We start from the raw sequence: 142,500 nt of genomic DNA on the forward strand, positions 1-142,500 counted from the left end.
CCTGAAAATGAGAAAATGTGGAGATAAGTATAAAAGCGGCGGAAGAGAGGGCCGTGCATCGACAGGAATGGTGACGTTTGAGGGGGAGGAGGATGAGGATGGGGAGCAGAGTTGGTGAGGTTCCAAAAAAAACCGTAGAAGACAAAAAAAGATAGTGCATACCAAAAAATAGCTAGTATTTATGTGCAGAGAAATGAAAGGTCTTTCTCTAAAATAATCCATTTCAGAATATAGGAATGGGAAAATGGTAGGAAGAAAGTAGGAATAAGGTCAACACTGCTGATCTACATGCAATTTTATTCAGGAATATGGATATGATGTTTGTGGGTAGTGTTTGTATCTCTGGAGAACCAGAGGAGCCCAAAGTTCAGACCCACCATTAAAGCATGTGTGAAGGCAGCAGCAGTCAGCTGAGGCTCTCCCAGGAGAACACAACTCACTGCTTGGATGAATGAGTCCAGTCTATGAATGTGTATGTGGACGAATGCTGGGTGGATGGGAGTCAGGGGGACTGACAGGTGTGAGCACAGAGATGCACCAGCATGCGGATGGAAACAGTCAGGCTCTTTTATATCTTTTAGCTTATAAACACACACTGCGTTAAGTTCTAAAAGAGTGCTTCAATAGATGTAATGAATACTTTCTCTTGTCACTTGTTTTTGTTTATTAGGAGTTATTTTCAAAACGTGTCGTGTGACATAATCAAAGAACAGAGGACCCAAACACACAGCTCAGAAGAGGTCGAAATATAATCACACAGTTTAATCAAAGTCAGGGAAAAGCAGCTTTCTTTACTCTGTGAAACAGTCCATCAGTGCAAAAGTACAGACAGATAATCCAGGCCATGGTCAACAGGAGAGGGTCAGAACAAGATCTTCACTAACTAAAAATCAAACGGCGCTAGGAAACAGAACTACCTATTACAGATGAACTGGCATTGAATAAGACTGAGAATATAATGTATGTTACACAGTGGAGTGACTGTAGGTACAACAAATACCACTCAGAGTACAGAGGAGGACACGAGGGCAAAGTCTGAGACGCACCTGAAAACACAGCAGAGTTACTGAGGAGCACAGCCAGAAACAACGTGAAAGCATAAACGTGTCATGATCAAGAACAAAGATATTAAAGCCCAAACCCAAGACACAAAATGCACCTGGAAATCAATGATTCCTGACTATATTTTCCTTTTATCAGTTGCTGTGGAACCCTGAAGCTCCCTGCCAACATCCAGGGAATTCCAACTCCACAATATGAAAACCAATGATCTAATGATCTCTTCATACATTTTCAATACTGCTTAAATGCTATCCAACATTCACAACTCGGGGTAATTTAGGGTCACCACTTAACCTCAGATGCATGTTTTTAACCACAATATTTACAGTGTCAATTTGTGCAGCAGGACAGCAACCAAGATGCGTAAGGAGAGAAGTATGTTGAAAAAAAAAGAAGTAGTGAAAACCCAGAAATTCCCAATTGGACAGCATCTCACATTAAAATGAAAAATCCATTTGTTTCTTATCTGCTTTATTGAGGTCAGGGTCACGAGGAACAACAGCCGGTCCGTGCTGACAATGACTAAATGGAGCGTACGCTGTGGACAGATTGCTTGTCGAAACGACGACTGATGTTTGTGATCCCGTTGTAATCTGGGTGGAGATAATTGTTATGTTGTAATTATAATTGTATGTGTGTTAATATGCTCTTGCTGTACTACTTCCACACCAGAGGTTTCGCTGTGCGGAGGAGTTAAGAGGATGAGGAAGCGTGAAGCGTTCAAGGACAAGTACTATTAATTAAATTGCGAAAAGAAACGGCTCTTCCTTGACTGAAATAAAGCACAACAGTGGTGGAAGAGCTGTAAGTAGCTGTGTCAGGGCCACAGCGTCTATAATTCAGAGGTCTCCTTATGAAGCCATAGCCTGGACTATCAATGACATGCTTCCACATGTCAACAAGGGCAATTTGAGTGACTGACTTACCTCAAATGCCTGTTAGGACACTGGGGTACTGACAGAATACCATTACACACACAGGGAGAACCTGCAAACTTCACAAAGGAAGAGCAACCGCAGCCTGGACTGAGAGGTAATACACACATTACATTTAATAGTGCAAGTGTCTGAATGAAAATGGAGTGTAATGTGAGGGGCACTGTACTGAAAGTTTTTGTACCATATGTGTGCGTAATTTAAAAATGTGGCCCTATAAAGAGTGTATTCTCCTGCCGCTGCGTGAAAAGATTTGATGGGATATAAAGCAAACGATTCAATTTCATTTTATTCATCTAATCCTGCACCTCATCTATATCCTGGGATAATATTCCGATGAAATGCTTCGTAGCTTCCTCAATCTAAGTTGACTGATTGGTATGATATGTAAACGATAAAACTAAAATGGACATTTATTGTGGTGATAAATCCTGGAAATGAGTTTCATTCTTTCTTGGAATGAAGCTTAAACTATCCCTTATAACCCAGGAATTTTACATTACTTACATTAATACAGCATGTCTGTTCGTTCCTAGAGCTGAACCACATGAATATAAAGGACATTTGTCGACCTGTTCAATCCATTACTCACACTCTCCCACACACAACACATCACTCTTCTTCAACTGTTCTAATAAATATGCTGTTTGTAATGACATATTGATGGCTACTCACCCTGCCACATCTTATTGTCAGATATATTTTCAGACATACTTTGGCAGTGTGCCTCAGATGAGGAACTGAAACTCTTGACGTGACCATTTCAAACCTGTCAGACAGACGAACAAAACATGACATGCTTCGCTTTAACAAAAGAAGTTGTACTCTGTGTAGAAAAAAAAGTATCATGAATGTTTTATTCTGTATTTCTATTTGTTATATGATGGTGATTTTGTTTTTGCATGTTTCTTCTAGTTCATGATGTAACGTGAGGAGTGACTTGGTTTCACAGCATCTTCAGGATGTCTACAGTCATCTCTCAGTGCACCTTGAAGCACCACCATGACAGAAAAGCTGCACATGCACATTTATTTTTCCAGCACTCGTGTTTTACAGTGACACACTTTCCGCTGACTACGAACAAAAACCAAAAAACCAAAAACAAACCAGGACTTGACCCACTTCTTTGCATGTAAGTGTAAAAATCTCCACCAATCCAAGAGTCACTCCAGTCGAGAGAGTGACAGTACTCCACGTGGATCCGCTCTCTACATCGGGTCACCCAGAGGGCATCCACATGCAGGGCTTATAGAAACCCCCCCACCCTCCGGCACAAATGTAAGAGTGAATCATTTTAATTAAATGAACATCAGCAGAAGGACAATTTGCATTCATTCCTCCCACCCCTGTGGTTTTTATGAATGGCATGCATATCTGTAATATTGCCCATTATAGCACCTTGTTTGATCTGAATTATTGTACACTTGAAAGAGCAAAAAAAGAGAAAAATGTCACTATCAGTCCATCGTTCTCTCTCAGAGGTGATTTAAGGAAACAAGCAGCACTTAGAATCCATGAGCTCTGGAGTCAGACGTCTGGACATATCCGCTCAACCATGCATACATGCGTGTGTGTGTGTGTGTGTGTGTGTGTGTGTGTGTGTGTGTGTGTGTGTGTGTGTGTGTGTGTGTGTGTGTGTGTGTGTGTGTGTGTGTGTGTGTGTGTGTGTGTGTGTGTGTGTGTGTGTCTGTGTGTCTGTGCATGCATAAGACTGAATGTGTAATTCTGTGTGATGTACTGTAGCCGGCACCTGCTGGTACACTTTTATGGGATTGACCTCACAGACACACTCTCACTGTGCTTCAGACGCAGGTTTTAATGCGCTCAGTTTGCCGGCGGTAGTGAGATGGAAAAATATATCCACACAGCCCCAAGCTGAGTAGTGTGTTTTATTTGCCACCGTTATGCAAACAGGTTCCTCCATTCACTTTTATAGACACCAGGTTGTTCCAGTTGAGTGATTTTTGAAATCAGCGAGCTGCTTAGAAGATTGTTTAAACTGTATTGTTGTGAGGCTGCACCGTGCTTTGCAACATTTTCAGATTCGCTGTGTGCCGTAAAAGAAAAAGGCATCAAATGAATGCAGCGGGTTGAGAGACATTTTTTATTTAGTGCATTTGTCTTTCACGATGGGCTCTGATGTCTTGAGTAAAACAAAGTCTTTGTAGTATTCTTCTTCTTTTGCTGTTGCTTCATGTGATGTGACTGCACCAGATAAACCATAGTTATGATACCAAATTTATGATTTGCTGTCAACCTTCTTCCCCACATGTAATTATGAAAGAGAAACCATCATAGCAAGGTAATAATTGGATTTAAAAAAAAAAAAGCACAAGCTTTTTCTTAGACTGAAACTCAAACGTCAAAATACATTTCAAAACCATAAGTATAACAATCAAAGTGCCTATAGCTTGAGCGTTAACAGGCTCTATTAGGAAGCCTGACATTCGGCTAACGATTTCTTGTCAGGAAGAGCAGAACGTCCTCTTCTCCCTCTTGATTTCTTTGTTCATTTCCCCCTCCCCTTTGTTCCTGTGTGTGTATTTTAGTAGTAGATCTCAGCGTGGCTTCAACTCAGGAGACTGGAAAGCAATCAGTCCACACACCTGAGGCTGCTCCTTCATTAACTCCAGCAGTGTATTCAAAGCCCAGTCCTTCTCTCACATGTTGTCATGATCTAGGATTCTGCTCTTCAGGCTCCTCCAGACACGAGTAGCTTCTGGATTGACTTTCTATTTATCAGCTCTTCTCTTGTGCTCAGGTTTTGTTCTCCCTTTGAAACTCTCGACAGCTTAGAATTCTTGACACTCAGCCTCCAGTGAGACCTCCACTGCACGCCCTTACCAATATTTTCAATGTTCAATCAATTCTGCTGGAAGCTTTTGGGTCCATTATATGTCCATTATAACACCATTTTAACATTACTACTTGAAACGAATCCAGGTGTGGCAATTATCTGCATACTCACGATCTCAAATGGATGTGTGGCCGCTCCACTTTACTGTTTGCTGACCACACCAACAAATGAGAAGATAATCCAAATGTCCATACCTAATGTTTCACTAACTTACATATTGTTATAATTATGTTATTGTGAGCAAAATCTGTTTTTGCTCGGTACATTTTCTTTTCACACGTCATGTCCAGGGGGCCTGTTTTTACATTTATAATGTAACTATATAGTTACATCAAGTCACCCTTAAATTTTGCTAAAGCTACCTGGTTAAGATAAACAAAGGATCGTGCCTTGATAAAGCCACAGACTATAGAATAGAATAGAATAGAATAGAATAGAATAGAATAGAATAGAATAGAATAGAATAGAAATACTTTATTTATCCCAGAGGGAAATTCCTGTAGTGTAGCTTCTCGCAGAAAAGAACACAGAATAAAAAGCATAGAAGCAACAATATCTTGAAAATACTACAGATGACACACAGTGACTGGGATAAGCATAGAAATTGTTTTGTTATAGTGTCACTATGAGGAGGCTGACCAGGTCTTTCATTAAGTCTTAACTTTAAAGGGTCATGGCTGAGATAACTGAGATAACTCCCAGACATGACAGAGATAAATTAATCATAACTCGATGAGTCAGTGGTGTTATTTAAGCAAAACTGACAAAGTATGTGGTCAAAAACGATACTGCAGAAGGCTTAAAGGACAGCCGATACTTTGGACCACCCCCACCCCTAAAATTTAGAGCGGATGCATAGCAGTGATGGATGGATGTATGGGTGAATGGATGTATGGATGTATGGATGTATGGATGTATGGATGTATGGATGTATGGATGTATGGATGTATGGATGTATGGATGTATGGACGTATGGATGGATGGATGTATGGATGAATGGATGTATGGATGTATGGATGGATGGATGTATGGATGTATGGATGTATGGATGTATGGACGTATGGATGGATGGATGTATGGATGAATGGAGTGCTCCTCACTGAAGCTATTACAGTATTTTTGGTGTCCTTCACAAAATGATGCTCGGGTATAGCAGATGTGATTTGGGACCTCCAGTGTAGCTGAAGTCGTTACACTTCAGTGCACCGTCCTTCAAAGAAAAGAAAAGAAGAGGGGGAAAAAAAAACCCTCCTACAAGTCATTTTCAAACTTGTAGTCATCAGATTCGGTTAAGTCTGCTGTGGGTGATATCACTTCAGGCAGCCGTCTGATTTCATGAAACTTGCTCAGAAGCTACAAAAGCTTTGAAAAATCTTTTTCAGATCGGCAGTAAGATCTGCAAACAGCCTCCACAGAGTGACATCAAACACCAAGATCATGTCCAATAAAAATAACTCAACAACACTGTTTGGAGTTTGTCAGTGTTTGACAGTGTTTGCGCATTTGATGGCGTTCACCATTTAACATGAACGTTTCCCTGCAGCGTACACTGGGAACAATCAGTGCAATTAAAATGTCCATTATGGGAGAGGAAAACTTAGTTGCTGGAATGTAATGGGAATTTAATTAATTGCCCTTTTTTTTTTTATGCAGCAACTCAATGAAGATAAACTTTAAAATAAGCGCCATTAAAAAAAACTGGCATCCTTCCTAAATGTTTCAGGGAAACAGACAGAGTGCGAGTATTTTCTCATTAATGCACAAGTGCCCAAGAGCAATAAAACTGATGTCTGGCTCGACCTGCTCTTGTTCACACATATTTTTCAAACATTATTATTTGTACAACATAATTGTCAGCTTATCCTCTTCTTCTTCATTTGTCGCTCTTTCCAGCAGGAAGGCAAACAGAGCCAAGCTGTTGTCAGTTGTTTTGAAATGTCACAGAGACTGAGAAACAAATGAAGCATCTTTCATCCTGTTACCCGGAGATAAGACACATCGAAAAATTACAGTGTCCTTATTTATTGCCGAGGCCTCCAAATGTCGTCTCCTCGCTGGGAATTTACCTCCACTTCCTTTCCTTTTCTTCTTTGCCCCTTTTACAATTCCCTTCCTGCCTATCTGCATCTCTTTTTTCCCTCCGCCCTTCTTCTCCTGACTGGGACTCTTTTAGTTCCTTACATTGCTGTCTGGTGTCTGACAACCGCAGAATGGAAACAAAAGATCGAGCCGAAGATGGAACGAGTGAGATAAAACAGCCAAAAGCCAACCGAAGTCGTACTCTCAGCCTTGCTGCAACACCCCCACCCCTCACTTCCTTCCACTGCTGTCCTCTCTTTTGCTTAATGTTTGAAAGAGCTTTTATTCCACAAATTCTCTGCGTTCTCATGAATAACTCATGAGCATCAACGGCAAACTCTTATCCCACCCTATTCTGCTCCCTCACTGGCTGAACACACACACACACACACACACACACACACACACACACACACACACACACACACACACACACACACACACACACACACACACACACACACACACACACACACACACACACACACACACACACACACACACACACACACACGCAGATGGCCTGGTCCAGGTCATTTCCTCTATGGATGGAGGATAACTGCATTTACCAGTCTGTTGTTCTGACAGATCTGTTTATAGACAGAAAAAAGGCAAAGTACAAATAAATAAATAAATAAATAAATAAACACATGCAGGTAATGAGCTGTAACCTCATGTGAGTGTGTATGTATGAGTCCTTGAGGTCTTCTACATGCGCAGCAGCTGCAGTCGCAGTTGGACCTCAGTTGTTGATCACTTTGTGCCCAGAGTTTTGTAATAGCGGTAATATTTAGTAGTATATCCACCACCTTTTGACAGTATAATGTTTAGTTAATGTGTTTATCAGATTATTCCATTAAGGCCTTCTCTGTTTTGCCGGGAAGGCATAATAGTGTTATTTCTCATTTCTGTCATTCTCCGTGCCCCCCCCCCCCATTGCTACAAACACATCATCAGTGCACATTATATCACTCTGCTGAGAAAGCAATTTCAGCATCAAGTTTGATGGACTTTCCAATGAAACCGCTCGCTCTGTTTAAAACCCTGATGTGTCATTTTGCAAAGAAATGTTACAGTATCTAAAAAGTAAGACACGACATGTCTTTAGAGCTGAGCGATAAAACACTTCCCAGGGAGTTCTTGTACCCATAAAGCACTTTTTAAAAGCTGGTCGGGAACTCCATGGCTGTGGTAGTTGTACACTTTTTCCACTTCTCCTGGTCCTGATGAGTTTTTAAAAAAAAATAGAAAGTAGATTTTCTTGTAAGTTTAATATCTGGTGTGACAGATCTTTTCATCTGGATTGAGAAACACATTGAAGCTACTTTTAAAAGTTTGGAAGGAGGAAGTAATATTAAGAAAAGGGCAGGCATACATTATCTTCCTACTTTAGTTTTAGCAGGTATTTGTTTTGACATAGGAGAAGAGAAGAGAAGAGAAGAGAAGAGAAGAGAAGAGAAGAGAAGAGAAGAGAAGAGAAGAGAAGAGAAGAGAAGAGAAGAGAAGAGAAGAGAAGAGAAGAGAAGAGAAGAGAAGAGAAGAGAAATACTTTATTAATATACTTTATCAATCCCAGAGGGGGAATGCTTGAAATATACAAGTGTGGTATTTTCAGGTCTGCCTCTGGAAGTCTCACGGAAATCATCAAGTTGGCCAATTAACTGTGTGTGAAGTCATCAGCCCACACATCGCTGCTGCAGGTTTAATGTCCCCTACGCTTCAAAATAAACACTCTCGCAGGCACATGCGCTCACATACACACTTCCAACCTAAACAAACCATTAAAGTTAACTATCCTTCCCGGGCGTCTTGTCTGTCGAGAGGCGCTGCAACATAAAGTATTTCATGTTTTCTTGACTTGAACTGTCAGTCAGCTGCCAGCTCTTAATGTGGGCTGCAGTCTGAGATCATGAATAAGCAGCCGGAGACACACAAAGAGACACATGGCTGCACTGCTGGAGATTTTCTCTTCATAATTCACATCGGGCTGGCGGCATGCTGTGAAAAGCTGATGTAGACATCATATTGTCATTGCTCAACATCAGTTTAGCTGTAATTAGATGGGTGGACACCCAGTTACCACAGCCCCATTTTCTTTAAGACTCAGTGTGACATGACACAATACATGCCACAAAAAAAAGGGCAGGTCTGCAGTCTAGATGCAGGTCTAGTTGGAATCAGATTGATTACTATTTGTCCTCTGACACCTGCTTAATCACACACACACACACACACACACACACACACACACACACACACACACACACACACACACACACACACACACACACACACACACACACACACACACACACACACACACACACACACACACACACACACACACACACACACACACACACACACACACACACACACACACACACACACACATAGGCACACACGTGCTACGATGGATGAATTCCCAGTCCTGTGTTTGTGATGCATTACAAATGCATACGTAGTGTTTAGAGTGGCACAGAGCTCCTTTCATATGGAGATGCGTCTGATGGGCCCAGGTTTCGACCTGCCACCGCCTATCTGGTTGAGCATTACACCCGCAGCTGCCCCTGCTGTCTTTAGTAATATGCCCTCTCCTTCCTCTCATCCTCCTCCACTTGGCTTTTCCTGCCTGCGCCTGCTACACAAATTATAATAATATCTCTTAATATGCAGTGCGGAGAAACTTCTATTAATAGTGATGACAGCCATGTCCCTGTTGTTTGCCTCTGTCGGTGTCCCAGTCTAAATTATTTATTCTAAATTCAGAGGCAAATTCAAAGCACTAAAGGTCTGAAATGTAAAGCGAGATCCAGAGTAAATGAGAAGAAAGAAAGAGGTCCTCGATAGAGGGGCCGACCGAGTTTTTCTTGTCTGCCAGGCGATAAATGTGATGGAGATGAATGTCAGTGAGGCTCATTGTTTGGCTGCCATGGGAAATACAGGCGACTCATCGTGTGTGTCTGTATTGTGTGTGTGTGTGTGTGTGTGTGTGTGTGTGTGTGTGTGTGTGTGTGTGTGTGTGTGTGTGTGTGTGTGTGTGTGTGTGTGTGTGTGAGAGCGAGGGAGAGTGAGAGAAAGAAAGCAAGGACACACATGTGAGTTAATTATATGCACGCAGTGAGCTCCAGTCTGATTGTCAGTCTGACATGTGCTCACCTTTGTCTGAGGTAGGAGTGGGGTGCGAGGAGGGAGGAGGGAGGGAGGGAGGGAGGGAGGGAGGAGGAGCACAGAGGGAGAGCAGCAGGAGCGTGAGAGAGATGAAGATTTGGAAGAAGTTTAAAGAGGAAACTGGAGGCTCTGATCAAGCCTTTGTCAAAGATTTGTGTGTCACTTGGTGTGTGTTGGAGACAGAGTGAGACTGAAGGTGGGGGGGGGGGGGGGGGGGGGGGTGGTGGTGGCTTTGTCATGACAATACATCCGTTGCTTAGCAGGTGCAGTCTGACCTGCTACACTACATCTCCCTTGTACACCTCTCAATGTTTTCTCTTCTATCTCTCTCCTCTGCTAAACAAAGGCATGCAAGTCTGTTTCCACTGATGTCAGGCTGAACAAAGGCTCAGAGCATGAAACACTTCTTTTATATGTGTGCTACTTAAAAACACATTTTCACTTTCAACCATCACTACTATCTCTTTTTACCGTCATAGTTCTTTGTCATAGTTCTTTGTTTTTATGTTTTTCTCGCATAAATGTGCAACATTTTGCAATACAAACGTACTTTATGGCCTGTAGTGTCACTTTCATACATTTATATACATTCCTGTACAGATATTTAGGTTTCCACTTCCACCCCACCCCAGACACATGGGAGAAGACAGAAACTAGCTCGGAGATCAGTCATTGATCTTCCCTTCCTCCCCTGCCTGGGCAATTATCTCCCTAATTATTCAGAATCCATCTTCTGCCCCATGTAGCCATCAAACGGGGAACTACAAAGGTGTGTGTGTGTGTGTGTGTGTGTGTGTGTGTGTGTGTGTGTGTGTGTGTGTGTGTGTGTGTGTGTGTGTGTGTGTGTGTGTGTGTGTGTGTGTGTGTGTGTGTGTGTGCCACTGGATGGGATAGGAACTGTTTGCCTAATTGCTTGAAAAAAGACAGGAAGCCCCCTCTGGCTGACATTTACTTGCTGCCTGCAAACAGGAGCCGGCTCTAAATCAGGTAACAGTGTGTGCACAGGCCTCTCGGCTCGACCCACACACTCACCGGCATTGGCCCACCGCATGGACAGTATGTCAAGCTTGTCATCTTTAGTGAGCTATTAAGGAAGAGTCAGCGCCCCAGCCCTTATTAATGATGTCACTGTGGACAGTATGTCGTATTAATGATGTCACAGAGAGAGGCGAGGTAGAGCAGTGGGCATTCATCAGCCTGCGTCTGTGTTTATATGTGTCGAGTGGAGAGGAGAGGGGTGGAGCAGCGCTTCATTTGTAACATGGTCCGACCTTGATGCCCGAGAATGAACAATGGGGGAGGGGAGGAGAGTTGCGGTTGGAGGTAGTGGAGGAGGGACAGAGAGGTGTAACATCTCTTTGTCATTGCTTCTCTCTGGTGGTTTTCCACAGCCTGGATGTGTTTGAACTGGGGACCATCTGCAGCGTGTATGTATATACAGACTCAGACACCAGATCAACACTGTGGCATTCCTCTGGCGAGAGCAGGATTACACCACACAGTCATGCAGAGAGAGAGAGAGGTGTGGGGGGGACACAGAATAAAAGAAAAGTAAGATGGGAGAGTTCAAACAGTGAGTGTGAATATGAAAGTGTTTGCAACACGTTTGAAGTGCATCACTTCAAAACTTTGTGACCTGACCTGGATTGTTACAACATCAGGTTTTGACTTCATGATTATTGTGGGTAATCAAATATGACTATATTGATACGGTGATTCAGTGGTTTGTGCTCTCATGTCATAATGGGAACATTGTAGGTTTGAATCTGGGTTGGGGGCAAGTTTCTATGTGCAGTTTGCCTGTTGTCCCTTTTGCGTGTATGGGTTTCCTTTCTTTACTCTGCAAAAACATGCATTTGAGGCTAACTAGTCTATAACTGTTTGCAAAGTGACAGCCTAGCGACCTATCGATAGTCGACACTACCTTCACCGTTATTCAGGAGGACTTGGCTGCAGCTCCCTGTGTCAATAAAGTAGTACAGACGATGGATGAATGGATAATTTCAGGTAGCAGAAGATGTTTAGGGGATGCAAAGTGATAGAACGACTGCCCACCTCACTACAATGACCCGCGGAATCTATCCACTGCCGTCTGGCTTACTACACCCACTGATGAATGTCTTCAGCTATCAAGGCTCGCTATCAATAGCGGTAAAGTGGATAACTGTTTGGTTAAAAGTTGCTGACTGCCAGAAAAATCTGATGACTACCCAGCCTAACCAGTACACCGTGGCCTCATCCTTTAACTTCAAAAACACAATTAGGAACCTTCTGTAACAAAACATGATCTCTTTATGCAACTCACTGTTTTTTGTGCCTCATTTTAGGCTTTGCAACCTTTCCTTAATCACTTCTGTTGCTCAAATGTTGGAGACAGCTTTCATTTTGTGACAGATCATCTCCCCTTTTCCCTCCAAATGTACATTTATTTGCTATTTAATAACTTCCTTCCCTGCTATCACATTTCATTTACTGGCTGTTTAGGCTGATTGCTCTATCCAATCACACCATGTGAAAATGCAAGCAATAATGCATTTTTTCTATGCAATGTCACTCAAGTTGATCACTTGCAAAATGCAAAATGCAAAAAAAAGTAAAAGTGCATCTATATACCGTACGTGACTGTGTCATTCAGCAGACTTTATACAGGATCTTAGTAAATCAGTTCCTTTGTGTTCAGAATTTAGTGAATCATTAAAAGTCTTACCGCATGCACATATTTTACACCATATAAATATTTCATTATTTGATACCACAACTATCATCAACCAGTATAAAGCAACAGTCATAGACAAAAAAATGTTTCCCATTATGTAGAACAAGCTCCAAAAGCTGATGTCAGACTGCCATGAGGTTGAGCGGTCAGGTTACGGTGTGTGTTCTTGTATGACTCATGTTCTGAGGGCATGTATGGATTTACTTGTGATACTGTGGGGACTCATTTTCATTTTAGGGGAGTAAAGGTCTGGATCAAGCCAGAACTGTTATGCTCCAGGTAGCAAAGTCTGCATGAATTCAACAACTGTCAACGTGAAGTCCTCAAGTCATGAACACACCGGTGTGTTTTGTGTATGTGAAAGGTTACGTGCACATAGGTGCTGACTGTACTGTTCCACAAGGTCAGATTAGTGTGAACTAACACAATTTATAGTGATGTACGTCTTGATTCCTCAGCAAAATGTCACATACTCAGCTCTTTTTTTTTGTGGGTTTGCACAAAGTGAACAATAGAAGTGTACACATCTCCCCCTCACTCTTCATTCTATCTTTCTCCACACATTAGCTCCTTGAGTTTTCATTTTCTTCTATCATTTCACGATGAAAATATATATCATTTCTCTCCTGTGTGCTTGGAAGTGATGCTTTTTCCTACTGTGTGTTTGGTGATTGCCTCACAGTCTCACTGGGGCCCAGAACCCCTGCTGGCAATAATATTAGCATCTGGAAAACAGCATGTGTGTGTGTGTGTGTGTGTGTGTGTGTGTGTGTGTGTGTGTGTGTGTGTGTGTGTGTGTGTGTGTGTGTGTGTGTGTGCGTGTGTGTGTGTGTGTGTGTGTGTGTGTGCGTGCGTGCGTGCGTGCGTGCGTGCGTGTGTGTGTGTGTGTGTGTGTGTGTGTGTGTGTGTGTGTCCTCCAGTCCCAGCCTAATGATGTCTTTGACCCGCTCTTTGTCTTGAAACAAAGAGGTGCTTGTGGCCATGTGCTCCATGGTCACACACACATAATACACACCCAGTGGAGGGACGGCTTCAGCACATGCGGGCAAAATGTGTGTGTACGTGTCTCTGACAGCTGAGTCCACTTTGAGGACTCTTCATTGAGATGCATTGAAATTATTTGGGATCCATCCGTCTGAAGCAGCTCTTCAAACAGCCTCCCAGCCCCCAGCCCCCAGCCTCCAGCCCTGCTCAAAACACCTCTGCTTTAGGGTGCGCTTGTACGGGGGACACATGTGCTTGTGTGTAAATGCACGGAAGTCGTCCGTGGATGTAATCTCCATAAGTGATGACTCCAGAGTGCAGACACATTTTGAGGTAATTACATCTATTGGACAAAGTTGCCTCCACACACACACACACACACACACACACACACACACACACACACACACACACACACACACACACACACACACACACACACACACACCCAGTAGTGTGCCACACTCATACAAACCGGGGTTGATAATATCAAAGCAAACAGCTGTGGACTAACAGAAATGTGGAAACAATCCCAGTCTCATTCACACATTCAGTAAGGGAACAGCCACAAGCATAGGCCTCATTAACCATTTGACGCACCTGTGCACGTGCGCGGGCACACACACTTCCACTTACGCACACACCTGATGGTGCAATAAATAGAAGAGATCAAATATGTAATATGCGTCGTGTTTATGACAATACAAATACCCATTGAATTTTTGTTTTTGCAGTGGTGAGCACTCTCGCCTCACAGTGAGAAGGTACTGGTTCAAATCCCGTCCTGGCCCTTCTTTGTCGATGTTATGTGTTCTCCCTGTGTGTGCGTGCGTGCGTGTGTGTGTGTGTGCGTGTGTGTGTGTGTGTGTGTGTGTGTGTGTGTGTGTGTGTGTGTGTGTGTTTCCTCCCACAGCCCCAAACCCCCCCCTGAGCGCTGTGCTGTGTGGATGCCTACGCATGGGTCAATTCACTAAGGAAATTTGCCCAAACTGTATTTCCATTTTTTTATATGAGCTTTTTTTTTTTTTTTTTTAATCTTTCCTGGAAAGTGAATATCATGACCAGTACATGACAAATGGTATGCCAAGGCAACAGATACATGCTCAGTCTAAAAGTTCAGCCCAGTTTATGAGGGATTATGCAATATGATATGACGCAGAGCTCAGAGGTGGATCACTTAGTGTACATTCTTACTATATTTTTTTCCCAATAAATGTGAAAGCTTGGTAATCCTCATAGTGAAATCATTGAAATGACTGACTTCACAGAGATTTATACTGTTGCATATGAGTAGTTTATTTAAGATTTTGAATATTTCTTTCTCGATATTGACACTGACAGAACCTCGCCTCCTGACCACACACCTTTGCTTCAAAGAAATATAAGTCCAGCTGTTTAAATGACACGGAAAGCTCAGTGCACAGAATTAAACCCTCATACTGCCAACGTGGGGGTCATGGTCCTAAAAATTTAAGTGTTCACTCAGTTTATTGCGCTGCTGTGATGGCACAGTGCAGTAACATGTTAAGGCCACGATACTTCTTACACACTCACGAGCTTCGTCCCATCATTTTACCTGACCTTACACTGACTCGTATTCATTTCCTGGAAACCTGTTCCAACAACATCCTATTTGGTGAGCTCAAAACTTACCTTAATGTATAAATGACTGATCATAGAAGAACTTGGCAAACCCACACAATATGACTGTGTAAACAGCTTTAAGTCTGTTTCAGAGAAATTACAATTTTCACATATGCACTCTACCCTTTCCTCGGGGTCTGGTAGCTCATCTCCAGTCTGGGACCAAGGATAACCCTCACTACAGGCTCGAGTCTTGCACAGTGCACACGGTCTATGAATGTGTGCATAGCCCAGTCTGTCTGTCCTCCCATTTCTCTCTCGCTCTGTGTTTGCTGGGGTTGAGGACAATGTGTGTTGCTGAGCGCTGGACTTTAGCATCTGTGCAGAAATCTGTGTGTGCCTATATGCGTAGTCAGGGATAGCTATGGGAAAGGATTAGGAGAGCTTTAGACGGGCTTTGTTTAATAAGCAGCACATCGGCTGCTCCGGATGGGAAACCACCTAGCTCAACACACACACACACACACACACACACACACACACACACACACACACACACACACACACACACACACACACACACACACACACACACACACACACACACACACACACACACACACACACACACACACACAGAGTGCAGTGACCATGGCCTCTGCCATAAGAACACAGTGGGTCCAAGCTTTTTTAGCCTATTTGTTTCATGCGTATGTGCTTGTGGTGTTTTGTTAGAGGTGTGGACGTGAATGTGTATGCAAGTGCGGGTGTGTGAAGGTTCTGTTCCAGGGATTGGGGTCTCTGGCTGTGGTAATTGGGACCGATGGAGCTGAAAGCAAGGGATGAACCAGGGGATAAAAGATGGATAAAGAAAAAGGATGGAACTGTGCACATTGCCCAAGGAGCTCTTCACCGATTGGCTCAGAGTTGGTGTGCGTGTGCGCGTGTGTGTGTGCGTGTGTGTGTGTGTGTGCGTGTGTGTGTGCGTGCAGATGTGAAAAGCTTAGTGATTTTCTCAGTAGACCAATTAGTTGAAGGGAGTTTGGTCCCCAGGTGTGAAAGCCTCCTCTCGGTAATAGGAGCTTGATTAGTGGGTGTATTAACCGTGTTTTAGCCAATGTGTGTTTGTGTGTGCGTGTGCATGTGTGTGTGTGTGTGCACACGTGCCCTCTTCTGTGTATATAATAGAGCGATTAAAATTGGCTTTCAGCATCGTGCGCTTACTTGTGTGGGTTTAGCCGCACGTCTGAGTTGGGTCAATGAAGTGATGCTAATTCAGCCAAGGTTGCCCCAGAGAAGAAGTGGAGAGACGCATCCCTTCACTGAATACATGCAAATGATGCCTTCCATGTTTATAATACAGATTTTACCACCATAACATTGTTTTCTTAACTAGGTCAGTGGGATCACACAAGGCAAAGATATGACGCTAAAGGCACAACGTGATTTTAAACGTATTTCTGCGACAGCATGCTCACACCACACATTTGCAGTGTCAGTGACAAGGGTTCCAGTGAAGAAACAAATATTATAGAAAATGGGGAAGAGACAAGAAGAAGCGGGTGAAAGCGATGGAGAGGACCAGCGTAGAGGCGAGGGGAGGCCAGTTCCTGAGCACCACTCATGGGAGCCTAAATGCGTCTTCATCAGTAAACAGTGAATAATTCATCTAGTTACCATAGAGAGCACACTCATGCACATCTGCATGAGCACACACACGTACACACACGATAAAAATCATATTCATGTCACAGCCTCGCCATTCTCGCACACAGACGGCTCAGTCCGGTGTGCAGCTTTTATTATTCACTAGCTTATGAACTCTGCGGGACCCTTCACTTTTTGACTGTCTGCATGTGTGTGTATCCATGTGTGTGTGTGTGTGTGTACAGTTTGTGTCTGTGCCTGTATGTGTTTGTGGCATGTCAGAGTCTCATTGTTCTGCATCTGTAAGGGTGAAGAGGAGGACAGAGAAGAGAGGCACGCAACATTCCCCAATCCGTAACCCTGAGGCATTCACATGCACGCACACGTGCACACGCTCATGCACACATACACACACGCACACATACACACTGGCTTTATCCCGGAAACAAATATACAACTCCATTTCTCAGGACCCCCTGTGCATATTGCAGCTATCGATCCAGGGTTACACAAGTTACACAAACACATATCTCACATATGCATATGCATAGACAAACAAACAAACACTCCTCATGCATACACATTGTAATTCACACACAAACAGAGATGGCCTCATAGGTGTGATCTCATAGACACTGACAGGCCTTCATTCCAGCTGAAAGTTGTCTTTAATTCATATTTGTCATGTATGGACGTCTCAGTGGAATTCTACTGTGTGCCGCAGAATAAATGAGTAGTGTTTTATTTCATTTCCATAACTCCAGCTACTGAATTATTATTATGCTAATGCTGTCAGGGAGCCACTGCCACTGTGCGCTGAGGTGCCAGCCTTGCTTCTTTATAAACTGAAAGGGAAACGCAGTGAAACACAATAAGCGCTGGAATAATCAATGATAAACTGTTTACAAAAGCGGCTCGTGTTGCTGTTTGCTCTTATTATTTGATCACAGCAGCATTTCGCATTTAAAACCACGCCAAATATGAAGCGGACGGCTGTGACATGGTAATGAGGTACAAGAGAAGGAAATGGGTTTTTGTCTCTGGGTAATTTCAGCCCTGCTTGTGTGTGTGTGTGTGTGTGTGTGTGTGTGTGTGTGTGTGTGTGTGTGTGTGTGTGTGTGTGTGTGTGTGTGTGTGTGTGTGTGTGTGTGTGTGTGTGTGTGTGTGTGTGTGTGTGTGTGTGTGTGTGTGTGTGTGTATGATGACGGATGTGCCTGACCATGACCTCTGCCCCAGAATGCTATGGACACCTGTCTTCCCACGCAAGATCCTCCAGGACCCTCCAGTTCAATGCAGGCCTGATTTATGAGACCCCAAGGGCTTCCTCTCCTCGTGCTTTCTGCGTCTGGCTCATACTCTCCGTCTTTCTCACTCTTTAACACATACGCACACGCACACACGCACACATACTCACATATACAGACAGCCATCATCCTGAAGGACCATAGAAAGAAAAAGAGAGAAATGGCTCCTGTCATTTTTCCTCTTTTAACTGGGGCTCTGCAGCGGTCTCTGTCACAGAGCACCCGAGGGGAGGACATCCAACAAAGGAAGAACCTTTCACACTTTATTGTCTTTTACCACAGAGAGCTCAAATCTCTTTTCTCACTCTCTCACTCTGTCTTCTCGATGTTTTTTTTTTTTTTTTTGCACTTCTCTCATATTCCCCCTATTCATCTCCTTCCCCCCAGTTCTTTGGCCTCAGTACATTTCTTTCCATATCTATATTGCATAAAGTTTGACACGTTGACAGTGCCCTTTGAGTGTGCAGGCTTGTCAAAAATACAGAGAGGGCAAGGAAGGAAAAGAGGGCAGAGTAGAGTGAGACTGCTGAGCGGCTCAGGGAGAGAGAGAGAGAGAGAGAGAGAGAGAGAGAGAGAGAGAGAGAGAGAGAGAGAGAGAGAGAGAGAGAGAGAGAGAGAGAGAGAGAGAGAGAGAGAGAGAGACATCTCAGACCCAAACCGCAGATGGTCAGATCGCTGAGACCTTCGGAGAGCCGAGGTGAAACAGGAAGGCATCAGATGAAAAACAGTGTTGTGTCTCATCATAACCATGTTGCCGTTCATAGTTCACCAGCATCCATTGTTTCACAGATTTTTTATTTTTTTTGTAGCCTTTGTAAGTCACGCATATCAGTGAACGCAAATGATTTACTGTACTGGCTTGCTGCCGAAATGTATATGTTTATGAGTACTTTTCCATTCCACACTGAAGCTACTTCACAGAAACGACACCTTCAGAGGAGTTCTTACTGTCCTGCAGAAGTATCTGGATCCATCTGCTCAGTTCATGCATGTTTGAAATGTTTACACATAGAGTTACCTCAATCATTCCAAGCAAATGAATCACTGATACGATGGGATATAGAGGAAAACCAAATGCAGCTGTTAACGTTTTGCAGAAAATGACTATGCTTTTGGCTCTTGTCTTGGAAAATAATAATAGTTGCATGTTAGAAATGGCTTTTTGAAATAGTCAAATCAATATATTTGAGGGTTGAAATACAATTGTGACTATCATATTATGGTATAATAAACATGCACCATGTTGCTGTCAGGAGCCATCATGATCTCAATGGGACATTCAACATAAGGTGATATTTGTAAATGTCAGTTTAACTGAAAGCCTCTCACCTCAGTGTCACTTTGTGTCAACAAATGCAGCTGGAACCATACTTACCTCTGGAAAAATGACTGGAGGTGTCAGTTATATTTGAGGAGGAACACGTCAACAGAGTGACGGGTTTTGCTTGTTAGCAAACATCCGTCAATTTATTGATCTTCCATACCACTTAATCCAAGTTAAAGGTGTGGCACACTCACTGATCTCAGCATATTATGAATGGTACACTCTGGAGAGGTTATCAGTCCATCATAGGAGAGACTCAGAAACACACAGAAAGACAATAATACACACAATAATTAGCCTCAAATGCATGTTTTTGAATTTAAGGAGAAAATTGCAAATCGACCCACACCCAGTGAGAACATGTAAACTTCAAACAGAAAGACCCTTAGTAAACATATCATTCAACTTGAATCAATATGATATTGATTTTTTTTAGAATTGATGGTACTAGGGGTTTTTTTTCCGCATATCGTTGCCTCCTAATCTGAATATGCAACACTTGAAGCCTTTCAAAACACCTGAAAGACAGGCCTATGGGCTTTTATTTGAACAACTCTTAGTCCTATATCATCATCCTAACCTTTAACAAAGTTACTTAATTTAGTCCAAAGCAGCTTTGGAAGTGAGGTAACTATGTTTGCTGACTGCTGTTAAACCCAGAGGCAGTTTGTAATGTTTACTGTAGCTCGTTGGCTAACAACACAGCATTTCACAGCTCAATCTCAAAGTCAGTCATCATTAGGAAACAATTTTAGCCTCTTAAAAAAAAAAAGAAAGAAAGAAATTCTGGGACAATGGTGTGTCGCCACATCAGTAAATGTCTATTACACCAGAGGTTTTGGTGAGTGGGTGTATGCTAATAGGAGGGATACATGGCAAAGCGGACATCTGACTCAGATTACAACAAAATAAAAAAATGTTACCTACGTTTACATGTCCTGTGTATTTTATATCAGACAGTCTTATCAAGATACACCATTACCTGCCAATTATGCATTGAAATCTTGACAAGTGGCTTTCTCGGCTTTCGTCCCACTTCAACGTTACCAATACATTATTGAGTACCACAGTATACAATGTGTTATTTATGATGCAGTATTGCCATCGATACTTTATACACTAATTTATATTGCCATTGCTGTGTTAATACAAAACTAGAAGCTCACTCTATATCCAGATCATGTGATCATGTACGCAGAGACGCTCATCCAGAGATTAGCCCTCTTCCTGATGACGCTGCTGTCCGGCCAATGACAGTGGTGCGCAGAAACACACCTCCTGATGAAGATAAGCCACTCTGAAGAAGACAACGCCTCAGGGAAACTATATCGCAAACATGTGGATCTTAAGGTTATTACGGCCATGTAAACTTCACCCATAATCCTGAAGTCAAACAACTGAATTTCAACCACCAAAGTCTTTTCACCGCAAATAATAGCCATCTGAATCCGGGCTCAAGAGTTCACTGCGTATGACTCATTGGGTGTATGTTCGCCGTCATCGCAGTAATTTTCAGTATGCGGTGCATAAAGCAGTTTTTTTTTCCACATTTCTTGATACTTTTAAGTACAAGCACCTGACAGGGATGTAATGGGTCTGTATTTTATGCTACTATAGCAAATACAGCAAAAATCACACATATATCACTAACAACCATTTTCCTATTCTAATATTTTATTCAATTGGTGATTTTTTAGTTTGAAATAGAATGTTAAGAGATGCACACTTTCCCAAACAGGGTTGCTTGGCCGATTAAGGGTAAAACTGTTCTACTGTACTCAATAAAAGCCTAAAACAGGTCAAATGAGACAAGTGTTTGTTTTTAGGCACAGTGAGATGACATGTTTTCATTTGGCGTGAGCCACTTCTGTAAAAATAGTGTATTTTGAAGAACGTGGGCTCGCTGAGTGTTTTTTGACTTTGTCTTCAATGGGGAAGGTCCATGTCTGTGTTGTTGGGTACAATACAGAGAAATAATAATGAAAAGCGTTTACTCTCCAGAGGGGTTCAAAATTATATAGGCTGGGGGGAGATTATCTGTTTTCTCCAGGAGAAGGTTCTAGATTCTTTCCCATCCCCCTGTCAGTGGACCCTGTTATTTCCACTTACACGTGTTTTATTCTGAGTTTTCCTTCATTGTTGCATTTTAATGTATTTCCAAGTTCCAAGGCTTTATAAATTGGTTTGCCTTGTGGAGGATGAGTATTAAAGATTGAGTCACTGTTAGAGGTTTTAACTAGTATCTTTTTTCTTGTTCTACTGAAATAAACTTGTAATAAATGATGTCAATTATGACATAACTCAATTAGATTTCATTGAAAGATTTTTTTTATCTAAAAGGAAATTAACACTGAATTTCAGTTTTTAGTAATTCACTTTTTTGGGACTGTCTTCTCTTTTACTCTTTTTAGTTTGTCCTGCTTTCAGCAGCAAAATTTGATTTTAAAAGGAACAAAAGGTTTAGAGAAGATAATTGCTAAGCCCCCAGAACAGTAATAAAATATATCAAATATGCGGAACAAGTCAAACATAGCTGCCAGTTAATTTTTCCACACAGCTCCAATAAAAATCTACAAATTCTTGCAGGATGATACTATTACACAATGTCTTCAGCTTGAACATCTGCAGGAGAATCAGTTACGTAAAATAACTGACAGTCCTTTAATGTGCAAATAGCTGCAAAGTAACAGAAACTCGAACAGAGGCGTCACACAGCTGGTTAGATTTTGTGCTGTCTGCACTCTTTGAGAACTTGGAGTGAGGGAGTTACATACACACTACAGTGAACACACACACACATGGAAAAATACACTTTCAGAAGAACCAGGGGTGGGGATTGAAGAAATGGCTCGGAGCGACCTTCATCTGAACTGTTTCCCTGTGGACTTCCTGCCCTTTTGCAGCCGGCAGAGTATTTCTGAGAGAAGAGGCTTGCAGCGTCATTATTTTCATCTTCCATGCAGGAGATGAAGCGCTTCAGGAAGTAAATGGCTTGACACAGCTGGTATCTTATGGTCTGAGTTGGGGGTAGGATAATCAATACCACCGAGGGAGATCAGTCCAGCTGTGTGTCTCTCAATGGTTTTCACAACCTGTCTGTGTGACTGCCGTCTCCAGAGTGACCGTTGAGTTGGAGCGGTTATAAGACATAGTAGGAGCCCCTGCCTCCACAGCTTTTTCATAAAAAAAAAAAAAAGTTTTTCTGCATGTGTGATTAGCTCTATTTGGAATGGTGCACTTCCAAGACTGCTGCTGACAGATTTTAGATAGAAACATCCAGAAAGAAGCCCAGACACCCGCGTTTGCTTGATGATCGTCATTATTGTCCTTCAGTGATTCACCCTGTCCACAACACATGACTCTTACTCAGAAGAAAATATCATCTGCTCCACATACTAGAGGTGGTCTCAACATGGATAATGAGTCACAGCAGTTAATCACAAGCAATAAGAGATTTTGTGAATATAAATTTTCACTTTCCAACTTTACTATTCTTTTACAGCACCGTGTGCAGCCAAACTATTCATGACATAGCCACACATCATCAGTGTCCGTGAACATGCAGCTATCAGCTCATCCTTTCGTCTATAATGTCTTGATTCAATTTACATGCATCAGTTCTGAAAAGGCCTGAAACGCTGACACGATAGATAGATTTTCGATTTACAATATTTTTTTGATTTGAAAAAAAATTATTTCAATGAGGCATCTGCTTGCTGTCCTGTCAGTTGGACCAAGTCCCCTTCAAAATCTGATATTTTGTAAATGTATTTTTTTCTCTAAATTTGCGTTTTGGCTTCTCGAAGACACACAAATGAAAACCACAGCATGACAGATTGTAAAAAAAAAAAAAACCCTAAACCCGATCAAACAATGTGCTGAAATATGTTTTTGTTAGCATTGGACAAATCTGGTCAACAGGATAGTGATGGGATGTATCCTAAAAATGTGCTTCTCCCAAAGATTTTGCAGCTCGACACAAGTCGAGGAGAATTGACATATAGCAAAAAAAAAAAATGCATAGAACATATCCTAATTACTAAACTTCTTGGCTTCAATGAAGATTCACGGAGATATTTACTAAAGTGGGACGTGACATCCGGGATCAGGCTGTCCAGCTGGATAGCAAGCTATCAGAAAATATTTAATTTATAATCAAGAATATGTTTTTATATATTAATATGATTCAATAATAAAACACTGATAAGGGAATTTCCCAAATTGTATGACGTTAAAAACGTAGCTACTTTTCAGTTCAAACATTATCACTGAACCGTCTTGATAGATGTTAAGTTTATTTTGAGCCAGAAACCATAATGTGCGTCACACTGCGAAAGGAAATCATCTTTCGAGAAATTTCAACGCATTCATTCGCTTTAGCTGTAATGTGAGCAAAAGACTTTATTGACTTTATCTGACTTACTGAACTGCTACTGTGTCATATGATTTGAACTTTTTGCCATGTATTTAGTGACTGCTGTTATTGTGGAGTGTAGAAACTATAAAATATGTCAGAAAAGGCTTCAGTGATAGTGCTCGATAAACTGAGGTCTGAGATTGACTGTTGAAGGCCTCATCCACTCTCAGAGTGTCAGATTTACTTTGTGTGTTTTTGTCCTTGTGCATTGTACAGCTGCAAGTGGTATGTGTGGAAAAATGTGTGTTTGCGTGTGTGTGTGTGTGTGTGTGTGTGTGTGTGTGTGTGTGTGTGTGTGTGTGCGCGCGCGCATGTGTGTGCGTTAACATGTCTAAGAGATGCACCCAGGTGCAGTGCCTGAAGGTTCATACAGTGAGAGAAGTGTGTGTGTGTGTGTGTGTGTGTGTGTGTGTGTGTGTGTGTGTGTGTGTGTGTGTGTGTGTGTGTGTGTGTGTGTGTGTGTGTGTGTGCGCGTGTGTGTGTGTGTGTGTGTGTGTGTGTGTGTGTGTGTGTGTGCGTGTGTGTGCGTGTGTGTGTGTGTGTGTGTGTGTGTGTGTGGGGTCTGTGTGTGAAGGGATGACAGGGAGTGTCGGGAGGATTCTTTTCTCAAACCCCCAAAGGAAGAAATAAGGTCAAATTCAAAATATTGGAGCAGAATTAAAAAAAAAAAAGATAGATAGAAAGAGGAAGCTGGAGGGCATTTTTATGTTAATTAAGATCATCCACTGAATTAAAAAAGCAGAAGTAAATTTGAAGATTTCTGTAAGCCAAACAGTACCTACACAGAATATTGAGTTTTGAATATTGTAGTGGCATTGTTCTTTCCTTTGTTCATACAATTGGAGGACATTGAAGCCAGATAACTTTCACGTTTATTTAACTTTCATTAAATAAACGTGAAAGACAATGACTGATTCCAGCTGTGACATCCCACAGTGATGGTGAACATCATGAACTGGTGAAGGTTTGATGACGTCTAAGATATATAACCAAAATGGCCTGATTTATTTGCTCTGAAATGTCCCTCAAAAAGGAGTGATTATGTGTGAATAGTATAAATTAAGGCTTTGTGCATTGATTTGCATTTCCAAAAATATGTTGAGCACTATTTTACCATTCAGCCTTGTATGTGATTTGGGTTTGTATACACATCAGGGTGTTTTATACAATTAAATAGTGCATCAAAGGACTATTTTGCAACCAATGATATTAGTCATCTACATGTACCGATTGTTGGGTATATATGATCTCATTTAGAGAGGCAGAGCCTCTCAAATGTAAAGATTATCAAGGCTCACCACTATATATTGGCTGAGAAAAATCCTGAATATAAAAATAACTCCGCTCATGGGACAAAGCCCAGGGTCAAATCTGGATGCTCCTTGTAGCTCACAGTTCAAAGGTCAGCGCCCCCAATGGATATTAGCGCAATAAAGGTGGGAGGAATATACACAAGCAGTTTCAATGCCAGAAATTAAAGAGCGGCTATAAAACGACAAGTCTTTTAGGAAGGGCACAGATTCCAACAACATGGTTTTACAGTAGTGGCAGGCTTTGTCTGCAGTCTACACCTTTAACAAGTAAGAAGCATTATGAGTGTTGTCTCTTTTTTTATTCTTATTATTTTTATGTTAAAATCCTGGTTAAGAAAAAAAAATTGTAAATTAAAGAAAAAATTTTGAGCACTTCTCAAAAGTAACCACATAATGAGGTGGGCAGGAGGGTGTAAAGACAAAATCTGAGGGAGTGAGGCAGTAGATATGGAGCGGCCTGATTATGATGGCCTTTAATGTGCACAGCAGGATTTTGTCGTCTGTTCAGTCTATGTTTCCCATTACAAAGTAAGAAAATGGACAAAATCATAGGTGGGTCATGTGGTTTTTGAGACGGTATGCGACACTTATCTGACTTTTAAAAGCCACTCAAAGGCAGCGTCCCATTAACAACAGATTCCATTGTGAAAATACAAGATGTCCAACATTGAAAGTTAATAAGAGGCAACATGAGTTTACGGTTGGTCAAGTGATTTTCACTATGGGTATGTGGAAGTTTGGCTGTTTTTTTTTTTTTTTTGTCTGCCCGTGAAGTAGCTCTAATTACTATACAGAGAAGAAATCCTTGAGGTGAAAATAATTCAGGGGAAAAACGAAGATATGTAAACCAGTCATTTTAAGGAAGCTGATTGGTTCTCTACTCTCTCAACTCTGTTGACATGGCGCTTTTCCACTACCACCCGCTCATCCCTATTCGACTTACCTTGCCTTGCCTCTATTTGACTCAGGTTCGGGTGTTTTCCATTACAATATTGTGGAGTCATCTGACTTTTTCCCCGTCGTGCACAAATAAATATAGTAAATATGATGCTGCATGAATGTGCATTGGATATCAACTCAAATAATGAATGAAATAGTATACATTAATAACAGATATGACAAAAGGTGGATTGTTATGATCGGGCTTTATTGAAAAGGTCCGGTGTTTCGGTTTGACTGGTGCCCCGGTTAACTGGTGACTTCTGCAACCATCTGTTAGTAGCAGCTGATGTTAGAATAAGACAAAGAAATGCAATGCAATTCAAATTATCTTCATTTGAGTTTAAGCAAAACAATAGACAGACGATTGAACCCCTGCATCCTGATTTCTGCTCATTTTAAAGTTTTTGGGGTTTTGGGGGATTTATGACATAAATATAAGGAATTTACATGAAACTACAGTACTACTTTCATCATACTACTATGATGAAATAATGAGATCATGGAGTGGGACGGACTTAAAAACATGAAGAGAGTGGTGAAAGACACCTGTGAGGCCTTTTACCTTCCCTGCTTATTCACCCTCTGGTGATTGGGCGTGTGAGGCTGTGAATATGAGCTTGTGAAACCACCCACACACACACACACACACACACACACACACACACACACACACACACACACACACACACACACACACACACACACACACACACACACACACACACACACACACACGCACTGGTGTCTGAGTATTTCTCAACACTCAGGCCTTGAGGAAAGTGGGATAAATCATGTGTGCAAATATTTGGTTCGCAGCCCGAGGTTCCATCTGAATAAGCTATCAGCAGCATCTGTAGATGACGTGTGAACATGAATGAGTCTGTTTTTGCTTTGTGCTTTGCTGTTTCTGTCGATATAAGTAGACGTACTGTAAGCATATATTTCTGTGATTTCGCAGCAGGAAACAGAAGGAGGGAAGTGGGGTTGACGCTTTATTCGATGGAACTGATGATAAGTTATAACGAGTGATATGAAACTGAAAAATATCAAAACAATCCACTTGATGTTAAATATTCATAAACTGTAGCTTTTAAACGGAATCGGCTGCTGATCCCAGCTGTTTAACCCTCGTTCAGTCACTTCTGGATAGAACGTGCGTTACAGATCTGTCACAATTAATTAGACCCACTTATCATCATATTGTTCCAGTGTTTCATTCTGATAAATGATCAGTCATCAATGGTAATTTATGTGCCCTTTTTTAAAATTGAGTTAAATGGGAAAATCCGACTTGAAAATGATCTCTGACGAATGATGTCTTTTGAACTTTGATGTTGGAGCCTGCGCTCCTTTCATTAAACTGAGCTGCTTTCATCCGTCTTAACACAAACACCAAGCAAGCGGCGGAGAGCTGTGACTGAAAAACAAGATTTAATGACTTGGAGTACTACACCGTCTCCTCTGGACAGTCATTTGTATGGATTTCCTGTCTTTGAAGCTGATTTATTTGAGGCGTGTCACAACATTTTCAGCATGCAGATATTAAAATCAAACACTGAAGCCCACTCTAAGTATCAAGAGCCCTCATCGATCAGCATACTGTACGAGTGCTCCCATTTTCACCGTTTTCTGAAAGCCTCTTCAGGTTCTAACAGCAACCCTGTTTTTCAATCAGCTCTGGTTGCCGCGCCCCACCCTTCACTCTGGCTGGGTGGGCCTGTCTGCGGGGTGCCGTGCACGGTGTCTGTGGCCAGTGATGTGAATTGACATGCTGTTAAAAAAATGGATCCGTCTAAATTATTCAGTCTGTTATTCTTGTGTCACATTTGGTGATGATGTCCCGTTGTCACGGAAACATGGTCCCATGAATTGAGCTTACAGCTGGGACCCCTCTGGGTGAACAGAAGATTAGATCCCCTATACAATAAATGATTTTTATTTTTAAATCTGTAAAAGTAATACAATGGCAACATGGCAAAGTATGATTAAGATAAGATTTTGCCAAATAGAGCTAGACAGAGGCTATTTATATATGCTTGCTGACAGGCAAGGATTACACAAGCCCACACAAAAAGAAATGAAATGAAATAATAAAATGAAATGTGATGTGTTGCATTCTGCTTCGAGTGGAGTGTGGAGGAAATACAATACTTTCCAGTAACAGATGAATACATGCCGGCAGATATCTGTCTTTCTGAGTACACACACAAGCAGAATGGGTCCCAGGTTGGGATGGTCAAGCTTTATGGATCTCCAGTGAGACATGAACACATGGAAGAGTCATCAAGCTTCCAGCTGCTGATGTGGAGCTTCTTTCTTTCTGTCTGTCTGCCTTTCAGATCCTCTCTGCAATGAGTGGCCGGGTCCGGGGCCAGATACCTCACCCGCCGGACACTCAAAGCAAAGGGAAGCCTACTTTTCAATAAGCTCTTGGTGTGCATGTGTCTTTGTGTCTGGAAGTCTGTGTGTGTCTTTGTGTGCCTCGGTGTGTGTGTGTGTGTGTGCCTCGGTGTGTGTGTGTGTGTGTGTGTGTGTGTGTGTGTGTGTGTGTGTGTGTGTGTGTGTGTGTGTGTGTGTGTGTGTGTGTGTGTGTGTGTGTGTGTGTGTAATATGCATGTTCATCTTGGCACACGAGCGCAGTGTGTCTGGGCTTCGGGTGGAGAGTAAATCCCAGCGTTTAGGTGGAAGTCAAACCCACCGTCTGATTCCCCAGCTGTTGCCACAGCCGTTTCTCTGGCTTGACAGTCTGATCGCTCCCAGAGAATTGTTCACTGTATACACACACACACACACACACACATACACAAACACACACACACTTGCACAGCTTGCATCATACTTTTCAGGTCATTTCATCATCTGTTAGTCATTTTTCATCCAAAGCTTTTCACTTTAAACAAACATCCATAATGCTCTCACTGTTATATACAGAAAGACAAAGTGAGAAGAAGCGAGTCTCCTGTGTGCTAAATGTTTCCCCTTCAAGCAGCCAATGTGTGATACAACATACAACCTGCTGTTTCAGGACTTCACAGAATCTCTCAGCGCTCAGCAGTATTTGCCCAGATAAACTAACAGTATCAGTGTTGTTTATTTCTGGTCAGCGCTCATAATAACACGTTGGTGTCGTGCCATTACTTTTGGCAGTTCAAACTGACAATAAAACTTAAAATGCAATTACTGAAGTTTCCATGACCGCATTACTTTTGTCGTATATTGTAACAACTGTAGAGCTGCTATCTCTCTCTGTCCTGCTCCGTCTGTGAGCGTTTGTCTCAACAGTTTCTTCTTTTTAAGCTTCCTGTTTACTGAAGGATGAGTGCCTCATTGAAACTGAACCAACTCAGGTCAATAATAGTAATAATAATAATAATAATAATAAAACATTTGGAGGTGGCTTTCACCTTATAGAAAATAGAAGCATAAAACATCAAATCATAAAAAAATAAAAACAGGTGAAGTTAAGCACACAGTGTCCAATTAAAGTGAATAAGCATGTTTGAACAGGAGGGTTTTGAGTTTGGTTTTCTGTGCTTGTTGTGATGAAGGGTCGCCACATTTTGATTTCCTAAAAGACGAGACTTGCCCCTAAAATCGATACCTACAATTGCATATTTTACTCAAACATGCCATGTAATTTTTATTATATTCAGAGTATGCCTCCTTTGTATGGGAAGGGAATTCAGTTATATAAGAAAATATCTCTATTTAAATAAAGACATCAATTGTCAGTGGTTGTTTGACACGTTTTTTTAATGTCTTGATAAAAATGATACCTGTACTATACAGAGGAGGATCAAAATATATCAAAAACAAAACAACAGCTCTCCTCACAGTCCTTACCCGACAAATAAATAAAAACATACAGACAGTGAGTGCAGCACTTTTAAAAAGCAGCCTTTGAGCTTGAGTATTTTCAGATTACTCTGTGAGTGTACAGCCGCCCACAATCTTTAAAAATATGTCACACACAACAAAACACCTGAGTGTTATGTACAAAGTGCCAGTCAATTTAAATACACACTTATTTGTCCTGTCAACAACAATGAAAAGCAAATATTTTCACCAATGTATGAAGCCTGCATTGACTCCTTGGACGGGACATGCAAAGTGGGCATGACTTCATAAATAAACATGAGCTTCCTGCTATAAGTCTTCTCCGCTGCTGTCTGAATGTCTCAGCTGTTTTGTTTGCTGCTTTATCTCTTTGTCATTGCAGATCATGAATATCTTTCCTTCATAAAAATGTGGTCAGTCTGGAGTTTTTTGCACAAGTGAAAGAAAGTGCACTCCTCCATGTGTGCGCCATCTTTCGACTTCCCAGTCAATGATGTCACTTCATCTGAGCTTGATGAATGAATCAGTGGTTTTGGCTGAACCACACAGTTACAGCTCGACAAGCGTCTCATAGCAGTGCAACAATAAAACTGTGTGACATGAACTAATTAGGTTAAGGCATTTAAATATTATTGAGTTGCTGCCATTTTTATTTTTATTAAATAGCTATAACACGTTTTAAAGCTTTAACCCGGAGCTCAGATCAAGTGACAATTTTTAGCAATTTTCAAAGCTGTTCTTCTCAGATAAGCATGCATTTAATGTGAACATAGATACTCAATACTCAAACTCAATGCAGTCAAAGATTGTCACTGTACCATGAGACGATCTGGCGCCTGAGCACAGACATTTTAATTCTAAAGTGTTGCACATGCAGAGCGAGAAGTCTGTATGTGGTGTCTGCAGTCGGGAAAAACACTGATATTCGGTCACATTTACACAACCAAAAATATTCTACTCATCACTTGAGATGCTGCGCGCCACAAAGCGCCCAAGTTAATGCCAGCCGAGATATGTTAATTCCCGCAGCAGCCATTTAGAGACATGCAGCCTGCTGTCTTCACAGTGTGACTCCAAAATCCCTCCGTCCCTATCCTGCTTTCATCCTTACCTGTCAGCAGATGAGAGCGCCACACACCTGCGGTGACACACATTGGAGTGTATATTTTTTTGTGCATGTTTGTGTGCGGCCACCGCGGAGCTCGCTGTGCGAGCATATTCACAGCCAGCATTTTTGACAAGCCTAATGAATCTCCGGAGAACCGCTACTTGCCAACTCTCTCTTGTTCTGTCTTGTCTCCATTGTTCTCTTACTCTGTTTATACCTTCTTGTTTTCTCTCCCCCCCTCCCCTCCTCCTCATGCTGTTTGTCTGTCTAAACTGACGCTGTTGCGGGATTTTCGCCTCTATCAGCTGCCGTGTTTTCCATTGTCTGTTCTGGGTAACGTGCCCATAAACCTCCAAAGAAGTAAATGGTCCGAGAGACACCTTGCAGTTGATGAATTTCTCCTCACAACACAGCCGAATATCACTCAGATGTCTGCGGTATGCGAGAGGGAACCTTCGAAGAGGAAAGTTTAATTATGCTAACCCATGCTATATTAGTCATGCCTCAGCTCAGCTTGTCTATCCAGAATCCATTACCTATGCCTGAGGAGGCCTTGTTAGTTCACAATTGATTGCTAATTACGCAACATTATGATACATTGGCCTCATCTTTCTGTAATCACAGTAATTAGGAAAATAATGTCTACATGAGGTCTACATGTGCGTGGAGGCAGAAGAACCATGACTGTGGCGAACAAAAGATGCAAATTGGGTCGCACCACGATTCAGCTTAAACGTCCTTCACAACACACCAGTGGATTTTGCACACACAGACACATGCTCACATGTCAGTTAGAAAGTTGTGACTGCATCACTGATCTGTTGCCTCACATGAACTGGGGGGGGGGGGGGGGGGGGACTTGCACATAGAGCACAGAGCATGAGTAATGAAACGCTTCACACTCATTTGGCTTTTGCACTTCAAATGAGATTGGCACAGCTCAGCGTCTAAAACACAACCATTAGATCTATAATGACTCCACAGCCTACTCCCCGTGGACTGAACACACACACACACACACACACACGCACGCACGCACACACACACACACACACACACACACACACACACACACACACACACACACACACACACACACACACACACACACACACACACATGCAGAAAAACCTCCCAACCCCCTAAAATAGTCTATGTATTATGCATTCCACCCATCTGCCACTCTGTGAGCACTTTATCCCAAGGGGAAGACAGGGGAGGGATAGGAGGGAGGCGGAGAGGAGAAGGAGGCACTCACAGCTGGATGTAGGGAAGAGAGGGGAGGGGAGGCTTTTTCCTTCTCCCACCCCCCCGCCCCCCTTCTTCCATCTGTATATCTGTCAGGTTGTGAGCTGCTGGAATGTGAGGGGCTCACCTGTGTTTGGACTTCCTCCTCACAGACAGGTATGAGCATATGACCCCAAAGTATGAGTGATTTATAGCTTCCCATACCTCTCTCTCTCTCTCTCTCTCTCTCTCTCTCTCTCTCTCTCTCGCTCTCTCTCTCTCTCTCTCTCTCTCGACGGAGAGTTTTGTGTTTGTGTCTGGAGGATGTGCGTGGCCCAGCAGGAGATGTAAACTGACCATCTGTAACCACGAGGCTGAAAATATCTGACAGGCTTCAGCCTACGCACGTGCACATCAACAAAGTACCCTACCCTGTGTGTCAGATGGTTGCGATCAAAGTCGGCCAGAAATCAGATACAAAGCCGGGGAATGATACCAGCGCGCACACAGATGCACAGGCTTGCAAAAGGCTTGAAGTTTCTGGAAACACTGGACTTGTGCAAAAAAAAAAAAAAAAAGAAAACCCGTGTCCCCAAAAATGATTCAGGACCTCTGCTTGATGTCTGCTGGCAAACTGACTGACAAAACAAGCTTCGCCGCGGAGCGAGCTGGAGGCAAGAAGGGAGTTTTAATAGCGCGTCTTTGTCTCACAGCTGCCAAATATTCACCCTGACCCAAACCAAACTACAAACCCATGATCCTCATCTGCCCTGCGACATCCTTCAGCTGTTTCCTTCTTACTGCTCCGTGTGTGCAAATGCATGTGTGTTTGCTCAGAGAAAACAGAGGCTTCATTGTCACTGTGCCGTCTGATGCAGCTGTGAGCTCTTCAGATGTTTTTACACAAAGGATGAAATGATAGAGTGAACAAAAAGAGAGGGAAAACAGATGATCACAAATATATTCTATACTATTTCCAAAAAACATCTTGTCCGTGTAAGTTTATTTAATGTATAGAAGTTTAAAAATGTGTGTAATAATAATAATAATAATAATAATAATAACAACAACAACAACAACAACAACAATAATAACACTAATAATAACACTAATAATAACAATAACAATAACAATAATAAGAATAATAAAAATCTCAGCAACAGCTTTCATTTTGAAATCAAGGCTTTTCAGATACAACCTAACTTTAATTGGCAACAGTAAACCCCAGCATTCTGATCTAACAATGAACCCACTCTCAAAAGTAATGTGTTTGGACTGTCAAGGGGTATTTTTTATTTTTTTTAAATACTTATTTTGTAAACAGAACAAGAGCAATAACATCAATATATAAATATATGAGTAAATGAATGAATTCATGTAGTATTAAATACAAAAGTATTAAATACAGTGATAAATAAGCATCCCAACACAATTATCCCACAAATTTAACAGAATATCTGCAAAATACATCATGTCCTAATAGCTCAAAGTTGCAGCGTCTTCATACTAAACACATTATGCTGCTTTTAACAACAAATAAAAAAAGAGAAATCAACTTCTATTTCGATAAGTTGTGCACAATAGTGTTCTGGTTTACTTCAGTACCAGTCAATCACTGCACATCAATGAACAGGTCGGGGAGACAGAGCCCAGAGCTGGGAGTGTAAGGAGAGAAGGATCAATGTGATAATCTCTCTCTCCGGGCTGCATTGAGGGAATCTTCGCCCACCGATCTGAGTTCTCTGATGACGCGACGTTTCTCTTCAGCATTTTAAGAGATAAACTGAGCCCACTGATAAGCACTCCTCCTGTTCCATGCTGACACTTTCTGCATTGATGCAGCTGAAACCAACCTCACTTTTCTCCTCTCCATAGTGGGGAGAAATGTGCAGAAACAGGCCCGCCTGATAAGGCCAACTCAGGTGAAATGCCACATGAGTTTGGCTCCGGGAGGTAAGCAGCTATCAAACGGCCTATTAAAGGATTCAGTTTCCACTCGCGTTACGAAAGGGCTTTGATACCTGGATTTTATCTGTTGTGTTATCATCTCAGATCAGGAGTGCAGACACACACCTGCACTCTCCTGTTGCCTTTACCTCATATCTCTGAGTCGGGAGTCAGGTGTGTGGGATTTTTGTGTGTCGCTGGCACAGACAATGAGCAGAGCGGGAATGATTGGGGTGTACTGTTTACTAAGTGCAATCGGTGTGATTTTATTCTTGTCTTACATGCATGGATTTGCATTCTTTAGCATCTTCAGAAAAAAAACGTTTTTGAATGACTTTAGTGATTTGTGAAGTGTCTTTGTAATATCTAAAAGCTCTTGAAGTTGTGATACATCTGTTCTGCCCTCTTATCAAATAATATAAGCTTATAATTGACACTGATCTCCTGTTTTCCCTAAACAGACAGATGTATTTTAAGGATTGCTCTTCAACTGACCGCATGATACTGCTTAAGTTGAAATACTGCAGTATGAATAGTGTGCAGTCAGAGCATTTTGCAAAAGAAAAGTAATGTATATTTACTTAGAAGGAAGATGAATGAAAACTTCAAACATAAAACCCGAATCTTTTTTCACATGTTTGAAATAATGCAAAACTTTAGCACTCAGCCACTCAGCCACACACACTCACATGCACACACAGGTGCGTTGTTGGGCCGCGTGAGCTGCTGAATGACTGGAGCGGCGGTGTGGTGAGAGGGAGGTGGAGAGAGGTAGAAGTGGAGAAGGGAGGCAGGGGTGTAGAAGTGAAGACAGGTTGGATGTTCAGAAACAGACTGTCTTTGTGCCGGGGGCCAGTGTGTGTGTGTGTGTGTGTGTGTGTGTGTGTGTGTGTGTGTGTGTGTGTGTGTGTGTGTGTGTGTGTGTGTGTGTTCTCCGGCCTCAGCTGTGGTGTAATTGATTAGACGAATTAGTGCGAAATATAGAATTAATCTCCACGAACAGGGTCGTGTGTTATCTCGGTGTTTCCCTGTATGCGGGCAGATGCGTGATTAGAATGAAATATGAAATTAGCCCTGATTAATAGCGCCGTGCTTACACGTGTAATTGAATTGGACAATCTGCATCCAGCATGAATGAAATGTTCACCTGGTGTGCATCACCGTCTGGATTGGTGCATCGCAGGCTGTCATCCCCACAGAGACTATTTGTGTCACGGCACTGCTTTCAGTCGCAAGATGTTATTTTAGGGATGAACAGCTGGATGACAAGTTGATGTTAACCCACTGACTTCCTGTTGATGCTATTTTATTAAACCTATTTTTGTAATTTATTTTTTTTAATTTTTTGAACGAGCAGTTTGTTTTAGACTGGTTGTACATATTTTAAAAATGCACTTTTTTTTTAAATCAATGCGGATTTACAAAGTCACTGATACCCTTGTCTTCCCTTGCAAAGAAGATAGTGTCGCAAACAGTAGAACATTAAATAATGTCTTATCAGATATCAAATGCAATAAAACTACGTCAAGAAAAAAAAATTATATGCACTATATGTGTGCAATAGTTACACCGACACATACAAGTCTTGAAATGTGTCTTGTGAAATGTGAAAACATTATATTTAATACATTTTCTTCATTCCAGATGTTAAACATAGATTCAACAGTGGGACCATGACAAGAAATATGAAGCTAAGTGAAAAAAATTTTTTTAGCAAATGAAGCCGCTGTTCAGTATCAGTGGAGTTTCAGGAAGGTTTAACTTAAACTGAGTATTGTCAGAAAAAAATATCAACCCGTAATGAGTTATAAAGCATGAATTTGCAGGATTGCAACTTCATGCTTGAGTGTTATATTACATATTATGAGATGGAATCATTCATTCACCACATTGAACTCAATTGAAATCATAATAAATTGTAAATCTTTAATGGACTAATTGTGGTTGTGGCTTCGCTGATAGAGTGATTTGTCCTTCAATACAGAGAACCTCCATCTCAAGCACTGTTTATGTCAGTTGTCCGTCATTATAGCAGTGAGAGGAGCTATTACTAGTTTTACAATTCACATGTATTCAGAAAAGCAATTCAGCCTTGAAATACGTTCATGTAAACGCTTGGTGTTTGATTCAAACCTTCAGAATATATGGCCCCAACAAAAAACTTTAAATTGCGTTTCTTGTGTTTCTTTTGATTGTATTTTGAAAAGTCATGTTGAGAACCATGACTGGATTACTTGATAGTTCAAAAAGTCATTTGGCTGATGGAGTTTCTTGTTGTGCATGCCCTCCCCACACACCAACCCTGATATTTATTAATGTGGCCTGCAGAGGAATGTCGAAACTTGAACGCCGCGCCTGATACAAAATCCCTGAAACCTGAAATGTGGAGGAATTCACCTTGTGCTGGTGGGCTCATTTATTTGCCTTGACTGGTTTGCCAAGAGATAAAGCAATCACACAACTTTATAGGCTACATTTTAAAATGGAAGTATCAAGTAGCATCAACTGCATTACAAGAGTCAAAATGAAGTGCTTTAAAACTGGACTCATTGGTCGTCCTTACATAAGCTGATAAAGCTCAGCTGCTGCTCCTCAGACCGTTCAGTAATCCTTCCTGCTTCCCTCAGGATCACGTCTCATGCTTTTTCGACACTTTAGTGTGTTTACCTTTTCCAGGCATGCAAATGCCCGAACTTAAGTGTTCTCATCCACACATATGTTACAATACTGACAGCGCATTCGGCAATATTTCCACCCTCGTGGATACACACACACACACACACACTTTGCAGACTTCCTCACTGGTGAGGTCAGGGGCTTCTGGCACAAACAGGAAGCTCGTATAATCTAATATCACAGCCTGTTTGAGTTGCACACATGATCTCCTGTGGCCACACTTACTGTGAAGACTTCATGAGCTTTACAGAGTCTGAGTGTGTTTATTTTACTGACACAGTCATTATGGAACAAATGGCTATGACCAACTGGTTCGCTGTGATGTGAGCACATGAGTCATATTGAAGTGAAACTGCCTCAACTTTGACGCACAGCATGTAAAATAGCAGCCACAGTTGTGGAGGTATTTACTTACTTGATAACACACACACACACACACGCGCACACACACACACACACACACACACACACACACACACACACACACACACACACACACACACACACACACACACACACACACACACACACACACACACACACACACACACACACACACACACACACGCTTGCATTCACAAATGTTCGCACACAAGTATGTCACAATGTGTTGGGGAGCCTTGCACATACAAATAAGGACACAAAAGAAATTTTGCATTCAAGCATACGGAGTGAAAAAATGATCTTAAACTTTGCACACCGCCATGCTGACTTTGAAAAATCTGTCCAGCTTCATAACCTGTATAGGAAAGAGTAGATTTGGCTTGGACTCAAATCCCTAGCTATAAAAAAAAAAAAATTCCACCTGTATGTCCCTGCCAGAAGGTGGGTGTGCAGTTATTCATTTATGAACTGCAGCTGTAAGTGGAGGGGACAGCAGTGATAGGAAAGTACACACTGTTTTGTATCCAACGTCTGTCACTATCTCAGGGGACTGTGAGCTTCACATTGTCTACTAATGTAGTTTTTGGTGGTTTTGTTCCTTTTGATTTTACAGATTTCCTGGAGCTTCACTGCAAACTCTTCAGCTGATTGTTATGTCTGTACTGCTTTATATCACCCACCTGGGTCCTTTCACATGTTGTCACGCGCTGTCCTTGCACCGCATTTATGCTTACATCAGTGAAGACTAACCTGCACAAATCCAGAGGTCAAGACAGAGATGGCCTTTCTGCAAAGTAATGAGAGGATATTCAGTTTCTTGTGGTTTCTAATCTCCGCCCAAAGCTTCAAGCATGGACTTAGACTTGGCTTCAATTAAAATGTCACCCAGCAAATATCCAGCTCATTTGGTCAGTCAACCAGATACATCAAAGGGTTTGTGCTTTAGATTATGACTGTGAGAAAAAAAAAAAAAAAAACAAGGAATAATTTAACATGCGAAGTATGAGGAGGATCATACATGTCTATTTACTGAATAGCTCAGGAAAATATTCACATATTTTCTGTATGATAAATTAAAGCACAAAATGTGCAAGCAGCTTTACTTGTGTATGTAAAATATTGATTTTATTTGACCTCTCACTTTGTCCAAACAAGCTAAATGCCTTCATTGTCTTAGCGTCAAACATAAACCTTGTGTGTTAAACTTATCTGAACATAAAACATTATTTTATTGCTCCTGTGCTGATATTCTTATTTATTTCCCTCAACAAACAGGTTTGTGACAGGTTATGTCATGCTGTCTGTAGAGCAAGATTGATCTTTCTCGGAATGGATTTCACAATAACAGCTGATACAGACTGTAATTTAGTCCCAACTTTCTTCTTGGGAAGATAAATTTGTTTTTGTGCTGTTCAGGTGAACAGATTCATCTTAATGTTGCATTATAAATGCTCTGCATAAAGGAAAAAGAGAATATGCTATATTTGTTTTGTTTTATAAACATGGAAAAAGCGGGAAATGAATTATAGTAGAGACTAATTTATTTGTCACTGCTTCCAAAGACAATTTCAACACCGTGCTATTCTATATAAACAGTGATTTAATGGCATCGCAACAACGTTTTACAACTCGTATTACCTCTCCCGCTCCCTCTCTCTCTCTCCCTCTCTCTCTCTCTCTCTCTCTCTCTCTCTCTCTCTCAGTAGGCGGGTTTTCCGCCAGCAGCGTTTGGTTGATTCTCTATTGATTTGTCGAAGGGGAGAGGAGGAGGTGGAGAAAGTGAAAGAGGGGGAGTGGTGGAGGAGAAGGGAGTGAGCGAGAGAGGGAGAGAGAGAGAGAGAGAGAGAGAGAGAGAGAGAGATGTGATTGAGCGAGGGACGAAAGAGAGGAGCGCGAGCACAATCCAGGCAAAAGTCCGACAGCTGAGCGAGCGCTCCTAAATCACGTGGAGCTGTGGATTTATCCAGAGGAAAGAAAGTTAAAGTGTCGTCAAAGTGACTTTTTTTATTTTTATTTTTGCTCTTAGTTTTTGTTTTTCCTCCTTTCTTTCTTACTTACTTTTTCTTTTTTTGTGTGCTTTCCAACCCCCTCCGCCCTGCATTCCGCGGAGCAGCTGTGTTTTAATGCCCCTGCGCACCCGAGAGCCAGAGGAAGGAGAGAAGAGTGAGGAAGAAGGGGGGAGGAGGAGGAGTGAGGAGGCCTGGCCTGGACACCACCCCTCCTCGCCCTCTGGAGGTCTGGCCACTCTCCCCTCCTGGCCCTGCATGGACGGGGATGGGGAGAGCCGGATGCTGTTGCCGCGGGGCTGAGCGCCTCGCCTCCGCGTCTCTGGTGCGCCGCTTCCGGCCACTGCTGCTGCTGATCGTCGCTCTCTGCTGCGGAGCTCGCCGAGGTAGTAAACCCACCGCAACTCCTCCCGACACTGACCTGTCATCCCGACACACTTTTTTTTTTTGCAATCAATTGTTCGCGCTCCATTCCACCAACTAGCAACACTTTTTTTTTTTTTTTTGCAGTGTAGTCTCGTGCACTTGGGTGATGATCTCGGGGACTTTTGCTAAGTTTTTTTTTTCCTTTTAATTCGGCGCTTTGTAGTCTTTGGACTGATCCCCGTGCTTGGGGCCCAGTGCTGCCTGACAATGGCTCTCTCTAAAGCGGCAGTGCAGCAGTCTGAGCACGGATCGAGTTTCTCCTCCTCTCTCCTGGGCCGTCATTCTCCTGTCTGCCCATTAATGGCTCATGGAGGAGGGGAAGAGGAGAGAGGAGAAGGCGACTACTTCTCCTGCGCATAAACGGCACATTTATTCCGTGCAATCTACAGGAAACGACAGACTGCTTCTTCTTTTTTTACCTAATCCAAAAAAGTTTAAATGTGTTCAAACCTCCAGTATATGCTCGTGCAAGGCAGGATGGCAAAAATCGTTGGGTTATATATTCATCAGATTAAATTCTGATGAATATATAACGGGGAACAAAAGTAAATAAATTCCTCCTTGTGGATATTTTATCATTTGGCATTCATTATCAAAAAGCCTCTAATCTTAAGATAATTGTTGGCTAAAAGATAAACAAACAGGCTGTTAACTGAGTAATAAATATCAGTATGCCTGCAAGGACTTTTTTTTTTTTTTTTTTTTACAATAGTATAAATGGCAACTATTCTTTATAGCTGTTTTCCCACATTGCAAGCTTGTTGTGTTGCTTTTGGTGAAAGTGAAATGATGGACTCTTTCTTTTTTCTTCTTCTTCTTCTGTTGTCTGTGCGTGTTTCTGTGTGTGCAGGGGGTCAGCAGCTTTAACAGGCTGTCTGTTGAGCAGTCACACCTCCAGTAATTAGTTTAACACAGCTCAGGCAGCGGGACCAAACCGCCTCTGCATACAATTTGGTGGTAACAAGAGAGACCCGCTTCACATTAAAGACGCTCTTGGCACATTACTGCGTGTGCGTCACCTGGAAAGAATGTGTATTATTTAGTCTGGTGCGCCAAAACACAATGTTTCATTTGTTAAAACTTGCGCATGTTTGTAGGTGTTTCAGGTGTATTTTGCTTGTGAGCTGCAGCTGTCTGCTTCCATGTGGCTGTTTTATTTGGAGGGGGGGCAGGAAGGAGTGTGTGGAATGTTGAGTATTGTTCGCAGCATCTCGTGGTGAGTGGATGCTGTAGTGAGGTCCTGTAAAGCTTTGTATCTCTAAGCTTTGGGAGGCTGTTTGTGTGATAGGAGCTCTGCATGTGAGAGAGTGCACACAACAGTGTGATCAATAAGCACTTCACAGGCCATTCCCTGAGCCAGGAGATGATCCCAGTAGATCTGTTTTCTGATCTCCAGAGATCAAAGAAGTTGGGGGCAGCAAGATTGGGAGACAAAGAATCGCTAGAAGGAGGAGGGGGGGTCCTTTGACCTCTGTCTGATGGTAGAGACGCTGCCTCGGGACGATGAGGACGGTAGGTCGGGGAAATCAGGCCGCGATGGCCACCGGCTGAAAACAGAAGCATGCTGATGGAGGCAGGTGATTGGAGCTGTAAAGAACATCTGACAACAGATGGGGGGGTTTAAGACAAAAGACGAAATCAAGCCCAGGAGATGATGAAGTCGGTTGCAAGTGAAAACAAGAAGCTTAATGCAGGACTTGGAAGCACTGAGACCCCTACCGTGTCGATCAGAGGTTTACCTCAGTGACTGATACAAGCCCACCTCTGAATTTGTCAAACACGGTAGTTAGTTGCTCACATGTGGAGTTCTTTATTCTCTTTCCGAACAGTACCTTCCAGTCAATTCAGTATTCATCACAGAGGCTCGACTTAGTGGAAATTGCTTATTTAAATGCATAGATTGGATTTTCGTTTTTTTTTAAGTACACCTATGAATACTTTAGAACGAGGTTTAAGAAGATGATTTCACAAAAGGGAGATCATGGGAAGCCTTGTAGAACAGAAATATGGAACACAAGCTTTAATACTGAACATGATAATATCCAGAGCGTCAATAATCATATGAAAATCCCCAATTTGCTTTATTTATTCATGCAGGGACTAGTGTGAAGTCAACTGAAGAAAAACACAAGAGGAGCTGGTGTAATCTGCAGAAGCTACTATGGTTTAAAGTTTTGTATAGGAGGTTTGAACTCGAGTCATTCTTTTTCAAGTTTAGTTTTCTTCATTTCACATCAACTTACTGATTGAATGTTAGTGGAAAAAAGTACTTTTTGTTTGTTTTTTGGGGGACAACTCATGATCCTGATACCTTCTGAAAGGGAATAAAGTCACTCTGATTGAATTGGGAGCCGTTCTTCGGCAGTGCGGGCCAGATAGGAGGAGAAAGAGGTGGTTGGTGTGCGTATCAAAGACACAATGTGTCCTCAGTACTCTAGTGTGTGTGTGTGTGTGTGTGTGTGTGTGTGTGTGTGTGTGTGTGTGTGTGTGTGTGTGTGTGTGTGTGTGTGTGTGTGTGTGTGTGTGTGTGTGTGTGTGTGTGTGTGTGTGTGTGTGTGTGTGTGTGTCACTGTGGACTGGTGTCAGTATTTAACAGACAAGAGAGAGATTTTGAATCCTGGTGTGAGTGGGGGATTGTACCCTACACCCTGATTTAAAAAAAAAAAAAAAAAAATCAGAGCAGTACTGCCCCCAAATGGTAGCAACCAGCTCTGCCCCCCCCCCCCCCCCCCCCCAAAAAAAAAGCAAATCTGCAAAGAAAAGCTGGAATGTGCTCTTATACTTCTGTGTGTGTGTGTGTGTGTGGGGGGGGGGGGGGGGGGGGGTGGTAATTATTCAGTCGCAACTTACTTATGGTTGTTATGTGGCTCCTTCACATTGAGTGAATCTGTTTTCTGTAAAGAATCCATGCACTTTCTGCTTTTGCTTTGGCCATTAGGAGATCATACCACCATCTGAAGATCTGTGTGTGTGTGTGTGTGTGTGTGTGTGTGTGTGTGTGTGTGTGTGTGTGTGTGTGTGTGTGTGTGTGTGTGTGTGTGTGTGTGTGTGTGTGTGTGTGTGTGTGTGTGTGTGTGTGTGTGTGTGTGTGTGTGTGTGTGTGTGTGTGTGTGTGTGTGTGTGTGTGTGTGTGTGTGTGTGTGTGTGTGTGTGTGTGTGTGTGTTGCACTGCAGAGCCTCTCTGTTTCTGGCCTAATCTAATAGGAGCACGCTGTGACTGATGCATTAGGTCTGGTCTCTAATCTCACTCTGACTCTCTGTCCTCTCTCTCTCTCTCTCTCTCTCTCTTTTTCTCTCTCTCTCGCTCGCTCTCTCTGGTGATGTACGCTTTGGGCTGGTTTGACCCCAGTTGTCTTCAGAAATGCACAATGACATCAACCATAAGAGGGATTTTTAAATGGGATAATCTTTTTTCTTGATTTGTGTACAATGACAGAATAATCAGTCTGCTGATTGAAATTCCAAGTTAGTTACCTTGTTTAATCATGTGTGTCCTTTGCAAAAGCTACACAAGTTCATACATTTAATCAGCACCCTTCTGACCTTTGTGTATCAGCAGGTTGCACTGTTACAAGCTTCACATAGTCGGGGCGAATACAATTTGATTTCGATTTATTATTGTGTCACACGCAAAGACGGTATCCAGCTCGAAAAGAAAAACAACACAAGCAGTGTAGCAGCAACAATTACATGTGATACTGAACAAATAGGCCGTCCTTGATGCTTTCTCCAATACTTTAACCCTCTCTTTGACTTTATGCCTGTAGAATGCAATACGGGCATACTTTTAATTCTTTTTAATCCATATACTGGTCACACTAGTGAATCTTGTCTGAGAGGAACAGTGGGCTGCCACAATAGGCGACAGTAGTTGACCTATATGAGTACAAAGGTTTATGTCTTTGCTCATGGATTTAATTTTAGGAGTAATAAACAGTCCAGGATGTATTCATGTCCTTTGAATTGTTAAAGGGATGAGGTTTTTAATCTGGTATTATCAAGGCGCAAGGTTTAACTCTTTATTCAGGAAGTAATCATAGTTAAACCAACAAGTTTACATGATTGGATCTTTTTCATAGGAAAAAAATATGATAGAAAAAACTAATCTGGTGGCACTGTATGTATTCAGTCGTCTGAGCACATGAAACCAGTCCATCCACAGTAATTGAAATGATGAGAAAAATACTGCATATTCCATTTGGAGGATGTTCTCATCCATAATCTACATTTGCTCTGTTTTAAACTTTTACTTTAAGATGACTTTTTAGGTGAATGCTCTATAAGTGTTTTAGGACTGCCTTGAATAATCACAAAGGAAGAAACGACACCTTAAGTCTTGAAATATTTCTCAATATTTTCCTTGTGTAGAAATGTTCTGTTCAGCGGCTGATATCGATAAATATACAGAAATGTCACTTAACTCGACCAATTCAAAGAGCCAGTTTCCCTCTGGCATTGTTGTAATTTGCCAAAAAGTTCCAAGCTACGGGCGGGATTACTGATGTCAAACGGTCGTCTAAAGGGGTTTGAGATGTTTGTATGTGCATCACACCTGCAGCGTCTCAATTCCCTTGTAAATAATCCAGTCCTGTTATGTGCTGCTTGGCTATACAGGCGTTGTTATCTCACTTGAGGGGGAAAATGTGCTTCATGTTTTTTTTTTTTTTTTCTGTAGCTGCTCTTTGGTTTATTACACTTGAGTTTTATTACACTCACACAGGAGCGGCGCTGATTGATCAAGAATTTCAATCAGCAGCTGATTCTCTTTCTAGTTTTATAAGGTCACAGTGTAACGGGCCTCTTCTGTCATGCGTTTTAAGATCAAAGCCTTCGCCGCTCCGTAACCCGCGATAAGATAGTTCATACTTTGAATATCATCAATAGCATCTTTCTTTGTAGCTGTTTTCACGGTTTTATTTTCGCAATCGTGTCGCTTCCCGGCAGATGTCTGAGTCTTGTGTCTTCTCTCCAGGTCAGTGCCAAGTGGCCGCCCCACAGTGTCGCATCCAGAAGTGCACCACCGACTTCGTCTCCCTGACCTCCCACCTGACCCCGGCCGTGGATGGCTTTCACACCGAGTTTTGCAAAGCGTTGCGCGCGTACTCGGCCTGCACCCAGAGGACAGCCAAGTCCTGTCGGGGAAACCTGGTGTTCCACTCGGCCGTGCTGGGAATCTCGGACCTCATGAGCCAGAGGAACTGCTCCCGGGACGGGCCCACCTCCTCCACGCATCCGGAGATCCAAATCGAGCCGTGCAACTACCACAGCCGCACCCAGCACGCTCACACCCACTCACACACACACACACACTCCCACACACACTCCCACAGCCACTCTCGGCCTGCGTACCTGTTCTGCGGCCTCTTTGGGGACCCGCACCTGAGGACGTTTAAGGACAGTTTCCAGACTTGTAAGGTGGAAGGGGCTTGGCCTCTTATTGATAATGACTATCTGTCAGTGCAGGTCACTAATGTTCCAGTGGTCCCTGGCTCCAGCGCTACAGCAACCAATAAGGTGAGAACTGGGCTTTTGAGGTCTAATTTGCTGTTATTAAGGCTGTAAGAGCCTCCTAAGTGAGAGCAGCTGGTGTAATCTGGTTTGTTTCTGTGTGTTCCGAGTTGCTTTTCTGTGTGTCAAGAGTAGAAATCTTATCAATGCAAGACTGGAAAACACCCTTGTTCTTCCTGCTCTGCTTTATTCAGTCTCTTTCTGTGACTCTCTCACACCCAGAGACTCACAGGTGTGAAGCAAACGGTCGCAATCTTGTGACCGTCTCTCGTGACTGAAGCAGTGTTGGAAACCTAACTTGGTTAATGGCTGCATGGAGCCTGACCTCTAACAACATGGAATGAAATGTGTGAATGGACCCACTGTTTACTTATGTGTATGTTTGTGCGCACATGTGCGGGTGTGCTTGTCGCAAGTTCACGAGTGGCACTCCTTGCTGCCAACTTGCAGCGCAGTGTGTGTGTGTGTTAAAGGTTCCCGCACAACAGAAAAAAAAGACACACAAACTTGCACGTCTATACAAAACACCAAATGGACAAGGAGCCACACAAGGTGATCTTTGTGGCGTTAAAGAAGCAATGTTGATGTTTCCCCCGATGATCTGCCCTCTCCAGCTTAGTCGATAGCTTTAATTATTAAAGCACACACACACACACCCATGCATACACTTAGTCATGCACATGCAGGCAGAAACACCCACACACATTAAGCAAATACTGGGGTTGCTGCACAGTGGAGCATAAGGTTTGACCTTGTGTCAGAGGTGGGGCAAGTTATTAGTCACGATTATTAGGGACTCACACAGATTCTCTCACGCGGACATACACACACACACACAAATGCATGCATACACATTAACAGCCCTCCAGGCTTAATGGCCTGCCAGGCCTCATTCCTCACGGCTGTCATGTGAACAAAGCAGCCATTCACCGGAACTGTGATGCTAGTGCTAACTGTAATGCTCACACCACACCCTGCATCCACCACAGCTTCCAGTCACCACTGGAACCCTGTGTGTGTGTGTGTGTGTGTGTGTGTGTGTGTGTGTGTGTGTGTGTGTGTGTGTGTGTGTGTGTGTGTGTGTGTGTGTGTGTGTGTGTGTGTGTGTGTGTGTGTGTGTGTGTGTGTGTGTGTGTGTGTGTGTGTGTGTGTGTGTGTGTGTGTGTGTGTGTGTGTGTGCGCGTGTCTGTGTGTGTTCATGTGTCAGCATGTTTGCATAGCTGTGTCAAATTACAACTTGTTAAAAAGTCATTAAGTCATTTCTCAAATGTCATGCGATGAGTCAAAAACCTGTTTATTGGTTAAATGTTCATATTTGAGTGCAACCAAAGAATTTTTTTGGGGTGGGTTTGAATACCTATTTGAATAAACAAACATTAACACTAGATTTAATCAGCAATTAAGTTCCGTGCATCAAGTAAACCGTTTTTGGAAACGATTCAATTCTGATTCTTCTGCCAGTTGTTTTCACAATGAGCTGCTTAATATGCTTTGTATATACAATCTTAACGAGAGATCATTTCAATGTTTCTAGTATCTCACGGCGTCTGTTGATCAGCCAGGTGACAAAGGACTGAAGATATTCAACCGTCATATCAGAAAAGTCACAAATGGTCTCACTGGAGGCTAAAACCCTCAAACATTTAGCAGTTTTGCTGAACCAATGTAATTCATTGTCAAATAATCTTCCCTCAGTAAACTCAATTGCCAGTTGACTTCAGATCCGTCTCGTCATATAAAGTTGTATTTGTAGCATAGCTTGCGGCTAGAAAGAATTGAGTTCTTACATTGTCAGTCAGAGAAGCCACTGTAAACTTTACACCACTGATAAAACCTCTGTCAGTCATTAGCTGCTACAAAGGTAAAGCTGCATATCATAAATGCATAATGACGCAGTTAAACTAAAGTGATAAGCCCCAGACAGACACCTAACTGTCTCTCTCTCTCTCTCTCTCTCTTTTTTTTTTTTAATAGGTCACTATCATCTTCAAGCCTTATGCGGGTTGTACAGACCAGAGGGTCTACCAGGCCGTTACGGACGACCTCCCTGCAGCCTTTGACGACGGAACCGTGAGCAGCGGCGACCCCATCCACACTCCTGCGGGTGCAGAAGGCACAATGGGGAAGGTGCGGGCTCTGTGGATCTCCGAGCGCAGCCCGGGGCACCACGTGGAGCTGCACGCGGGCTACATCGGCGTCACCGTAATCGTTCGCCAGCTGGGCCGCTACTTGACGCTGGCGGTGCGCATCCCCGAGGAGCTGGCCCAAGCCTACGACGCCACCCAGGACCTGCAGCTCTGTCTGAACGGGTGTCCCAGCGGCGAGCGCATTGACCAGGCGGGGCACCTGCCCCTGCCCCTCTCCCCTCCGGCGCTCGGCCTGCAGCAGCTGCAGCAGCTGCGTCGGCCCGGCTACTCCTCACAGACGCAAACGTCCCCCTACGGGGCCGCGCGGGTTTTCGGCGTGGAGGGGGCAAAGGAGCGCTGCAGGGACCAGCTGGAGGTACAAGACATTTACTTTCACTCCTGCGTGTTTGATCTCCTGACCACCGGGGACGCCAACTTCACCGTGGCGGCGTTCAGCGCACAGAAAGACATGGAGAGCCTTCACCCTCACCGAGACAGGTGGAGGATCTACCCCCGTGGCTCGGCCACCTCCACCTTACACTCCGATATTCAACCCATCAAACTGCTTGCTCTGCTCCTCTTGTGTGCTTTGAGGGTTGCTTTTATGTAAGAGGGGGTCTTTTCGTGAACGTGCACTAGAAAGACAGTTTTGGGAGCTGTTTTTTTTTTTTTCTTCTTTGCTTAGCACTGACTTTTGAGGGGTGGTCCATGCAGGACAGACTGCATGGACAGACCTGCATCCCACCAGGCAGAAGAACCCGTCTGGAGGTGGGAAAACGCAGCAAAAGAGACGAGCTTCAGTTCGTCTTCATCCTATAGATAGAGCGCAACCGACAATGACACAAATGCTTCTGTGCGGGTGAATCAACTGTAAATAGTTCAATTTGTCTTCAGTGCACAGTGTAATTATGTAGACTTAATTTTTGTGCCATTTGATGTGATTTTTTTTGTTTTGTTTTTAATACCTCAGACAGAGGATGTTTGTTTTTACCAAAAGCACTTTATTTTTTTCTTCACAAGTCCACATCAGTGTTTTTGTTTTCACTTGCTGTCATTTCACAGAAATCTCTAGTGACCTAAGTTTTAGGGATCAGTCATTTGGTTTTCTAATCTTTTACAGTGAATGAAATACTTGGAGCCTCAGTTTTGGGTTTTTTTTTTAATCAAAAATGCATCGTTCTTCCAGCAGGCGATTTGAGTCTGCGACTCATTTTGAGTTAATGTGAGCAGTTCTGTTGAATGTATTGTGAATATTGTCACAGCAAATGCCATCAGTCCAGTTTTGTTACGATATGAATTTGTTGCTTTCTGTCAGTCCTGACTTAAACCGTGTGTGTGGGTCTGCGGGAGTGCTGCAGTGTTTTTATATTGGCCGGTGACACGTCTGAATGTGTTTTTATTTCGTCTGACTCCTATTAGAGGTACTCACACCTCTTTGCCAATTTGTCGCTGTGACTATACTGGCTCGTGTTTTCTACTCAATGTATTGTACTTAGTATTTGGGTAGGTTTGGATGGTATCATTTGAGCCAAAGACTGTTTTTATGTACAAATGAAATGACAAGTTGACACCAAACCAGCACCATTTTCCTTCTCGGAGTTTCTGAAAAGGCTTAAAACTTGCTACTGTAAATTTCTTCTTTTTTTCTCTCTCTCTTTCTTTCTCTGCCTGAACAGACAAAGCTGCTCCTGTCACATTTAGGATGCTGGAGACAAAACTCTGTGAATACCGAGAAATAATTTCACCACACTGTGTGCTGGGATTTCTGCTTCAGCATCATGTTGTGGGAATTTGATACCCACAGAAATTTCAACCCTGATGACTATGAGCCTATTGTTAAAATGTAATATTCTGTACGATTATACTCGGAATAGTTTTGATCGGCGATCTTGATCTCAGTTTCTGGCTTCATGATTCTTTGCATCATGTGTGAGTGTAAGTTTGGTGAAGAGTGACTGGTCGATGTTGAAATACTTAACTTATTTATGAACATAGTGTCCTGTAGAGGAAGTTAAGCTCCATATTCTTGCTGTTGGATAATTTAATAAAATGTCAGATGTGATTGTACTGCCACCTAGTGGTGCTATGTTGCTACGTCTATGTGTTACTCGAGGCGTTAAAAAAAAGAAAACCAAGAAAAAAATGAGGAAACAAACTGTGTCAGTGTTTTATTTAAAAAAAGCAATAAAGTTTAAACGGTTCAAGCTCACTTCATGTTCCTTTCATATTTTACAGATTTACACTTGTAAAAAACTAAACTGAAGACTTCCCACTTAAATTCTTTTTAGAAGTTCATTAAACCTGAATAGCACTGTACACACACCTTCACACAAGAGCATTAAACCATCTGTCTGAGGTTAGGAGTTGATCAGATAGCAGGTTTGGCCTCACAAACACAAGCTCCTTCCAACTGTCACTGTCGGCAGCACCTGTGTGACGTTGGACTGAAAAAGGCGCCACTTCAGATCTGCAAGATTACAGTGTACTGTGTATACTGGACATTTTCACATTCATTTGACAGTCTTCTCATGAACCCATCTGTAAGATATAAAGTTGGCAAGATGCGTCTTGAGTAGAAATACTCTGTGGAGGCTTTAGTCATAAAAAGATTCCTCCGGTCTGGATTTTCTTTTCAAGGTCACTTTGTGCTTCAGAATCGAGCTCTTCTTCAGTCTGAAAATTGAAATACATAAACGATATTCATCTTAACATTCTCTGCAATCATAAAAATAAAAATTAGGATCGTCTGTGCTTAATGCAGTTATACAAACTCACCATTTGATAACAATGTAAATGGTCATCAAAGTATTGAAGGTGATCGTTTTTATGAGAAGAAGCCTCATAGACAGTATAACCACCGTGTTTGTCCACACAGTAATGTCTGGAGATCCACATGAAGTAAATGTATTAATCTCAATGTGGGTTTTAATGATGTCCAAACAAGTGAATTTTACCTGCCACATCCTCATCTGCATTGAAAATCTCTTCATAGTCATCTGAAAAGACAAGAATCCAACTTGACATGTACAGTAACTACTGATGACACTGAGTTGAAGGTGATCCGCTTTACCTAACGAGGCGGTGTGCTGCCGCCTCTTTACTTTTGAGCGGCGTTTGTGGCCCACAGAGCAGCTGTACGACGGCCAGTCTCTGGTGGCCACTGTGATCGTAGCCACGGCGTTGTGACCCCTGTGTCTCCTGGTCGCAGCGATGCTGTACGGTGCGCTAGATATGTGGCCCTCGGACGCCGAGCTCCAACTGACCTCGAGCCGTCCTCTCCTGAAGTCGCTCACCACGCAGACCAGCAGGGTCCAGCCAAGTTTCTCACCTGACAGGTGGACTGGAGGGGCCAGAGATGCCAGCCCGTCACCATCGACACCGCCTGACGCAAACAATCAAGATGACATACCAAACAGGAGTAAGTCTTGGTCAGAGGGTTTGGAATCTTCTATGATCTGTTCCCCCTTCCGCCAACTGTAAATATATCTCTGGGCATACTATTTCTCCAAGACCAAAATAATCCATAAATCCTTCTGTTCTGCCATATAAATCAATTAAAAAAATGAAAGGATATGTATAGAAATACTTCAGAATGTCAGCATCTTTCTCTAAAAGCTTGAATAAACAAATCTCCGTCTCTCCTTATGGAATTAAACAGTCTTTTTAGCTCATCCCCAGATTGTCTGCTTTGCAGCAAAATAGGAATGACAATAAACAACAGAGTTTTTGTTCTCCCAATATAGCTGTAGCACTGAAACTGGACAAAAATAGCAATTTGAAATATGCTCCATGAGGATACTCACATGCTTTACGTGTTCATAATTCAATTTGTTATGCAATTAACATCACTGTGAGATGGCGTTCCAAATGGCTGCTTCCCGGTTAAAGACTGTCACAATACATAATCTGTACTCCTAAAGACAGAGGGCATGTTGCATAGACTTCACAATTCTATTGATTATTAATTTTGCTGCAATAATACATGAATAATGTCGGCTCGGTTCTGTATTCCAAGTCTTAGTAGTAAGGTGCTTTAGTATTCATTTGTCACTGACAACTCAAATATGACAGATGATTAAAGAAAATCTCCCTCTGAAAAGCTGTCATTAGAACCAATATTAGTTATTTATCCAACTGATGAAAAACAGACGATACAGTAAAGCATGTAGGATGAATTGAGATCATTTACCTGTCCATAAATAGATGATAGGAAGGTAAAAAAGGCTCCTTGGTGGCTCAGTCATGTCTGCTGTCGTGCGAGCGACTTGTGTTCACTGATCATTGCCTGCCCTGTGTGAGTGTGTGTTTATGTACCTCATGTAGAAGTGTGTTTAAACTGGGGCATGCCATTTGGCTGTGCCAGGAGCAGTGCATTGTGGGGGACAGACATATCATATTGTTATGACCTTATACTAACAATGGAACCTCACCCGGGCACACACATGAATACACACAAACAAACAGAGGGAGAAAGAAAGACACAGGACGGCAGCGTTGAACCCTCACATGTGAAGCTCTGCGGGATATTCACACAGAGAGAAGACAAGTGAGGACATAACTGTGGACCACAGTTGCAGAATAATAGGTCACAACTTCCACAGCTGCTGGCGGCTGCTCTGCTTGAGGTGAGAATCTAATCATACCAACACACACAAACAACAGACAACAGTCTTGTAGGTTGCACCTGCACACATGTGTGGATCCATCTTACTTTCCAGGCTGGAAGTAACTAAATACAATTACTCACAGTACTGTTACTTGAATATTTTGGAGAACTTGTACATTTCTGAGAGTTCTTTTTTTTTGTTTTGTTTTGTTTGGGGTTTTTTCCCCCAACTATGCAATTTTACTCAAATGGCAGGAGTTATGGGGTTAATCAGGAGTCCATGTGGAAACATAACCCAGTGCAGGGCGAGCATGTGTGTATCGCATTGATATATAACGAAACTTGATATTTCCAGTCGTGACAACACAGACTGGAGGCTGCAGTGGTATGTTGTGTAAATGTAGAGTTTTACTGTGAAAGTTTCAGGCAAACGTGAACCAATCAGAAACAAAAGAGGCGATGAAGCCCCGCCCATCGTTAACTTCCGTTTTTTTCGAATTTTGTTCAATAACCAGAAAACGGAAAAAACGAGTTTAATTATCTTCTTTTTTTGTTTGTTTGTTTGTTTCGTTTGTTTCTGATTGTGTGGAGTTTGCCAACAAATCAAACTAACAAAACATACCTTGGCCTGGTCAGTCATGCTGCACATTTAAAGTTGAATTTATCTGAGTAGAAACCCTTTTGATGGACGGAGACCAAACTTTAAAAAGTTGAAAATGAGAGTTGGATTCAATTTAATCCACTTTTACAGTCTGTCTTCACTCAGACTCTTTTGATAAGAAGTTACTCGTATTGATATGGAAAGTATTGCATTCACATGAAAAAAAAAATCGACTCTAAAATTAAAAATCGACTCTGTTTTTCTGAATTAATGAGATACTGTTTTCTGAAAAAATGAAAACAAGGGCTCTGTTTTTCTGAATTTTTGAGATACTGTTTTCTTGTTATTCCAAGCAGAAGCTCTGCTAGACTGTTGTAGGAAACAGCTCTCAAGTTTAATCCAGCTTTATTTCTATTTGGTTTGAGACATTCGGACACTCTTGTGTTTGTTGATGGTATTCTTATTAGTTTATCAACTTTGCACAGCCAGTTTATAACTCCAAACCGTAGTTAGGGGACACGGTTTATTACTGAGCTTTACTACCTGTGAAGAATGCCACATCTGCCCAGTTGTTCCTGGAGAAACATTACAACCACCAACAGATCCCAGCGGTGTTTACGTTTTAACAGTCGCAGGTTCCTGAGGTGCCTGTTGTCGCATGCTTTGCCTGTCACTTTAAGGGTCTGATGCATTGTGGGAAGTGGAGACTTCTTTTGGTTTTGGGTAGTTCAATTGTAGTTCAACGACGGATGGCTTCCCTGTTTCCCTTCAATCTCCTTCAAACTCCACATGCAGAATTACCCGGACTGAAAGGTTGTTATCAGCAGACGTGAGCCAAGTCTGAGTAGGTGAAGCTCAGCAGTAAAAACAGAGCCGTTTTTTTTTTTTTAAATTTCTTCAGAAAACAGTATCTCATAAATTCCCCAAAACAGAGCCAATTTTTAATTTTTTAGAAAACAGTATCTCATAAATTCAGAAAACAGAGCCAATTTGTAATTTTTTTAGAAAACAATATCTCATAAATTCAGAAAAACAATCCATTAAATTTTTTTTTTCAGAAAACAGTGTCTCATAAATTCCGAAAAACAGGCAATTTTTTTTTCTTCAGAAAACACTATCTCATAAATTCAGAAAAACAGAGCCATCTTTTTAAAAATAATATATTCTAGCTCATTAATTCTGAGATAATTTGTCATTAATTCAGAAAAAAACAGCGTCGATTTAAATTTCTTTCGTGTGAATGCAATACGCTTCCGTAATTCTGTCTTCTTCAGGGTGCTTTCTTTTTTTTTTAAATCTAACAATGGGATGGAATTTGAAAAAGAAAGTGAAACCTAACAGGGACGCGGAAGAATCGTGAAGAAGCCAGAATGACAGGGGTAAGTCGGGCTTTCCAAAGCACATGTGTTAAAACATAGATTGCTTAACACACTAAAAAAAGAAAATGTAACGTTATTGCACTCTTCGGCAGCCTGTTGTCGTCAGAAAAGGTTTTAAATGCAACAATTCGGGTACCATCAGTACACAACAGCGTGAGTCCAGCTCCTGCAACCTGATTTGAACTGCAGCTCCGCGCCTGCAGCTGTTGTCACCTCACAGTTATAGCCATGTCCTCAGCCTGTTCTGGGCCACATGGAAAGTCATGTGGTGTTTTTGTCTCATGTTTGGGTCTCCTTCAGAATGAGAAGTTGTTGTAGCCTCAAGTTCACCAAAGTATTTTTTGTTTGTTTGTTGCTAGGATGAACCAGGTCAATTATTGTTGGCATGACGCTTGTTATTTATTATTCTTTTTTAATATACACTTTGAGCCGTTGCAGTAAATAAACAATGTACTAAAGAAGAGGGTCACTCAGTGGGACCCGAACAGTACCTACTGAAGTGATTCATTAGTATTTATCCAAGTTAAAACGGTCAGCTTTGTCGTCATCAGTCAGATTGGGGTTTGACCTTCACAAGGTCATAGAATGAAAAAGATTGTTTGCCCTCGTTCCTCCTTTTGTGTCTTTCAGGTTTGAGAAAAGAAGTTTCAACATTGTGTCGAGGCTTTTGCTTCAGCTGCATTTCCCTCAGTGAACCCTGGTCTCTGGGCTTTGGCCGACTGATATCTCCGCCAGCTGTCAGCCTGCCTCACCGGTCGGCTTTGTGTTTTGTTTTTTTCCAGCGGTTTGAGAACATTTCTCCCGCAATGGTGTGGCTGACGCTGGGTCTGCTGTCTTTGTTCACTGTGTCCCTGGCATCGTCTCAGGACACACTGGGCTCACAGCAGGAGTCCAGCTCTGCTCATCCCGGAGAACCATCTCCGTCAAGTACTGACAATCTGTCCTTCCCCTGGAGTCGTCTACGCCTGCCAAGGTTTGCTTCATTTTAACATCATAGTCATCTCCAGGTACTCCACTTTGATTGTAGTCATTTGTTTAAAAAAACAACAACAACAACACACGGTTGTCTTCCTAACAGGTATATCATTCCTCGTCACTACCACCTCTTTCTGCACCCCAACCTCACAAGCCTCAGCTTCACTGGCTCAGTGCAGATCCAGATTGACGTGCAGAACAATACAAACTGGGTCGTAGTCCACAGCAAAGGTCTGCACATCTCCAAAGCCACCATTTTGGACCAGAACCTCGCTCATCTCTCAGAACAGGTAGTTATGGAAAATGATCAGTTGATTTATAATTGTGGCAGACGATAGACCCAACCGCCTCTTCTTATTTAAGGTTCTTCCAGTCCTTCATCACCCCTCCCATGAGCAGATTGGCATTTTCTCCCCGCGGGTTCTCAGCAGTGGTCAAAACTACTTCCTGTATATTGAGTTTGCGGCAGATCTTTCAGAAGGCTTTCATGGCTTCTATAAGAGCACCTACACCACAAAGGCAGGAGAAACCAGGTGAGACTAAGGTCACTGTTCAACGGCATCTGCATATAGATGTGTTATAAGCAACGGTATTGTCCAACGGTACCTCTGATGTCTGTTCCCAGAACCTTAGCTTCGACTCACTTTGAGCCCACGAGTGCTCGAATGGCCTTCCCGTGTTTCGACGAGCCCACATTCAAAGCCAATTTTTCTGTTTGGATCAGGAGAACGCCAGAGTACATTTCTCTCTCCAACATGCCTGTAGTGAGTGGTGGAGCATGTGCAAGTTATCACACATTTTTAAATGTTTTTTTTTTTTTTAATGCCACAATTAACGCTATTTTTCCATCTCAGGTCAAGACGGTAGAATTGAGTGACGGCTTGCTTGAGGATCACTTTGCTCCAAGTGTTCAGATGAGCACGTATCTGGTAGCGTTTGTCATCTGCGACTTCGAATCTCTCACCGCAAAGACGTCTTCCGGCGTACAGGTGTGGTTTTAATTAGAGATTTTTTTTTTTTTTTTTTGCACGAAACAAATTTCCATTTGTAAATGTTCCGATTATTCTAACATGCACTCCAGGTGTCCATCTACGCTGCCCCTGAAAAGAGGCCTCAAGCCCATTTTGCCCTGGAGGTTGCCGTGAAAATGTTGGACTTTTATGAAGAGTACTTTAACATCCGCTATCCTTTACCCAAGCAAGGTGAATCCATTTCCAAACTGTCACTTTCCCTTGCGTCGACGTGTCTTGTTTCAGTAACACTTCCCGCCCTCTGATGTGTGCTTTCGCTCTCAGATTTGATCGCCATCCCGGACTTTCAATCTGGTGCGATGGAGAACTGGGGGCTGACCACCTACAGAGAGACCAGCCTGCTCTTTGACCCCGTCACCTCTTCTGTTTCTTATAAACTCTGGGTGACAATGGTGATTGGCCATGAGCTTGCCCATCAGGTGAGAGCAACACATAACGAATGACATGCAGAGATCGTTTAGCACCAATATTACGGCGGCTCAAACAAACGCGATGGTATAAAAAGACGATATTAAGTAACGAAAGTCTCAATCCTCTCCGCAGTGGTTCGGTAACTTGGTGACAATGGAATGGTGGAATGACATCTGGCTGAACGAAGGATTCGCAACATACATGCAGTACATTTCAGTGGAGGCCACCTACCCTGAATTCAAAGTGGTACATTGACAGATCCCTGTTTTTTTACGAAAGTCACAAATGCAGTTATCCATGATATACCAATGCTTAAATTGAATATCGTGGTTCTGTGTTTAATCCTACAGGAGGAATATCTCCTGAACACCTGTTTTGCAGCAGTTGGTCTCGATTCTTTGAACTCCTCTCGGCCAATATCCAGCCCAGCAGAGAGCCCCACGCAGATCGAGGAGATGTTTGACACAGTTTCCTATAATAAAGTATGCTTAGGTTGTTTTTGGGGAATACACAATTTCAACATCATAGATTCATGATATTTCATCAAAGCTGTGTTATATGTGGACTTTCAGCAACATATATAATTGAATGTTTATTAGTTTATAGAAACCAAGTGACGTAGTTCACTAGAGGCTGTCTTGAGTCAGGTTGAAAAGCAGCCAGAAACACCAGACTTGTGATACAATATCCTTGTGCTATTTTTCTTCAACTGAGCGCTAGCACACAGATTTATATTTAAGTTGTAACAAAACGTTCTTGTACAGTGCATTTGCAGAGATAATGTATTTGTTCTCTGGATTTTTTTTTTCCCTCCAGGGAGCATGTGTCCTGCACATGCTGCGTCACTTTCTGACAGACAGCGTGTTTCAGACTGGGATTGTGCGATACCTTCGCAAGTACAGCTACAGAAATGCTCAAAATCAGGACCTGTGGGACAGCCTAACCAGTGTAAGAAGGTTAAATGAATGCTATTTACTTTTTGTTGGCAAGCAAAAGTAAAACGTTGACTATATAGATCATATCTAGACAAATAAAATCAAAAATATTAAATGAGTACAGACTTTAAACAACAAAGTTTAACAAAAACAAACACAGCAGCCAATAATGCTATTACCAGATATACTGTAATCAAATATTGATCATTTGTGGACTGAAACAAAGAAACCAAGATGACAAAGTACAGCAATTTCACAAACAACTCAGTTTACAACTTTTTCAACTAGTTCCTGCTCCTAAACCCTTATTTGTACAATTTATCATATTTTTTCTAAAGTACATGTATCTTCAACACTAAAAGGTTTTATTTCTTTATCTCTGACAATGATGTATGTTTTGGACCTGGTTTTTTTTTTTCTTGGCACCAACAACAGAGGGATGGATCACAGAAATCTAATTTTATATCCCCATTCTTCTTCTATTTTTGAAAATAACTTTTTGTATACCTTCTGACTTTCCGAGACTATGTTTCTATACTGCTGCGTTGTAGAGTTTTGATTTGTTTATTTAATACGAGACGTCCATTGCCATGCATTGTTCGTACTCAGAAAATACATTTTTCTGAAAGTTGCCTGAATTAGGTAATCGATCAACTGCAAGCAGAAATATAGAAAAGAACATTTTGTTTTTTTAGACGTGCTCAGATGAAGACTTCGTCGCTGGAAATCACTGTTACAGCCGCGGCCAGGCGACCAAGAATGCGGTGAGTAAATATTTAAGCATCAACTGACTGACCTCCCTTCACAGCTTTGTTCTGTCAAATGTCACAGAGCTTTCACGATGGCGGCGATGCTTGATTGATCTTCAATAACCTGTTGTCTACAGTACCTGTTTGCAGGGGAACATCTGGACCTGACAGCCATGATGGACACGTGGACTCTGCAGAAAGGGGTTCCCCTGGTAACAGTAACCAGGAAGGGTTCTCATCTGCTGCTGAGGCAGGACAGGTTCCTGAGGACAGTGATGCCCTCTGACCCTCAGTGGGCTGCGCTGCAGCAGGGGTATGGAAGTGAATATTCCATTTTCACTTTTTGAATTACTATTCTATTTATATTGCACGCTGCCAGGCTCTTTGCTCGTAAGTTCTTTCACTCCCACCTTTCATTTTTAATTTAGTGTTTCCTCTTGTGCAGTTACCTTTGGCACATCCCTCTGACCTACAAGACCGACGCTTCCAGCACCATCCACAGACACCTCATGACATCGCACACAGGTAAGAGAGAGTTGCCACATGCACTTAATAGAGCCTTGTCGTATTGTTTGCCATCATATTGCTCTCTTTTATTTGTGTTTCTATTAGACAGCGTGCACATAGGAGAGGAAGCCCGCTGGGTGAAGGTAAACACTGACATGACAGGCTATTATGTGGTTCATTATGAGGACGGTGGCTGGGACACGATAACCAAACTACTGGGAGAAAACCACACTGCTCTGAGCTACAAGGACAGGACTCACTTGATACACAATGCTATTCAGTTGGTCACGTAAGTATATGTCTGTTTTCAACAACTCGAATCCTCGCTGTGTGTGTGTGTAGGGAAAGCATGCTGATTACCTCTCTCTACAGGGCAGGTCATCTCCCTCTGAATAAAGTATTAGACCTGTTTGGTTACCTTCCCCTGGAGACACACACAGTGCCGCTCCTCCAAGGACTGAACTATCTGGAAGCCATTTATCATATGATTGAGAAGAGAGACGAGATCGCTTTGACACGCAAACTTCGGGTATGATTAAAAACTATGTGTGTTTTTAATTGGGTTTTTTTGTTTGTTTTTTTTACACAGTAAAAATGAGTTAATATAAGCTGCTCCTTCTCTTTGTCTTTTTTGCACAGGTGTATATTCTGCGTTTTTTCCGCGTTGTGATTGACCAGCAGACATGGAGTGATAGCGGCTCTGTGTCCGAGCGGCGGCTGAGGTCCGAGGTCTTGTCGCTGGCTTGTCACCTGGATGATCCCCCCTGTGTGGATCGGGCACGTCAGCACTTCAGAGACTGGCTCCAGTCCAACAAAACACTAAAGTCTGTGTAAATCATACTGTTGTCGCTCAGCAATGACAAACAATGTCTTAAACATCACGTGGCTCCCGTTGGGATACATCACGCAAGGGAATGTTCCGTCATGTTCCTGATGTGTCTTTGCCTATGTGACTGCTCCAGTCTGCCCACTGATGTGGCGACGACAGTGTATTCGGTTGGAGCGCAGGATGACCACGGCTGGGCTTCACTCCTCCACACCTACAAGTCATCACTCTCTGAAGCACAAAAAGAAAACATCTTGTTTGCACTGACCTGCAGCAGAGAGGTCAACAAACTGCAGAGGTTGGTCTGACACCTTGTACACATTTTTCCAAACAGTAAAGGGTGTCACCTTGTGGCGAACACCAAGCATTGCGGTGTTGCTCATTAAACGTCTATCTATTCAGGGACATTCGTTTTTTGTACCCAGTTAATCCAGTGGAGGAAGGCTGGGGTATCTGCAGAAAACACAATGAACAATCTTGACTATTTAATTGGATTTCTTTTCCTAAAATAGCATCAGATGTATTTAATTACACACATACACTGCTTGTAGATTTGTTTGGGTCAGTAACATGTTGTATTTTATTTCCTACTCTTAACAGACATTTTCAGGCGAAATGCAAAACATTCAGAAGTAGTTAAGTAACAGTTATGTATAGCAATTTTGGAAGTTTCTTTCTAATTCATGTCTCGTTGCTTGAAAATAATTGCTGAAATCTTGTGAGTTGACTGTAATCTATGTATCTCTGAATTCGAGAGTCAGCAGACTTAACACACCTCCCGCCTGCAACACTTCAAAATCTGCTTGCAAGTGGCCTGAAGTTTACAGAGTTTTCCAGTGTTAACATAGACTGACCAGCTAATTCTTTCCATATAACATTTCTTTCTGCTGTGAACTGAAGAAGTGAATTGATTTTATGGTTTATGCATATACATATTTCTTTCAAGCCACAGACGCATACCAAATCTGCTATACTTATTTAAATGTGAAAATGACATGAATGCCATGCGTGTGTGTGTGTGTGTGTGTGTGTGTGTGTGTGTGTGTGTGTGTGTGTGTGTGTGTGTGTGTGTGTGTGCGCGTGCGCGTGTGTGTTTGCAGACTGTTGGAGATTGGTCTGGAGGGGAACGTGATTCGATCACAGGACCTTTCACATCTCATTTTGTGGGTGGCCAGAAACCCACGGGGACATCACCTTGCGTGGGGTTTTGTCAAGAAGAACTGGGACACGTTGGTTCAAAAGTATGTATAAACACACAGACTGGTAGACTTTCACTGTCAGTCAAAATGACAGTCACACAATTTTTGCAAATCCCTGCATCATTTTTAACCTTTTCAACTGCTTTTGATGCTTCAAGCTGGCCCTTTTTATTAGACGTGCAGTTTATTTCTGCACCACTTTGGTCATTCACATCATTTGCTTGTGGTTATTCTCGACCTGCAGGTTTCACTTGGGCTCATCTTGTATTAGAAACATCATCGTTGGCACCACAGGCCAGTTTTCATCTCCAAAGGAACTGACTGAAGTAAGTGAATTTCTGAATATTGAAATGTTTTAGTATGTCATTCAATATGCCAGCGGGCTAACGTGAAATATCATATGGGGTAACAGCTTTGAACCAAACCATAAAACTTTGATTTAAAGGATTTGAGTCTGGAAAATCATTCGGACATGGAGCCACCAACTGTTACATATCAGAACTAAAGTTCATGTTAGAACTAAGCTGGTTGCACATACACCTATTCACAAGTCTTATATTATAATCTTAACTTGCCTTCGCTGTTACAACATAATATTTTATAAAAACAAAACATAATGTTTTATAAAAAACTGTTAGTGTCACTCATCCCTCGTTCTCTTTTCTTATGAAAACTTACAAGAAAGAAAACATGCTGGGGAAACAAGCACACGAAGGGCCCACCACTGATGTTGGCATTGTTTTAATTGAAATTATTTTCTATATGTTTTTAGTTCAAATCAAAACACTTGAAGCAACAATATCCTTGGGTTATTATGAGACCTCCCTTTAATGTGAAACACACTGAAATGCAAAGAAAATAAAAATAAAATGACAATAACATCCTAATAAAAGTGAAGAGTGTGTCAGATTTTCAATTCTATCCCTGTGTATTGTCTGTGTGTGATTGGCCATTAGGTACAGCTGTTCTTTCATTCTATCAACAAGCAGACCTCTCAGCTCAGAGGAACACAGATTGCCCTGGAAAATATGCAGAAAAATGTCCGCTGGGTTCAGAGAAACCTGGAGACTCTGAGGAGTTGGCTGAGTGACCAGATGGAGTGAAAGTCCAAAGACAGGTTGTGGTTTACTCACACAACATAGGATACTTGATTGTTTTTTTTTAATTTTATCTGGTGATTGTAATTAACTGATTGAATGTTAATTGTATTTGCTGAACTTGACCATTGTATATATATAAAAACAAGAGTTTTCTGAGGAATTGTTTGTTAGAAGGCATGTAATTGTGAGACCTGGCCGCTGAGGAAAAATAAATTGAGAAAAAAAGTGTTTGTACTTCATTAATATTTCATTGTCTGTATTTTTGTCAAAGTGTGAGACAGAGATCCAATCCAGTTCAACACACGAACACCACGTTTATGGTCTCTTCAGTAGATGGATAATAAAAAGGTTTATTGTACCTCCTGGAAAGATGGTGGGGGTTTATTAACTGGAACATATGCTGTTACTACACTTCAGCCATTGTGTGTGTGTGTGTGTGTGTGCGTGTGTGTGTGTGTGTGTGTGTGTGTGTGTGTGTGTGTGTGTGTGTGTGTGTGTGCGTGTGCGTGTGCGTGTGTGTCAGTCCTACTTTAAATATACAATATATTTCTATTTGCTTTTTATTTTGTATTACTGTTCTACAGCATGTAATTGTAATATTATATAGGTGGAATAGAGGTTTAGATCTGTCTCAGGTAATTAATATGCTCCAGTATGAATGCCCATACAAGAAAAATGACAAATACTGCATTCACATTACTGTAATTACAGTTTACACTATAGTAGTGTATCATCATGGAAATCAATCCTTTTGATCTGAATTCTTTTGACTTCCATAATAGCCTTCCGAGAGATGTGCAACGTGTCAACAGTGTGTCTGGTGCATGTTGAATTAACCCTGTGTTAAAACGAAAACATATTTTAAACTAAACTAAAGTAATCATACTTTCCTAATCTCAGAGGGGATTTTTTTTTCTGACTTTACCCATCGCTCGGTGGAACTGATTTGTGAGCTCAGACTTGGCTTGAGGATTTAAAGTGGGGCTGGTAAACGGTAGACAATGCTTAAAGAGCTGAATGGGGGCGTACGGAGGTACTGTTCTGCGCGTCAATGACCTCATAAGTATGGCTAAATAACAATAACTGCATGTGTAGAATTGGCCCCGCCCCCTTCCAGCGAAACCACCCAATCAGAGGCCAGCATTGTAATTGTGACGGAAGGTTGTCAACAACTGGTCACGGAGGAGGAAAAAGTGTCAACAGCTCGTTTCTTAGTTGCACCACCAGCCAAGAGCACAATTTACCCCGCAGGTTTATTTTTTTATGTCAGGGGGTCAGTATTCTCCAGACACCCTGGTTCATCCACGTGTTGGGCTGTTATGAACCGCTCCGGGCCATGAAGTTGGGGAGTGCGGCTAGCGGCGGCTAACCGGCCGCCTCTCAGTCGCTTCAGAAGTTGGCTAGTTCCGAGCTAGCTCGTAGCTGCTACGTAGCCAGCTCACGTCGGCCGGCAGGCTGCTGTTTGGTGTGTCTCGTAGCCTGCGGTGGCTCCTGACCGGCTATCAAAAACACGCCCAGTCGAGCGTCTTGCGAAACGTGCCGAGTTCGCCCCGGTCGGTCGGTCGATCGTGGACTTGAGAGGGAAGGAGGACTCGGGGAGAGAAACAACCCGCCATGGATTTGTTTGACAGCAACAGTTTAGGTAAGGAGAGGAAGGACGGGGTTTCGCTCTCACTGTCACGGGGAGCTAACGAGCAGCAGGCCGGCTAGTAACTCCCGGGACTGTGACTGGAGGGGGGGTGACATTCACCCGAGGACACATGTTGGGAGACCGGAGTGACCGGCTTTTGAACTGACCAAATGAAAGCAGCTCACTAGTAATAGGCTCCAGTGTTTACCACGGAGCTTCTCGGAGGCTAACTTTAACCCCAGTGCCTGTCCGGAGCACCGCAGTGACATGATTCCATTTACACACGACTGTATTTTCATCTGGGTTTATCCAACACAACGAAAACAAAGGTCATTAAATATGTAAGCACACGTTATGCTGCGTGTACTCAACCTTTTTCAACAAATACTGCTAAAGAGCACAACTAAGTTCACTACACTTTCTTTCAGACTGACACAATGAGTCATACTGAATAAAAAAAATCAATCACCCTTCATTAGAAATGATCTTCCGTCTCACAGGCAATGTGCTAGATTTTGGATCGCACTCAGTTTGGTCCCATGTCGTAACCATGAACTGTTCTTGAATGCAGTAATGTCCTGTCAAGGCTGAAGTTGTGTGTTGAAACAAAACCGATGTTTCTGTTTACCCCCAATCTGTGCCTGCAGGCTTGATAGTAGCAGTGTTTTGTCTTGTTGTGGAGAGGTGATAACCCACACTCAGCAGGGCACCAGCAGTCAGCTGCTTTATCACCTCTGCTGTGATCCACAAGCATTCACAGAGCTTTATTAAAACAAACAAATGAAAGAAAGAAAAAAAATCCAGTGCACAAACAGCACAGCTTCTTTCAACCTGGAAGTAGCTTCTTCGAAATCACAGCAGTACAACTTCTTGTATTTGGTCTGTATTTATGTTCTCGGACGTGACTTTGTCTTTTTTTTTGGGGTTCAACACAAAGATGACTGACATTTCACAGCCACGGTTTTATCGGGCAATGATGCAATGGCCTTTGCAGATTCTTCTGCATGTGATTTGTGGACATGACTTGCATCGTATTAACTGTACAGTGAGTTGGTCCTCTGCCGCTGTGTGTGTCTCACACTCAGAAACATACATTTCAATTTAGTGTGTGTAACTTTCAAGGCAGATTTGATAAATGTTTTGTATGTAAAAAGAAAGAATGCAGTCAGCAGATACAAGGTGTTGATAGTCATTTACATTGGTCTGGCTTGATGGTCTTTTCTAGGCGTCTTGAGTGTGCGTTGCACGAAATGTGTGTCCCAGTATTACTGCAACAAATCCCTGCAGCTGCTGCAAGAATATATATACTGCTATTAATAATGTATATTATTTATGGGTAAGCTTGAGAAATAAATGAACATTACTCATAACCTTCTTTTGAGTTCTCAGTTTATTAATAGATTGATGCCACTGCAATAGTCAGACAACCTTTGCGGCATTATTAACACTATATGACCATTGTGTTGAACATATGAGAATACAGATCATCCAGCTCTCATATTTTTGGACCCTTCGGTTCCTTTTGAGGTTTTCAAGCACATCTCTGCTTGTTGTCTTTGAGGGAATAATTGGTATTCAGTTGGTGTGTGCTGTCTTTTGTTGTGCTTTTCACTGAAGTCCATCATCAGCTAAGAATTAAGATTTTTTTTTGGCCTTCAGCCTTGAGATTGTCAGGAAAAACGGGAGCGTTGCAATGCACAGTGTTACTACTTTAGTTATTGAATTAGGAGGTTGCACATGCCTCCGATTGTTTCAAGAATTACACAGGAGAGATTTTGCCTCCCAGAAAATGACCCGAATTTTGTAAGACAAAGCCCAAGTCTTGTCACAATGCTGAGGGTGCATGTTTGTTTGAGGAAATGCTGGTTTTACAAACCTCTGTAGCATGTGACATGAACACATGATGCATATTCATTGTGTCCTTTTTCCTCAATTACATGGCCTTTTTAAGTTGCGTGATTTGATTGCAGGTAAATGTATATATGATGAACTTGAGCAATTTTGCTCCTTATGTTGCTTCTTACGTTGCAACTGACGTTGCCACTTAAGTACGTGCCATCAGTCCGACAAACCAGTTTAATAGGTCAAAGAACAAGGAAATCCAGTAGGAGGTGAACTAACAGGAAACTGCAGAAACTTTCTTGGTGTGTTAATGTGGCTGCATCTTGTGCGCATGCTTTGACAATAATAGGCCTTTTGTGTTGAATATGTTGTCATTACCGCCCTCTTTTTTTTCTTCTTTTTTTTTAAACTAAATTTGAATGTGATCCAGGCTGTGTAAGGGTCAATAACGGTAACGTTCTATCTCATGCTATCTCTCCATCACTGTGCTCATTTCCCCTTTTATAAATCGCCCGTCTGATTTCTCTTCCTCTGTCCACTGCAGAACATGCCAACCTGCCTCGGAACATGATCGAGAACAGCATGTTTGAAGAAGAGCCTGACGTTGTGGATTTGGCAAAAGACTCTGCAACGTTTCCGGTAAGCTAACGTCCGCTTCTGATAACGGGATCAGATTACGAAGATATAAATGATGTGTTGATTGGCAAAAAATAGCTGAGACTTGTGCGTCAGCCGGGATGTTTGTTGTACTCTCTTACTTTAACCATATCTTTCAGTGCCATGCTTGTCATTCAGTGTTTGACACCTTTGTGTTTCTCTTATAGGAAGTAAATATAAAACTATAAGACAACTGACAAAAACTTAGTTGGTCAGAAAACATTGCTGTTCAGTGATTGTGTGAACTGTAATAGCACCGGTCTTGGAAAATTCAAGTTGTAAAGTCATCCCTGAACTGTTATTACTTCTATCTTCTTTCATTCTCTGACACCCACCTCTCATCAACTTTATTCCCTCTGTTTGTTTGTTTTTCCCTCTGATCACAACACCCCTTTTCTACAGTGACTGTCGTTCATCATTTCTGTCTCCTCATTACCCTGCATGTGACCAATAATTAACACCTTTACCTGGATAAGGCAACAATACAGTCTAGCCACAGTATAACGAAGCGCACTGGACCTGCTCTCCCTAGACGCCCCCCGCTCTGGACCCAGATGAGGTGGCGTACGAACCCTGTAGCTCACGGCTCCTTGTGCGAGGCCTGGGAGAAAACGACATGGACGACGACGAAGAGGACTGTGAGTCTTCAGCCCGTTTGCTGGGCATGTCCTTCATGAACCGCAGCTCCGCTCACAGATCCAGCGCTTCCCCTTACAGCAGACAAGCCCCGCCAAGGTTTGTTGCTCATTTAGATGCTAAGCTGTTTGTTTGCAGAAGAAACAGTGTTGTTTAGAACTAAATCTCCATGATTAAAGGTGGATACATACAAAAAAAAATAAGAAAGCGATTGAAACGATTTTGGGAAGTGGCAAAAACAAGAAAGCTTGTTGTGGTCAGGACGCTTCATACTGCCTGAGAAACTGTAGTGCTGATTGTATTGCTGGCTTGATGTATGAAATGCAAAACAGGATGCAGTGATGGGAAATGATCAAACCATACCTCAATCACATTAGGAGAGACGGCTTATCAGAAGTTATTATTATGGAATAACAAGCAGTACTTGTATAGAACAACTGGAAGAGCAAATGCAGGGTTTTCCTGTTAACAACAAAGAGTATTTAAAGAAATGGAGTCGCTCCGAAGCAGAGAGGAAGAAGTCAACTCATCTGTGGAAAAAAAACCACATCAATCCATTGTGAAGTTAATATTAGTTAAATAATTATAATACTTATCGACAGCTGAGAGTTACTTCAAGAGTAATAGGTTATACCGAGGGCTACTTGTTGCAAACTGCAGGAATAATTACAATTTCCCTTGATTGTGATCACTGTTTTTAGAAAATGGCCACTATAACCTTGCTTGTGGCTTCCCTCTGCCGTGAAGCTTTGTTTTTTTGTTTTTTTTTTTAAATAGGACTGTTGCTCAATATAACCCTATTTGCATAACAAACTATAATATCAGTAATCTTCCACTCTTTTTGGTCCCAGATCATGTTCTCGACCCTCCGCACGCACAATGGTCGTATGTGTGTTATTCCTCGTCATCGTGGTCTCTATGACGATGGTCCTGTACTTCTTACCAGGTTGCACCTTCACCAAGGTAATTGGTTCTGCTATGTATTTATTTGTATATTCTAATTGCGGCAGGGTTTTGCAATGACATATGAATGGACGTCCCTCACTGTCTCAATGGATGAAGCCACTTTTTTTGCTTTTTGTTTTTAAACATGCACTTTCTCTGTATTTCTCCTTTGCGCTCAGTCTCGACTGCTCTCTTCTGTCTGACTCCCAATATCTTCCACAGGCGGGTTGTCGTAAGGAGAACAACACCGCTCCCATTGAGCCAGTCTACCCTACGTCCACGACCGGCGAAGTGTTTCCGTGGGCGCATTTCCGGCTTCCCCAGAGTGTGCACCCCGTCAGCTATGACCTCACCCTGAACCCCAACCTGGACGACATGACCTTCACTGGCCGGACCGTCATCACCATGTCCGTCCTTCACAACACAAAGCGCATCGTCCTGCACGGAGCCAATCTCAACATCACTAAAGCTACCTTCAAGGTGGGGCAGAAAAGTCTTCCAGAGAACTTTAAAAGACTTCCTGCTTGGAGTTTGATTCGTTATTTGTGAATTGTGATCTCCCTCTGCGTCTCTACCAGCTGGGTGACGGACGGGCCGGAGATGTGACTGTGTTGGAGTACAAACCCAAACAGCAGATTGCTGTGAAGTTCTCCGAGGACCTGCAGGCAGGCCAGTTCTGCGTTTTGACCCTGGATTACTCCGCTGCCCTCTCACACACCTATGATGGCTTCTACAACAGCTCGTACACGGATAAAGATGGAAGCAAAAGGTACACAGTTTGGACCACGAGTACGGGTGGAATATGTGATTGTGGACCCAACTCACGGCCAAAGACTTGAAAAACAATATTGCTCAAATGCCAATGTTTACAGTTTTGTTTAATTTACCAGCCCGGGTGTATTCGTGACCATCTCCCTTCTGCCCACAGGGTCCTTGCAGCTACGCAGTTTGAGCCGCTCTCCGCGAGGAAGGCCTTCCCATGTTTTGACGAGCCAGCGTTCAAAGCCACGTTTCTGATTAGAATCAGCAGAAAGTTGGACTACATGACTCTGTCCAACATGCCCATGGTACTGTCATATCTGTGTTGCACTATAGTGGCAAGGGTTGAAACGTTATAGACGGTGACTTTTATTTACATTTACCTTTTCATGCGATTCCACTTGTACTTCTTCCACTCCTACTTTGTCTCAGGCTAAATCCAGCCCTCTGGATAACGGCCTCGTACTGGATGAGTTTGAAAAGACCACCGTCAACATGAGCACCTACTTGGTGGCCTTCATCGTAGCCAACTTTACTCCCATCAGCAACAACGTTTCAAACACTCTGGTACGTCTAATGAGATCCAACTCCCTGTTTTTAGGTACAGAAAGTATTATTTGTACTCGGCCTACATATGTGTGCCTTTGTCTTATACCATGTATTGCGGTTTGGTTGTTCCAGGTATCGGTCTACTCTGTGCCAGAAAAGAAGGAGCACACTCACTACGCTCTGGACACAGCCTCTCAAGTGCTGAAGTATTACAATGATTTCTTTGAAATTGACTACTCCCTAAAAAAACTTGGTGAGGACACACCACTACGCAATTTACATAAAGTATTTCGATTTGTTTTTGTTTTGTTTTTTGTCTTTTCCTCGTCTTACTACACTTTTCTCCTATCACTACATTCTGAGTATGCCTCCATTTCTACTTTGTTAGACCTGATCGCCATCCCTGACTTCCTGGCCGGAGCCATGGAGAACTGGGGCCTGGTCACTTTCCGAGAGACCACCCTGTTGGTGGGCAACAAGTCCTCGCCACTGGAAAAACAAGTTGTCGCCTCTGTCATAGCGCATGAGCTTGCTCATCAGGTAGTGTCCTTTGCCGTTGTGTTTGTGACGGGGAAACGGAGATAAATCAGTGTGTGAACCGTCCTCGTGTCTGATTGTTGCGTCTCAGTGGTTTGGGAACCTGGTGACGATGAGCTGGTGGAACGACTTGTGGCTCAATGAAGGCTTCGCCACCTACATGCAGTACACGTCACTGCAGGCCATTTTGCCAGACTTGGACACCGTAAGTTCAAACATGTGCTTCGCGAAGCAATTTCTCACCTGTTTAAAAGAAGAGGAATCTGTGTGGCTCTATACGCCTCTGCTCAAAGGTCTTCTCTTTTCTCAGGGTAATTTATTTCTGGCAGTGCGCTTCAGAGCCCTGGACAAAGACGCACTGAACTCCTCCCACGCGGTGTCGACTGAGGTTGACGCAGCCGAACAGGTGGAGGAGATGTTTGACTCCGTCTCCTATGAAAAGGTACATGTTCAAAAAATGATAAGAGCAGACGCCGTCAGTGTTCCCAACGTCAAAAAGCTTTTTTTGAAGAGAATTCTTTACCCTGTTTTTCGAACAGTAGTTGGTGCGGTTTAATGTGTGATTGCAGATGTTTTTTTACGTCTGTTCTTCAGGGCGCCTCCATTCTCCTGATGTTGCGTGCTTCCCTGCCGGAGGAGCAACAGTTCAGAAAGGGTATTATCCAATACCTCAAGCAATTCAGCCAGTTAAATACTGACACTGGTGACCTCTGGAATAGCCTCACACAGGTTTGTGTTGCCAATTTTGCTTGGACTTTTTTTCCAGGTTTTTTTTTTAATTTTAATTTTTTTACACCAATTGGTTTCAGCTGACTGATTTTTAATGTTTGAAAACACCGTGTCTGAAATATTCAGCACAGTACCAATTATAGTTGACACTATTGTCATTTATGTTTATTTTTTCAGTTTCAGTTCACTTCATATTTAAGGGAGAACAAATGCAGCACATACACGTGGTTTAAAATAAGGGTCTGAACCCATCGCTCAGAGTTCAAGTGGAACCTGCCAACTCATTGCTTCACCCCCGATGGCCATGTTGACCACATTAAAGTTTAATGTCCACCTACTTAGAGCCCTTTACCACACAGTGTTTCCGTCTGGAGGAAGGGTGCTGCAGAGTGATTTGTTGAACGCCTTGTCCAGTTTGAGAAGGAAGACTGCACAACACAGTGATTTTCTGTGGTGTTTCTGTCCTACCTGTACAGAGAGTTGACCACACAGCTAATGGCAAACTTACGAGGCCTCAAGCATTACAAAAACATGTTATGAGGTCGTCTCTTGAGTCGAAGCATCATGCCTTTGTGTGTTGCATAAACTACTCATATCAGCTCATAAATTGTGCGCAGATAGAGTGGACGTCTCTGTCTCCTTTCAGGTGGACGTCTCCGCGCAGCACCAGAATGTGTCGGAGATGATGAACTCGTGGACCTCGCAGAAAGGCTTCCCGCTGGTCACTGTGAACGTCAAGGACGATCAGGTGGAGATCAAACAGGAGCACTTCCTGCTGACATCTGACAGCACCACGCATGCTTCAAGGTGGGTTGCATTCTCATCGCACACAAAACGCAGGAAGACACAGATCAGAGAGGCATCCATACCCGAACTGGGACTTTTTGTTCTCTGTTCAGCTTGTGGAACATCCCGGTGACGTACGTCAACGACAGCTGCAGTTTGGCTCCCGAGTGCAGACAGGTGTTCACTCTCAGGTCCAAGTCGGGTAAAAGCCGGAAGGAATATTCTCCTCATCTCAGTTTTGTGACCTGATGTTAGGTGGTAAATGTTCATGTTTCTGCTTGTTTGGTGTTTTTTTTGGTTTTCAGACACTCTTAAACTGGCAGGAAAGGTGAAGTGGCTGAAGCTGAACTATAAAAACACTGGTTTCTACATCGTTCACTATGGAGACGAAGGCTGGGCTGCTCTCACTAATGCTTTGTCCCAAAATGTCAATGCTTTGACACACGAGGACCGTGCCTCACTTATACATAACATCTTTGCATTGTCCAGGTAAGAAAGGCAACCAGAATAGTGTTTTTCAGTCCGCTATCGGCCCGGGCCTTTCTTGTGAAAGAGATCATTTGATCTCATGCAACTGCGTAATAAAATTAATGTCAAAAAAAAAATAATAATAATAATAATTCAGTGACAAAACAAAAGGGGGTTTTCCCATTCTTTTTACTTTTATGTTCCACCTCACTTTCCTGTCCTGTATTTAACAGACTTGGACGCGTTTCCTTCAAGCAAGTCCTCAAAGTTTTGAACTATATGTCCAATGAAACTGAGACGGCTCCAGTGACGGAGGCCCTGCTGCAGCTCAACGACATCGACAGGCTGCTTAATAAAAGACAGGAGTTTCTTCTTCAGGCCCGCATGAAGGTATGTGCTGAATGAAGTGTGTTACACGTCGGTACACAACTTGGACAGAGTTACTTTGACATTTCAGAAAAATAACCTGAAGTCAGATTAAAAGTTTATGTTGAATGAATGAAGAATTGATTCACTTGATGTGTTTTTTTTTTGTGTGTTTTTGTTTTTTTCACTCACTGGAAATCCCTGAGTTGTTATGGACTGCTGATTTCAATGTGTGCTAATAGTGTGCTGTTGTATCCATGTTTATTTCCCTCTGATAATCCACAGGCCTATATTCTGCTCATTTTCGGATCTTTAATGGACAAACAGACATGGGGAGAGGAGGACACTGTGTCTCAACAGGAGCTGCGCTCAGCCCTGCTGGAGACGGCCTGTCGCTTGAAGCAGGAAAAATGCCTTCAGCAAGCCAAAGCCATGTTCAAACAGTATGCGGAGTCCAATGGGACATTCCGGTACGTAACAGCCTCCTAAAGCATTTAATTTAGCATTTGGGTGTCGGGATGACCAGCGTAAGCCCCCAATTTTTTTTTTTAAACATTCAAAGTCGGCAAACCTAATCAGGTAAGTATTGAGTGTTAGAGCTTTCAGAAACAATCTGGACCTGTTGTGGACTAAATCTTTTTTGTTTCTTGTCTTTAGGATTCCAGGCGATTTGCAGCGAGTTGTGTTCACTGTCGCTGGTCAGTCGGAGGAAGGCTGGGTGACTTTGCTCAACATGTACCAACAAGTCGCCTTTGATTCAGAGAAGCGAAAAATGTTACAAGGCTTAGCATCCACCCAGGACGCACAGCGAATAGTCTGGTAAAGCTCCATATTTGCACGTTGTAGTTTTATTCAAACAAAAGTTCCAAAATAGAAAGCTACTAATGCAAAGTTGGGAAAAAGTGTTTAAAAATAAATAAATAAATAAAAATATACTGCCCTGTTCTTCTGCTCGGTAGGATTCTGAAGGCAGGGCTGGACGGAGAGTTCATCCAGACACAGGAGCTGCCTTTGGTCATCAATACCGTGAGTCACGGCTTCGCAGGCTATTTATTTGCCTGGGATTTTGTTCAAGAGAACTGGGACCGACTTATTGAAAAGTAAGGAATCCTTGTCACTTCTGTACAAATTTCCACAGAATTCATTTTTCGATGATTTTCTGATTCTTGATTTGTGTCTCTATAGATTCCCGGTGGGTTCTTTTTCCATTCAGACAATCATTAAAGCTACAACCTCCCAGTTCTCCACACAGGCACATCTTGACCAGGTATGTTTGTAATTTATTGTGATAAAATATCTTCCGAGCCTCCCTGTATGTGTTTGTGTTTCCAATTTTTTTTTTTTTTTTAAATCTATAAGCTGTTGGTAGATTAAAATTCAGCTTGATGTTGCACATCTCTGTGTGTCATGCAGGCACAGGCGTTCTTCTCCAGTCTGAATGAGCGTGGCTCACAGATGAGGAGTGTGCAGGAAGCTTTGGAAACGATCCGGCTCAACCAGCGTTGGATGGAAAGGAACCTGCCCCTGCTTCAACGATGGCTGTGATCCGTCACCTCGCTCAGCCTCCGCCCCGGTGACGTGCAGATGGGGGTGTGTCTTTGCGACAACAGCAGAGTTTGCACTATCATAGGACCGTCTCTTACCTCCCTAATGTCCCAGCGAGGGCACGAGTCAGTGGCGAAGGCCGCGCTCTGGCTTTGTGTACCAAGAGGTTTCATTTGTTTGAGATTCGTCCTGCCAGTTGTACTTGATAGCTCAGGGTGGCTCTGATCGTGTGTCTGACTGGCTGTGGTCAGAGCAGCACACACTCCTCATGTTCAGATACTGGCAACCCCCCCCCAAAAAAAAACTCATCACAACCACATGCCTGAGCAGACAATCATGCTTCTCCCGCACTCCTTCAGCCCAGCTGGACCTTAGGGCACCTAAATGTAAAAGCTACCTTCAAAAAGTATGATGAATGTACGTGTCTATGTGATTAGGTCAGATATAAAAATGTAGCCATCATGCAGTCCTCTGCACTGATGATGTGAAGTTACTGCTACTCGACAGAGTAAAATTATTAGTAGTCGCACAATAACCCGTGTAGAAACAAAAGTCATGCAACAACGGTAATACAAAGTATTGGGTCTCGTAGTCATGGTAGGACTTGACATTGGTTTATTGACAGCTTAAAGAAAAAACAAGTTGAATGTACTGAAGAACCTTCCCACTGTGCACAATGGATGAAAACAGTGCAGGTTTGAATCAGCAACCAACGTGTCTTAGGTGAGAGCAGACAATGCACACTGGAACCAAATGTTTCTTTTCCTTCTTTTTATTACAAGACGTATACCAACTTCACTCCAGTCGACAAGCCGTTCTTTTGATTGTGTTGTTGCCTGCATTGCAGCCGCTATACAGATTAGCTCTTTCACTCCCATTTGTGTGTAAAATTGTAATTATAATGTACATATGCTCCAGTCTCTTCCCGGGCAGGTTTGGATGTATTGTTTTAAAAATGTATTGACTTTTAACATTTGGAGATTTGATTTCTGTTGTGTATTAAAAAAAAAAAAAACTGTACAGAGGAGCTGAATGCATAGAATCGACCTTGAGTTTCGGTCAGACTTTTATAAGGTATTTCTTGTGTTAAACAACCACAAAGTGGCCATTTTCTGATGATGATTTTGGTGAATGCGGTCTTTTAAGGACTAATGTGCAGATTGAAGAGAACATTATAATGAAGATTGGATGGTGGTCGGTTCAGCCCTCCAAAAACAGTGAGAGACTGAAGTTACTCAAACTGACCTTATTGCTTCAGACAATGAAGAGTTGCTTCTTGAGTGTATTAACATGTTACTGAGGTGTTATTCGATACATTTACAGTTCAACTCGCCCTAAGCTTTATTGAAAATGGTACCTGCCAAGTCAAGAGACGTGATCTGCACAGTAACAGATCTTATTCGAGCTGATCATTTTATTTATTTTGTTTTTTCCGGGCATCTGCTTTGTATTTCTTTGATTTTTATCTTAGTATTTGTGTCATTTATCTGTATCTATGATTGTAACTGTTCCATGTGATGTCGGCTGGAAAAGAAAATGCAAAGTAAGGCAGTTGGACACGAATGTGAAGAATCACAATACATAGAGACACACTGAGGAGAATCTGAGTATCAGAGGGTAAGTGAGACTTCAATTCTGGGCCATGTCGACATTGTCAACTGTGTTACTTCTGACTGATTTCATAGTTGCTTGACAGTCTGTGTTTATGTGTTCTATAGATTCTTGGGCTTTTAATCCCAGCTAATTGTGGCTCATGCTGTTTCATCTGTCACCGAATGTCTGGTTAGAAACTTTTCCCAGCCTCAACAGTCCTGTCATTAGGCAGCCATAGGACTTTGGTGTCATCAGTCACAGTTCCTTTCAACATGTGCAAATAAACCTGTCAGATTGTACTTTTTTTTTTTTTTTACCCTGAGGTGAATACTTTAGATGCCTGTAAAAGTTTATTGCTCCTCGTATGATGAAAATATAAATAATTGTTGTCCTGAAAATGTTTGTGCATATTTTAGTCAATTCAATTCAACTTTATTTGTATAGCATCAAATACAACACAATCGTTGAAACTTTTTTTTCCCCACATACATTCTTTTTCTTCCACCCCTTTATTTTATCCAGAAGGTTAGTAGACAACTGGTTCTCATTTTCAATAAGCCTTTTCTCATTATTTATCTCAATGGCAACAAAAATGTGGAGAATTCTGTTTTGGTGTTTGAAGAAAAATCCTGGCTGTTAAATTTGGTAGTGGAATAGTGCTCCAACTGGGAAAATGTGCTAAGGAACCTCAGAAATTCTCCGGGCAGAAAGGAGACAGCTACCATCTTCTATACCGCTTTACCACTCCAGGAAAGAATCCAGAGATATTTTCATTAGGGACCGAGCAGAAAGGTTGAGGCCTGGAAACAGGACCCTATTGTTTTTGTAGTATTATTATTATTATTATTATTATTATTATTATTATTATTAGGGACTGTGCACGAAAGGCCAGTTTTGTTAATGACTGGGCAAAGATGCTGCAGCTGACAATGATGAAAAGTTGATGATGTCATTGTCTGTGATGTCATCAACTTTTCATTGCCTTTCATCATTGTCAGCTGCAGCATCTTTGATAACATCACTTTGTATTTGACAAGTAGTCGGCAGCGAGAGGCAAAGGTTTTTGATAAAGAGGAGCAGGAAAAGACTGCGATCAGTGAATTTGTACTTTTGTGCAGTGATATTTGGTAAATTTTTGTAAACATGTATTTGCTGAATTCTACTAAATGCTCTTGATGAGGAAAGAGCCGTGAATCACTTGTTATTGTTTCTCCTCAATTCAGGGTTGTCTTGGACATCTTGGAGGCACTACTTGCTGAGCTCATTTCCCTCAATAAAAACGCTCAGGGCAGTTTGGTACATTTGGTTTCATTTATCCGCGGCAGCTTCAGCTTCACGATGTCCGGCCATGGTCACGGACACGGTCAGGGCTGCGGATGCGAGGGGGAGCATGAACCCGCCGAGCGGGGCCTGGAGTACGGACTGTACCGGCGGATCGACCTGGAGAAGCTCCAGTGTCTGAACGAGAGTCAAGACGGCGACGGGAAGTGGGTGTTCAAACCCTGGGACCGGCGGAACGAGCGGGACCAGTTTGTTGAGAGTGACGTAGACGAAGAGCTGTTGTTCAACATCCCTTTCACCGGCAGCGTGAAGCTGAAGGGCATCATCATCTCCGGGGAGGACGACGACTCTCATCCTGCTGAGATACGACTCTACAAAAACATCCCCCACATGTCCTTCGACAACACGGGCAAAGAACCAGAACAAGCCTTCAGCCTGAACAGAGACCCCACGGCAGAGCTGGAGTACCCAACAAAGATCGCTCGTTTCTCCAACGTCAACCATCTCTCCATCCACATCTCGAAAAACTTTGGCTCGGAAAGCACCCGGGTGTACTACATCGGCCTCAGAGGAGAGTATTCGGAGGGTCACAGACACGAAGTGACGATCTGTAACTACGAGGCGGCAGCGAACCTCGCCGATCACAAAGTGGAGAGCATCATCCCACAAACCACCTTCATTTCATGAGACTGGGAAGAGGTGGGAGGAGCATTGTACACCTTAAACAAGGACAGTCTACTTGACATTTGTGATTTCCTCCAGGGGTGTAACAGAGGCACTTGAAGAGAACTTCAACAAGCTTCAAGCTTCCTCAAATAACATTTGCTTTACCTCACACTGTTGATCTGGTGTTAGGTGACCAATGTCCACTGGGGGGTGCCAGCAAGATGTGTTTGGTGGCTCCTGGTCTTGACTGGATTTGGACTCAGAGTCAACCGTGTGACTAGAGATGGGTGTTGTTTCACAAACTTCTTTGGGAATGTCGGTCTCAACTATCTTGGTGATGGGCTCAATAGAACCCAAAATTGTTGAGCTGGGCAGAGTCACACTTTGTGTCGAGTAGTTTGAAATGGGTATTTTGACAAATGGCCTGTCTGTCTTTTCTATCTGTAAATGTCCTGCTCCTACTAAGTTGTTCAAGGTTGACATTATTTAGTACAGGATCAAACAAAACAATTGACTGAGTAGAACAAACACTCTCTGAGTGCAGGGGCACTTAATGTAAGCTACTTTGACTGGGATAGACAGTTAGACCTTTAAAACCCACTTTTACAGTAGCTGACTCATCTACAGGCCGTTTCTCAGTCTGGATAAAGCTTACTAAACTTTATCCAGAACTTTTTCTTTGAGTGGGACTGTCATGATTTGTTGATCAGGGGTAGTCCCTCTGCCCTGACCATTCCCAGTTTCCCCTGACGGCTTGGTTCTCTTCAGGCACCCGACGGCACGATGTCCTTCCTCTCCGCAGACAAAGCAGTGGTTACAGTTTGGATTGGCTTGAGAAGCACATTTTTGACAGCTCCTTCTCTCTCGTTGTGGCCTTCTGTCTGGCTGAGGTTTTGGGTCTCTCTGTTCAGGAGCCGGGACAAGAGCTGTTATTACCTTCAGACTTTCCATGGCTTGAGTCAGTGCTTCAACTTGGGCACTTAGTCTTTGGAGTGTGGAGTCATTATCAGTCTGGTTCACTTTTACGTTCTCCTTTGTTTTCTCTTTGGATTCAGTATTAGTTATGTGGGCATGACTTACTTTTGGGGCAGAGCTGCGGCCAAGTCTGCACTTCCTTTCACTTTCCTCCATTGTAGTCTTGATTACTTGGCATAGCAGCGCCTCATCATTAACGTTACGGTCGCCTAAGAGGGTTTTTAAATCTCGGCAAACACTCGTATTTCTCCCCTATTCCCTGACAAATAGTGTTGAGAAAAATGCACTGAATGGTGGACATGTCATACTTGACAACTGAATCTGGTTGTTTCATTGAAAACAGGATCTTTTGCTTCAGTCCTATCATCCTGTACAAGAACTGCTGAGGTGTTTTGCTTTCATGCTGTTTGGCACACATCAAGTCTTGGAAGAGCTCTGTGCTACTCTTTTCACCTAGGTGGGACTGCAGGAAACTTTTAAGCTCTGCAACTGTAAGATCGTCTTATATTGTTAGCATATCTCGAAAGTTCCCAGGCTTTTTTGCACGCAACACTCCTCTAATCACTTCGTTTTGAGTGTGATTCTCTCTGAGAGCCTCATTCATCTGCTTACAGATGCTATTATAACTTACTTCGGATGTTGTGTCACTTATCATACTCCCATGTATTTTGAAATCTTTGCGGGAGAGCAATGGCAAATCTCTCATGGCTATCATACTTTCACCAGTGTGGCTCGGAAAACTGGGCTGAGGGGAGTAAAGCTGTTGGGTGGGCTCACAAGCTGGAAAGAGTGGATCCCCTGTAGCGGGTACGACTGGTGATCGAGTATTCTGCTGGTTGAGGGGGGTCGTGCTGGATGCAGTCTTCCTGGGTCTGGGGAGGCCGCAGCGGACAGAGTTTGGTTCAGCTGAGCTGGAGTGCCGTCATAACAGGCGAGCAACGTCTCAATGTCCATGTCGCTGGTGCCCCCTTGTGGCTGAGCAGGGTGAAACTGCTTGTTTGTTTGTACTTGGTTCACCCTCTGGAGACACTAAACCTTGTTCATGACTTGCTATGGCCCCATCTATGATGCACTCAAGTCTCTCTAGTAAAGGGAGACCTTGGTCCTCCCGGCCCAGAACCGCGTGGCATGTCAGATAGTTGGTAAGATACTCAACACAGCTTTCTTCACCATCTTGACTCAATTGACTGGAGTCGAGTCCTTCGACATCTCCAATAGAAGATACAGTGAGGTGGGCCTCACTAGCAGTCAGCTTGAGTAGCTTCTTCTTGATGTTCCAGAGTCGTTGTTTTCTCCCGCCGGACGACATCTTGCTGGTCTCGGACGCTTGGGTTTACAGTGCTGCACTCTTTAGGCTGGTGTACCCTCTTCACTGGTCACTGACCTCTTTGCTGTACACTGGGTTACCCCTGGCTCTGGGAACACGCAGTACTGGAGGTCCTGGCATTCAGTATCATTGGATGAGCAGCAACACATAGGCGTACAGTGTGCTGATCCCGGACGTGCCCCCACAATCTGTTACGGGTCCCAAACTGGGGCTGACACAACAGCGAATGCGTAATCTGAAAATAGGCAACAAAGGGAAGACAAATGAACACCTGGGAGCTGCCGTTGATGGTCGGATTGCATTTGAAGAGACCCGGAGGCGCACCGCAAAACCAACCCGGCGCAACACATCACACCCAAGGTTCCACCTTACTTCAAGTTTCCTAATAACACTTCTAAATTCAGGAAAACACCATATGAAATATATACAAATCTGAATACATGGGAACAAAAATCAAAACGTTATTTTCACCTCCAATTAAAAAAAAAAAAAAAAAAATGTGGTCACATATTTTTAAGTGTGCCTGCATCTGCACAGTAACAGATCTTATTCGAGTTGATCATTTTATTTGTATTTTTTTCCGTGCATCTGCTTTGTATTTCTTTTACTTTTATCTTAGTATGTGTGTCATTTATTTGTATCTATGATTGTAACTGTTCCATGTGATGTCGGCTGGAAAAGAAAATGCAAAGTAAGGCAGTTGTCAGGAGTCACACACCTCGCTCCGGCACCGGATCCTCTCTGGCACTCCTGCAGGCAATCAGCTAATTGATTGCCATGCAGTCTTAAGCCCTGCAGTGAGGTGGGTCCGGTGCCAGAGGATTGTCTATTCCTCAGTCCGTGTGGAGAGTCTCCTGTGGGTTGCCCCCGCAGATGAGTCGGTGTTGTCCTCCCCGGGGAGTGAGTGTCCTCCTCGGGGTGGTTCCTGTTCCGTCCCGAAGTTCCCCGTCCCGGTTCCATCCCGGTTCCAAGAAGTTCCCCGTCCCGGTTCCTAGAAGTTCCCCGTCCGGGTCCCATCCCGGTTCCAGGAGGCCCCCCAGAGATTCCCCCGGGTCCCGTCCCGGTTCCAGGAGGCCCCCCAGAGATTCCCCTGGGTCCCGTCCCGGTTCCAAGAGGCCCCCCAGAGTTCCCCCCGGGTCCCGTCACCGTTCCAGCTCCCCTTTCCCTGTTTCCTCAATAAAACATTGACGTTTGCAAACAACTTTCTGTTTCAGGTCTGCTTTTGGGTTCAGGACACTCCACGCGCCGGCTCCCCGCCGTGACAGCAGTTGGACACGAGTGTGAAGAATCACAATACATAGAAACACACTGAGGAGAATCTGAGTATCAGAGGGTAAGTGAGACTTCAATTCTGGGCCATGTCGACATTGTCAACTGTGTTACTTCTGACTGATTTCATAGTTGCTTGACAGTCTGTGTTTATGTGTTCTATAGATTCTTGGGCTTTTAATCCCAGCTAATTGTGGCTCATGCTGTTTCATCTGTCACCGAATGTCTGGTTAGAAACTTTTCCCAGCCTCAACAGTCCTGTCATTAGGCAGCCATAGGACTTTGGTGTCATCAGTCACAGTTCCTTTCAACATGTGCAAATAAACCTGTCAGATTGTACTTTTTTTTTTTTTTTTACCCTGAGGTGAATACTTTAGATGCCTGTAAAAGTTTATTGCTCCTCGTATGATGAAAATATAAATAATTGTTGTCCTGAAAATGTTTGTGCATATTTTAGTCAATTCAATTCAACTTTATTTGTATAGCATCAAATACAACACAATCGTTGAAACTTTTTTTTCCCCACATACATTCTTTTTCTTCCACCCCTTTATTTTATCCAGAAGGTTAGTAGACAACTGGTTCTCATTTTCAATAAGCCTTTTCTCATTATTTATCTCAATGGCAACAAAAATGTGGAGAATTCTGTTTTGGTGTTTGAAGAAAAATCCTGGCTGTTAAATTTGGTAGTGGAATAGTGCTCCAACTGGGAAAATGTGCTAAGGAACCTCAGAAATTCTCCGGGCAGAAAGGAGACAGCTACCATCTTCTATACCGCTTTACCACTCCAGGAAAGAATCCAGAGATATTTTCATTAGGGACCGAGCAGAAAGGTTGAGGCCTGGAAATGGGACCCTATTGTTTTTGTAGTATTATTATTATTATTAGGGACTGTGCACGAAAGGCCAGTTTTGTTAATGACTGGGCAAAGATGCTGCAGCTGACAATGACGAAAAGAGATGAAAAGTTGATATCACTTTGTCTGTGATGTCATTGCCTTTCATCATTGTCAGCTGCAGCATCTTTGATGACGTCACTTTGTCTGAGCCAGTGACAAGCAGCATCAGTAGAAAACTGACACTCCTACTGGGAAAGAAAACACTGACATTTCCCAGACTGAGCCTCATTTCATTGAGACAATGGTAAGTACACACAATAAACTTCCTGATGCCCAAAACAGTTCAGGCTGGAAAATAAGAAGGAAAACTTGAAATTTCCAGAGCAAAAGTTGTGGGCCTGTGTCTCGCTATCAATATAAACAGGGTTTGGAGGAAGTATGTAAAAGTGAATGGATGAACTATAAATAGTGTTTTTCAAGCATTTGAGGTTCAATATCCTACATATTGTTTCAAGAGGTCGTTTGTCCATCAGCAATTAAAACTAACTTGATGTGAGCAGATTCTGAAGCCATGACAGTAACGTCTTCATGGCATTCTTTAGACTAATTCCCCTTTTGTCCTGATGAGAACCACAAGTCTCCCTGGCGTGTCGTTGGTGGCTATATTTGTTATTAGTGCGCGCGCCCCCTGGTGGTGCATGCTCGCCTGTCGCCATGGCAACGTGTGTTTGAGCGCAGCAGCCTGGAGGAGCCCCGGGTTTTGATCACAGATCGTCTAATCTCTGCTCTTTTCCTGGCGGGACGAACATTGGCCGTTTCCGAGGCTCGCCTTGTAGAATAGAAGATGGTAAACCAAGTGCAGTTTAAATGAATTACTTCTTCCTGTAAAGCTTCATAGGTGTTATGAGAGCTTAACTGCCGGTCAATGCCAAGCTTCATTTTCTGTGTATTGTTCCTGTGCCTGCCTAACAGGCCAGACACTTGCTATTTTCTTGAAAAACGGAATTAATCATAGCCAAGTGATATTTCACTGAAATGTGTATTAAATGAGTGTAATATAACATGTTGTCCCTCTCCCTGCAGCCACCCAAAAAGAAAGGCTCCAGCCAAATGCCTGCCAAGGAAAAGACACCTGTACTGATAAATGGACTCACCAAGGAAGAAATGTCCAAGGAGCAGGTAGTTGTACTGTATACTACATAAATATAAAACGGTGTTTATATCTATGGTATTCTATCAAAACCGGTCATTTTGATTAGTGATTGTTTAATACATTGTGAAAATGTACAAGATGGTTTAATTTAAATGGTTTGAAGAAACAAGCTGATATGAATCGCCTTAAAGAGAACGTTATAAGCCAAAGTATTGATAGTTATATTTGTGTGTGGCTTGGGGGTTTAAGTTGATGAGCTATATTTTAAAGTATCAAGTAATGATATAATGCAAATCTTCCATCATAATTTGTTATTCTGTTCATCTCTGTCTAAAATGTCCTCACAACTTGATCATTTTCATGTAAAAAAAACCAGTAACGCCGGTCTCTGTATTTCAGCTAGAGGAGTTCAACGCGCGCCTCCGAGAAGACCTGGACCGAGAGCGAGAAGAGAGGAACTACTTCCAGCTGGAGCGAGACATGATCCAGGGCTACTGCAAAGTCCCGGAGAGAAAGCTGGCAGAGGTCAAGGCAGAGCTGAAGAATGTGGAGAAGGAAATCGAAGAGGATGAGGCTCATCACCAAATAGAGATCAAGGTACAGACTAACATAAAATAAATTAACAACCAAAATAAAAATAAAAACACACAAAACAAATAAACATAACAGAGCAAAGCAAAGCAACCCCCCCTCCCCCACCCAAAAGTAAGTAAATTAATAATAACGGATCTAGAAATGGAGCAGGGTGCAGCTTAATCATATTTACTCCTCTCCCTTCTCCACATCAACAATCAATCATTCTACACCCCAGTGTGTTATTTGTCTTCATATTTACTAAACATATGGATCCATCCCATTTGCTCGGGTGTTTGTGTCTCCTCCCAGGTGTACAAACAAAAGATGAAACACCTGCTGTTCGAGCACCAGAACACAATCTGTGAGCTGGAAGCAGATTCTGTCGTCTCTGCTGAGGCGGAGCACAAAGATCAAGACAGAATCGAGAAGGAGCTTCACCATGAAGCCTGGGAGCTCGCGGTAGAAATTCAGCGCCTCCAGAATGGCTCCCTTGTGGAGGAACTGAAAATGGTTTGTGTGTTTTGTTTCTATTCATGTTCCCCAAGACGTATTAACTAAATGATCATCCGAACCACAACCAACGACTTGATTTGAACAGAAACACGATGAAGAGATGACCGCGACAAAGGGCACATGGGAAGAGTATTTGGCAGGTAAATCTTTTTTGAGTTCAGACTCAGCATCTCGTGCTGTCAGAAGAAATTCGGCAACTGATGATTGTCTCACATTTTGAGCAGAACTTGCAGAGAAGTCTACGAAAAAGTTACTGGTGATGCAGCAAGAGCAGGAAAACACCAGGGAGACGGCGCTCAGCGACAGGCAGCACGCGTGGAACAGCCACATCACTACTCTGAGAGAAGAAGCCCTCCAGATCGGGTGTCAAGATATCAGGGACAAGAAGATGGACGTCATCAAGTTGATGGTACGAACACAGAACTAACTTCCCGATGACCAAAACCTAGTTCAGGCTGGAAGATAAGAAGGAAAAACAAAAAGATTCCTGGAGGAAGTTTTGTGTGCCTGCCTCTCGCTGCTGACATCTTCTGGTCTCCGTCTCCATGGCAACGGACGGAGTTGAGACCATGTCATCAGCTTTCCAGCTCCTTCATTTTTTTTTTTTTGTGTGATTTTGGCAAATTTCTTTTTTTTGGGGGGGGGTGGGGGAACGGGTCGTGCGATCATTAACAGAAGTTGACACTATTCCTGAATGTTCCGCACATTCTCATGAGCTTTTCAAGTTCGTGCTCCCACTGGTGCGCGACTTGGCTACATGATTTCTTACTCATGTGAGATAACAAGACAATATCTACTGTGATCATGTTTGTCATCGATGTGGATCAGGTCTTGCTTTTGTTACATGCCGTGTATGTTTTTCTCTCTTTTGTTGACATTTTCTAGACAAGCATCAGCGAAACTAAGAAGGTGCAGGAATGTAAGAGAACGGCGCTGCGCACTCTCCTGCAGGACAACAAGTGTCTTGCAGAGTCAATCTCAAATGAGGAAAACAAACAATCCGCCGGTGTTCAGAAGAGAATTAATTACTACTCGGAGAAAACGGTCAGTGTCATCATGTGCATTTGTCATTTCTGCTGTGCAGCGTGGGCCTTATTCCATACAGTTCATGTATTTTTTTTTTTTATAGGACACCTTCGAGAACAACAAGATCAAGAAGCTGATGGCTCTGAGGCGAGATCAGGAGGCTCAGGAGGAGAAATTCAACAAACTTCAGTTGGAGAAGGAAGAAATCCAAAAGGCATTTCTTGAGACTCTTGAGAGGGTGCAGCAGGAGGCCGATGTGGAGAGCCTGGGGCTGGAGGAGGAGGTGCAGGCACTGGACCTCGCCGTGGAGGAGACGCAGGCTCGCCTCAGCTCCGTGCTTTCAGCTTCCAACCTGGACCACACTGCTCTCAGACTGATTACTGGCAAAGCTCCGGTAGTGCGTCACACTTTCTCCTAACTCCTGCACTCTTATATACTGTCCTCCAGTACCCGGCCCCGAATAAGCGGCAGAAAATGGATGGCTGGATTGATAGCTCGCTCTACATTTATGCGCAAGTAGAACCGGGGAACGAGAGACACTTGTTTGAGAGCCGTTTGTCCCAGGTTCTTCTATTTTCGACTTGTACGTGAATTAGTCCATATTGAAAATGTCCTCCATTACTGATACCCAGGCTCTTTTGATTCAGTGCCTCCGTCGTGAGCCAGTCGTTTGGGATGGCTTTCTTGGCTGTTTGCCAAGAGAATCTTAGGGTGTGTTCACATTCCCCTGTTTGTTCGGGACCACAGCTCTTTTCAGGGCAAAACCCTCTCCGTCACTCTCTTTGGTTTTACTCACATTTAGTTCGAGGCACGATATGTCACACCAGTACACAAATTCGGTGAGAGAGGAGCTGTGGTGGTTTGATGAGCCAGACAGCATGTGATAGGGTCGTCGACTGAATTGTCGTTGCGATACAAAATGTATCTCGCCTTTTCAGAAAGAGGCGAACACTTAGCATCAAGCTCCATGCAACACAACTGAGTCTCTATCAGAGGCTAATTGCCTCTCTGCCCTCTCCCAGGGTAGCACGGGGACAAAAGGAGCAGAGCTACAGGGAAGATGCCTATGGAAAGCATGGGAGTAGGAGAGCCGCAGTGCCTGAGAGAGGACAGCAGCCACCTTAGGGAGAAGAACCTGGTGGCCTGAAAAGGCGGCGGCAGGGGGACTTGGTGTGGGTTTTTAGTGAATAAAATGGCCAAGAGGGAAGCTGACTCTGCATCTCAGTGTCTCATGTTGCAAATATCCCAGAAATGCTGACAACTATTTTCACTTAGTTTTACTGCAGAAAAAACACAAAAGAATAGATCATTTAAATATTCAGAATCAATGCACTTTAAACATGAGCACCTTAAAGGTGTCTACAGTGTCAGGAGTCACACGCCTCGCTCCAGCACCGGATCCTCTCTGGCACTCCTGCAGGCAATCAGCTAATTGATTGTCAAGCAGTCTTAAGCCCTGCAGGGAGGTGGGTCCGGTGCCAGAAGATTGCCTAGTCTTCAGACCGTGTGGAGAGTTCCCCCCGGGTCTCCTGTTGGCTTGCTGCCGCAGGTGAGTCGGTGTTGTCCTCCCCGGGGAGTGAGTGTCCTCCCCGGGGTGGTTCCTGTTCCGACGCCCGGTTCCGTCCCAAGAAGTTCCCCGTCCGGGTCCCGTCCCGGTTCCGTCCCAAGAAGTTCCCCGTCCGGGTCCCGTCCCGGTTCCAAGAGATTCCCCCGGGTCCCGTCCCGGTTCCAAGAGGCCCCCCCAAGAGATTCCCCCGGGTCCCGTCCCGGTTCCAAGAGGCCCCCCCAAGAGATTCCCCCGGGTCCCGTCCCGGTTCCAAGAGGCCCCCCCAAGAGATTCCCCCGGGTCCCGTCCCGGTTCCAAGAGGCCCCCCCAAGAGATTCCCCCGGGTCCCGTCCCGGTTCCAAGAGGCCCCCCCAAGAGATTCCCCCGGGTCCCGTCCCGGTTCCAAGAGGCCCCCCAGAGATTCCCCCGGGTCCATTCCAGCTCCCCGTTCCCTCCCTGCACAACTCCGTTCCAGCTCCCCTTTCCCTGTTTTCTCAATAAAACATAGATGTTTGCAAACAACTTTCTGCTTTTGGGTTCAGGACACTCCACGCGCCGGCTCCCAGCCGTGACATACAGTCTGTAATCATATCAGACATGGTGCAATGCCCAGTGCACTGAAGAGTAACAGCAGTGAATTTGAATGAAAGTTGAATGACATGTCGTCTTTGTCTTTTTTACAACTTTGTATGTTCATGTCGTGAGCCGAGGTGGACCTGTTCCAGTTTTGCTCCAGTGGCTTCTTATTAGGCACCAAGTTTCTCAGATCGTTCAGATTTTCACATACCAACAGTCACGACTGCCATGCAAGGTGCTCACAGGCCACCAGGATTAGTTTCTTGTCCTAGGACACTTCAACACAATCGTATTAATACATTTGTGTGTTTTTTGAGTGTATTCATTTTTTTAAATTGAGCTCTGGCTCAATGCTTTTAAGGCAATGACACTCCTCACCGTTGATATTACTGACACTGATTCATGAACTTGGACTGAACACACCCACAGACCAAACTGCTTCGTTAAATATTACCTTGCATTTAAGACCCCCCCCCCCCCTTTTTTTTTTACTGCTTTCATAAGGTTGGCAGTTAATCACAGATTATTCTGAAAGACATGAATTCTGTTTCCTTCAAGGACTGCTGAGTTGCAGATTACAGATCTTTTTTTTATTCAACTAATTGATGGAGCTTCTGTGAAATAGACTGACCGCTCATCTAATGTGTGACGGCAATCCTACAATTATACAGTTAAGTCCACATTACCGTCACAATCCTTATTCGGCTGCTTCCTTTTACAAGCCACGGTGAGAAAGACTTTTTGGCAAGAGGCCCTTGCGGCAAACACAGGTACTACTGAATTTAGTTTGTTTATTCACCTTCAAAGTAATGATTAGATCTATGTATGGGATGCCTTTATATGGTGTATAGAATATATACATTTGGAGATGGTCACAATCTCCAAATGCAGGACACAGTAAGTTCCCAGAAGACTGACCTCTGGTGGTACACTCAAGAAGAAGCAGGCAACTTCACATCCCAAGTTCTAAAGCTCCCTCAAGCAGAATATCATGTCAGAGAAAAGGATAATCTCAGCAGATTGATTCACTCTATCACTTCTGGGTGGATTGTAGTGGGCCTTGGTAGTGGGATGAGACACTGTCAAAGTGTTGTTGGCGTTGACGACCTGGAAATGTTATCACTGATGAATACAGTAACAGTGTGCATTGTGTGGTAACACATTCTCTGCATATTGCTTGTCATGCATGTCATCAACGGTATTACAAGAAGCTCGATGTACGCTGAAAAAACAATCACTGAAATAACAGACCACTCCATTGCTATTAATACAGGAGACAAGTCCGAGCTAAGTGCACTTCCCTTTCAAAATCGGCATCATTTCAATTTAAGTTCCACATGTCCTTCAGCTTCATGGCAAGAAACTCTTGACACACTGTCACAGCAACTTTCTCCCTGAACCTGTTTCCTGGTGCAGCAAGCGATGATAAATCTTAACAAAAGCCAAGTCCACTGTCATGTGAAGATGTGAAATGTTCATCTCCTTTGTTCCGTGCTCCATACCCAGTCCATCAAAGTGTCAGTAATGTAAGGCCCCATTTGTCAGCTCTCTCTGTGACTCAGTCAAGTCTTCTCTGTCTTGTCCTTTTCTCTTTTATTTTGAGCCTCACCTGTGTTTTTGATGTGTACAGAAAAGCCCCGTCCCCTCAGAGTCTCGTTGCCAGATCGTCATTGTAACCTGGTGTCATGGCATCCTGCGGATTTCACAGCGTATCTGGTGTTTGGATCTACTGGTGTTATTTTGTACTTGTGCTTTTTGGATTCATCTTTTGGACACTTTTGCCTTGTTGTGGAACTTTATGCAAATAAACTCTTTGAACTTTGACTTTTACATGAGTTTGGCTTTGGATTCACCAATGACCTATGACCCCATTTAGCCACAAGTCGTTTTCGAAGCAGAGCCATGTGAACAACGCAGTCAAACTGAAGAGTGATATTAAGCTGATATACTCACAACTTTTTATTGTCACCTGTCCAGCTTCATGGTATCAGATTGATGCTAGACAATCAGACAATCCTCAAGCAGCCAACCGTCGTGCACCTATCCTCCGACACCAAGACCATATCAAAACATGACCTCTTTTTTTGTGTCGTTTTCTAAAGCAGCGTCCTTCATGAATACGTTGCTGCTTCAGCTACCATGTTTACTGAGAACAGGAAGCCATTGAAAGTTTTAAGATGGTTTTGCACAGCAGGGTTAGTTAGACTTTGATAAAATGTTGACCACTGACTGAAAACTTAGCACTTTATCGAATACCCAAATTTGCAAAGCATACAGTTGCCTGAAGCAAACTGAACACTGACATCCAAAATCGTATGTTCAACGTAAATAGAACCGTAAAGACAAGCACATTTCAGCTGGGGGCTGTGGTGACATACTACAACTGTGTTCATACATTTGAATGCTATAAATAAAACATTTAATGGCAGAGTACTGGTTGTGAAAGGAAACATGTAACTGGAATCATCGCTTCACCACGTTAGGGTCAATCATCAAGGCCCTTAACTCTCAGTAGCTCAGGTTGTGCAAGGAAGAGCATCAGGATTAAAAATGTATGCCGAAAAATACACGATGCTCTGATCTGTGGGCAGGATTCCAGAAGACCAACAGGAAAAAAAACCCCACATTTTGTGTCAATGTGTATTATTGGTATAGGTGTGGATGTAGACCTCATTTAGCATGATCATAAATGGCAATGCATCCTTGTCGTTGCATGAAACAAAGTTTATAGTACCAAAGTCAATTGTTCTGCCCAGTACTGACCTGGCTGCAGACCTTCACTCTCAGGCCACCTCCACTGACAGGACAGAAATGCTTGGGGAAAAGTCTGAACAAAATCCCAACTCCGCTGAAATTAATTTCCCAAAATAAAAGTGATTTTCTCACAGGTGCGTTATTTAGTCAACAACATAACATAAAAAAAAAACTACTTCATTCTTGAATGAAGTATATATTGTTTTTGCCTTTTTATCTATGTAGCATTTAGGCCCATACAAGATCTTATGTTGTATATTCAGTAATATCTTGTGACCCATAGCCTTATGATTGAAATTAATAGAAAATCATAATGTATATTGCCCTAATGTTTATCCATTTTATATTTTGTTGTGTAATTCCCTGTGTGCTTAACCATTATTCATTTCATACTTGGTCCTTATTATCTGTGCTACCTTTTTTTTATTTTTTTTATTTATTCAGCTGCCACAGTTTCCAATGATTCTTTGTTGTTCACAAACAGTTTGACCCTTTGTTACCAGAAGTTGGCCACATTTTTTTTATTGCTATCATCCAGATCAAGTTTGCACGTGGACGTACATGTGTTTGCCCTATCTCGGTTTGGTGATCTGTTTAGGGCGCCTGCGGAAAAAAGTAGTTATTAAGTTTTATGGGTGGATGTCTTTTTGTATTGCAAAGATATTTCGATTTTTTTGGCTTTTCAAGTATCTTGCGTCTGGATTTGATCACCTCTGCGGTGGAGTTGAAAGGCATTTCCTCGTATTTTATATTGTTGATAACTCTTGTCAGGTGAATCAGGTGAGAGCGCTGAGTTGTTTCAGTAAAATAACAGAGGTCTAAATTGTAGGCGGTGTGCAAATTGACCTCCCTGAGCAAGACCGCATCTTGACAGGGTCAAAGGCCGCTGCTCGTACTAAGTGTAGTTAAGGCTAATTATGAATAGGATGGGCTAAATATAGAGAAGGTATTTCCACAAGGAAATTAAAAAATAAAAAGTTTTCTTGCTTTCTGTTGTTGATCTGTGCAGCTAATCTTTTGTCTCACTAATGTTCTATGCATTCCTGAAGTGTGTAAACAACTTCCTTCTACTTGTATCTGGATGTATTTTTGCTTTGATTGTATCACCATCAGCAGCAATGAAGCCAGACCAGTTTACTTTGTTACACTGAGAATCTTCAAAGACGGGAGAACAATGCAACAAAGGTCAATGTGCGACTTCACTATCATCATTATTAGAAGTACTGATATTTAGTTTATAAAATATAAGGGAACCGGCTGAGCCTTCCAGTGTTGCATGTTCTCCTCCGAGTTCTTCAGTTTCCTCCTGCCATCAAAAAATATGCAGGTCAAGTTAACTGGTGACTAATTTGCTCATAGGTGTGTGCGCCGTTGTCTGTCTCTGTGTGTGTTTGCCCTGTGGTGGACTGGCGGCCTGTCCAGGTGATACCCTGCCCTCGTCCATAAAAAACTGGATTTGGCTCCAGCGTCCGGCGACCCTGAACAGGATATACTGTAAAGCGGTAGAGAAGATGGATGGATAAAGTACCAGGATGTTTTGCTATCTCTGAATTGATTGACGCAAATACAACTGAGGACACAAAGTCATCCAGCTTTTATTGTTAAAATCTAAAAGTTCCAAACCTGCTGGAGGACGAGCTTCGTCTATCTGATGTTTCCAGAACGTTCCTGGGCTTTCTCTAGGTTCTCTGATTCCTTCTCACAGACCTAATGAACTGGTCACCCCAGAAAAATGGACACTGAGATTTCACTTGGAGTTCTTGGTGATAGTAAGTGGGGGAGCAACAGGCAGTAGAGACGAGCACTCTTTACTGTTTATGCAGAATTTGCATGTTCTCCATGTGCTCCAGTATGCCGGTTTCCTCCCACAGTCTAAATACATCAATTGAACAATTCTTTTTAAAATGTTGATTAGGGTTTATTTATGTTTCTTGTAATACAATATTATTTAGCATTATATTTTGGGAATGTCCCAGGTATGTTACACAAAACAAACAGCGAAGGCCAATACACACGTTTCAGTTTTCTCTTTGAAGATCACATTCTCGAACATATTTCGCTGAGTCAAACACATGTTTTACACTAATCTGAATCCTAAATTAGAACTTTCAAAAGCAAACATTTGAAAGTTTTACAAACTCACATTTTACTTGCAAAAAAAACAAAAAAAAACAAACCTAAAAAAACACATGAAATGTTGAAAATAAGACACAACCTTCTTGTGATGTTGATATTTGATGGCAGCAACACCTCGAATCACAGGGATAAAACACTGAGTGGCAGCTCCTCCTCCCATAAGGACCCTCTTTGAACATCTGGGAAATTGAGGTCAGCTACTGATGAGGATGAGCTTTATCAACAGACTTGTGCTTGTCTTTTGGTGAAATAGTGTGGACTTCATGCAGAATGTGTAGCTCCGTGATTCATGCTGTGATGGATATTGTAAGCGGTTTGACACTGTCTTGCAAGAAATGTCCTTAATAGTTTCACGAGTAAGTTAATCATTATTTTTAGGACATGTCGTAATTGCTACTCACAAGGCCCCCTTGTGTTACCTTGTGACTGCAGGTACATTATTACCTAGAACTGCTTTGTGGACTTTAGGACCCACAGGTAGTGCCGTTCCAGATATGCAAGCTGCCCACAGATGCTGGGTTATACAATCCCTGTTCTGTTTAGTCGACCGCATTGTGTAATCTGAACACATTTTGATCATTAGATCCAGTTCACACGGCATAGGAAAGGTCACGTAAAACACTGGCATGGGTTAAATGCACCTATAAGTCAATTTGATGCAGTGCCTCACAAGAACGCCGCAGGTTTGCGTGTAGGTTTGTCTCGTTGGTATCATGATTTGTGGTGAACTCCAAGGCAGACTCGTGCAAACACTGAAGTTTTAAAGAGACACAGAAGGAGACCTGACAGGGTTTCTTTCTTGCATGTTCTCTATGTGCATGTGTGGGTTTTCTCCAGGTCCTTTGGGCTTTTGTTACAACCCCCTAAATAATGCACATGAACTGAAAATGTGATCATATTAAATCAAGATAAATCACCACAAACTTGAGCGTCCTTATTGCTGTATAGGTTGGGATTCCAGCCTGGGGGTTTCTGCTGATATGGTGCACGATCGTACCGAATTGATGTTTTCAGAGATCATTTGCCACTATTGCAATTTATTGAACAAACACAAGTGATCATTGAATTAAAATAGAAAAAGAGTAAAATAGAGAAAGGAGAAAAATCTATATTTATTAGAGCAGTGTTTTTCAACCACTGTGTCACGACACAGTGGTGATATAGTCAGATGTCCATGGGAATGTATCCAATGTCACTTTTTTTCTAAAAAAAACATTTGCTCTAACAGCCACTGTCAGCTGGGAGAGCAGTTTGCAGAGTAATCATGTATTAATACTGTGGCAAGCACCACGGAAGAATTGCTCTGAGTCAAGATTATTTTCTGCTAACTGATCAGCAGAGGCTTTTATTTTGACATGAACACACACAACTGGAACTTCATAACAGGATCACACTCCACACAACATATTTCTCACTCATGGTTGCACAGCAACATCCAACAAACCAAACCAAACTAGACAAAATAATTAACTATCTGAACGGAGGAACAAAAACACAACACAAGCACAAATCAACACACACAACAACCCCAACAATAACTCTCAATAACCTCCGGCAACACATAACCTGAACTCCCATCATGCCCTGCAGCTACAATACTCTTTGCCACTAGATGGCAGCACAGAATTTTACCGGTGAAATCGAAACTTTTAGTGCGGTGGAAACGGGGCATTAACTGACGTCAGTCTGGTTAATCACCACCTCCTGCGGCTGCGCCCATCTTGTATCAAAGTACTGTGTCAGTGACAGTGATGGAGAAGTTTTTGAAAAGGAAGAATGTTAACCAGGATCTCAGCTCTGCGTTCATCCATCAGGTCCAGGTTTCACACTGAGTGAGTAAAAATTAAAAAAGAAATTGGGAAATACCTTTTTTCTGTATTTATTTGATTCCTGTTGATAAAACTTTGATGAGAATGACTTTATATTGTTAATATAGGCTACAGAGTTTAAAATTTTTTTTATTTTTGGGTGGTGGTGTGCCTCGAGATTTTTCCAAAGACAAAAGTGTTCCTTGGCTCAAAAAAGGTTGAAAAACACTGTATTAGAGGACATGAGCTCATGCTGTAATGCAATAGTATAAAACAGAATGAACATGCTTTGTGGATCCTGCACAGAAATGATCACAGAATAAGTTGGATAGACATTACAATATCGATGCGGCAAAAATCAGCAAGAGCAAGTAGAAAGAAATGCATCAGAGGTGTTGATCGCAAAATATACAGTCACCCTGAAATATTTTCAGCTATGCTTATTTAAAGTCTTCATCCGTCTGCGCTTCTTTATTACATGATCTCATACTACTTATATTACTTGTCCTCTGTGATTACCTCTGTCTGGCAGCTGAATAGTGCAACTATTCATTTTCATCATAGCTATTCTCACTGCTGTTTATATTTTCATCCACATCCTGTTCACCTCGTTCAGATCCTTGTTGATCGAAGCTTGTAATGTCATTTGTTCTCTCCACTGGTTCCCTTTTCGCTGTCCCCTCCTCCATCCTTTCAAGCATCAGTCTCAGCTGCTCTTTCTCGTTGAGTATCGTTTCTTCCTCAGCAGCTTTTTGCTGCTGCTCCTTCTGTTTTCTCTCTTCCTCCACCTTCTCCTTTGTCTCCTGCTTCTTCATCTTCCAGAAGTAGATCAGATTTTTCTCCGGGTACGTGACTTTAGCCAGTGGCAGCTTGAAAATGCGGTTGGTTCCAGTGGTCAGGAGGAGGAAAGTGAGGGCTGACAGGCAGAAAGGCCACGTGCAGGCCGGCAGACCAAACTGTGGACGAAACATTGGCCGCCGTTAGCATGGAGGTGTGCAACTGCTAGCTGGCGTTCAAACAAGGATAACCTAAATGTTTACTCACCGTCGACATGATGTTGGCAATGGCTGAGCCCAGGTATGCGCAGAAAAAAGCTGCAAGACAAGAAGATAAATATCTGATGATGAAGTAGTTATGAAATGCTCATTCAAAGATTAGATACCCTGTGTTTCACATGATTACGTTTGCAGGTCAGATGCATTTTTAGATGGTGTCTTTATTGGGAATCTACGAACCGCATACGAGGGCAAGCAGGTGCACCTGCCAGGTGAGGGCATAAAACATTCCTCCGATGGCGATGCAGGCGAGCACGCAGTTGTATCCCCAGAGGCCGAAGTAAATGTCCCCAAAGGGAGCTGCCAGAGCCAAGCCTGCAAGATGCAGACCTGTTAGACACCTGCGGTCAGTCGGACCCTTGAGCCATATATTCAACAGATGTTTTGGGGGTAACCATTGAGAAATCAATCACTCTCTTTCGGACGTTGTAATGTCTTGGCGTGCTTTTTTTCAGATGCCACAAAAAGCATGTCGTGCACTGTGTGGTCCTTCTCACCTGAAACCATCCCGACAGCAGATCCCAGCACAGCGTGAGCACACGTGATCGGGGACGAGATGAAGAGTGAGATGATGAAGATTCCTCCTGTCCAGGGGTTGTCACAGCCATAAACCTGGCCTACTCCCACAGGCACGGACATGAACAGCTACAAGGGTACAGACGGATTAAAAAGCAATAAAGGCGAATGAAGATGTTCAACATCGAAAATAAAATAAGAAGTTAACTTTTTTTGATTTTGTGTTGTGCTGTTGGTTAACACAGATAGGAATATATTTAATATATACAAAACTGACTGAAATGCCATGTTTGCGCATGCCAAAGCTTTTTAAAAGACAACATACTAAATTACATACTCATTTCCCCCAAACTATAACTCAATACCATGCAGGAAACATGGTATTTAATATTTGTGCAGCAGACTGTTCCTGCAGTCTCTTTTCTTAACAATGTCATACAAAGCAAAAAAAAACCAACAAACAGCCAACCTTGAACTGCACATTCACTGACCTTTGCAACGTCAATTTCAGCCCAGGTGATGTTGGGGAGCTCCGTGCGTGGCTGAATGAGGACTTGGGGGAAGTGGTGGTTGAAGTGGCCAGTGGCAACCATGTGGAGACACACCAGTATGTTAAAAGGCAGCGTGAACACCGGCAGATCCCACCGACTGTTAATAGATGCCAATGCACTGGATACAACAGGGCTGGAACACAATCCATACAGTATCATCAGTGCCAGATTTACTTGACATTTAACCAATAATCATTTAATCTCACATCATGACACTAACATTGTGTACTTAAATTGTATTGTGGCTTTTATTACGTTTATCTAACACGCCTTTATATTGTAACAACAATACCTGCGAGCACGCGAGATTATTTAGTCATGAGGAACTGGAACAACCTGTCTTACAATAAAACCACACAAACAAATGGTGTTTGGTTTGTTTATTTTTTGTTTTGTTTTTCTCTTTCTTCCTTACCACATCATGGACATGAAGACATTTGGAAGCAGAAGCCACCAGTACCAGTCGCCTGCTTTTGAGAACACGGCCATCAGCAAACCCACCAGGATGCCGTTGTAGCCGTAAAGCCCTGCGGCAATTGCTCCCCTGGAGGAAAAGTGGCAGCTCGGTAAGTACATCATTCAACGCGTCACTTTTTTATTACCTAAAGGCAACAATTCATCATCATCAGTGGCACCAATTAATTCAGGAATTTGCCTTGCTTGCACACCTGTTCTGTTTGAGGATGAGAGCAGAAATGGTCGCAAACAGTGTGCCCACAAAGCCGTTGAGGGCCCACCAGTAATTCTGCAGGATTAGGCCGGCGAAGATGATGAGGCCACTCAGAGGGTTGTTGACAAACATCACCTGGGCTGCTCCTCGCAAAACCCAATCCAGAAGCTGCAGGAGGATGAACTGTCCTGCAGGGGTAAACAAACTTATTTGACTCCGAGTGGAAGGTGTTTAACCCTAAAGGCTGTAAAAGACTAATCAGTGGCAGAGGTTTCATGCGTGACAGAGTCTGCCTGAGGGGAGAGAACTGATTTAACAAGTAAATCGTGCTCTCCTTCAGTATACACCGTTATGTTGCAGATATACATGATGTAATGTCACTCATACATTCTTGCCTGTACAACAGTGGAAGAACCGCTGCATAATATTTTTGTGTTCATCAGATGCATAGTGAGTAAGAAAGTCAGGTTCCGCTGAAATTCAGCAATTTATGAAACCGCTTTTGCATCTCTCCCTGTAAGAGCTGTTTTGTTGTTGTTGTTGTTGTTGTTGTTGTTGTTGTTAAAAAAAAAAAAACTTACTTGACATCCATTTCCCAAATGGTTCCATATCTCCAGAGAAGTAAGACACTCCCTTGAGGAAGCGGGCCCTGGCCCTCTTCAGCTTGTTCTGTTCTTGGTTCTCCTTCCCCTCCTCCACCTTTTCCACAGGTTGTTCATGTTCATGTTGTGCCATCAGGGGTTGGAGCTCCTGGAGCCACAATAACAGCCACAAATCAACGACTTGGTACAACTTCAAAGGGCTCTTTGGATCATTATGAGTGACTGACATACAGTGGAGATCAATGTGGGGTTGCTGGCCGTTTGTGTGGCGGAGGTGGAACAAGTGATATTCTGTTGAATATCCTGTGTTGAGAGAAGCAGAGAAAAACACTGAGCAACATAGCGCTGGCTATTTATTCCTCATAAATCCCATCATTTCTTTATTTAGCGTCACGTTCACTGAGTATCTTCACTTTGTTGTCCTACAAGAAAGACCCTTTATTTAAAATACTATTCATTCATTTCACACACGTCAAAAACATACACACATATTTGCTTAATGCTAATTGCCGGTTCTGTTTAAACTGATCTTTAAATGCATTTATTGTCTCCTCTGTTTTCCCTCTTTTAAATTGCTCTCCAATATTCCGTTCCTTTTTCCTGTAGCAACTGTCACATATCACAAAAAAACTGGTAGATAATTGCAGATATCATTAAGTAAACATCCACTTAATGTTTTGTTGTCTATTAGGTTTGTAAATTTGTTATCTATTACAGTGGTACTATGATACATAATTCCACTGGGTCAGGTCATTTTTAGGGTAAAGGCTCAGACGGTTGCAGTTAAAAAAACCTCCATAAAGAAGACCTTCTGAGTTGAAGCTGTATCTCGACAAACTCCCGAAATATTTCTCAGTTACAGCCTGGTGCTATAGATACAGCTTGCAATTACATTCTGTTTTCGTTCCATGTAGATTTCTACTGCTGATACATTGAAATACATCATGTTTTCCACCCCTTTATACTTCAGGTTTATGTGTACACACCCAGCTACCAGTCTTCCCCATTCTGTATAGCTGAACTCATATCCCGTCAGGTCAAAGTCAGTGTTGATGACCCGTGTTTCAGCGATGGCAGTAATGGTGAACTGACCGAGATCATTTTTGATTTGGTAAAAGTTTGAATACAAGCTCCTACTGTTGAAATGTACAAGAGTGTCTGTCGTCTGTTGGAGCTTTCCTGTTTTACTAATCTTCTGGGTAATAGCAGCAGTTGTCGATGATGTCATAACAGTCGCTATTGGCTTGATCAACATCATCCTCCGCGTCTTGATGTTTGTACTCAGTGTAATTAGATGTTTTCATTTCTCAATGATCACAGTCCACAGTCAGAGGAGCTGATGATCTATTAGCAGCTGGCGATGATTTATAGGGTGTCATCCTCATGGTCAAGCGTCCATGTCGTTTTTACTTTCAGTCCCGTTGGTGCTCAGCCAAATCTATCCAGCTCCTCCTCGTCTTGACTGAGCAGAACCTTTCAGCCTGATAAAGATCTACAGCTGGAGGGCGACGTTGCCTGAGTTTTCCCCTCTTTCTTCAGCTCTCCTGGCAATGTCTTCGTTCCGTTTAGTTTAATGTTCATTGATGTAGATGTCAGATCCTCTCAGTTTCCTCTCTTGTTTTGAGCAGCTCCGTTCTATGTTTCCTGTTGACGAACCTCATTATGGTGGCTGGTTTGTTGTTGTTGCTCCTCCTGGGCAGCAGGCGACGGTTTTTAACAGTGTTCTGGTCCACCTCTATTCCCCCTGGACCGGAGAAACGAAGCCACATCTTGCTTGTCGCCTGACAGCAGAATCCTTCTCTGACGGGAAGTCCAGTGACTTTATACTGACCTCAAGATCTTCCATCGATTGTTTCTTTGACCCCATCATAACAGACACTCCCCGTGAGAGGATAAATAATCCTATTCACATCGCCACAGGACGAATAGAGCCGCTCGATGAGCCCGGCTTCAGTCAGCTGGTAGTTTTGAGTGACAAACTAGGTCTCAGTGTCAAAAGTAGTCTGAAAGCAGTGTCAAAACCAGCAGCGTCCTGAACTGAGGAGTCAATACTCGGGCCAATGTCCAAAATCCAGAAATCATTTACCAAAAGAGAAAATAGTTCAAAACATGAGAGCACAGTCAAATGTCAATCCTCAGATTTGAAGAGAGAAATATTGACATCAAATAATAAAAATCAGTTCGGGTGCAAAGAGGATGGCAGCCTAAATTTCCAGCTCTGGGAAGGTTTTTATCAACTAACCCCCAAAAACCTGGTTTTGTTAATCCTGGTGGATATTTTACAAAAGAATGAGGAAAGGGGTTGCTACTACAAGTGGATTAAGCATGGATAAAAAAAAAAAAATCAATTGTGAGCGGCCAAAGTATGTAAATACAGCATGTCTAAAAGTAAGCATGATATTGTATTATGCTCTCACAAAATAAAAAAGTAACATAAATAAATGAATGAATAAAAATCAAGCTTTTACCCCACTGAAGGTCGAGCCAAATCAGATGGTCAGTAGATTTTGTCTCTTTTGTAGATTATTGTAGATCTTATTCAATTAATCACACATGAATAAATGCTTATGAATAAGATAAGTCCCTTTTGAAAAGGACTCCATTCATCCTGAAGTGGGAAAGTTTTGGTCTTTAGAGCAGATAAGCAGGCTTTGTCAAGATTAAGTCGAGCTCTAATAAAGTCTGGCTGGCAGTGAGGGTATGATAAAAATGGCAAGAATACGGATACAGTGATTCAATTAAATAGAATATTAATTGTTCTGAGTCCGTCTGTGCTCTTTAAATATTAGCTCATTCAGTCAAACAGCCATGCTGGACTTGATGGACTTTGACAGTTACAAGTGCTCCTACCTGTTTGCTGTCTGAGTCAGGCATAAGTCCCAGAGTAGACACAGACTGTATGGATTCCCACTTTCTGCAGCTGCACTACAGAAACATATTCCCAGGCTTTTATAGCATCTGTTGACCGAGAAAACTCCACCTCTTCACGCCCTGTCACTTCTCATCCACCTCCCCATGTCTTCTGTTCATCTTCTAGAAGAATCGCTGGAACTCAGCAACGATAAACTCAACTGTGCCCACATTGCTGTAGAAAGGTTTTGTTTTTCCTCTTCAGGAAGAGTTAGAGATAACCGAAGGTTAAGTTGGGGTTTTGCCTGCGGGTGCAGGCAAGTTATGTTGAGATGAGGAATTTCTATTGTGACATGCTTTCCAAAATAATACAACAAGGAATCCTGCCCCTTATACTTTTAAACAATCATTTAATTATAATTATCTATAACTGTTTATTGATCTGGTATAGTAGCAAAACTGCTGCGATGCCATTATAAAAAATGTTTTTAATAAAAGATCAAGGTATTAACACTGTATGACTGACCTTTCCGAGATATAAACACTTTCAGGAAACATTTTCAAAGCAACAACTTTTATATATTTTATTATATGACGTTTCTTATTTAGAGATAAAACAACCATCAAGGAGTCTCCAGCTAAAAAGGTTGTAGATTATTTATTTATTGACCTTTGTTTTTTTTTTTTTTCTTGCAACATTTTAGAGAATTGTACCAATGTGGATTTTCAAAACCTTCTTTCAAGTTTGGTAGAGAAAAGATGGATAACGTATGTATTTAACCATTAAACAAGTGTATTATTGGGCTGATTAGCAGCAGTCAATCCTGCAGCAGACATCTTGTCATCACTGAAGATCAAATGTTTTAAAATGAGAGTGAAGCCCTCAGAGTATGCTTCCGAACAAATATTTCAAGTTCCTTCAAAGAGGAATGATGAACAAACAGGTCTGGTGAGGAGCTGTGTCGAATCAGTCACACACACCAGACCTGACCTTGTGCAGTAGTAGTAAGTGTACAAGTGCTTGTATATAACATCCGATCATTCGTCTCTTTTGTACTTTTGCAAGTGATAATATCAGACCTCAGAAAAAAGGACATGCGCTCAAAAAAGAAAGTGTGTCACAGACTAGTGGGCTTTGATCACATATGTTTGTGGGTCATCTGATGTGTTTTAGAACAGTTCACTCATCATGCTGCCCATCAGTAGATGTTCACTCACCCATTCAGTCACCAGCTGCCCTGACGTACACCCGGTGCATGGACAGGGTTTGCATGACATGTCAGCTGATTTTGATGTGATGATTGAGGGGGTGGGGGTGAGAGGGATTTTGCATGCTTAAAGACTGTGTCATAAATTCATAAAATACTTGTGAAACAAGTGGAGTGGCGATACATCAATGCTGACACCTAGTGGAGGGTAACAGAGTATCACATATTGTGGAGTTACAGTAACTGCATCTTGCCATTGAATTAAAGTCCATGCAGATCACATAAACAAATAATTTAATCTGTTGATGGAAGTTTTATTTCTTTCTTTTTTGTTTTTACTAACGTACGCCATGATTCTCACACACGGCAGGTTTCAAAAAGCCCCTTGGAGCGATGTGTGGAAATCTGTGTGGCCTTGTTCTTCTATATTTGAAGTGACCCGAGCCTGATAGCACAGTAATCCATCAGACCACATGTTACCATGAGGATAAAAATGTAAACCGCCATACATTTTAGGAGAAGAGATGTTTTAGGAGCAGGTAATCGGGTTCGCCAGGAGTAGTAGTTACGGGTGAGTTTAAAGTATGTCTCCAGGAAATTAATATCAGTAGCTGTGCCTCCCCATCAGGCATATAAACCTAACAGTGTGTGTGTGTGTGTGCGTGCGTGCGTGCGTGCGTGCGTGCGTGCGTGCGTGTGTGCGTGCGTGTGTGTGTGGTGGTGAGGGGGGCTTCAGCCTCTGCCAGAGTCTGTGGAACCTGATACTTGATGACTCCGCGTCACAAGAATGTGAGTTTCCTTCTCTTGGAGCATCTGGCCCAACGCCTGGCCACATCTCTGTGTGTGTGTGTGTGTGTGTGTGTGTGTGTGTGTGTGTGTGTGTGTGTGTGTGTGTGTGTGTGTGTGTGTGTGTGTGTGTGTGTGTGTGTGTGTGTGTGTGTGTGTGTGTGTGTGTGTGTGTGTGTGTGTGTGTGTTACTTGTTACTTGTTACTATTTGCCCCTTTTTCTTGAGTGGCCTCTTTCAGCACACTGAGACGGACTTTGTGTGATGGTCGTCCGGTTTGTTTACTCAGCCCTTTGCTAACGTGCTGTCTCTTTGTAACCTCCTGCCAGGAAATAAAAGTGATTTCTACAACACCTCTGCAAACAAGGGTGGAGAAAGCTGAAAATGACACATTTGTTTGATATATATAGAAGATCGTGATGTGGAAATTAACACAAGTGTAAAGCAGATGAAGAACAGGCGAAAACATTTTTTTTTTATTTTGTTTCAAACTTTGTGTTTATGTTACCTTTGCCTTGATTGCCTAAACGAAAGACAGGCTCAATGAGGACTACGTTTTCCATGACTTCTCCTGTAACTGTAGAAGCATAAAAAGAGATTATGTGTTGATTGGAATGTGCAACCTAACCACTAGATGTCACTAAATCTACCACACTTGACAACTAGAGGCCTAAAGACAGTAAAAAACAACAACAACAAAAACACCTTAGAGTCCACACACCTATGAAAACAGTGTTTCTGCTGACCTCCACTGGTTTCTCACCTTCCCTGGGTGATGGAGAATTTGACTTTCGGCAGACTCGGTACTGTGTGACGTCTCTGCTGCTTGGGTTTATCTCAGCGTGAGAAAAGACTTCTGACCTGAAACCTTCGACCAGAGAGCAGGAAAACACTACCAGACCTTACAAGTGGTTAAACTGTGACAAATTTGCTTGAATGAAGCAGAAAGACGACAGACGTTGTTTGTGAAAAGCTGCATGTATGTTATATTTCACTAAACTGTATGTATTGAAGGTGGTTATAATCAAGCTGAGGTCATGCTCAGGCCTTCAGTAGTGATGGTAGTGTGGGACTAGAAATCGCAGTGTGTAAATGTTAAGTACCAACAAAAACAGGAGCACAACTCTGTCGGTATATCGAGTTTTACCACAGCAAGTCATTGCAATTAGTGCAGCAGTTTCAACGAGCTCTCATGCTGCAGGCTCTTTCTACTGTAATCAGGATCCAAACTGTTTTAAGGACTAAATTATGTTTCCACACTCACATTTTGTGGGCTACGTATGTTCAAGTTCCACGTTGCTTAACGCATCACAGAAGTGCAGTTCTGACTATCAGCAAATACAGAGGACTGCCATGCTCAATTATGTATGTTTAAACCACAAAATTATTTATTGACAGGTGTTCTTTGTGCTTCTGGCTTGGATGTGAATATACACAATATATTACAAGAAATAGTTTGAACACCATCTTTTTTTTTTTTTTAAACATGAAGACCCACAAAGGATTGAAACATATGGCAATGAATATTTAATTGCAGATCGACCGATAGACTGACAGAATTCAAGCTCTGTATAAATGAATCAATGTTTGAAGGATGGACTAATGTGGATGCCAAGTTACTGTTCAAGCGTTTGGGTGTAGTAGTTGTATTGGAGGTCTAAATTAGTCTACAGAAATAAAATCTAAGTAAGTATGCAGCTTCCCAGAAAAGGAGGCTCGGCAATGTGTAATACTTGTGACTACCATTTCTCAGCACCTTCCACATTCTTTGCATTTTTGTCCCGGTAAACAAACATAAATGGTCAAATATTTGCACTACTTCACTTCTTCAGGATCCTCGGAAAAACATCTGTGTAATGCAGGCCCTTAATTACTCCAACAGTCTGTCGAGGCGGTAGATTCTCCTGCATCGTCTTTAAAGTTGTTTTTGTAATTTAATTATCTTTATTTACAACACTTGTTCCAATATATTTGTTTTTGTAATCGGACTTCATCACATTATTCCATTAGGAGAGAGGATGGCATTGATGTAATCAGTGTGCCTTTGGGTAAACTCTTAATAGGAGATGGAACGCAGTGGTTAGATCTTTTTAATCTGAACAAAAAATAAAACCTTTTTCGTACTTCTTGTTTTTATAATTTGCCATTCCTCAAAAAATCAAGCTATGTTTTCTCTCCACATTGTCCTATTACACAGATTGCACTTGAAGTCATATATTTAAATATAATTTGGTTGTCTGCTCCTCGGAGTGTACAAACTCACAAAATGTTCTTTAGTCATTTCTGATTAATTTATTGCCATTATGTTTGGATAGCCCAACATTGGGTTTTGTTTTTTTTTTAAATCACTCCCATATTTGCAGCAGAGATGAATCCACAGTGTGTTCATATTGCGTTATCTTCTCCAGAATCAACTGTAATTCAAGTTATTTACTAAAGCGTTCACTCAGAAGAAATGTTGCTTTAAATCTGTGCTCAGCTGAGATGGTATTATTTATGACATAATAGCAAAACACAACTGAACAAGCTTCTGTATCAGATGCTCCTTTTAGACACTGTGGAAGCACACTGCTTCCCCCAGGACCGAGTGGAAGCTGCAAGCAGTGCTCTGTAATCCCAATTTAGCGTATCGTATAAGTAGGAAGCAGATACAAATCCATTGTTTAGTGTAAGTGAGCATGTTGAGACTTTCTGAATTGAAATAACAGCTCAGTGCTTTGATTCAAACGTTTTACTGTTGTCATATTGTAGTTCAGTCCTGAGGCCAAATGAAAGGAGGCCTAAATCCTCATATGATGCAAAACCCAAAAAGACCCAGACAAACACGTCTAAAACAAAACCCATGAGAAAGGAAAGCACTAAGTCCTGTTTTCTGTACTTACTAGGGTCACCTGTACCCCACCCCCCCTCTCCTATGGCCATGAACTTTGGATGTATGACTGAAAGAATGACATGGTGGATACAAGCGGGACAAAGCAAGGGTGGCAGGCGTCACTCTCCGCGATAGAGTGGAGCGTTTCAGACATTCAGGAGAGACTAATTCTGCTCCTCCACATTGAGCGGAGCCAGCTGAGGCGCTTCAGGCACGAGAGATGAGTCCCAGAGGTCAGCCCAGGAGAGATTACATCTCTGGTTTGGTCTGGAAGCAGCTTGTCGTCCCCCGAGAAGAGCTGGAGGAAGTTGCGGAGGACACAAATGCCATGGGCTTCATTGCTCTCCACACTGCCCCATCGACCCCACGCTGTCCGCAGCAGGAACCACGGTGGATGGCTGAATGGACGGGAGATGCGACGAGAACTATCGCCAATCCATCCATCCATTCATTTTCATACAGCTTTATTCCGTTCAGGGTCGTGAGGCTGGAGCCGATCCAGGCTAACATCAAAACAAAGATGTGCCTCTTTTGAAGAAAAAAAACCCCTAAAAAACACTAAAGACTGCAAAAGCTCCTTAACTCCAGTTGGTTACCTAATATTCGTGGTTAAACTAAAGAGCAGCCATAGTTTAGACCGGAATTTTTTTCTTGCTAATCTCAAACAAGACAGTTTTGATTAAGTGGGACATGTGTAACAGATCTATTACCAATAATACTGGTGTCAAGTAATACTGGAGGCGTGGCAAGAAATACACAAAATGAGGTCGTCACGAAATTCTCTCTGTGTGTGTGTGTGTGTGTGTGTGTGTGTGTGTGTGTGTGTGTGTGTGTGTGTGTGTGTGTGTGTGTGTGTGTGTGTGTGTGTGTGTGTGTGTGTGTGTGTGTGTGTGTGTGTGTGTGTGTGTGTGTGTGTGTGTGTGTGTGTGTGTGTGTGTGTGTGTGTGTGTGTGTGTGTGTTTGTGTTTTCTTCTCTCTAAATTGACTAGACTGCTGATATTGACCGAGAAGCACAAGTATAGCTCCGGGGCAGATTTGTTGGTGGAAGACAAATTGTGAGTGCAGAGACAGAACACCACATCGCTAAGCTGCATCCGTCTGAAAGAGCCGCATGACGTCCTCATTTTCAGTGTGGATACACTGCATGATACATGTAAGTCTTTCAGTCCTTCAAGAAAAAATATACCACCAGCTGTTGTGGATCTTGTTTAAAACAACTTCATTTCATTTATAAGATAATTTATTGGATGGTTTCTGGACTGATACATTTAAAAATGTAATCAATCCTCTATCATACGTTCAAATTTGTGAACATTCCCCTAAAAATCAAGTTATGTTTGGTGCAGGAGTTGAATCGAGGTCCCCCCCCCCCTGCAAGGAAAACATTGACATGAAAGCCAAGTGAACTGGAGGACAAAGCAATGATGCAGCCACTTTGGCTCTGAAGCAGCAGCTGGCGGAGGAGCCGCCGGCTGAAATTTGTATATCAGTGAGAGGTGAACGCAGAGGGCTGAGATAAATGGCACTGAAAAGCCTCAATTGGCATTCAATCTGTCTTTAGTGGTTTGTATTTTAACGGATATGCCGACTCCATCCTCAGCTCAAATCTCCTCTGCGTGTCCACGCAGAAGTGAATGAAACACAAGGCGTTATTTTTTTTAAATCTTTTTGAAGTCTTGTTTCAATTATAAAACAACAACAATGCACTGCCTTTTTTTGTGTCCCTGCAGTCAAACCTCTGAAGGATGCATTTAACCGAATATATAATTATGTCCAAAGATGATGGTATGATGCACAGTATTATGCAATGATTTTCCTGGTTCCTGACTCAGTCACCCTTGTGATAAATGGAGCTAACGTCACTACTTTTATACATTAAGAGTAGATAAGTGTCAGTGGTCAATTCAAAGAGTCAGCACAAGAGGCAATCAGCATTAATTATTTCAATTCAAAATAGTTGTCAAACATTAATTCCCTTAACTTTCTCAGGTTTGCAAGTCCTAATATTCAAATTCAAACTCCTAAATTCAAGAAACGCATCAAAGTTTTTTTTCCACATTATATTTCAATCCTGATATGGCTCCAAACATTTACATTAGTGTTCAGCGAACCTGTGGTGTGTTAGCGTCATCGCAACACTGCAGTTTCTGTATGTTTTGAATGATTTATCTAATTTAGCTAGATAACTTTGCTCACTTTCCAATAGATATTGTTGCTTTCTATTGGGAAGTGAACAGAAGACTGGCTTCTACGGAGCTGTTTTATTTCATTTGTTTAAATGGCAAGTGTAATGGTGGGAGATTGGACATTTACCAGCGAGTCGCAGTGGATAATGAACACCAAATAGTGTGCCATAGTATGCAAAAGTCATCGAAGGTTCACAATTCTCTGAGCAACATAATGTTGCCACATGTGACACTTTTATAAAGAAATACTTCACTGGTAAAGCAAGTCTTCTCAGGAGGGAAAATAACCAGTTCGATGGTGTTTGGATGTGTTCCTGAGCCTAGTAGGTAGGTGTTACGATGTGAAAAACGTCTCTGACAGTCTTGCCTGCTCAAATGAAAGAACTTCTGGATTTTTGTTCTTTTCTTCAACTTTCAATCAACTCCGCTTCCCAGAAACCCAAACATGATACAGACATTTATAGATGTGAGCGTCTGACAGCGAGACAGCGAGCGAGAGCAGCAGGTATAAGAGAAAACAAAGGCTCGCCTGTTCGCGGCGGTACTTTATCCTCATTACACTCCTCATTTGTTTACACTGTTAACTCTCTCACTTCCTCCATCCCTCACTGGCCCCCTCCCTCTGGTGACACATTCATTTAGTGCACAATCTGTAATCACTGTTTACACTCCCGCCGCCCTTCACTCATGGCATGAGTCGCAGCTCAAACATGTTACCGTTAATTTGTCCGACGTGTTGGCAGAACATGCAGGCCCACAAACATTTCACATTTGGATCAATCAGCTGAGGCACTGCGAGATTTTCAGAAGAAACCTACACCTTAAAATAAAAACAACAAAAAAAACAAAAAACCAACATGTTAAATAGGATGACGCAGAGGATGAAGTGTGGCTGAAAGAAGGGATCACAGATAATCCAGGAAGGTTGAGTGGGAATATGTTTGGTTGGTGAAAGGAAGATTTAGGCAAAGGCGAAATGGTCGGGCTAGCTGTGGAACCAACTCGTGGTTTACAGAGAGACAGGCTTGAAAAATTTAAATCAGACAGACAGAGGGAATGGGAGCAGAGGGAAGAGATCAAGAGAACAGCAAAGCAAGAGAAAGGGAAGAAAGAGGCAGAGCGAAGGAGAGCAAAAGACAGAAAGTAATTGGTTCAATGATGGCTTCCAGCTGCATGGCACACGGCCAAGCCAACTCTTCACGTAGCACACACACACACACACACACACACACACACACACACACACACACACACACACACACACACACACACACACACACACACACACACACACACACGCACACACACACACACGCACACACGCACACACACACGCACGCACGCACGCACGCACGCACACACACACACACACACAGACACACACAGTTGAAGTCAGCAGTGCACCATAAACACAAGATCTTTTGTTAGTTTTTGACAATATGCGTTAGTAACTTTGGCACACTCAGTGGTTCCTCTCTGTAAAAAAATTCACTTTGTGATTGAAATAATGGCCCGTTACTTTCAATAATAAGGAGATCTCTTCTGGTGTCTGGTGGCTGTAAAAGTGTGTTTGTTCAGCCCGGCTGTAGGATTTAGGGCCCACAACGTTAGAGTTTTTGTCGAGAGGTACTTCTGCTGTGGAGCTTTTTGTGGCTCTTTTACTTTGTCTACCTGACATGTTGCATCGTGAGATTGTGAGCAGTGACCTTTGATCACAAACATGTCATTCTAAAATTGGCCACAGGTGAGATTGTAAATGTGGTGTTGTGTGTTTGCACCCTGCACTCGTTCCGTCGTCAACTCACTTGGATTGGCTCGAGTCCCCCGTGACCCTAATTCCGACAAAGCGGTATAGAAAATGGACGGATGGATCTCATTCACTAACTCGCTTCTTTATTGACGACAGGCGTTGCGTTCAGCGTCAACAGAGACGGAACGCAGCGCTTTATATGGGCTGATAAACAACTTAAAGCTTGTCAGATGCTTTCGTAATGAGTCTCCTGCGCGTGGTTGAAACTCCGCTGGAGGCGTCGACTCCCGGTGACAGAGATTCACTGACAGCTGATTTAAGCACATATGGGCAGATGTGCACAGGCTTGGTGGTAATATATGTTGGTGTGCATGTCAGCGTTTGAGGCATAATGTGGCATCTGTTTGAGAGATAGTAAATTAGCAAGTTTTGCCTGCGAGTGAAAAGTACCACTCAAAACAAATGACTAACACACACATACGCACGCACCCCAAGCTGGTATGAACGTTAAATATGTAGTGAAAATGTGATGATTAAAGACAATACACTCCTTCTAAGAACTGCCATTTACAAAGATAATCAACGGTTAATTTCAAATTGAATTAATTGCCACAATTGGGGAAACAACTATTACTTCATCATGTGTTACAAATGTAGTAATGGAGGATTTCTTCACACAGTTATTTCAACAGAGTTGTGGCCGTGTTGGAGTAACCTATCGGGCACTCAGGTAGACGGGCTGGCAGAAAGAGAGGCATTTTAAATCACGGCGCGTTACATGAGTCAGAACATCAGAATTGTGAGCAGTTTCCATTATGCCCCCCAGGAACACATTGTGCCATTTACAAATAAAGGACATTTCATGCATTTGCGAGCGTTTTCATATTCACTGCCACAGATGTTCCTCCCATTAACTTTTAAAACTTGACAAACTGTCAACATCAAACGTCATTAAATCTGTCTTTATTTCTTTCTCTCTGGTTGCTTTTATGCTCGCCGCTGATCATGGTTGAAAAATGCACCGAGGTGGGGGAGATTGACTTTGTCAGCCACTTTAGCAGCTCATTTTCACCTCTCATGTCTACCTGTGAAGAGAAGCTCTTCTAATTGAAATGCAGCGAGCGCTGTGTTTTACACCGTGGGTTAGTCATGGGCTGCTCAGTGATACTGTAACCTCTAAAACAAGGCTTCAGATTGCTAATCCCTGTCTTGAACCAGGAAAGTCTTCTGCCGTTTGACATTCTCACAGCTTCTCGCTTGCTCTCCCTTCAACCTCAGTTGCCTGGAGGCTTTATCCACTAAGTCAAAACATTGGCAGCCCCGATATTTTAATTCCTGGTTGAAAACTGATTTTTCCCCTTCATGGCTCATGATCATCTGTTTTATATGCGGGCGTGACGGGGAGTGTAACGTTGTTCGAGTTCAAGTTAAGACAAAAGCACCATTTGGATCAGAGAGGCTTGATGAGAGCTGGAAGAAGTAAGTGTATGTATCTTTGTGGCCGTTCAAATTTCTTCCTGTCGCTGTTTTGCATTGATGGATGTCCACTGCTGTGCTCTCAAACAGATGGCAGGGGCATTAGCATGAGGATCTTCAGAAATGAGAAAAGTTAAATTATTATCTCTGACATTTCAATAGAGCCTTGAGTCCAAACTCCCACAAGGGCTTCCAAATCCATTCAGGCTAATCTAGACCCCTCTTCATACAGCTTATCCTTCTCCAGCTCCTTCTACTTTAAGCTCCTTGGATCACGGCTCGCCAAAATCATCTCAAACAATTTAACAGTGTGTAACGCGCAAGCACAACATAAAGACACCATCATGTAATGACGTTTAAGCCTTCAGACACTCACTGTAAGTGACTGTATCCATTACTTATGGCGTTTATACTCTCAGCAGGGGGTGGGCCAAATCCTGGCTGTGGCATGGCAAATTAACATTGCATGAGTTGACTGTGGTCTTCACTTTCAGAGCAATGTGAGCAGTTATCAGAATCACACAAGAGAGTCTTATTATGCATGGTAGTAAATGACTAATCTTTAATGAGACCCACATTTAACCTTCTAATGGCTCTTTATTAGACTAACAAGCTACGCCCCAGTGTGTGTGTGTGTGTGTGTGTGTGTGTGTGTGTGTGTGTGTGTGTGTGTGTGTGTGTGTGTGTGTGTGTGTGTGTGTGTGTGTGTGTGTGTGTGTGTGTGTGTGTGTGTGTGCAGCCTGTATGTGAGTGCAGCAGTGAAACACTAATTAAGCTGTCGGATGGCGCAGCAGATTAGGCATGCCCCCTGCAGAGTCCTCGGCCCGGTAGGCAAACAGGCCTCATCCCTCAGCCAGCCAACCCAAATACATCCCAGCCCAGCTCAGGAATAACATCAGTGCTCACTACACCCAAATATCTTCAGCCCAATGAGGCCGGATCAGATGGCCTGCCAGAGCCAACAGCCCAGACTGCACGGTGACTCATATGAAGCCTGCACAGAGAGATTTTAGCCTCAGCTGCAGGGGAGATTATCAGTCCTCACAGCAAATGTCTGCTTTCGCACACGCGCATGCACGCGCGCTCACACACAGACCACATGCACACTAACAAATGCTTAAACACAACAATATGTAGCCGAATTCTGAGGTTAAGTTCACCACAACAAAAAAACAGAGGAGTGCATTGACTGTTTGACAGAAAGACTTATCCCATGGATCAAAAACCCACAAGATTGTAAACTTCTGTGTGTGTGTGTTTGGGGTCGGGGGGGGGGGGGGGGTTCTGATGTTGTTATGCCGCCACAAGAGGAAAGGGGCTGCAGATTCGGCTTGGCACAAAGAACCATTGACAGCCCTGCTCGAGGCATGGTTGGGTAAAATTTACAGTAATTAACCTGCAGTTCACAATGTTTTCACTCACTTGCTGTTTTTCTCTCCCACAATAGTCTGATCCATGTCTTTATTCCAGAATTCACATCATCTCTGTGCATGCAGCAGCAATTTGAATGCATCTGCTTTCAGTTTACATGAAATAATGAGGTGAGCTCTGCTCTTTTCTCTCCCTCTCAGCACTGAACTGCATTATGGTAGCTACACATCCTGACCTGGATTTAAGCAAATTAATGTAGGAGGCTGTGCACATTTCTCACCATATGAATGTGAAATAATAGTGTCTCTGGTGGATATGTGGGTTTTTCATCCAGGGTGGCCGCACATTCTCATCTGTTTTCATGCACTCAACACTAGCGAATACATCATTACAGTCGCCGCTCGGTTACTCAACCAAACGTATGAACCAAAGGACAACCACAAACAAGCAAAATACTATCTTCACCTTTCGAGAGGTCAGTTGTACGTGTTGTATTGTGACTATTTCAGCTTTCCTGAAGTGTTCGCACGTACCTAATTGCATGCACATGGCCGACCACGACCAGTGCCTGCTCCTCATCCTGGAGGACACCAAAGTCTTAAAATGGCTGCTTGAAGGCATGGCAGCATAGGTGTCTCTCTCTCTCTCTCTCTCTCTCTCTCTCTCTCTCTCTCTCTCTCTCTCTCTCTCTCTCTCTCTCTCTCTCTCTCTCTCTCTCATTCTCTTTATTAATAGTACACCTTTGATTAATCTCTGCAAATCTGTTCCCCATCCAGGCTGACAGCACCGGGGCTGAGGCAGGGACCCCACTACACACACACACACACACACACACACACACACACACACACACACACACACACACACACACACACACACACACGCCCACACGCCCACACACACACACACACACACACACACACACACACACACATACACACACACACACACACACACACACACACACACACACGCACACACACACACACACACACACACACACACACACACACACACACACACACACACACACACACACACACACACACACACACACTGTCAGTGAGTGTTGACACAGTCCAGATGTTGGCAGCTCTGTTCCAAATGAAAGCAGGGCAGTCGGCCAGCAACCTGAACCACTCTCCCCATCAAATGATATGTTTACAATAATACTGTTCTGAGGCTCAGGAGACACACGCACATGTGCACATGCATGCACAGAGACAAACCCACACACATACATCCACACAGCATGCAAGTGCATTCTCAAAGCAAGGGGAAATGAACTAATGGAAAGCCAGCATACCACATTGGGTGCAAAAGGGAACCAACTTGTGGTCGGACGGAGGAGAGAGAGGAAGAGGGAGAGTTTTGGAAAGGCATAAAGTAGAAGAGGAAACAGAAAGTGGAGAGGCAGCATGTGACAAATAGTGTGATCAAAAGAAAGGACAGGGTCGTTATCATTGCCTTGTTTGGATCTGTATTTCCCCTGTTATGTCAGTCAGACACAGTGAGGCAGAGGATGGAAAAATAATAGTGTAGTTATGTAATGTGCCTTGGAGCACTGGAACTGAAACAGACACAGGGAAAAAAATACATTTGTTCCATGGAGAGGGGCAGAAGTCAGACTATACCCACTCTGTTGTGTAGTGGAGGATCTCAGCTACCTCTAGACCTCAACGACACCATGTGCAACTTTGTTGGTTTTAAGAGGAAATGTTGATCTCCAGATGTTGCACAGTTTTTGTTTTTTTCTCACTTCTCTTGGGCCGTTATGTGAATAATTATCATTGAAAGCCCACGGGCTGAAAATGCTCTGTTACTCAAACACTGGTCATTTATCACAACGATTAAAAACAAAATAATAAATTCCTGCCTTGCAAGTATTCTTTGATTTTTTTTTTTCTTTCTTTCTTTCATATTGCATTTATTATTTGGGGAAACCTTGACGCTGCCTGGGAGTTCTGAGCCTCAGGTTGAGAGCCGTTCTTCTCACTCCCTTCCTCTGTCAAAACACACAAACACGTCTGTTGACACGCTGAAGTGTCTGCACAGGTGTTTTTATCTAATGACCGCCTGAGAGCATTTCTATACGTTGGTACATAACCAAACATTGTCACACGCGGTTAATGAGCAGCCACTCGGTTCCAGTCCGGTGCCTTTAATCTTACGTTTGTTCTCAGCATGTAACTGCTGACTGTCAGGCTACTTCACGTGTACCTGACAGCTCAAAGCCTCACTCTTCTTCATTATGCAGATGCGGCTCGTGTCAAACCTGCACGTGCAAGTGAGTGCGGGCAGATGCATACTGTTTGGAAAGTGAAGATTTGCTTGGATAATGTTACATGAGCAAACATACAAGTGTCGCTATAAATATTGCATTAGGTTTATCCCGGTGGCATGCAAAAAAAACCCAACTTATTCTCACTGGTTCAATAAAGTCTAGCTATTTTATGCTCAAAAAACAAAGGCGAATGTGTACAAGGGTCTAATTAGTAGCTAATCTATTCATCTGTCCCACCAAGATTAGACAACAATGGAGGCTGTCGACTCATTAGGAACAGATTTTGGAAAAAAGGGGAAAATGCATATATTTGACACGGTGACACGAGACTTCTCCTCACCGTGTGGGATCCCTCAGCACAGACTCAGACCCAGTGATTTATGACAACAACAGTCCATATTTCATACAGCTCACAAAACACTCTGGACCTGGTTTATTGAAAGGTTTGCATTAATAAAAAATGGGCTGCAATTTTTCTATCGCGTGCAAGCTTACGGAAACTGATCCGCCAACGCACATCATCCATTAACGTTCCAACTACCGGACTATTTGCTAAGAAATTAATTAGCAGGCAGAGTGTGAGTGACACCAGCTACAACTGTATGTTGTTGTTTATGTTTGTGTCCAAAGCCACAAGGGACGGCTGCTGTTCTTGTACTGCATGGCATTTCCCCAGCCGACCCCCACAAAGTTTGAGTTGCTAAAGTTTTATCGTCATATTTTCTCTTTGACACCTCTTGAACTTGTTCAAAAAGCTTTTAAATGATCAGTCATATTCACACATTAACACTTGGTGAGCGCTACCATGCAACCCTTCTTATCCAAAATGTTTTGTTTTTTTTGTTTTTAATCAATTTAATATTTTGTTTTTAATGACACTCCAATTTATTTGATAACTCCCTCTGTGAATACTCCAAAATCCATGTTATCACATTTCATCTTGCACTTCTTTCATTCATACCAGCCTCCAGCAGTATTGCACAAACCTGATATTAATACACGTTTTTGTTCACGATATTTTTTTCCTGCTTTTATTCTAAGTTGCTGCACATGCTGTTTGTGTCCGCGTGCAGTATTGGGGATCTTGTTGAATCAGACCTTGTGCCTCCACTACTTTGCCTGGTATTGTGAGGCACATTGAGGCAAAGAGTTTTGGATGGATTGCTGGGAAATGTTCTGCTCATCCATTTGTTTTTCTTTTTATACTCACTTTGACAACGTTAGGGTTGCTAGGAGGTGGAGCTGACAATTTGTGAAAAGGAGGGTACAACCTTTAATGGTAAGCCGACATCTTCACTCATTCACAGGGAGAACATGCAAACTGCACACAAAGAAGCTCCTGGGCGAGATCTGGACCGGGGTCTTCCCGGTGTGAGGCGAGAGTGCTCAGGATTTTTACAATAAACTCTTGAAAGGGTTCAGCACCATTTCCTCTGATCTCACTGGGAAAGAAAATAGCCTTGAACATGCAACTTATTTTCTGCCCTGTTTGATTCTCCAACATCAATATGAAGAACCTTCGCTGACCAGACCATGTGCTCACTCACCGCTCATAACCCCATATAGAAACCGTCCACTCTCAATCAATAATGTCACATCAAGCTGTGCATTTCATATCAAGAATATGAAAGTCAAAATTACTTGTGAATAATTCACCAAAACTATCAAACCAATGGTATTTTTTTTGTTCATTTACATTTTTTAAGCCATCCTGAGTCCAACACTCCAGCATGGGTTATTGCAGAAAATGAATGGATTATAATAGAACATTATGACTCCCTATAGGATAAACTCTAATTAGTTTGGTAATCGGAAAATAATAGTCCTCTTGTGGCATCACTATATTTGTGATTTGAGTGCAGTATTTATACAACGACTTAATAAACTGCAATCAAATCTGGTAGACTGCATACATTCATATCCCGTCATCTTAACTTAACTTAACTTTGGTGATAAACTTTTCTTTCACAGCCATCATGAGCTCAAAAATCAGGTTTATCGTGTGCTGTGGTTTGTGATTTCATTTCTGTGAAACTAATAACGTTCAACTTGAACTATGGTTAGATTTCAGTGGAAAAACAGCAGTCCCATAGTAATTGCATAAAGACGCTGGTGTAAAATTTACCTTCCCAACATCCGGATATTTTCTCTTTTGGCGTGTTCAAAGTGCTGAGCTTTGAGTAGACATGCCCGGAAGAATGAGCTTTACAACATGATCTGCAAAACAATACTGAGTTTACAGAGCAATGTACCACTGAAGCAATAAGTATTCAAGAAGATTAGTTTTGGAAGAGTATATTTCACCACAGTTGCTTGAAATGCTGAAACATATGTTTTGAATTATCGGCACAGAGCTTTGGAAGAAAGGAAGAGAGACGAGAGACGCTCACACAATGACTATTTCCACCAAACGTTAAACTCAATAATTGTCTTTTGTTTTGCTGTTTTCGGCGTTTTGAAGCCGTGCCGTTCCATGCTATCTCAGAGCTGATGGCAGTGTAATGAAGTGTGCAAGAAGAGTGCCAACTTCAGCAGAAATGCCTGTGGTTCTGCCTTCAATCCCAATACCAACGACGCAGCAGACGCACCAGGCACAAGAAAACTACCGGAGGAGGCGAAATAATTTTTAACACCGAGACACGCTCCCCGTGCGTCACATAATCTCAGCCACTAAGGGGTGTGTGTGTTCACTATGGGGGTCCATTAATAAAATATGACTGTATCATATAATAGACTCATCTGCCAAATTACAGGAGACAGAGAGGCAGCTTATTAGGAGGATTGAGGGGGAGGTGTGGGTGTGAGTGTGAATGTGCCTGTGCGTGTGTATGTGAGGGAGAGATGGAGCCTAAATAGAGAGATTAAGTGGTCTACTCTCATCAAAAAGGCACATTACCTAAGTGTTGGCATCATTAATAAGACTTAGACTGAGCCAATCTGCTAACAAAGGCTCTTACTGTGACTGAGGATACATAAGAGAGGTGGACAATTATTCACTGCACAGAGGAAATCCTGTTTTGTTTCCCTTTTTCTGTTCTACTAGCATATAAACAACACCTACAAATACAAATCAGCCACAACATTATGACCATAGAAATTGCGTAAAAGGAATCTGTGAATAGGACCACCATTATTATTATTTTTTTGCCAAGGACGAAACTGTGATGACGAGATGACTGGGTCAGAAAATGTTCAAAACTGCAGCCATCCTGGGGTATTCCTGGAGCACAGTTATCATTATCTATCAAAGCTGCACTAGCGACTAAGACCGATTGATGCACATGTGAGAGAGTTGAAGGCTGGTCCATGTAGCCTGATCCAACAAACGACTGGATCCGCTACAGAAGATAATGTTAAGTTCACTGCAGCACTGTTTATTGCGCTTGGGGCTGTAAAGCTACAAACATCAGCGTGTTGATGCTGACTTCTGTCTGCGTGACCTCTGGCCACTGCTGGAAGCATCGGATGTGTGACCTGGACACCTGAGCAATGAAAGAAGGTGGGCCGTTCACTTCTGCTGATCAGGGGAACTCATGGCACACAGTGTATTATGGGAAGGAAGCAGGCCTTGGAGGAGTAGTGGGAAATGCTCTGGGAAATGTTATGTTACTCATGTGGTTGTTACTTTGACACATACCACCTACCTGGGTGTTGATGGAGACCACGTATACCCTTTCATGGGTGTGGTGTTGCCTGATGGCAGTGGTCTTTTTCAGCAGGACAATGTGTCTTGCGACAAAGCAAAAATGGTTTAGAAATTAGCATATTAACCAGTTTGAGATGTTGTCCAAATTCTCTTGATCTCAATGCAGTGGGACATGTGTGGGACATGCAGGACAAACACGTCCAATCCAGAGAGGCTCTACTTTGCAACTTTCAGGACTTAAATGATAATATCTTGGTGTGAGATACTACAGCACACCATCAGCCGAGGCTCCATGTCTTGATGGGTCAAAGCTCTTGGTGGCTATAATAGTAGAGCTGAGTGATATAGAAAACATTTTCATAAATGCACAATCAAACATTCTTCTTGCATGCTCATATGCTCAGAAATCACACACAAAGCAAGGCACCACTCTAAACCCAAATCAAACTGGTATGAGTCACACTGTCACCGTGGCAACGGTGGCCGGCTCCATGCAGAATACATTCTGTCATATCTCTACACACACACACACACACACACACACACACACACACACACACACACACACACACACACACACACACACACACACACACACACACACACACACACACACACACACACACACACACACACACACACACACACACACACACACACACACACACACACACACACAAAGCGTTCAGCCACAGTAATTCCTCCAATGCTTTCTCAAGTGGATCAATGAATAAAGCACTGCAGGTGTGCACATTTGACTCCTTCAGGTCACAGTTCAGATTGTTATCCTTCAAATCCTCATAAAAAAAGAAAAAAAATAAAGAATTCTCCACCGTCCTCTTAAGCTACGTTTGTGTAGCTGTCAGATTTCCTGCTCTAACCGCAGTGAGGTGGGTTTTTCTCTCCGTCCTGTGGATGTGACATGGTTTTGAGGGGTCTGGAGGCGCACTGATAAATTTCACCACCAGATGGTGTCTCCCGTCGCTGTGCAGTGGAGAGGAGGAGAGGAGGGAGGGAGGATGTGTTTCAGATGTTGTTTGCTCTATCCATCTTCATGAACACAAGGAATAGCCATCCTCTGAAAACACCAGCAGAGATAAATGGAGGGGATGCTTGGTTAAGGCAGGTTTCCTGGTCAGCTGGCTCATGCTGCTGGACTATGTGTTGTAAATGTATAGCTCTGTTTGTACTTTGTGGTCCATGTGGCTCTGGATGCATTATCATCATCGAAATGTCCTCTCAGTGAATAATTAGTTTAGTGATGATATTATCTTGCTGGTAAAATAGACAAAACAACAAGCATATTTTCTTCAAATCTGGATCCGTCAATAGAGCAATATTTAGAGTATTAATAGAGCCTTGAGGGGGATTTTTGTAATTCGCACTTGATTTAAGAGATCTGGATTAATAAAACAAGAAACACATTCCTACATCAAATGGATAAGCATTTGGGAAAAGCACTTAGAATATTCACTTTGTAGAAACTTGGACAAGAGGATCAATACCACTCCCATATCTGTCTGATAAACATGAAACTGGAGCCAACAGACAGAAGGCTTACTGTAGCATAAAGACTACAAAAGCAACTGCAAGGAAATCATTTGTTTGTTTGAATTTAAAAGAAAGTGGTCTCACAGCAGGGTAGTGGTTTGCACTTCCACTTCATCATGAGCGTCTACCTGGTTTGAGTCCAGGTTTGTTTGGGTTGCTTATGTGGCGTTTGCATATTCTCCCATCCAAAAATATGCATTTGACATGACTTGTGATGGCTCTGTGGAAACTGCCTTAACCCATAATTAGCCAGAATCAGCTCAAGAAAAAAAAAACAAATAGAAGATGAATGGATATGAATTCAAAGCAGGTCCATGATATTTAGGCACCGTAAATTCTAATGTGTTCTTTAAAGGGCAGTCAAATTTCCCCCAAACTAACATACACATAGAATGATGTACAGACATTTTAGACTTTTACCATGTGTTAGCTGGGATAAAGTTAATTTCCATGACCCTGGTCCGTATAGATAGGATATACTGTAATAGATGGAAGGATTTGTGGATAAATAAATGATGCACATGTTTGTCAATGAAGAATTCCCAGTCCACAGATTAATGATCAAACTTAATCTCTTTGGATTTTTGTTCCCACATCATAAGAAATCAAAATGTGCCAGAACATTGATTCATGTAAGTTTGAGTAAGTGCTCAGAATTTGGGGTACAAATGTTTATAATATGAAAGTATAATCCCCAAAGACCGAGACCTTCCATTGTCATCTCCACAGTTTCTGCAGACTGCAGAGACCCTCCCACCAAACAAAACTCAACACTGGCAGCTCTGAAAGTGATGCTGTTGGCAGTTATTTGAGCACAAAATAGAATCAATGAACGAAAGAAACTTTATGAAAGCTGGAAATTGGTGAATGTTGTGACAGTCGTTGCGATTCTTGTGAAGCGGCTGCTTATGGGAAGAGGTTGGCAGAACATTCAAAGTAATCAGCACTCACTGTGACAATGATATTTTACCTTTGTTCTGATGTGTGAGTGGAAATTCTTTCACTTTTCCAGGGTGAATTTGGACAACTTACTCAGGCGGAGTGAAGAGAGGCACATTGCTGAACTCAGTAGATAACTTTACCGTCACCCAAAATATGTAAAGAATTGTGACTGGTCAAGTTGGACCATGCATAGTTCGAGGTACACCCGTTGTCAACTTCCCTCAACCCCAAATCCTACATTCCACAAAAGGGCGAGTCCACAGAGGGTGAGGAGGAAGATCCTCCCAAATTCTTCAACATTTTGTCTAACTTTGAGAACAGAACACCAGCTGAGCGCTGCAATTTATTGGTCCTGTCCTCCTCCCACACTCTGAGTGCAGGCTTCTACCCCTACATTTCCATTACCATCTGTGGATCCAGATACCATAACCATATCATAACACTGATCTAATTCTGCAAATATTTCCATGTGTTAAAAATGCACCTTCTGTAATTTCACTTCAATATTCCTTCCATGCGTAGATAGCTCTGCCTGTAATAGCTTCCATAACATTGTTATAACTCAGAGAATCTTTGGAAATAGTTTGCACTTTTGGAGTAGGTGAACATTTGGATTGAACAGGTGATTGGAAATCACTTCTTAAAAAATAAACAAACTGTGGAGTTATATTAGGAGTTACTGAAACTAAAAAATTAGCAGTTGCTTGGGAAGGTCATTTTTGGGATACGTTTAATTGTCTCCTTGGCGTTAGTTGGAGGTAGATGCTCTATATTCTGGATGTGATTAGTACTTGAAACAAGCAGATTTAAATGTTGATGACAATGAGAAGAAATTGCAACAAAACAGCAGAGATAAACTAATAACATGCGGACAGTAGAAAACGTATTTTATTGAAGTAATCAACTGTTTGGGCTGCGACTGCATCACAGGTATCGTTCATACAAGCTAATGCTAAATTTACTTTTAGCCAGACATCATCCGTGTTGCTGTGAGGGAGCGCTGAGTCAGGATTAATTCAGAACTAACAAGATGATCCTGTATGTGCACACTGGAGGTATGAGGTATGGTACAGATTCAGGGTCTGCTAAGAATTTAATAGATTTCTAATTGACAGCATTTCAGCTGTGGACCTTTTACTGCTCAACAGCTTCGGTGTATCCCATTATTGAAAATACAGAATGTATATTCATGGAATCCGAGTGTACAGTCCCAACAAACATGCAGTGTGGGACCCTGAGCGAGACCCTCAGTCCCCACCGGCTCCCCACCGAGCGCTGCTCTCTGTGGCTGCTACCGATGGGTCATTCAGTCACAATTTGCCCCCGGAGGGATTAATACAATTGTTAAAAGAAAAAAAAGGAAAAGAGAAAGAATAAAATTACTTGGGATTTATGAAAAAAATCTTGACTGATAAATCCATTAGAAATAGTTTATTATGGAAATGCTCTCAAATTGGTCCTCTTTCACTTTTTCCCAAACGATTTTTCCTGTTCATCCTCCATCCAGGGTGTGTTTTGCTGTACTGTTTAATCATGTTCTATCTCGTCCACTTGCCCTTGCATGGAGCGTGTGGTGAGTCCATGTGGGTTCATTTACAGGTGTCAGTAGAGAGTGATTTAGGTGCAGCCTTGCAGCCCTGCAGCCCTGACTTCTATCAAAAAAGGGATTTTTTTTTTTTTCCCAGCACAACACTGGTTGTGCCAACGGTTCCATCAGCACCACCAGATACTCTGAGACACATTTGGGCAGCTCACTCTGCAACCATGGTAACAGAAGAATTTTACTACTTGGCAGCAGCCAATAGTGGGGCATTTCCCTCTCGGCTCCGTCCAATGACAGAGCAGTCTGCAGCCCGGCCCACCAAGAACTGACACTGATGGGCTAGTGCGGCGGGGATTTATAGATGTAGGCTTGACTAGTGAACAAGTAAGAGTAAGCGTGTGTAGGTATGTGTGTGTGACTGTGACTGAGTGAGGCTGTAGCATAATCTGATGAGAGGATTCCCTCTCGTTTAACCTCCAGTCGCAGACACATTGTGGAGTCGTGCTCATTCACCAAGACCATCTGACATTCAGCACCAACAGTGCAGCAAGCCCTGCTGCCATCTCTCTCCCTCATACATTCAAGCGCATGCTGCTCACACACAGACACACACACACACGCACACGCACACAACTTATCAGCCTCATCCCTCCATGTGACCGTGCAGATTTTAGAGAATCGGACTACCAAACTGAACGTGATCTTAAACCAGAAATAAGAAAACACATGCTACTGTCAGCTGTCAATAAAGTCATTTATTATTTCACACAATGGATAACATGAACAACTTCAACTGTAGTTCTTCTTAATAAGTGCTCAATGCTGCCAGCCAACAGAAGGGTAGCAAAAGAATGAGCCTTTCTTTTGAGGAAAGAGAAATAAAAAAAAAAAATAAAAAAAAATTAGCCTACAAGATCATGAAAGATAAACATGACCAAAAGCATGCCAGCAGACATGGATATACATATATATTACATGTATATATGTGCTTAAGACATATATCTGTATGTCAGCAAATGCAAATACAAAATATATGTGTACATTTACACATACATACAGTGAAGGATATATGCATATGCATGTGCATCTAGTATTTACTCTATATGTCAAATATTTGCAGTTTTTAATATTCATACAATGTACAAAAATGCTTCATGAATTAAAAAATCCATTACAAAAAGAAACATATCAAACAATGTACAAGTCTTGCTTCAAATTCAATTGAAATTCAACTTTCGGCTTGTCTAAAATATTTATGCATACAATCAAATTGAGCATGCAAATAAAGGAAACCCACTCTAGAAAAAGGTTCAAATACACTATGTATACAAACTAAAATATGCCCACACTGTTAGAAGAGCTCAATTTGTGCTCTAAAGAAGTACATTTATTGGTTTTCGCAATGCTTCATATGCACTTTCAGCTTTAAACAACATTATAGCTTAGAAGTATAACTGTATGCTGTGAGGATGACTAAATGTACATTTATGAGGCTCTGTTTCACATGACCCCTTCACTCCATGTGTAGTACACTCATCACAGCATGCTACATAGGGAATGGGGGGTGATCAAAATTTAGGTGCCATTATCTCTCATCCTAGTTGCTGCATTGGAGTTTTAAATGCGGACTACAGTTTATGCATCCCAAACACTGATGTAGGATCCCCCACGGCTCCACCGTCTTCAATGCAATGAAGTAAAGTCAAGGTAAAAAGACTCTTACATCAGTCTTCAGGAACTTCCTGTAGCCACTGTTCCAGTTGGTTACTAATAACATTACAACAACAGTGGCCTCGAACCCTATTCACAACCACATCCCCTCTGCAGTCTCTGTGTAGAGTGAAAGCTCTGGATTAGGACAATACTTGTCAGTGTTAGAAGGCACCGGAGCATTGGCTGGTAGGAGAGACAGACAGGACAGACAACAACCTGGGTTCTTTAACTCTAGCTTCAGAGACCGCCAAGCATGTATTCTCTGCATCTCACGACTTACATATCTAGACCTCATCTTCACTACAACAGACTGCAGACCCACTGAAAGTCATCTAGCAAAGCAAGGTTAATCACACTAACGTTAGGACGAGTGTATTTTTGGCTATTTCCTCTGAGAGCTCCCCCAACACACAAGCCTCTTGCTTACTCTTCATGCTACGGCACTGCCGCGAATGGCTGCAGGCAAGGTAGCTACAAGTCAGCCGGGATACTTATTTTTGGTCGAGTACACTACAGTAGGGCTTGTATCCGCCAAGAACTTTTGAAAGTGTGGTAAGGCAAATTATTTTAGCATTCTGTGTAATCTGTGTAATGGGCTGGAACAATGTCAGTGTCCGACTGTCAGTATACAGGAGAGTTTTGGTGAAATCAGATACTGTCGTCGTTTTCTTGGGTCTTGGGCAGCCTTGCTAGAGAGAGAGGTCTACTGTGGCTTTAGGGGACAGTCCCAACTGGTATCCATGCAGGATGGACATACTAACACTATTTACAACAAACACATTAATACTGTAGTTTTACATCTGGTTAAGGCTGTACTGCATAGAGTTGCAGTAATTATAGTTTTCATGAAATGATAGTCACTTTCTGCACAACTTATAACAAATTATTACTGGTGTTATTCACAATTTCTGTTACACGGATTCATTTTATTCAGTAAATAAGACCACTTATTTCTCTTTGTCGAAGGGTGGACCCAAAACATTAATTCCTTTTAAGGTCATTGCCAGGCATGGCCTGATGCATAGCAAACAACAATCTATGAGGATGTGAATTCCATGATAACCCCCACTGTTCCTTCTGTTCCAAGTACATAACCAGCTTTGTGATGTAAATAACACACTGGGATGACTAACTGACCCCTAATTGTCTATTTTTGACGAGAGTACAATCGATGTCATTCAACAGAGACACATCATGATCCAGTGGACTCTTTCTGTTTCCACCACTGCTGCAACAGCACTTTGTAGGTCAGCGCTTGATGTGTAGTTGATAGAGTGATAATATACAGTATCTTCTTGAGTCCAGCCCTTCTAGTTATGTTAAGATGACGTGGGTCCGAAAACTAGGAGGTGGTGAGCAACACACTTGGTGCCGGCTGGCAGAAGAAGCTGACTATGGAAGCTGTGAAGGGAAACGGGCAGTGTCAAGGGTTGTGATGACTAAGACACACGAGTCAGATGGACAATCATGAATATTTTGGGTCACTTTTTGTGGGCACTCCTTGCCACTTCATATTTCTTGGGTCAAATGCAATTGGTGAGAGAAAGAAACATAAGGCACAAGTTGAACTGTTGCAACCGAGAATCCCACCCCGCCCGAAACAACAGAATCTCCTCAAACCGAACTTCTACAAAGTTGCCAAAGAAACACTGATCCATTGCTTATATTCTGAAATACTTATTTGAGAAAATACCAACCACTACCCAAAGCCACAGATACTGTAGATAGAGTTTAACAAAAGCTTAACATATTGACACAAAAAAACCCAAAAACAAATCCAAGATGGCTACATTCTACAGTGCACATAGGAATGCTTTACATTGGTGCCAACATGGTGGAGAGTTCGTAAAACTCTGATTTAGATACTTTTAAATAATACATCCTGACAATGAATACTGAGACTTTGGTTTCTAAATCTAAACACTGGATTTATGTTCCAAAAATATTTCCAAGAGTATGGATTGAAAATTATGTTAAGTAGAAAGACTGGGATTAACTTCTCAAAACACTGACTGTGAGCCCTCTTCTGCTGAACTGTCCAATCACGATTCGGACCTGGGCTTTGTTTCAACGCTTTTGGCTGCGCAGCCTGCATATACAAATTGATTAAAATAATGCATGCTCTCTGGAATGGATATCCATACCATCGGATGCCAAAACATAAGGCTGGAACAAGCAAGTAAGTGCTGCATTAGATTGATGCAAGTGTATGGTATTTCTTTTCTTTTCTTTTCTTTTTTTTATAGTGCATTAAACCAATTTTAAGGTTTTCCTAAAAACACACCTGATATTTCTCCTATATGCAATGCCCCCTTGATATAACCACAATAATGAGTGTATGAATGAATACATGTTGTTCTTTCTGCCTGAAAACAAACTTGTCTTGAGTCACACCCATGTCTGTTTTTGGTTATAAAACAATACACACTTCATTGTCTATGGTACAACAGTTCTATTTAATATACTGTATGCCAGTACACATCAATGAGCTGGTTTCCCATTGTACAAGGCAGGCAACAGTGGACTTTGTTTCTATATACAGTCTGGGACAGTCTCATCCACCATATTGCCTTTGTGTCACTGCCCAGGAGAGGCCTGGACAGGGAGGGAGAAATTGGTGACACGGGGGGTAGATTGAAGGGGCTGAAGCAATAGGAGATGCAAAACATTAGTGGGAATAGATGAGAGGACAAAGGAGGATGGAGGTGAGCGGCAGGCACCAAGGAGGGCCAAAGAATTGGGGTGAGTGTCGGGGTGGGGTGAGGGGCCTCAGGTGTGGAGCTGCCAGAAAGTATCAGTTACTTCTCAGAGAGAGCAAATAAAGTAGGAAGGTACACATGGGTGAGGGCAAAACAGGGTTAAGTTGTAGGATAAGGTGGCTTATTTACTGACATATAATCCCACGTTTTTGACAAACTTCCTCAGAAAGGCAAAAATAAGCAGAGCTGCACAGTTTTATATTAACCATTCCTCCTCCCGCTGCTGGTAAATATATGGCTAAAGCCACATTCAGATACAGTATCATAACGTACCATACACATCACTGTATCAGATACATAAAGAATCACATAATATCCTACACTATCATAAGTACCACACACTTTATAGCATCAGATTCTGTATCAAATAGTACCATATAGTGCCATTGTAAATGAAGGTCCGATGAATCTTTGAAAGGCCCATGTCTGGTCGGGCTTCGCAAACCGAGGAGCGGCACCTGAAATGTTCCCTCCTCCTGCTCCACCACTGACCCACTGTATTCCTCACAAACGAGACGGGAGAAACAAGTCAAAGTGCACCAAGGAGTCCCAAGTTTAAGGGCACTGCATCTGATAGGCTTGAACCAGTACTGACTCCGTTCGCCACTCCCTTGTTTGCAGCTTCCTCCTGCGGGCCTACTGACCGGCAGGAGCCCACAATTCGTCCCTGCTGTGGCCCCTGCCTCTGCGTTTCCCCCCTTTAGCCAACGGAGGCACCGCTCGCGCTTGATGCACCACGGTCTCGATGGTTGCTGAGATGGAGTCGTGATTGGCGAACTCCAGAGGTTCCGGTGTCAAGCTGGGCCTGTTGCTCTGCCGACCTGGCATGTTATCACACCTCTCGAGGACAGGCATCCCCAGAGTCCTGCCGTCGCCTCTCCTGCTGGCCAACATGTCCAGACCTCCAGCACCAGCCCAGTCCTCTGCCCTCCTATTGGTCACTTCTGACTCCTCCAGCGGTTGTTTTCGGGGTCGTCCGGGCCGTCTTTTGATGACATTGTTTCCTGTTTTGGCTTGTCGCTGCAGGCGCTTGGCACGGAGGATCTTCTGCACATGCTCAAAGTTCAAAGAATGCATCCTCCTGACGTCCTTCTGGATCTGTTCCACCTCACGACGCTTGTACCTCCGCTTACTTGGAACACCTGCAGAGGAGAAAGCGAGAATGACTGAGGTGAGGCTTCACAAGGTAAATAAATAACAGAGTGCGGTCTATTAAAAGAAAGGAGTTTTGATACAAGTGTGTCAGTCAAAATGAGCAACCTTGGAAAGACTGAGAAACACATCGTGCCAATTTAGCTCATAAAGAGAATGTCTTTTTTTTCTTCTTCTTTTTTTTAACTTCAAGAGCTTCCTGCTAATTTTGAGATATTCATGTAAGCTTTTCAAAGCCCAGCTGAGCCAGGAGAGCAGATCCTATCCTGTAATTGTCTACTAGAGAGTAGAGAAGAGTGGGGAGAGGAGGAGATCCTATTCTGCTAGCAGGAAACCCACAGAAATGTCTCCTTCAACCATTTAATATGCCGCTACACAATAACAACCCTGTGCATCTGGAGCACAGGCTGCCAAAAAAAAGCCAAACACGCACGCACACACACACACACACACACACACACACACACACACACACACACACACACACACACACACACACACACACACACACACACACACACACACACACACACACACACACACACACACACACACACACAAATGTCTATCGACACATGTATCCACATGCAAATGCAGACACATGCAGAAACACACGTATGTGTACATGCACAAATAATGAATTCAGCAGTTCAGAATGGCTGAGCAGAATAAACTGGGGCGATATTGTTTCCTTCACACTGGTGAACTGGGCAGTATGCCCTTTACATGCTGTTCTATCCTATCTCTTTCCCTCTTTCCCCATCATCCCTATTCTCTTTTTTCACTCTGCCCTTTATGAAGCTCTCTAATTTTCAATTAAACAAGTAAAAGTGCACCATTTCATTTCCGTCTTTATTTCGGAAAGTGCTTCCTGATCTTGGTTTCTCTCTGTCATTCTTTTTGTTTCCCATTTCTGTCCCATTTCTTAGCTCCCCCCTCCTTTTCCCTGTCTGGGCACGGTTCCCGTGGCTTGGACTGAGCCACAGCCAAAATGGAGGAAAAGCACAATCAGCCACCAGTCCCCAAGCAGCGCGCATACAACATGCTTGGTCTCTTTTTCTTGAGCTTTTACTCTTCTTCATGAATTCCTGATCCATTTTTTCTTCTTCTTTATCTCCAAAATCTGGCTGACACAAAGTAGCGGGATTATGCGGGATAATGACGGTAAATTAACATTTACCGTCATTAAACAAAAGCATCTCTCTCAATTATATATATATATAGAAAATTGTATATTCAGTGTATAATTCACTCATGAAAGCTTTGCAGTTTCAAAACTAACAGATGAAGACTTTGCATCAATATTGATGTGTTACCATCTATGATGTCGAGGTATCTGCTAATGAAATAAGGGTATGGGAAGATGCCCAGAAGCTTGACTTCCCTCCATTTAAAACATCAGGAACTATTGTTGCTGGAGAATGCAGTGCAGACAGTGAAATTAGTTAATGCAGAAAGCACTAAGTAGCAGTACTTTATGAGCTGCAGAGAAGTAAACACACACATACACACACACGCACACGCACGCACGCACACACACACACACACACACACACAAACACACACCACAAAGTAGCAGAAATTTATGGGCTCCACACACGGAACATAAAACCGGTGACCTTCAGCGGTGTGAGGGGCTCTGTAGCACTGAGGACCTGTTTCTCTGTGGAAAAGGAAGTCACAAGTATACATGCGAACATATCCTCGACCTGCACAGTGAGTCAGGCCAGGCTTCTGACAGCATAAAGTGAGCTTTGATGTACATCATTTGGTAATTTTTTTTTCTGTGGTTTGAAGTGGATGCATGTGTTCCAACGAGCTGTGTGACTTATTATCCATAGAGGACCACTGGTGTCCCCAGACCTTTCCCACTTCTAGTCCTATGGTGCCTCATTCGCGTTGTTTTAGACTTTATTTATTCTCTTCCAGAAGATTCAGAGTCTGCTCAAATATCAACGTCTGTCCCGCATGTACATATCTTATGTGTAATTATATCTTATATGTTTGATGGGAAAAGGGAATTGTCATGCAAAATGTGCTGTTCCTTTATGTTTACACTGAAAATACATTCTTCATGCGGTCTTCCCCATTTGACTTTCTTTGGCAGAATAGTGTTTATTGATCTGATTCAAGAGTGAAAGGATCCCGATGAGTTAAATTGGTAATTTTTCATACTGATTTACAAAAACACTTTTCTTCATTTGACACAAAGACAATTATTGTCATTAATTCACTAGAAGATGATGTGCTTTTATGCAAATATCCATGTAAGAAATTGCACTCAGCTGCAGTGAGACCTGCTGATTAGTAAAAAGACACACGCACACACATGCGCGCGTCTGCACACACACACACACATGTGCGCGTCTGCACGCGCACGCACACACACACACACACACACACACACACACACACACACACACAACACATGGATAATAATTTACAAACTCATAGCTGCATGTTCAGACAATAATAAGAAATTCGCATCTGTATCACCTCATGGATGGCGATCGGTCCATCAGGGAGTGTGTGTGTGTGTGTGTGTGTGTGCGTGTGTGTTTTTTTGCATGCGTGCATGCGTGTGTGTGTGTGCAGGGCAAATGTTCATATGCACATGCGCCTGTGTTTTAATTGGGCTAAAGCTGTGAAGTGAAGCAGTAAGTCATGCTAGAGGAGGGGCAGGGGGAATGGGGAATAGAGAGGGTAATGGGAGAACGAGGGGGAGGGAGAACTGGGGAAGAAGCAGAAAGAAAATAGGTAAGAAGGAAAGCGAGATGGAGTGAGGGGAGACGGAGGAAGAAGCAGAGGAACAAGGGGTAATCTACGTTCGGATGTGAGAACTGTGGGACTGAGGTTCAAATAGGAAAGCAAGGGCAGGAGCTGCAGAAGCAGCAAAAGGGAAGGAAAGGACTGGATGAGGTGTAACAACATTGGAGGGATAATGTTGATAGGGTGGGGGAGGAGGTGGAGGTGGGGTGGGGGTCGGGTCAGTATTGTGGGGGGGGGGGGGGGGGGGGGTGTATATGAGTCATCCGTCCTGGATTCCCTGGGGTGGGGGGTGTATTCTAGCTGAGCCCCTGGCTTCTCCTCCCCGCCACTGGACTAGGCCCCAGTCATTAAACCCCTGGCTGCCAGCCAGCTCTTTTAACACAGGCAAGGGCCTTTTACGGCATGTCTGTAGAAAATAAATCACACTGTGTGAATAATATATCTCTGGCAAAGGCATTGGCAGGAGAGAAGGAAGGGAGGGAGGGTGGGGAGGAAGGAGAGATTGGTGAATTATAGTCGTCTCCATCCATGCATTACGTTCTCTTTATCCCGAGCCAGATGTGCTCAAAGACAGCAGAATACAAAATGTACCAAAATACACATTACGTTGGTCGTGAAGATTTGGGGCAACCCAGCCTCTTTGTCTGCTTTTAAGTCCAGATGATGCTGTGCATAGCATGTTTATAAATAGGAATCACCTTAACAAGCAATACAGCATCTCCATTCAAAATAAGGGAATACCCTGTTAGTTCTGATTAACTGTGATAAAGCCAAGAAGAAAGTCTAAGTCCGTTATCACTGAAAAACAGGGTAATATAACCGGTGACTTCAGGAAAGATGATGAGAATTCACTGCAGCTAACAGTTCTGCAAACTTGACAGTCTCAGACCTTGTATAAATAGCTGGTAAGCCCAATGCACACGTCCATCTTTCCATTGTACAGGTCTCACGATATTTACTGTCTGTACATATAAAGTATATACATGTATAACCATTTACCCATTATGCTTAAGCTAAATATGTGGTAATGCAAATGAATATAAGACAGCTTAATTTTAAGATTTCCTATGGTGTCTTTACCTCCTGTGTGTGAACAAGCTTTGCTTTCCGAATAAATTACTCGTCCCTTTTTAGTCTAACGTGCTTTTCACTGGCGTGTTGCAATGTATGAAGCCAGCTGTTAATGTTTCAGTTTAAGCTTGAATTTGTTCATTAAAAAGTACCTACAGTCGTTCTGAACTATTTGTATCAATGCAAGCGAAAGACGGGAACCGACTGCAGTTTGGGCTGACTTCAAACCTTCCTCACATCATCAAAGTAAGCTGGGTTTTATCATGCCACCCTCTTCAGATGAAAAACACTGCCTGCTGTTTGACTTTTCCACCACGTACATCTTTCACATCGTACATACATACAGTGGTTAAAAAAGTAACAGGTAATCCCAAGAAGTTCTTACCAACAAGTGAGGGACTGGAACAGTCGCTCATCTGCTCTGGCTCCTGCCTGGCAGTCTGGAATGACATCAAGCCTTGATCCCCAAACACAGCAAGCCTGGCCCTCCTGCTCCTCCCTCCACATTCGTCCTCCCGTGATCCCAAAAAGAGGTCAGAACCAGTTTCAGTCCGCTGCGATTGGCTACTGTAGCTGCTCATGAAGCTCTTGATTGGATGTCCAGCCTGATGAGAATGGAACTGACTGTCAGCGAGAGAGTGTGTGGACAGTTGGTCAGACTCAAAAATTCCCAAGTTTGATCCGAGGGTTGAGCCTCTACTATTGCCCCTCTGCTTGTCCAGATGCTTAGAAGAACCCTGACTGGTCAGGTCCCTCCTCTCACTCAGCATGCTGAGACGAGCATTGCTCTTAGCTCCGCTGAAAAGTCCCCCCAACTCCTGCCGGTCTCGTGGTGAAAGAAGGGGTTCATCCTTGTGCTTATGTTTGTGCTTGTGCTTCCTCTTATGGAGACGAACCCCAGCAAGACCACCTGAAGTCCCGCTGCCTAGTGATCCCAGGCCCTCTCCTCTGACGGAAGGCCCCTGGAGGGGGCCACTTGCACCGCGAAGCTTTGACCCTGGCTGGAGCTTTGAGAGTCCACTGGAATGGAAAGCCTTGGGAGGGGGGACAGCCGGCCTCATGAAGGGAGATGGGGGTGCAGGTCCTAGTGAGTGGTGGGGCAGGTAAAATGGGGGAGCAGGGGGAAAATAGCCCAGACTCAGAGGAGGTGCGTAAGGCATGGCATATGGTGCTGCATAGTAATTTCCCCCTGCCAGCGGATAACCATATCCTTGAACAAAAGGCAGTTTCGTTGTGATTGGCTCGCTGGCTTTGGCTGGACGACCTCGTCTTCTCTTAGCCTTCAGGTCAGCACTCCTGCGGAGGTATGAGCTGGAGTCACAGGGGTAGGAGTCGTAAGTAATGGGGTAGTAATGATGGAAGTTGAGACGGAAAATGGAAGGATAAGGTTGCTGTGGGTAGCAGGTGTATCGTCTGTGAGATACTCGTAGCTGCTGGAGTTTCACCACAACCTGCAGGGAGGTAAGGAAGAACAAACATTAAAAAAACACACTCTACACTCAAGCTTGATCAAAGATTTAACACAAGATTCATCACAGTGTCTCGAACCTCCTCCAGCTCAGAGAGAAAGTGAAGATGATCCCGGCTCTGTAGGCACTTCCTCTTCCGCCGATGATGTTTCTGCTTCTTCTCTTGTTGTGACAGAAAATTATCAACTGCTGTCACCTGCCGCTCACAGCGTGCTCTGCTGCCCCTGTTGGATGCCTCCAGAGCTGCTGCCTCTGGGGTCTCGAACCCACACAGATCAAACGAGTACCTGTAAGGGGCAAAAATAAAAACAAATTAAAGTTACAGCACTTGTGATCTCATTTGAATTTGTTAAATAAACAACAAATCATTCTTTAAGGGAAGTGGAGCAGTAAAACAGAAGTACACTGCACCTGCGTCGAGAAGCATGAGCCTTCTCAGTCTGATCTGAAGTGCTGTTGTTGTCTGTTCCAATCCCACTGTCACTGGGAATAGTCTCCTCACTGTGGGACTCACTGATCGGTGACAGGGTCACCTCCTTGACTGATGCCCCTTCTGACAGGTGGGAGGGTGAATTAGCCAGGAGTCGAGGAGGAGACAGCTTCCATCCTCCAGAGAGGAAGCTCCTGCCAATTGGTTTATTGGGCAAGGCTGAGATGGGCTGCAAACTGGGCATAGTGGCATCAGAGAGGGCGGCTCTTATGGACAGAGCACTGGAGCTGGGAGATGAGGTCGTAGAAGGCACCACAGGGCTATCGTAGAGACTACATGTGGAGACAGACATGGGTGGCTTGTCCCTATTGGCTTTGGGAGGATTGGAGCATTGACTTTCTGCTCTGGGTTTTCGCCCTCTCTTCTTTCCAATGTAGATGGTTCCTCTCTTGCTGACATTTATCTGTTTCCCTAACCGAGCCTCAATGGTGGATGCCATGACACTCATCGCCGAGGTTACCGGGGCAGAAGATGACTTCAGAGCCAGACTGCCATTCTGACTGGACACTGAGAGGATCTCATTCAAGATGCTCTGCATTTTCCCGAGCTTCATCTTATTCAGTGGCCTGGAATGGCCTCTGCCACGCTTTAGTTTCAGACTGTTGGAAATTACATTGGTTGTTGTGTTGGGCATTTGCACAAATGTGTTTATTGTATGTATCTTTCTCCTGCGGTTTAGCCCTGCACTGGTTTCCTGTGCCAGTGGGCTGGGAGGTGACAGGGAGGTGCCCTCATGAATGGTCTCCACTGTTAGGAGTGGCTGTTTCTTGGGGCGACCTCGTTTCCTCTTAATTGGAGTGTGGACAGTTAGACTGTCGGTGTTGGTGTAGAGCGGGCTGGATGGAGTGATAGGGAAAGCGGATGGTGGGTCAGCTAAGGCCAAGGGGCTGCCCAGGTTGTCTCTCTGTGGTGATGTGAGGCTGGCATGGCTTTTAGCTTTCAGGTAAGACCACCTGTCATTGGCCTTGGCTGCTCTGGAACTGGCTAGGGAGCTGGCGCTGTGGCTTGGGCTCGGACTCAGGTCTGCCCTGGCTCTCGGGCTGGGGCTGGGACTAATATTACTCCTGGGTTTAGGGCTGGGGATTGGACTGATGCTCGCCCTTGGGCTGGGGCTGGGGTTTGGACTTGGGAGTCTGTTGCACATGTTAAGATTAGATTTGATGATGTGATTGTAAGAGGACTCTCTGTGTTTAGGCGTTTCTGTGCTGATCTTAGGGCGCCCAACTGGGTTCTTTTTAATCCTGTTTATACTCAGATCAGACTCCTGGTCTGGCCCACCTATAATGGTCTCTCCTTTTTCTCTCTTGTCACTTTTATCTGCTCTCTCGGCTTTTTCTGTCCTCTCTCCGCCGACATCAGCCTGACTGGTGAGTCGGGAATCGGTTTTGTGAGTCTCTGTTTTGTGTGCTACTTTAGGTTCCTGGGGTCCGGGCTGGTGCCTCTCTGTATTTTCAGAGTCTAGACTTCGTTGCTGTGATTGCTCCTCCACAGAAAATGAATCATCATAAGAAGGTCGTCTCCTTCTCTTTCTTCCTTTCCCTTCCTCTGCCAGCATGGTTATCCCCATGTCTTCCTCATCTCCTTTCCTCACAGCAACCGTTCGCTCCCTTTCCTCTTTTCTCCTTTCCACTCTCTCTTCATGGAATCGCTCGGCTGGCTCCTCTTGTCTGTATTTCTGCCTCTCCTCTGAATTAGTAGGGCTCTCCGATCCTTTTTCTGGCTGTCTTCCCCAGTGTGTATCAGCACTGTGGGGATTAGAGAGCATCTTCTGGGAGTCTTTCCTGCCATACTTCCTCTTGATGTTCCCAAAGAGCTGTTCACTGACCTCTTGCAAACCTCTTCCCCTAGAGAGACATACACAGAAAAATAATTAGGACAAGAAGTCTGAAGGAGAAAGAACGTGTTGTATTTAACTCATGCTTTACAATGAACAAAGACATTTTTTTTTTATATGGATAAGTGCATATCAGCTCAGAACTCGCTGACTACAATGTAAATATGAGCAAAGCTTTAATTGAATAAATTACACAAATTATATTTAAATTGCAGAATCGTCATCCAATTTGTAACACTGTTGTCTTTGGTCTTCTTTTCTTTCTCTGTTTTTATGTGGAAATGCCTGCTCCCCTTGAGTCACCTCTATTTTTTCATTTCCTCTAATTAGTGTTCATGTTTGATAATGAAATATAATTTGAAGTTAGCAACTGGAATTTAATTTGAACCATTGTGTTGATAAAAATCAAAAGGTGTGAAGTTTTCCCTTTTTGTTGCGTAATGTTCACAACTTGCGATTGCTGTAACATGATAATAACAATGTCTCAATATAGTCTGTCTGATATAGATGTTACGACAGAAAACATACGTCACTCTCGGCAATCCCTTCTCACAAGACATTTGCATTTTTGTTGTGGTGAACATGCTGAGCCCATAATAAAATCCAACACATATGATATGAGCCATACCTGCTGAGAGAGGTGAGGTTAAGAATACTGGCATCAGTAACCACTGGCAGCTGCAGGTCTGGAGTCATGGATCTTTGAGGCGAGGGACTCTGCGCTGCTGTTCGTGAGAAAGGTTGGGTCGGATCGAGCAAAGAGCTTCTGCCGGCTAGTGCCAAATCTCTGGCTGGCTCAGAATCCGCAGGATGGGCTGGGGATGCAGAAGGTGCTGTAGATGTGATCCAGTCTGGACTGATTTGGTGTTGGTGTGTGTGAGTGTGTTGGAATTTTTGTGTGAGAGCGTGTTGTGTTTGCTGCGCGTGTGAGAGTGCGTGTGCAGGAAGAAAGGAGCTGCGAAGCTGGTGTTTGGGTGGAGTGTGATCTCCCAGTAGTTGCAGCAGGCCTCCCTCTCTCTGCTCTGGCATCCTGAACTGGCGCTCGTATGTCTGCGGGTGACAGGGAAGAAAAACAAAGATTGGTTACTACAAACTGCAGTCACAAGACAGCTTTTATAGCTGCAGGGATAGACAACAAATGATATAATAACGATAATGTGATCATAAAACTACGGCCGCTGTATTTCCTGTCTGCATGGCATCAGTCTATGTTTACAGGGCCGTGCAGCACAACACCAAGTTCTATATATTGTTTCATTTTGTCAGCACGTATCAAATCAGCAATTTGTCGTGCAACACTGTGACATTCTTCTCTCTTCATAGCAGAGATAAAGATTTTAATGCATCTAGTGTGCATGAGCAAACAGTGTGTAACAAAACAAAAGGCTTGTTTACAGAGCAATTAAATTCCTGTGGCAAGGATGTTGCATGCTGTGAGAGCTGAGGGGATGGTCGGGGGTGTTTGAATACACACAGTATTAAACACAGTAGCCTCGCTCAGCTTCGTCCCTGCTCTAGATCCACACTTGTTTACTATATATTATCTTTTATTTCTGTGACAAGCCTCCTGTGCTCAAGTCTGTTCTTCTCTGTCAACACAATATATATCCTAAAACTATGGCACAATCCATTATATATTTTTTCTACATAAGAGCCACAAACTTTAGGTCAGTCCTTATTTAATATTGAGGTTACATTTAATCGCTGTAAAACTGAATGTGTAAAAGTTCACATAATTCTTTAGACGACAAAACCCTGCTTAATGTATCACTGCTGCATAATCAGCGTACTGTTGGAAGATGAGAAATAGAGCAGCGGATGGCCTTTGTGGTTTAGCCTGTTATTAACAGACTCAGTATGACGCAACAAGACACTGTTCTGCCGCGCTGCAGAGAGATGTAACCTAACCACAGGCCTGCCTCTTAACATGTACACACAGGGAGGTGAAAATGCACACTCATACGCATACACACACACTCATATAATAGATACAAACATTTTCAAGATTTGACACACACAGAGCCAATGCGTGAGCATAAACTATGGTTTGGATGGATCATGTATGTAACATATGCAGAAATCCAATAAATAAATGAAAGTCCATCTTTATTTTCAACCTCACTTATATCTTTCTCTTCTTTCTATTGCTCAGTGTGAAATGCCAAACAATGATTCTCATTTTCATTCCACATTCATTGCAGAAGCTGTTCACCAGCCAGACACAGTCCTGCACAAATTCAGAAGAACAACATGACTGTCGGGTGGCACAACGCTCAGCCCATGGGTGAAAAGACAAATTGCAGGGGCGCAACCAAATGCTGAGTCGTGTTAACGATCAATGAAGCCAACTTATGCATGTACTTAAAGGCACATGTACTCTCTCATTTACCTCCTCACCCCACTGCTCTGGTATCTGATCAGTTGTGAGGTGTGTGTGTGTGTGTGTGTGTGCGTGCGTGTGTGTGTGTGTATCGACAGTGTTACAGGAGAAGAGACACTGTGAGTCCAGAAAGGGATAAGATGACAGACACCTGATACACGCCTGCTTTCTCATCTAACCTGTCCCAGAATACCTGCTGTTGCAGGTCAAAGGAGGGCACAGAAAAAGAGACAGACAGAGTGATGGGGTGGTAAGAGGGATGCCCACTGAAAAGATAAACACACACATTCATAAAATGCATCTTCCCCTATGACCCGAAAAAGCAACCACCGGCAGATAATGAAGCAATGCCTTTTTCTTCTACATAGGAAAAAGAACAAAATAATACAGAGCTCACCCCACTTCCTCCCCCTCCTTTACAGTTGAGGCTGGGTTATTGGCACCAGTTCAGCTTTTTGTTCTTAGTTTCCTCCCTTGTACCACCCTCTCCTCCACATCCCCTGCTATACCCCATGAAGCATTTCCAGGAAAATCCATGCACTGTCTGATATTCACAAGCAAATATAAATAGTGGTCATAAGGAGTGAAGCGCTTCCTTTCTTGCTGCAATCAAGACAAATATGAAAAAGAAAAAGTCTCCTTATTGTTCGTCCCCTTTTCAGCCAGCGCCAATTTTGTTATCTCCTGCAAATGGACAGGATGTTATTTGGAACTACTCAGCATTTTGATTTATGACCCTGCAATGTATGGTTTACCAGCGTATTATTGTATTTGGTGTTTTTGTATTCGTTGTGAAGCTGTGATTATAAGCTCCACCGATGCCACAGAAAATCCCTGCTGGATTTAGCAAATACATGAGACATCATTGTTTTTCATACCCGGCTTACTCTTGTCACGTAGTATACTAATAGTATACTAAAATCATTGGTCATTTCCCTGTGCTACTGCTGGCCTGCAGCAGGGGGCAGCGGTCAGGGGATAAGTACAGGCATGGACTCTGACCCTTAAGCAGCTCACCAGTACAAGAATTGTGAGACTTCAAGCTTTTCTTCACAGTCCCTCTGCGACAACTGCCGGCTAATCAAATAAAGATAACAACACAAAACAGACTCAAAGCATGTTTAGTTCTCAATCCATCTGATCCCCTCTCCTTCCCTGCAGGCTCTCTTGGCTGCTTTCAGGAGCAGTCTGTAGCTGGGTCAACAACCATTTCTCAATTCCCTTTCCTCTTGGTCAGTGCTATAGCAACAGCAGTTGCACAATGTGCTGCCGAACACCTGAATGCAGGCCGATATGGAGTTGGACATTCCTTTCCTTTCAGTGATGTAACCATCAGATAAGGTCAGAATGCAGCAGAGGAAGCCATGGATAATATGTGACTAAGTGCAGCAATCACCCAACTGAAAGGCACTTTGCAAATGAGTCAGCATAAATTTAATGAAAAATATGATTTCGTGTCTGACTGTCGTTTCTAAAGTGTATGCACAGTATTTTATCTTCCAGTCTGATGTTAGGGAAAGTGTTTGGTGACCTTTACTCACCTGGTTTCTCCACTGCCAAAGAAACTAAAGTACAGAGTGGAACTTCTCCTTCACACACACACACACACACACACACACACACACACACACACACACACACACACACACACACACACACACACACACACACACACACACACACACACACACACACACACACACGCACACGCACGCTGCACCACTACACTGGGAAAGAACACCCTATAAGCCGGCACACCCAACTCTCACAAACCAGACACACATGCACACATATACAGAAGCAAACATATACACAAACGAGCATGCACGCACACACACACACACACACACACACACACACACACACACACACACACACACACACACACACACACACACACACACACACACACACACACACACACACACACACACACACACACACACACACACACACACACACACACACACACACACGCTGCCCTTCAAATAGTTTTTCGCAGCCTTTTATTTGGCTGCACGCCCAGTGGTTAGAGTGTTTCATTTTTCCCTGTGTATGGAACTGGGCAGCTGTCCAGACAGACACACAAAGAGAGAGAGAATGCGAGAGAGACTGAGAGAGAGGCTCAGAGAGAGAGAGAGAGGGGGGGGGGGAGAAAGGGGAGGGGGGGGGGGTTTACTCAAAGAATGAGAGCGGCAAAGAGGGAGGAAAGAAGAGGACCAGCAGAAAAACAAGGAGAGAGGTGTCTGGACTCGTTTAGAACTAGTTCCCTCCGAAACCTTATGATTGATATGATCCCCTCGTTTTCTTTCCGTCTCACCTCGTCACATCGTCTCTCTTAGTTTTGACACCATGCCCCCCCCTCTCGCCCCTGTGGCCTTGTGCGGTGCCCTCCCCCTCTCTTTCTCCTCCTCATCCTTTTCTTCTTCTTTTCTCTTTTCTGTAGCTGACCATTCTCCTCCTGTGGGAACTACCACCAACACACCCCACCACCCCCACCTCACCCGCTTCTCTCCAGCTTCATTCAGAGCGCTGCTTCTCTGTGATCTGTGTTTCTGACAGCTCTGCGCGCGCACACACACACACACACACACACACACACACACACACACACACACACACACACACACACACACACACACACACACACACACACACACACACACACACACACACACACACACACACACACACACACACACACAAACACCATGAATACTAACAGGGCTTTGTATCCACAGCACTTAAAACAGGGTAGAAAGAGGAGGGTGTGGAAGGGGGGGCACAGAGAAAAGGAGGGAAAAGCGATGGAGGAGAAAAGAGGAGCTGTGGCACTGTGTTGATCTTGTGGCCACTCTCACAGACCTCCCCTCCCCACCCCCTCCCCTCCCTCCCTCCCTCCCTCCCAGCTCCCTCATCCCTGTTTCTCGTTCTCTCGTTCTTCCCACCAGTTCTCCCGGGAATAAAGACTTCCATTCATGCGCCTGAGGAGACCCACAGCAGGGGAGAGAAAAGAGGGAGGAAAGAGGAGGGGTTGTCAAGGTGGGACAGTTTGTGGATCACTGGGATCAGGCTCGCTGCCTAAAATTGTGTTTGTGTGTGTCTGCGTGTATGTTTTCACTCAGCATGTGCAGCCTCAGCCAGTGCTTTACTATCTCAGATCTGGTGGCATCTGCACTAGACAAAGCATCTTCTTGGAGAGTTGGTTGGGTGGGAAAGTTTGGAAACTGGGCTCCATTCAAAACTTCCTCTCTTGGACTCACAGCGCCACTCCAAAACTATGCGTTCAGCCTGGAGCCACAATGGTAGGAAAAAAAATAGGGCTTGATTATTTGGGCCAAAAACTCACTTTTGCGCCGAATTTTTCCTTCATACAGGCAGTTATGTTCCATCCCTGCTGGGCATGATCAAGCTTTCAATCTATGGAAAATGTGTCCTTTAGATAACTGGAACGCACAAGCCAGATTTAAGGCACAGCAGTAGGTCTCAAGTAAAATGTTCCCTCCTACGTCCACGGCAGTAATCCTTCAGATTGGAGTGCTCCTAAAGATAGCAGCAAAACACCAAAGAGTCTCCTTGTCACACTCTACTCAGACACGCTCAGAGGAAGATGACTCAATTTGAACAAAAGCCCATGATTGGCTGAACCGAAGCATGTTATTACAGTGCAATTGGAGGTTTTCACCCGCTCAGTAATGACAGACACATTTACATGCTACACAAAGTGTACATCTAATCCCCGCGATTAGCATTAATGGTGAGCACAGGCATATGTCTGTCCTGCTTGTGAATAGCGCTAAGAAACACATTAGAGTTTTTTTCATAGTGATTATTACAGCGATTATGTACCAATTGTTCCTTTTATGGCCACAGCAGAACTGGCAGTGACAGCATTATACATACCAGTCAGCGAACATGCTCCGCTCAAAGATAATATACAAGCATTAAAAGTGACCTCACACATGATCTCTGCATCCTCTATGAGGATGAATAGCTGCTTCCTCGCTAAACAAAATGCTGTTTAATCAGTCCTCCTACTGGGACAAGTGCATTACACAGCAATAAAGACGTGTGCAACTCGCAATATATAAAACCTAATGTGTTGTTCGCCTTTCTCTGTGCACCATATGACCCAATCGTACCACTTCTGTGCAACAGGAAACAATTAACAGCCAATGAGCTGCTCTAAATCCTAAGGGATGACTTCCTGTGTGGAATGATGGGTAATTCAAGACAGAAGCTGTGCCAAGATTAAACACTTCCTCTAGCAAACAGTGATCCCCAACAGTAAAGAGACTCACTCAACGACCAGTTTTTCAAAACTCAGCACCGCCATGCATTAGTCACCACAACTGCTAACTGGCTTTTAACCAACGTCAGCACCTCAGGTAAAGAGCTACTAAGCAGTTTCTTGATATAAAGTCTAAAATAATAAATACATTAAAATGTTAAAAAGTACATCTTCATAAATATTTTCTGATTTAAGTTGAGAAAGCAAAGTAAAAAAAAAAAAAAAACATGTTACCATCTAAATCATTTGTTCCATTTATCATGTATACACTTTGTGTGTGAACTGATGATTTTAATGCCAAATAATCATCCCAAATCGATACCATCAAGACCGCATGGCCTCAAACTTTTTGAAAAACTCCTCAGTCATTCATCAAGTAAAACAATACAAATGATTCATTTTAATCCTCAGCTTCCAATGTGGAGTATTTATATTGTGCTTTGAAGAAATATAACATTTTAGCCAAAGTTTTCTTACACTTCGTTGCCTGAACAATTAATTTTGTAGGAGTTACAATCAACAGAGCAAGAAGAAACAGAAGAATTACTCATTACGTTAGGAATGTCTTGTGCTCCAAATTTAAGGCACACAGCAGTTTTTTTTCTCAGTCCAAACGTTTCTGTAAATATCTCAAGTCCTCAGATGATCCCCTCAGATGATCCCCAGCTCGCGAGAGAGTGGGAGCGTGAAAAAAAAAGTTATAGAGGCACTGTAATGACATCCTCACTGACAGAGAGAACGGACAAAGTGAGACACAATAGTCTTAACCAATCAGACTCCCTGCCTTCCCTCAGGCCCCCTATCCCCAACAATAACGCCTTTGTGAGAGGCTGCACTCCACTCGTGCGCACACTCACACACACACACACACACACACATACACAGACACACATCATATGCGCACCCACACACACACGCGCGCAGACCAAAGCACAGCATCCGACACTTTCTCTGACGGCCACGAGTAACAGTGGGTAAAGGAGTGCAGTACATCTCAAACTGCATCAATGTGTACAAAACTGTGCTGGGAAAGGGATGTGCGTGTGTGTGTGCGTGTGTGTGTGTGTGTGTGTGTGTGCGTGTATTCCCTTGTAGGCCTGGGCACATGACTGCAGCTGCCCCCTCGCTCCCTCGTCTAAACCAGCACCCCGCCTCGCTGTAGGTGAGAGGTCACACGGAGTGGCATTCCTCTCGGTCTGAAAACTAGTGAGCTCTACCCCGAGAGAGAGGGAGAGAGAGAGAGAGACAGAGAGACAGAGAGAGAGAGAGAGCAGAAAACACCCCGGGTGTACAATGCGACCGAGTAGAGCAGGTAAAAAGATGAGGAGC

General features: G+C 43.0%; 6 protein-coding genes and 1 long non-coding RNA gene across 8 annotated transcripts in view; 4 read left to right on the top strand and 3 right to left on the bottom strand.

Moving 5' to 3' along the window:
* Window positions 1–39,391: 39,391 nt before the first annotated feature.
* On the top strand, window positions 39,392–49,789 carry rgmb (repulsive guidance molecule BMP co-receptor b). The gene is made up of 3 exons (XM_080498973.1): window positions 39,392–39,906; window positions 44,919–45,460; window positions 47,429–49,789. Exons 1-3 carry the CDS (start codon window positions 39,789–39,791, stop codon window positions 48,188–48,190), a joined length of 1,422 nt encoding a protein of 473 aa, XP_080355099.1. The 5' UTR covers window positions 39,392–39,788; the 3' UTR covers window positions 48,191–49,789.
* A 140-nt stretch (window positions 49,790–49,929) lies between these two features.
* LOC308132034 lies at window positions 49,930–51,865 on the bottom strand. Its single transcript, XR_013936675.1, has 5 exons — window positions 51,770–51,865; window positions 50,651–50,962; window positions 50,535–50,576; window positions 50,356–50,461; window positions 49,930–50,253 (listed from the first exon to the last, which is right to left on the bottom strand). It is a non-coding gene; the product is annotated as an uncharacterized lncRNA (long non-coding RNA).
* A 2,257-nt stretch (window positions 51,866–54,122) lies between these two features.
* Window positions 54,123–75,342, top strand: LOC308132837 (leucyl-cystinyl aminopeptidase-like). Its single transcript, XM_080500021.1, has 43 exons — window positions 54,123–54,166; window positions 54,949–55,139; window positions 55,245–55,431; window positions 55,505–55,674; window positions 55,767–55,905; window positions 55,996–56,130; window positions 56,223–56,343; window positions 56,437–56,591; window positions 56,716–56,829; window positions 56,934–57,065; window positions 57,400–57,531; window positions 58,214–58,282; window positions 58,405–58,580; window positions 58,713–58,792; window positions 58,880–59,063; window positions 59,147–59,303; window positions 59,414–59,604; window positions 59,737–59,898; window positions 60,701–60,841; window positions 61,044–61,125; window positions 61,756–61,898; window positions 63,486–63,541; window positions 65,916–66,010; window positions 66,561–66,763; window positions 67,516–67,627; window positions 67,832–68,089; window positions 68,188–68,378; window positions 68,538–68,676; window positions 68,801–68,935; window positions 69,050–69,170; window positions 69,306–69,457; window positions 69,546–69,659; window positions 69,765–69,896; window positions 70,049–70,183; window positions 70,830–70,990; window positions 71,083–71,171; window positions 71,275–71,458; window positions 71,671–71,827; window positions 72,089–72,273; window positions 72,461–72,622; window positions 72,763–72,903; window positions 72,989–73,070; window positions 73,217–75,342. Exons 1-43 carry the CDS (start codon window positions 54,158–54,160, stop codon window positions 73,346–73,348), a joined length of 6,006 nt encoding a protein of 2,001 aa, XP_080356147.1. The 5' UTR covers window positions 54,123–54,157; the 3' UTR covers window positions 73,349–75,342.
* Window positions 75,343–76,279: 937 nt separating this feature from the next.
* On the top strand, window positions 76,280–76,909 carry LOC308132362 (PITH domain-containing protein 1-like; the record flags this gene model as incomplete). The annotated part of the gene is made up of 1 exon (XM_080499441.1): window positions 76,280–76,909. One exon carries the CDS (start codon window positions 76,280–76,282, stop codon window positions 76,907–76,909), a length of 630 nt encoding a protein of 209 aa, XP_080355567.1.
* A 762-nt stretch (window positions 76,910–77,671) lies between these two features.
* drc4 (dynein regulatory complex subunit 4) lies at window positions 77,672–84,983 on the top strand (the record flags this gene model as incomplete). Its single annotated transcript, XM_080500022.1, has 8 exons — window positions 77,672–77,707; window positions 82,381–82,476; window positions 82,850–83,047; window positions 83,336–83,536; window positions 83,625–83,679; window positions 83,764–83,948; window positions 84,425–84,583; window positions 84,669–84,983. The coding sequence occupies 8 exons, from the start codon at window positions 77,672–77,674 to the stop codon at window positions 84,981–84,983; spliced, it is 1,245 nt and encodes a 414-aa protein (XP_080356148.1).
* Window positions 84,984–85,614: 631 nt separating this feature from the next.
* slc14a2 (solute carrier family 14 member 2) lies at window positions 85,615–96,912 on the bottom strand (the record flags this gene model as incomplete). The annotated part of the gene is made up of 9 exons (XM_080500023.1): window positions 85,615–85,629; window positions 94,045–94,341; window positions 94,430–94,479; window positions 94,621–94,755; window positions 94,938–95,085; window positions 95,448–95,640; window positions 95,923–96,051; window positions 96,176–96,365; window positions 96,759–96,912. The coding sequence occupies 9 exons, from the start codon at window positions 96,910–96,912 to the stop codon at window positions 85,615–85,617; spliced, it is 1,311 nt and encodes a 436-aa protein (XP_080356149.1).
* A 25,087-nt stretch (window positions 96,913–121,999) lies between these two features.
* Window positions 122,000–142,500, bottom strand: part of setbp1 (SET binding protein 1) — a 36,109-nt gene continuing 15,608 nt past the window's right edge. For both annotated transcript variants that reach the window (XM_080498898.1, XM_080498899.1), the window contains 5 exons: window positions 135,129–135,550; window positions 132,588–134,510; window positions 132,256–132,463; window positions 131,093–132,158; window positions 122,000–126,857 (listed from right to left, as the gene is read on the bottom strand). In XM_080498898.1, the coding sequence (XP_080355024.1) occupies window positions 126,352–126,857; window positions 131,093–132,158; window positions 132,256–132,463; window positions 132,588–134,510; window positions 135,129–135,550 (4,125 nt within the window). In that variant the 3' untranslated portion in view covers window positions 122,000–126,351. The remainder of the gene's footprint in view (window positions 126,858–131,092; window positions 132,159–132,255; window positions 132,464–132,587; window positions 134,511–135,128; window positions 135,551–142,500) is intronic.

The sequence above is a fragment of the Blennius ocellaris genome (genome assembly GCF_963422515.1).
Source record: "Blennius ocellaris genome assembly, chromosome: 7".
In the NCBI taxonomy this organism is placed as follows: domain Eukaryota; kingdom Metazoa; phylum Chordata; class Actinopteri; order Blenniiformes; family Blenniidae; genus Blennius; species Blennius ocellaris.

Excerpts from the sequence above, each read along its gene's own strand:
- rgmb (XM_080498973.1), top strand. The coding sequence starts at position 39,789 with ATGGGGAGAGCCGGATGCTGTTGCCGCGGGGCTGAGCGCCTCGCCTCC. Across the intron at positions 39,907-44,918 it reads CTGCTGCGGAGCTCGCCGAG|GTCAGTGCCAAGTGGCCGCC; the intron begins GTAGTAAACCCA and ends TCTTCTCTCCAG. Across the intron at positions 45,461-47,428 it reads GCGCTACAGCAACCAATAAG|GTCACTATCATCTTCAAGCC; the intron begins GTGAGAACTGGG and ends TTTTTTTAATAG.
- LOC308132837 (XM_080500021.1), top strand. Across the intron at positions 56,830-56,933 it reads CCTACCCTGAATTCAAAGTG|GAGGAATATCTCCTGAACAC; the intron begins GTACATTGACAG and ends TTAATCCTACAG. Across the intron at positions 70,184-70,829 it reads TCTGGAATAGCCTCACACAG|GTGGACGTCTCCGCGCAGCA; the intron begins GTTTGTGTTGCC and ends GTCTCCTTTCAG.